A 110844-nucleotide genomic window follows, 5' to 3' on the forward strand; every position below is an offset into this window, starting at 1 on the left:
AGAGGTGTTCCTGGCACACTGTTGGAACATGACTCCGGGATGCGTTTGTGGGTGACCCTTAGCTCAGGAAGCCTTGGGAGAATCCGCCCGTGCTCCCAGAGGCAAGAAGAGGCAGCTCCACCAGAAGCTACACTGTGACCTTGGCCCCTTCCTCCTCTCTGGGTACTCCAGTCCTGGAGGGGAGGATAGTTTTGGGAGGTCACCCGCAAGGGCCTCCTTTAGACCTCCGGCCCAGAGGCCCTGAGGTCCTGTTGTGTGTAAGGGCGGACCAGGCTGCTTAGGGTGGGCAAGGCCAGCTCCCTCCAGCCGTACTGACAGCCTAGGGGCGTGGTTCTATCGCAGGTGCTCTCTCTCACTTAGTTTTGTTTTCCCGAAACATGTTCCTTCTAAGCAGAGTCACATCTAGTAGTCATAGAATCCTCAGTGGGTGATGTCACCACTCCTGGGGGCCTGCAGTGAGCTTGCCTGGGCTTCGGTAGAGGGGAGCAGGGTGGGATAGGGGTCAGCATCAGGGTAAGGGAGCGCGGAGGGCGGGCACACATGCTTCTGACGCGGCAGGGTGAGTAAGGAACAGGGATAGTCTTCCCGGGACAGCCACTGTCCCTCTGCTCGCCCCTGGGGCCACCGCCCCTTGCGGCCAAGGGTCAGGCGCGCCCCACCGCGTGTGCGGTGTGGGCGGATACGAATATGCGGGGGGCGGGGCTGGTCTGCTCTACGTCAGCGGGGCGCGGCTATCTAAGAACGACGAGGCGCATGCGCGGGACAGAGTCGCGCGAGCGCACTGGCGGCGCGGTGGCATTGCTGCTCGGCGGGCCGGCGCCGCGGTCAGGGCGGCCATGGGGCTGGGGTCGGCCGCGGCGCCGGGGGCCGGCTAGCCACGACGAGCGGCGGCGGGTTGGCAGAGTGCGCAGACGCAGCCCAGCGAGCAGACGGCCCCGCATGCTACCGCAGCAGCGAACGGTGAGTGCGCGCTGCCCCTCGGCCCGGCCCCGCCGTCTGGGGTCGCGGGGCCGGGGGTGTGTGGACGCCCGGAGGCCCGGGCCGCTGCTCCGGTCCCCGGAATGCAGCGTCTCCCGGTCGTGGGCTGACCCCTCACCCGGCCCCGGAGACGCTGCTGGGCAAGCTGCTCAGGGGTTCGGCAGCGGCCAGTCGGCGTCCATTTGCCAGGGCCTCTGCACTGGGCGCCGGCCGGGCTTGGTCTGGAATAAGCAGTCCCTGTCGCCTGTGGCCCTGGGCCACTCCGTCTGACCTGCAGGCTCTGGCATCCGTGCGGGGTGCGGTTCTCGTCGCTCGCGTTTCTGCTTGGACGACGCCCTTCAGGGTCCCTCCCTGGAGTCCCGCCCCCACCCCCATCCGTGGTCCTTCCTGACCTCTGTCCCGACTTGCTCGCCGAGCCCTTTCCTCGTTATCACCTTTGCTCTCGCCACCAAGGGACGGAGCAAGTGAAACCCAGGGGTTGCGCTTGGGGATGGGCTCTCGGATGGTTCTGTGCTTTCCTCTTTGAACTTACAGGTGGGCTTCTGTTCGTAGCACGAATTGCGCGCGATTCATAGACAGTGACAAGGGTCCCCACCCCAGTCAGCCAGGGAGCATTCTTGGGGAGCACAGGTGGCTGACAAGTAGGAGGAGCTGACCTGCACCCCTGTTAAGTGAAACAGGAAAGAGTCGATGTCAGTGAGTGTAGCGTTTGAGAAAAGGTAGGTGAATTTTTTGTGGGAGTTGGTATCAGGCCTATGTCTTTTTTTTCTTCTTCTTCTTCTTTTTTTTTTTTACAGAGACAGAGAGTCAGAGAGAAGGATAGATAGGGACAGACAGACAGGAAAGGAGAGAGATGAAAAGCATCAGTTCTTCCTTGTGGCACTTTAGTTGTTCATTGATTGCTTTCTCATATGTGCCTTGACCGTGGGGATACAGCAAACCGAGTAACCCCAGCCAGCGACCTTGGGTCCAAGCTGGTGAGCTTTGCTCAAACCAGTTGAGCCTGTACTCAAGCTGGCGACCTTGGGGTCTTGAACCTGGGTCCTCTACATCCCAGTCTGACGCTCTATCCACTGCACCACCGGCTTAGGTCAGGCCTATGTTTTTTTTTTTTTTTTTTTTTTTTTTTTTTTTTTTTACAAGGACAGAGAGAGAGAGTCAGAGAGAGGGGATAGATAGGGACAGACAGACAAGAACAGGAACGGAGAGAGATGAGAAACATTAATTATCAGTTTTTCGTTGCAACACCTTAGTTGTTCATTGATTGCTTTCTCATATGTGCCTTGACCGTGGGCCTTCAGCAGACCGAGTAACCCCTTGCTTGAGCCAGCAACCTTGGGTCCAGGCTGGTGAGCTTTTTGCTCAAACCAGATGAGCCCGCGCTCAAGCTGGCGACCTCAGGGTCTTGAACCTGGGTCCTTCCGCATCCCAGTCCGACACTATCCATTGTGCCACACCTGGTCAGGTCAGGCCTATGTCTTGATTACCTGAAATCACGGCTTCTCTGCAGGCCCTGCTGTTCCAGTGGTTAGTGGGATCTGCAAGGGGAGGGTGCTTGCCGCCCTGTAGGGCCTTCACTTCCATCCCACCTACACCTGTTGACACACTGCGGCTTGGCTCGAGTCCTGCACCGGTGCACTGTCAGCTTGTCTCTGTTGCTGGTAGCTTTCCATTTGCACTGTCGCCCTGACCCCCTTGCTGTCCTCTGAGTTGAATGCATGGGAACAGATAGATATGAGTATTCAACGCAGAGAGGGTGAAGGTAGCCCGGGAGATCTGCAAGGGTGCCGGCTCACTGTGGGGCACAGTGAGCAGGGCAAGGTGGGTGAGGGCCGGCTGCACAGATCCATGTGTCTTTACCTGTACGTGGAGGGGTGCCGCCACCTCTCCACAAAGCCCCCTTCAGGTCTCTGATCCTGGAAGGTGTGGGTTGCAGGTCAGGCTCTTGCTTCACATGGCCATAGAATTTTCCTAGAGTTCTGTGAGTGCCCAGTCTCACCACATTCTTGCAATAATTGCGCTTTATCTATTGTTATTAGGGGCAGACGAGAAGGCGAGGTAAGCGAGACTTTTTTTTCCAACTCGGTGCTAACTAGTGAGGTTGAACGATTTCCCATTTCTATTACCAAATAAACTTTCATTCAATTTCAACAAATATGTATTGATAGCTCTTGCTGGACATCACGATTTAGGTGTATGTGTGTGCCTGTGACTTTCGTAAAATCCTTCATACATTTACTTACTGGCCCTTCAGAGTGTCTCCTCACCCCTTGACCTCTGAATACTTTGTAACTGTGCTTCAGATCCATCTTTCTTTCTTTCTCTCTCTCTCACTCTTTCTCTTTCTTTCTTTCTTTCTCTCTCTCTCTCACTCTTTCTCTCTCTTTCTTAATTTTGTTTTTTCTTTTTCTCTTTCTTTCTTTCTCTCTCTCTCTCACTCTTTCTCTCTCTTTCTTAATTTTGTTTTCTCTCTCTCTCTCTCTCTCTTTCTCTTTCTTTTTTTTTTTTAAGTGAAAGGAAGGGAGATAGTGAGACAGATTCTCGCATGTGCCGGGACCAGGATCCACCCAGCAAACCCTATCTGGGGCTGATGCTCGAATTAACTTAGCTATCCTCAGCTCCCAAGGCTGATGCTTGGACCAGCCAAGACGCTGGTTGTGAAAGGGGAAGAGAGAGAGAAGGGGGGAGAGAGAGGATAAGAGAAGCAAATACTCGTTTCTCATGTGTGCCCTGACTGGGGATTGAACCTGGGACATCCACACGCCAGGCCGTTGCTCTATCCACTGAGCCATGGGGCACTTTTTCTAATTAAACTCCCCCACACAGAAGTTGTTGCCTAAAATTAGGTTCTTACTGTCAGGAACTTCAATGAACTTGGATAGAATTAGAATTTCGTATGTTTAGAACAGTTAACACACCAAACAGACCTTAATTAAATGTGAGTCTTGTTCACCTTTGTCAAAAAATATGCTGTGGAGCCTGACTAGGCGATGGCGCGGTGGATAGAGCATTGGATTGGGATGTGGAGGACCTGGGTTCAAAATGCCAAGGTTGCTAAGCACAAGCTCATCCATCTTGAGCACAGGCTTATCAGAGTGTGGGGTCACTGGCTTGACCGTGGGATCACAGACATGACCCCATGGTCCCTGGCTTGAGCCCAAGGTTGCTGGCTTGAGCAAGGGGTCAATGGCTCTGCTATAGCACACCCCCCTCAAGGCACATATGAGAAAGCAATCAATGAACAACTAAGGTGCCACAACAAAGAACTGATACTTCTCATCTCCCTTCCTGTCTGTCCCTCAATGTCTCTCTCTGTCTCTCTGGCTTAAAAAAAAAAAAAAAAAAAAATTATACTGGAGATAAATTTTAAAAGCTGATTTTCATATTCAGTATAATTATTTCATAAAGTAGTTTACTGCCTGGTCATTAAGTTAGGCTTTGCAAGTAAATGTTATTAGCTTCTAGATAGTTCTAGACAGTTTTTAAGTATATTTGCATTTTGTGGTTGTGATTGGTTTACCCTTTTTCAAAAACTTTTTCCATTGATTTGAGAGAGAGAGAAGGGAGAGAGAGGAGGGAAAGGAGAAAGAGAGAAGCATCAACTTGTTGTTCTACTTAGTTGTGCATTCACTGCTTGCTTCTCATTTGTACCCTGACCAGGAATCAAACCTGTGACCGCAATGCCAGGACTACATACTACTCACTGAGCCACCCAACCAGGGCTGGTTTAGTTTTTTGTTACTGTTTTTTAAGATTTTATTTATTGATTTGAGAGAGAGAGAAAGGCAAGGGGGAGGAGCAGGAAACATTAACTGGTAGTTTGCTTCTTGTACGTGCCCTGACTGGGCAAGCTTGGGACTTTGAACTGGCAACCTCGGGATTCTAGGTCGATGCCTTATCCATTGCGCTACCACAGGTCAGGCCACCCTTTTTTATTAACTGTTTTGAAATACTGATAGGCTTCCAGGAACGTGTAAAAATGGTACAGAGAGGTCTTATGCAGTCCCCTAGCTTCCCTGTGTTGTCTCACATATCATTAGCACAGTAATGTGAACACCAGGAAGTTGGCGTGGGAAAAATGCGTGAACTACACCCTTGATAGATGTCACCAGTTTCACCTGAGCATGACTCTGCAGTGTTACCTGTGTTTACATTTGTGCGACTGCTCGTCACACCGGGGTGCCTCTGATGCCGCCCTTTACAGCCCACGCCAGGCCCCGTTCATACTCCCCAGTAGCCGCTCATCAGTTCCCTCTGCAGTGTGTCATTCCAAGAATGTTGTGCAGTAGGGTCCTTCAGTCTGTGGCCCTCTGACAGTGGCTTTTTCACTCAGTGTGATGCTGTGAGGTCCATCCGAGCAGTCGCAGGTCGCTGTATTGTTGGACGCAGCACCGTGTGTGCAGCCCTTTGCCCACGGGCAGACCCTTGGTAAAGCTGCTGTGCACATTCGTGTGCGGGTTTCCCTGTGTACATAGGCCTCCCCTGGGACAGCTGCCCAGGTACAGCTGCAAGGTTGTATGTTTGGTTTTTATGAGAAACTGTCAGACTGTTTCCCAGATGACTGTACCTCTCTTTGGCAAGGTTGGCTCTTCCCACCCTCTCCAGCTTTTCATGATTTTGGCACTTCTGGTAAGTGTGTGGTGACATCCTTGTGGTGTCAGTTTTCATTTCCTCACAGCCAGGTTGTCCTTTCATGGGCTTACTCACTGTTCAGACATCCTTTTGGTCTGTTCACCTCTCCTGCCCATTTTCTAGTTGGATTGTGTGTATTTTTATTGTTGCGTTTTCAGAGTTCTTTATATATTCTAGATGCCAATTCTTTTTTCTTTTTTTTTCTAGAGACGGAGAGAGAGTCAGAGAGAGGGATAGATAGGGACAGACAGACAGGAATGGAGAGATGAGAAGCATCAATCATTAGTTTCTCATTATGACACCTTAGTTGTTTATTGATTGCTTTCTCATATGTGCCTTGACCGTGGACCTTCAGCAGACTGAGTAACCCCTTGCTCGAGCCAGCGACCTTGGGTCCAAGCTGGTGAGCTTTGCTCAAACCAGATGAGCCTGCGCTCAAGCTGGCGACCTTGGGGTCTCGAACCTGGGTCCTCCGCATCCCAGTCCAACGCTCTATCCACTGCGCCACTGCCTGGTCAGGTAGATACCAATTCTTTGATGGCTCTCCAGTTTGAGAATATTTTCTCCTGGTCTGTAGCTTATTTTTTGTTTTGTTTTTTTTTTAAAGAGTTTTTTTTCCCCCCTTTTTTAATTTTATTTATTCATTTTAGAGAGGAGAGAGAGAGGGGGAGAGAGAGAGAGACAGAGAGAGGAGAGAGAGACAGGGGAGAGGAGCTGGAAGCATCAACTCCCATATGTGCCTTGACCAGGCAAGCCCAGGGTTTCGAACCGGCGACCTCAGCATTTCCAGGTCGATGCTTGATCCACTGCGCCACCACAGGTCAGGCTTGTTTTTTTTTTGTTTTTTTTTGTTTTTTTTTATTTATTCATTTTTTAGAGAAGAGAGAGAGAAGTGGGGGAGGAGCAGGAAGCATCAACTTCCATATGTGCCTTGACCGGGCAAGCCCAGGGTTTTGAACCGGTGACCTCAGCATTCCAAGTCGATACTTTATCCACTGCACCACCACAGGTCAGGCTTGTTTTGTTTTTAATACAATTTTTTTTTTTTTTTTTTGAAGACTGCTTGCTTTATTGAGAGATGGCAACAAAAATGAGATGATGAAAGACCATTAGGAGGCCAGGCAGAGGCAGGGAAGAGGCAGAAACATCTCTCTTCTCAGGTGACAATCACGGACTCTTAAGAGAGTTGACACTGTTGTCCTCAGTGACACTCAGGACAATATGGGACGTACTCCAACTCCATCCCTCTGAGCAAGGGGAAGGAGGAGGGGATAGGGTGGGCTGTGTCCCCACTGACAGGCCCTGGCTGTGAAGATCTCCAGCTCTTCCCTCTAGTCCCGCCCACCTGCATCTGCACATGCTGCAGCCACACCTTCACCTTCCTCAGGCCACTGATGTTGCAGCATTGAAAGGTGGAGGTGACGTGTCTTGTGTTGACAGCCAGTGCCCACCAGCAGAGTACCGGGAAGGGAAGGCCCTGGACTTGCCTAGTGGCCCAGACAAGCCTGGCAGGTGCCTTGGTGGTACTTCACACTGTCTCATTGAAGGGGGTGCACTTGGCAGCCTGGGATGGCTGCGGGCCGACCCCAGCCTCCAGTGATTGCCAGGGACTCCAGTCAGAAGAGGAGCAGGGTGTGGGCAGCACCCTGGGCAGCACTTCCAACGCCCATGAACTGAGTGGTTCCTGGTGCCTGCTGCTAATCTCTGTAGCTTGCTTTAGGGAGTTTTTAGAGAGAGGTAGGGAGAGAGGGACAGGAACAGGAACATAAATCTATTCCTATATGTGCCCTGACCTAGGATCGAACTGGCAACTTCTGTGCTTCAGGACGATGTTCTAACCAACCGAGCTATTCTGTTTCTTAAGCCTTGTTAACAGGGCAAGTTTCTAATTTGAAGAAAGTCCAGTTTATCTGTTTTTTTACCTTTTATGGACTGTGCTTTTTATATCGTGTAAACAGTTCTCTTTAGCCCTAAGTCCCAAGGAAATTTCTCCTGTATTTTCTTACACAAGAGTTTTATAGTTTATGACTTATGCTAAATATAATTCATTTTGATCCATTTTGAGTTGGTTTTGTTTAAGGTGTGACCGAGCAATCTAGCCAGAGCTGAGGTTTGCTTTTTGCCTGTGGACGTCGGATTGCTCCAGGGCCATTTGTGGAAAAGATCTTTCCTCACTAGTTGCTTGTGTGCCTTTGGCAAAAGTCAGCTGAGCGCATTTGTGGTTTTTTTTGTTTGTTTGTTTGTTTGTTTTTGTATTTTTCCGAAGTTGGAAACGGGGAGGCAGTCAGACAAACTCCTGCATGTGCCCAACCGGGATGCACCTGGCATGCCCACAAGAGGGCGTTGCTCTACCATTCCGGGGCGTCACTCTGTTGCAACCAGAGCCATCCTAGTGCTTAAGGCAGAGACCATGGAGCCATCCTCAGCGCCCGGGCCAACTTTGCTCCAATGGAGCCTTGGCTAAGGGAGGGGAAAAGAGAGACAGGGGAAGGGGTGGAGAAGCAGATGGGCGCTTCTCCTGTGTGCCCTGGCCGGGAATCGAACCTGGGACTCCTGCACGCCAGGCCGACACTCTACCACTGAGCCAACCGACCAGGGCCACATTTGTTTTTATTTATTTATTTTTATTTTATTTGTTTTACAGAGACAGAGTCAGAGAGAGGGATAGACAGGGACAGACAGGAACGGAGAGATGAGAAGCATCAATCATTAGTTTTTCGTTGCGCATTGCTACACCTTAGTTGTTCATTGATTGCTTTCTCATATGTGCCGCGACCTTGGGTCAAAGCTTGTGAGTGTTTGCTCAAACCAGATGAGCCTGCGTTCAAGCTGGTGACCTTGGGGTCTCAAACCTGGGTCCTCCGCATCCCAGTCCAATGCTCCATCCACTGCGCCACCGCCTGGTCAGGCGGCTGAGCACATTTGTGTGGGTCTGTCCCTGGACTCTGTTCTGTGCCATGGATCTGGGTTCTGCTTTCCACCAAATATGTAGCATGGTCTTGATTGTTACAGTTAGAGAGCTAGCCTCTCCCTTGTTCTTTTTATAGTGGTGTTAGCTATTCTAGTGCCTTTACCTTCCCTGACAAGGGTCCCCAAACTTATTACACAGAGGGCCAGTTCACTGTCCCTCAGACCAGTGGAGGGCCGCCACATACAGTGCTCCTCTCACTGACCACCAATGAAAGAGGTGGCCCTTCCAGAAGTGCGGTGGGGGGCCGGATAAATGGCCTCAGGGGACTGCATGCGGCCCCGCCGGCCGTAGTTTGGGGATGCCTGTGAAGCTTGTCTATCTCTACAAAACAGTCTTGTCTGAACTTTATAGTATTTGAGTTAAATCACAGATTAATTTGAGGGAAGTGACAATGCTGACTGTGTTGACCCGTCCAGCCCAGAAGCAGGTACATTTCTCCTGGTTGATATCTTTAATTTCTCACCAGTGTTGGATGGTTTTCAGCATCCCAACCCTCCACACGTGTTTTTTTGTTTGTTTGTTTTTTACATTTCTATGTCATTATTATTATTATTATTATTTTGTATTTTTCTGAAGCTGGAAACAGGGAGAGACAGTCAGACAGACTCCCACATGCGCCCGACCGGGATCCACCCGGCACGCCCACCAGGGGTGATGCTCTGCCCACCAGGGGGCGTCACTCTGTTGCAACCAGAGCCACTCTAGCGCCTGGGGCAGAGGCCGAGGAGCCATCCCCAGCGCCCGGGCCATCTTTGCTCCAGTGGAGCCTTGGCTGCGGGAGGGGAAGAGAGAGACAGAGAGGAAGGAGGGGGGGTGGAGAAGCAAATGGGTGCTTCTCCTATGTGCCCTGGCCGGGAATCGAACCCGGGTCCCCCGCACGCCAGGCCGATGCTCTACCGCTGAGCCAACCGGCCAGGGCCTATGTCATTATTTTTAACGTGATGGTAAATGACACTTTCATTTCCGTTTCCATCGGCTTTGCCTCTTGGCTGGCTAGGACTTCGTGTTGTAGTCTTTCCAGCGGAGTGGTAAGAACAGACATATCCGGTCTTGCTCCCAGTGTTGGGAAGACATTTATTTTTTTACTGTTAAGTAGGATGTTAACTGTAGGTTTTGTGTAGATATTCTTTATCAAGTTCAGGATGTTCCTTTTTATTCCTAGCTGCTGAGAATTTTTATCATAAATGGATATTGAGTTTTGTCAAATACATTTTTTTGCACCGATTCATGTAACCAGATGATTTTTTTTTTCTGTTAAGTTGCATTTTGTTGATTGAGCCAGCCTTGCACTCCCCAAAACAAACCCTGTTGACAATTGATTTATTCTCTCTCTCTCTTTTTTATTTTTATTTTATTTTTCTGAAGTGAAAGTAGGAGGCAGAAAGACAAATTGCCGCATGCGCCTGACCGGGATCCACCCGGCATGCTCATCAGGAGGTAATGCTCTGCCCATCTAGAGCGTTGCTTCGTTGCTCAGCAACCAAGCTCTTAGCACCTGAGGCGGAGACCATGGAGCCATCCTCAGTGCCTGGGCAAACTTTGCTCCAGTGGAGCCTTGGCTGCGGGAGTGGAAGAGAAAGGAGAAGGGGAAGGGTAGAGAAGCAGATGGACGCTTCTGTGTGCCCTGGCTGGGAATCGAACCCGGACCTCCATACGCCAGGCCAATGCTGTACCACTGAGCCAACCTGCAAGGACCCAGTTGATTTATTCTCTTTAAACATATATTGTGTTCCAATTAAGGCTACTTTGAATAGCACAAAATGTTACACTAAGACAGTGGTTCTCAAAGTGTGCGCCAGGGTGCATTGGTGCACCCTAGATTTCCAAGTGTGCCCTATGGTATTCCAGAGAAATATGTGCCTGTTGGGGACCAGAAAACCAAGAGGGTTTTTGTAGTTTAGATTTTTGGGGGACAGAGGTATGGGGAATTGGCTGTAAGCTGACAGTCTGCCCAACCCCCCACCTCACTTGCCTGATTAGGTTGCAAAAGACTGTTAAGCTGTGGTGCAGGATTGTTTACACTACCCGCCTTGTTCCTGGAAAAGACTGGAGTCAAGTTTCTTCTATCCTTTGTTTGGTGTAAAGTTAAGATGATATATACGGTGGAATTTTTTTGCATTTGTTAAAATGCTTGGGTTGCCTTGGAAACATGATCAAAGATCTCATTGATTTGTTAATGGCCTCATTTTGCCCTATAAATAAAGCAAGATGCGGTTTTTGGGCTATTTTCTTAATTCTGCACTGTCCCCACTCGGGACCTGGAATTACTAGCTGCACTGGTTCATGGCATGTGCCCAGATATAAAAATAAATATAGTTACTCTAATATACCATTTTATTACAGAAATACCACTCTTTTTGTTAACACATCATTATTATATAGTATTTATTATTAACACATCATTATATTATTTTTAGATAAATACACCCAAATAAAATGGATAGATTTCTCAAAAAGAAGCATGATATTGAAGAATCCTATTCTGGAAGTGAGCAAAAGTTAAGTGTAGGCCCTGGCCTGTTGGCTCAGTGGTAGAGTGTCGGCCTGGCGTGCAGGAGTCCCGGATTCGATTCCCGGCCAGGGTACACAGGAGAAGCGCCCATCTGCTTCTCCATCTCTCCCCCTCTCCTTCCTCTCTCTCTCTTCCCCTCCCGCAGCCAGGGCTCCATTGGAGCAAAGTTGGCCCAGGCACTGAGGATGGTTCCATGGCCTCTGCCTCAGGCGCTAGAATGGCTCTGGTTACATCAGAGCAATGCTCCAGATGGGCAGGGCATCACCCCCTGGTGGGCATGCCAGGTGGATCCCGGTCGGGCGCATGCAGGAGTCTGTCTGACTGCCTCCCCGTTTCCAACTTCAGAAAAATACCAAAAAAAATTCCAAAAAAAAAAAATTTAAATGTAAATAAAATAGGACTTGAAGGCTGATGGGCAGGATTTAATTTATAGCATTTTCCATCACTTATCACTGAACAATACGCTTGGATTAGAAACCCATTCCTGGAAGCTTCAAGTGATTTTGGTTTAACATTAACAGAAGAAGAAGAACTGGCAGCTGTATCCACCAATTGTAGATTGATGAATAAACATAAGGAATTGTCTCTTGAAGTCTTTTGGATTTCTATAAAAGAAGAATATGTGGCAATATCTAAAAAGCTTAGAACATTTTCCTACAATTTTCAACATCCTATTTATGTGAATTAGGATTTTCTACCCTCAACACAATTAAAAGTAAAAAGAGAAATTCTTCAATGTATTGATGAGGAAATGAGAGTTTGCCTTTCAAATATATGCCCAAACATTGAAGAAATCACTAGGACACATCAGGCTCATGTTTCTCATAAACAGAAGCATGAAAAAACAACACATTTGCTCCAGGACCTGCCGAATTTACTAAATTGTACTAAGTATGTATCTATATATATATAAAAAGATAACTTTTGTCATTTTTTTATTTTTTAATCCCTCCTTTTTACTAATTCTAAGAAGCGTAACTCAAAAAATGTAACATAAAAATTTTTTTTTAGTGTCAGAATAAATTTAATTTTGTTGTATTTATTTCATTTAATTACCATAAAAGCACGTTTGGACTTTATATATTTTTTCTTTAATATTTGACTTAGTTATTATAACATTTTTCTCAGAAATTTGTATATAGTGCGCCTACAATTATTTGTAGGATTTTAAATGCGCCCCGACTTCAAGAAGTTTGAGAATCACTTTACTAAGACTAGGCAGAATATACTTATTTCTTTTTTTTTTTTTTTTTTTTTTTTTTGTATTTTTCTGAAGCTGGAAACGGGGAGAGACAGTCAGACAGACTCCCGCATGCGCCCGACCGGGATCCACCAGGGGCGACGCTTTGCCCACCAGGGGCGACGCTTTGCCCACCAGGGGGCGATGCTCTGCCACGACCAGAGCCACTCTTGCGCCTGGGGCAGAGGCCAAGGAGCCATCCCCAGCGCCCGGGCCATCTTTGCTCCAATGGAGCCTTGGCTGCGGGAGGGGAAGAGAGAGACAGAGAGGAAGGAGGGGGAGGGGTGGAGAAGCAAATGGGCGCTTCTCCTGTGTGCCCTGGCTGGGAATCGAACCCGGGTCCCCCGCACACCAGGCTGACGCTCTACCGCTGAGCCAACCGGCCAGGGCTATACTTATTTCTTGAACCTGGGCTTTAGTCTCCTAGACACTACCCTCACGGCCCCTAGAGAGGGTGAGTCAGATGATGAGATCCAGGCACCACAGGCCCTGGCGGTGTAGGCTGGGGGCCCAGCAGGATGGGGGCTGTTTCTGCTGGATGTATTTCTGTTCTTCTGTGTCCTGGTCCGGGACAGGGTTGCCTGTTTCTAGGCCCTGGTCTGCTGTTCTTACTTGTGCGGAAGGAGAAGTGCATAGAGAACAAACAGCAACAGGGGCTCTGGAGTGTCCGCCTGCAGGGTGGGAAGTAAACATCTGTCCTAGTGTTTGCCGTCTCTGTCACAGCTGTTTATATGGTTGGTTGGCTTTTCCCTCATGGGCTCTCTTTCCTCAGAAACACTTTGTGCCAGTATTTGTGGTTGTTTTCTTGTTGGAGCTTGCCCCCTCACAACTTGGCTGACAGGGACCCTTTCAGTGTCTTGTGGGCCGTTGCCTAGCGCCGGACTGCTGGAACTCAGGCTGCCAAGTCCAAGATGCCAGCATCACTCCCTGGGCAAGGCCTTACCCTTCCTGATACGCAGATCAGAGGAGACTTGTGTGCTGTTTCACTTGTGCTGTTGTGTGAGCAGGGTGGGGCCTCCTCAAGGCCTCTTGGTGACAGCTCATAACTCATTTTTAAGTCTGTCTCCTGTTTGTTGTAAGTCCACGTGGGACAGCTCGCTCCCAGCTGGGTGCTGGACTGCATGACTTGGCTAATGAGCTCCAGAGCAGTCAGGGCTGACACCCATAAGTGGCTGCTGTTTGTCTGGGACAGTCTTTGTTATAAGTAAGTAAATGGGTCTATCTATGGTACGTCAAGCCAGAACCGGCCTTCTTGTATCTCTTACCAGTTTTTCCCAGTGCCTTTCAGACACTGGCCATTCCTTCAGCCCCTCACTGGCCGGTGGTCTGTCCCCAACCCCCCCAGCTTCTTTCCAGACCCTTTCTTTTGGCTCCAAACGGAAGCATGCGCCAGGTCAGTCCTTGGGTCTCTGCACCCCCACCCCAGTTGCCCGTCTGGTACCTGGTTGTGAGAGCTCACCCCATGCAAACCAAGCAGATTTCTATGTCTAGACCAGCCAGTGCCTTGAGTTCCAGCCTTGAGCATGAGGCTGCCTGTGTGCCATCTCCCCTTGGCCAGGAACACTCAGGGGCACAGTGAGGACCTTCCAGGCACTGAAAGCCCCAAACAAAACAATTTCTTTTCTTTTTTTTTAAAGATTTTTAAAAATTATTTATTTATTTATTTATTCATTTTTAGAGAGGAGAGAGATACAGAGAGGGAGAGAGAGGAGAGAGAGAAGGAGGGAGGAGCTGGAAGCATCAACTCCCATATGTGCCTTGACCAGGCAAGCCCAGGGTTTCGAACCGGCGACCTCAGCATTTCCAGGTCGACACTTTATCCACTGTGCCACCACAGGTCAGGCTAACAAAACAATTTCTGTAGCTTCAGTTCTAGGACAGGTAAGGAGACAGACCCCACTCGGGTTAGCCTAAGGGCGTGCAGCTCCAAGTGTTGTGAAGAGAAGGGACTGAGAGGGAGAGGTGGGAGTGTTTTGTTTAAGATTTTATTTATTGGTTTTTAGAGAGAGGAGAGAGATAGAGAAGGGGGGGAAGAGTGGGAGCATCAAGTCATAGTTGCTTCTCAGAGTGCCTTGACTGAACAAGCCCAGGGTTTTGAACCGGCAATCTCAGCATTCCAGGTCAATGCTTTAGCCACTGCGCCACCACAGGCCAGGCTACTTGTTTGTTTTGATTGGGGGGAGGGTGTGAGGAGCATCAACTCGTAGTTGCTTCACTTTTAGCTGTTCATTGACAGCTTCTCATATGTGTCTTGATGGGGTTGGGGGGAGGTCACCCCAAGCCAGTGACCTTGGGATCATGTCAGTGATCCTGTACTCCATTCGGCAGCCTTGGGGTTTTGAACTGGGAAATCTCGTTGTTCCAGGTTGACACTTGATCCACGGGTTGACACTGTGCCACCACTGGTCAGACAACTGGTAGAAGATTTTAATTGTAATGAAGTTCGGTTTCTTCCATAGTCTGTGCTTTTCATGCCCTACTATTTTATTTTATTTTATTTATTTTTTTTTTTTTACAGAGGCAGAGATAGACAGGGACAGACAGACAGGAATGGAGAGAGATGAGAAGCATCAATCATCAGTTTGTCATTGCGCGTTGCGACTTCTTAGTTGTTCATTGATTGCTTTCTCACATGTGCCTTGACCGTGGGCCTTCAGCAGACCGAGCAACCCCCTGCTGGAGCCAGCGACCTTGGGTCCAAGCTGGTGAGCTCTTTGCTCAAGCCAGATGAGCCTGCGCTCAAGCTGGCGACCTCGGGGTCTCGAACCTGGGTCCTTCCGCATCCCAGTCCGAAGCTCTATCCACTGCGCCACCACCTGGTCAGGCTCATGCCCTACTATTTTAAAAACCTTTGCCAGACCCAAGGCCACTCCATCCCTTTCCTCTAAAAGTTTTGTAATTTGCCTGACCAGGCGGTGGCACAGTGGATAGAGCGTCAAACTGGGATGCAGAGGACCCAGATTTGAGACCCTGAGATCACCGGCTTGAGCGCAGGCTCATCTGGTTTTAGCAAAGCTCACCAGCTTGGACCCAAGATCTCTGGCTAGAGCAAGGGGTTACTCGGTCTGCTGTAGCCCCACGGTCTAGGCACATATGAGAAAACAATCAATGAACAATTAAGGTCTCGCAACGAAAAACTGATGATTGATGCTTCTCATCTCTCTTTGTTCCTGTCTGTCGCTATCTATCCCTCTATCTGACTCTCGCTGTCTCTGTAAAAAAAAAAAGTTTTGTAATTTTTTTTTAAACAAACTTTTTTTTTAAAGACTTTATTTATTCATTTTAGACGAGAGAGAGAGAGAGAGAGAGAGAGAAAAGGGAGGAGCAGGAAGCATCAACTCCCATATGTGCCTTGACCAGGCAAGCCCAGGGTTTTGAACTGGCGACCTCAGCATTCCAGGTCGACGCTTTATCCACTGCGCCACCACAGGTCAGGCTGTAATTTTTTTTTTATATAAATAAATTTTTATTTTAATGGGGTGACATCAATAAATCAGGGTACATATATTCAAAGAAAACATTTCCAGGTTATCTTGTCATTTAGTTCTGTTGCATACCCATCACCCAAAGAGAGATCATCCTCCGTCACCCTCTATCCAGTTTTCTTTGTACCCCTCCCCCTCTCCCTCCTTCCCACCCCCCACCCCCCGTAACCACCACACTCCTGTCCATGTCTCTTAGTCTCGCTTTTATGTCCCACCAATGTATGGAATCCTGCAGTGTTTGTTTTTTTCTGATTCGCTTATTTCACTCCGCATAATGTTATCAAGATTCCACCATTCTGCTGTAAGTGATCCGATGTCATCATTTCTTCTAGCTGAATAGTATACCATGGTGTATATGTGCCCCATCTTATTTATCCAGTCTTTATTTTTTATTTATTTATTTATTTGTATTTTTCTGAAGCTGGAAACGGGGAGACAGACAGACTGACTCCCGCATGTGCCCGACCGGGATCCACCCAGCACGCCCACCAGGGGCGAAGCTCTGCCCACCAGAGGGCGATGCTCTGCCCCTCCGGGGCGTCGCTCTGCCACGAACAGAGCCACTCTTGCGCCTGGGGCAGAGGCCAAGGAGCCATCCCCAGCACCCGGGCCATCTTTGCTCCAATGGAGCCTTGGCTGCGGGAGGTGAAGAGAGAGACAGAGAGGAAGGGGGGGTGGAGAAGCAAATGGGCGCTTCTCCTATGTGCCCTGGCCGGGAATCGAACCCGGGTCCCCCGCACACCAGGCCGACGCTCTACCGCTGAGCCAACCAGCCAGGGCCCAGTCTTTTTTTTTTTTAAAGTGATTAAAAGCCTTTAAGCAAACTCTTGGCCAATACAGCAAGAATCCATAAAAGAGTAGTGTCCTAAACATGTTCACCAAGTCCAAGTTGGCCCCATCACCATGCCAAATCCCTGAAAAATGCAACCCAACCACAGTTCAGTCTGTTAGGAGCTGTCCCAGGGAGCAGGAGTCCAGGAAAAGTCCACACAGAAAAAGTCCGCATGGCACTGGAATTGTTGTCACCATTCTATACTTTGCAGCTCATGTTCAAGTCCCAATGACCGCTGCTTCTAGCTGGTAATGATTCAGGTAGACTGGAAAAGCCATTTGCAGTATGCGTGGATATGGAGCTTCTGTTCTCCTCTGCCTGGAGAGATGAGACCAGGTTGCTTTTCCCTGGAGCTCTGCGACTGTGGCTTGGTAAAGAGAACTTTGGGATACACTAAGCAGTCTCAATGTGGCTTCTTCAAGTGTTCCTTGGTTGAAGAGAAGTTTTGTAATTTTTGAGTCCACATTCACCTGGGGTGCGAGGAGAGCTTAGCCTCCTCCTTTCAGAAGTGGCTGTCAGGTTGTCCAGCTGTCCGAGAAAGGGTGGTCCTTCCCCTGTTGAAAATCCATTGGCTGCCCCTGCGCAGGCGTGCCTTCTGTCCCCTGGGCCTGTGTGTCTGTCTCAGCATCAGTGCCACACTGTCTGCTCACTGCAGCTTCACAACACATGGTGACAATTGTGGTGGAATCCTTCAGCCTTGTTTTCTCCATCTCTGCTAGAATCAGCTTATCGTTACAGAAAAGTCTGCTGAGGTGTTGTTTGTTGGATTTGGGGAGAACTGAGATGTTGACCGTGTCTTGTCCTTCGATCCATGAACACCAACCAACTGGTGTCTTTCCCTTTCCTTGTTTTCTCTCTTTTCTGTCAGCAACATTTTGTCATTTTGAGTACTGATTATACACTCTTTTTTATTGAGGGGTAACTGACATGTAAGATTATATCGGTTTCAGGAGTACCACACTTTTAGATCATTTGTGAGTGGTGCCCAATGAGCTTCACCTCACTTAGTCATAGATTTTTTTTTTCTTTTGGGTGAGAATTTTTAAAACCTACTCTGAGCAGCTTTCAAATATGTGACAGTTGTTATTAACAACAGTCATCCAAGCTGCATGCTGACTGGCACAGCCCAGGACTTATGACCTTGTAACTGGAGGCAGTTCTCACGCTTTCAGCTGCATCTCTGCATGCCTTGTATTTTAATGCTGCTGGCACTGGTGCTTTTAAATTTCAGCTTCTTGTTCATCGCTGGTAACAAATATCGCTGATTTTTGTATTGATTTGTCTCCTGCAGCCTTGCTAATAAAGTCACCTGTTGGATGTAGTCAGGTTTCTGTAGATCCCTTCTGATTCTCTGCACACAAGATCATGTCATCTGCCCCTGCACTTACCTGTTCCTCTCGTGGTCTCCTGTTTCATTTTCTCGCCTCATTGCCTCAGACAGCCTCCAGCTGTAGTGGTTGTATCAGACATGCTTTTATAAGTTCTGGTTTTCATTGACTTTTTCATCCATTTGGATAAAGATCCATGTTTCTCCAGCTGAGGAGGATAGTGACCCATGAGGGCAGTGTTGATCTCTGGGGGCTTTAAGGGCCCCTTGGGTGGACTGTGATGTGCAGGCGGTGGGGGGGTGCATTCAGGGACCCAGTCACTTTTGACCTCATCACGGAGGCCCAGGTTTTTTTGGAGTCCTACACTTCCCCCCACTCTCCTTCCTCTCCCAACACCCTGCATCACTCTCCCAGGGCCACGTCCCTGGGGGCTAGGAGGTTTGTCTGTGCAAGAAGAACACATGTGCTGTGACTGTCCTTCTTGTGTTCCTTTGTACGGAGGGAGTTGTGTGGGAGATTACCCTGCCGAGTTCTACCTGGGGGGCCTCATGGGGTCTTCCTTAGTGAGGGTCCTGTCCTTCTCTGCACCCCTTTGGCTTCCTGAGAAGGACACTATCAGGGTCACTGCCCTAGGCCATGGCACTGTGGGAGATTGTTGTTGTTCCCCCCCCCTCTCGCTTTCTCTGTATTAGTTGGAAATTTTCTTAGAAAATTACTTTCTGATCCAAGAATCCCTCAATCAAAACTGGTTTACTTATTAGTTTTTCTCCAAATTCTGCCCTTTTTTCATTTTCCCGTGTATTGATTTCTGCCTCTATTTTTATCATCCCTATTCCCTTCTTAGGCTTATTTTATTCTCTTCTTCCTTTAGTGAGTAAATCTTAGCTCGTTACTCTTTTTTTTTTTTTCCGACAGAGTCAGAGAGAGGGACAGACAAGAAGGGAGAGAGATGAGAAACATTAATTCCTCGTTGTGGCACCTTAGTTGTTCATTGATTGCTTTCTCATATGTGCCTTGACTGGGGGGCTACAGCAGAACGAGTGATCCCTTGCTCAAGCCGGTGACCTTGGGCTTCAAGCCAGCGACCATGGGGCCATGTCTATGATCCCATGCTCAAGCCAGTGACCCAGTGTTCAAGCTAGTGACCCAGTGCTCAAGCTAGTAAGCCTACCCTGAAGCTGGATGAGCCCACGTTCAAGCTGGCAACCTTGGGGTTTCGAACCTGGGTACTCCATGTCCCAGTCCAACACTCCATCCACTATGCCACCGCATGGTCAAGCTCATTACTCTTCTTAAGAATTTCAGCATAGACCTGGCTGAGTAACTCAGTTGATATAGCATTGTCCCAATACACCAAAGTTGTAGGTTCAATCTCTGGTCAGGGCACATGTAAGAACAAAACAGTAAATGCATAAATAGGTGGAACAGCAAATTAATGTTTCTCTTTCTCTTTTTCCTCTCTTTCTACAATCAGTAAATTAAAAAAAAAAAAGTCCCTGGCTGGGCAGTTCAGTGAATAGAGCGTCATCCTAGTACACCAAGGTTATGGGTTTGGTCCTGATCAGGGCATGTACAAGAAACAAAATGGAAGGAACAGCTAAGTGAAGTAGCAAGTTGATGCTCTTCTCTGTCTTCCTGTCTGTCTCCCTTTCTCTCCTTCTTTCTCCCTCTTTCTTTCTCCCTTGCTCTCTTTGTCCCCTGCCCCTGCTTTATTTCTCTCTCCTTGTTCCTTTCCTTTTGTCTCTCTCTCGTTCTTTCTTTCAAATCAATGGGAAACTTAAAAAAAAAAAATTTCAGCAGGGCCAACTGGGCGGCACAGTCTTTGGTTTCCTGTTGATACTGTTTCTTTCTTTTTCTGTAACTCTGGTGTTCATGTCCACGTTGAGCTCCAAGTGGGTTAAAAGAGAGTCCCAACATTCCCAGGGTTGGAGGATTGTTTTTGTTTCTGCTTTTGTTGCTGGTTTTATTGTGTTGCACTTGGAAGATAAGTTTCGCCTTCACTCATTTTCAGAAGTTGAAGCTGTCTTTGAGGCTTAAGTAGGTCAGTTTGTGTGACTATTTTATTGGCACTGGACAAAAAGTGCAGGCTATGTTTGCAGGGCGTGGAGTCCATTGTGTACCTGCTGGTCGCTCTCATTAGTCACATTTACTCAGCTTTTCTGGACGAGAGGCATCCGAGTCTCCATGAACTGTCTTCCCCGCCTGGTCCATGTGAGAAATGCCACCCCTCTAGCATGGTGGGTTTTATCATTTGACTTTTAGCTCCTGTAGGTTCATTAAAAACCACAGATTCTTTTTTTTATTTTTAATTTATTGATTTTAGAGAGAGAAGAAGGGAAAGAGTGAGCGTGAGACAGAAACATTTCTCTATTTCTGTATGTGCCTGACTGGGGATAGAACTGGCACCCTCTGTGCTTCGGGATGATGCTCTAACCACCTGAGCTATCCGGCCCAGGCTATAAAAACCACAAATAGATTCTTGAGTTCATAAATATCTTTGGGTGGAAACAGGCTGTTTTCAAAGTCCTTTGGTAAGCGGACTTCAGCCATTCCCTTGACGGAGCAGATGCATTTGTGAATATAGACATGATTCTGTGTGCGTTCACTTACTTGCTTTATTTTGTTAAATTAAGGGATCAGCGTTCTTGTGACCGAAGTCCTCGTTTATCACTGATGGAGATGGAGCCAGAGAAGGTCAACGTGAGGAAGGGGCTAAGTGCAGACCCGTCCTACCGCTGCACTGCGTGCCATGGGGATGAGGATGTGGTGCCGGGCCACCCCATTCGGGGTCGAGCCAAGTCCCGCAGCCTGTCTGCCTCTCCCGGCCTGGCCAGCACCAAAGAGTTCAGGTATGGAGGCCCCCATGGCCCGCCACTTGCTTGGCCGCTAGGTTCCGTGCTGGGCTCACAAAGACTGTGACGAGGTCCCTGTCAGGGCTGTGTTGGTGCCTGTGGACTGGACTGTGCAGGTCCCTGCAGGAGGTTGTGGGTGGGTGGGCACGTCTTCCCAGCCACATACGCATGGTGCTGCTCCGGCTCTGTCCTCAGTGGTGCCCACTCACTGTGGATGTGGAGGCGTGTGGCCACAGCTCAGCACCTGGCTGGCGGAGGGCCAAGGGCAGCCTCAGGGTTGGGCAAGTGTCTCCTCCTCCGTCGCCTAGGCTGGCGGTGCTGCTCTTGCACAAGACCTTGAGTAACAGTGCTAAGAGCCAGCGTGCGACCTGCCAGGCAGAGCTCGGTGATGGTGTCTGCGGACGCTGCTCTGGTTCCCGGAAGGGTAAATGCCCAGGGCTCCAGTGGAGGCTGCCACAGCGAGCCTTGCTTCTGAGTAAGGGTCCCATCTGAAATGCAAGGGGAGTCCCAGGTAAAGCATGCAGTGTGTCAGATGATGAGGAGGAGCCCTCGGCCCTCCATTGTGTGCATCGAGGATTTCTGGGTAGAGGCTCTAGCCTGTGTGTGCGGGAGGCCAGCTGCAGCTTCTCCCAACGGTTGTTCTCCCGAGTTTCGTTGACCCTCCCAATCCAGGCCACACGGTGCAGTGGTGGCTCCTGGCAGCAGGAATGGGTTTGGTTCTGTGGGTTTGCCTAACACACCCTTTTTGTTACAGAGGACAGGAGACCTGGCATGCGGTGCCTGGTCAAAGGTGCCTCTGCTTGTGGGTGTTAGCAGGGGTGGAGAGAGAATATGTACAGTCATAGCCAAATACTGATTTAGACAAATCCACTGCAAACCCGTCTTCAAGATCTTTTTGTCCCAAAAGCCCAGGTGTGGCTCCATGCATGTCCTGGAGGACAGTGGGGGTCATCCTTTACCAGATACCAGGGCCCTTCGGGGCTTGCTGCATAAGGAGGATGCAAAGTCTGTTTTGTCTTCGTGGAACCCTGAGGTGGGCACTTAGAGACAAAAGCTGTCTGCAGCTCTGTCTGGCTGTCCTTGTGGCAGGTTTTTTTGGTGCATAGAAGGACCTTGAGGCCATTAGAGGTTGGTGTTGTGTGTGTGTGTGGGGGGGTGAACGCCTCCCTCCACCCTGCCACGTGGAGTGTCCTTACTTCCTGGGCCCCTAGCTCGGGCTGGTGCTAGACCTCCAAGGACAGGAGTGGGAGAGCAGCTGAGCGGCGTCTCAGGACGCACTGTCCACAGTGCCCTTTGTTTAGTGATCTGACTGTGGCTGAGTCACTTTAGTTACTGGGAAGTTGGGCCACTCAGCTAGCATCTTCTTTATTGACAATACAACTCAGTGAGTGTCTTCATTAGAATTTAATCTAGGGATGGTTCTAAGATCCTGATTGCCACATGTGGACCGGAGCACTGGTCCTGAGTCAGACACCATGAAATTCAGATTTCAGGCCTGTCCCTAACACTGTGTTTTTCTGTTTTGGGGTGGGCCTTCATCTAAGGATTGTTCTAGGTGTGCCTGAGTGTCTCTAATTGCTGTTGCTACCAGGACAGCGTGTGGCACTCAAATCAGCTCTGCAGACTAGGGCAGAATCTTGCAGGACCACACTGAACAAATGACAGCATTGTTTGGATGAAAACATTCGTGAGAGTCTAATGTAGTCTGTACTGTGTCTTCACATGTGCATCTTGGCTGACTGATGACTTATCCTTGTACTCTCTCACAGGAGGACCCGCTCTCTGCACGGGCCGTGCCCCGTGACCACTTTTGGACCAAAGGCCTGCGTGCTGCAGAACCCCCAGACCATCATGTGAGTGTGTGGGAGGCTCCCTGCCCTGAGAGTGTGCCTTGTGGGATCACTGTTCTGTGGAAGGGGCTCGGAGTGAGAAGTCCCTTGAGTGTAGGTCTTCCGGTGCCTTTGAGAACGTGGGCGTGGGGACAGGGTGTGCCCAGGCATTTTTTTTTCCTCCCAGTAAAAATTTCAGGAGGAAAAACGAGATATTTTATTCTCACACATTCAGTGGGTCAAATAAAATGTAAAACCAGCTTTTTTAAAAATATGAGTTTACTTGTTTGAGACAGACTTGGCCTCATAGGTGCTGCTTGTACGCCATCTGCATGTGGCAGCAGCCTGAGGGAGTGCACCTGGGGCGGGCATGCACCTGGGGTGGCTCATGGTGCCCCAGGAGACACTGTTAGGGCGATGTCACTGAACTTGAATTGACTCACCATCCGCCCAGCTTCTCCCTGTGGTTTGGTGACCCCGGAGGGAGGGAGCTGTATTAGCATGGGTGGCCTGGCTATGTTGGTGTCTTATGGCATAACTAACATGACTTTTCTGATGTTGGTGCTTTACATTAAAAAAAAAATCAGCCTGACCAGGTGGTGGCGCAATGGATAGAGCGTCGGACTAGGATGCAGAAGGACCCAGGTTCGAGACCCCAAGGTCGCCAGCTTGAGCGCAGGCTCATCTGGTTTGAGCAAAAAGCTCACCAGCTTGGACCCAAGGTCGCTGGCTCCAGCAAGGGGTTACTCGGTCTGCTGAAGGCCCACGGTCAAGGCACATATGAGAAAGCAATCAATGAACAACTAAGAAGTCGCAACGCGCAATGAAAAACTAATGATTGATGCTTCTCATCTCTCTCCGTTCCTGTCTGTCTGTCCCTGTCTATCTCTGCCTCTGTAAAAAAACAACAACAACAACAAAAAAACAACCAGAATTCTGACCCTGGCTGATTAGCTCAGTCATTAAGAGCGTCCTGAAATAGCAAGGTTGCAGGTTTGATCTTTATCAGGGCACGTACAAGAAGCAACCAATGGATGCATAACTCAGTGCAACAACAAATGAACGCTTCTCTCTTTCTCTGTCTCTCCCTTCTTCTGTCTCTCTACAGTCAATCAATAAATGTTTTTAAAAATCAGAATTTATTTCAAGACCTCGGGGCAGGGGTGCCAGCTCTCCTAATGCCACTAACTCACCAGTGGGTCTTTGTGCCCCCACCTGTCCCCACCCCCTCAGCATGGGGTGTGGTGACTGCCTGTGCTGCCACCTCCAGGCCACCTATGGAACTGCTGTGCAAAGTGTGAAGGGTAGTGCTGCATCATCCCAGGGAGGGGACTGCCCTGCTCCCTGCAGAAGCTGAGGGCTGGTCAGCACAGAGCAGCTCTGATGGTAGTGCCTCTGCCTATCTAGGTGCTGTCTGGTTACTGGGTTCTGATCCCGCCTTTGCTGCCGCCCCTCCCACTGTTTTGTCCATTGTGGACTCCTCATGTTCCCTCTGGCGCTCCCACAGTCCAAAGTAGACACATGGGTAACCTGGCCCACCCTGGTGTCTCCAAACCCAAAGCCCCCTGGCCGCTGCTGCTCCTAGCCCTGCCTGGTGGTTAGCTCCCGCCTTGCCTCTTCCCACACCTTTCTGCTTTTGGCTCCAGACTGACGCCGCTGTAGCCTTTCACCAGCTGCCTGAGGGTCCTTTCTACATTTTCTGGTCTAGGCAGAGCTATCTTTCCTATCACTCACATTCTGGTTTAAATCCTGGTTTAAGTGCCATCCAGCCTTAATTAGCCATCGCTCATTCCCAGCCAAGCCCTCAAGCACCATCCATGTGTTCTAGCCTCATGAACCTCAGTTGGAGGCTCAGGTGGCATCTGAGCTGCACCCTGAGGTCAAGGGAGGTTGTTTCGGGAGGAGTGCCCTGGCCAGAGGCTGTGGGCTACCCAGCCCAGGCTCCAGAGCCGCTGGAATAGATCAAGATGCCTGGGGCACCTGACAGGCTCGTCCTGTCCACCAACGGCAGCCAAGCTCAGCTGGCCAGCTTACCTGGGCATCTCAGGTCCAGCCTCTACTGTTAAAAGTGATCTTGAGGACTGCTTAAGTAGGTGATTAGGCAAGAGAACCCTGTAAACAAAGATTAGGTGTGATTTTGGTTTAAGTTTTCACTTCAGGAAGCCCTCCTGACTCAGTCATCCCATGCAGCCTTCAGCGTGTCACTCCAGGTTATGCTGTGCTTTCAGTTTGGGGATCAGAAGTTAGGATCATAATGCAAATGCACAGTTGGGAGAGTTGGGGCACCCAGGTGTGCTATATGCCTGTCATTCAAGCAGTTTTAGGTTCACAACAAATTTGAGGGGAAGGTACTGAGATTTCACATCTGCCCCTACTCACGCACAGCCTGTCCCCCACTGTGGACATTCCCACAGAGGGTGCATGTGTCACAACTGAGAACCTGCATTGACATGGCATCCTCACATTAGGGTGATTTGGTGCTGTGCATTCTGTGGTTTGCACAGATGTGAAATGACAAGTGTTCACCAGGACAATCACAGAGGAGTTTCACTGCCCCCAAATCCTGACTGATTTTTTTTTTTTTTTTTTTTTTTTTTTTTTTTTTACAGATAGAGTCAGAGAGAAGGATAGACAGGGACAGACAGACAGGAATGGAGAGAGATGAAAAGCATCAATCATCAGTTTTTCCTTGTGACACCTTAGTTTTTCATTGATTGCTTTCTCATATGTGCCTTGACCATGGGCCTTCAACAGACTGAGGAACCCCTTGCTCGAGCCAGCGACCTTGGGTCTAAGCTGGTGAACTTTGCTCAAACCAGATGAACCTGCGCTCAAGCTGGTGACCTAGGGGTCTCGAACCTTGGTCCTCTGCATCCCAGTCCGATGCTCTATCCACTGTGCCACCGCCTGGTCAGGCGCTACTGACTTTTAAGCTAGGTGGTTTTTAATTGTAAAAGTTTAGAGTCAACTGTGGGGGAGTTAAGGGTGTTATATTCAGTGGGACACTTGAATCCATGTAAATACAATAAATTAAAATTAATAAAAATTAAAAAAAGTATTAGGAAAATTTTTTAAAAAGTGTCAACTGAGTTATTCACGCAGTGGTATAGACGTGGACTTCACCCATGTACAAGTCAGCAGGAAGCCTGGGTCCTGAGGGTCTACAGTGGTCTTTGGGTACAGTGCCCTGTAGGTGGTTTGGGTATCTGTGGGAAGCCTGGCATCCTCTGCCTTGTGCAGGGAGGTGTTAGGGTTAGAGTTCGAGTATTAGGCAAAGGGCACTGGCCTGGGGTTTCTGCTGGAGCAGTTCTGAGTAATGTTTGTTCCAGGACCTGTCAGAGAGTGGTTTTAGGGGCTCAAGAACAGCGTGTGTGAGATCAGGAACCACGGAGGTGAATCGTGCGGGCGTCAGGCAGCCAGTGCCTGGGAGATGTGGCTTCTGAGGGCCTTCCAGGTGGGATGAACACCTCCCACCTGGAGGGAGGGAGGCTGGCCATTGTGGATTTGGCTGACCCAGCTGTGGGGCCTGTGCAGGACCCGACACAACTGTTGAGGAGGCACATGCTATGCCTGTTCTCATGTAAACACCCTTTTCTCGTAAAAGGCATATCCAGGACCCAGCCAGCCAGCGACTGACGTGGAACAAGGCCCCAAAGAGTGTTCTCGTCATCAAGAAGATCCGGGACGCCAGCCTGCTACAGCCCTTCAAGGAGCTCTGCATGTACTTGATGGAGGTGAGCAGGTGGGGGGGCGACTCCGGAAGTCCCCTCTGTCATCTCCCTGCTTCCCTCTGTGCCAGCAGGATCTCACCTTGAGTGTTGGGTGTCCTAGAGTGGGGCACAGGGCAAGCCTCCTGCCTGGGTTTCCAGGGGTCTGAGTCCAGGGCTAGTGAAGTCAGAGGCTCACTCCATAGTCTCAGACCACTGTCTGTGCAGTGAAGGCGGTCTGCAGCCGAGACACTGGAAGTGGTTTTCCCCAATCGCAAAGGGTTGGAGATGGCCAGGCCTTGTTTGTGGTGGGGCTGACGCGCCCATCTGCCCCCAGGAGAACAGCATGCTTGTGTATGTGGAGAAGAAGGTACTAGAAGACCCCGCCATCGTGGGTGACGACAGCTTTGGGCCAGTGAAGAAGAAGTTCTGCACCTTCAGAGAAGGCAAGCTGCCTGGTCCTGTGCCTGCGGGAGTGCCCGGCATCCTGCCCCGTCCTGGGCGGTGCGAACGCTTTTCTTGTTCTGCTTTCTAGACTATGATGACATTTCCAACCAGATTGATTTCATCATCTGCCTGGGGGGTGACGGGACCCTGCTGTACGCCTCCTCGCTGTTTCAGGTGAGGTCTCATGCCACTTCATGCTGCAGGGCTGAGCAGTTAGCTGTCCAGTGCTCTCAATCTAATGCAGATGCAGATTTGCAAACAGGCCAGGTGGTGTGCCTGCTCTGTCTGGGGTTTTGAGCTGGGGGAGGGTGGGGCCGTGGTGGGGTCTGGGGCACAAGGGCAGCATTGTAGGCTGACCTTCCAGGGCATGGAGGGGACTCTGAGCTGTGCCAGAAGGTGAGGGTTTGCACAGAAGCCTAGTGAGGTCGTCCTGAGTTTTGAGCTGACCGTCACTTCTGGCCAGGCTCCAGCCAGGAACATCAGACGTCAGGCATGGAGGCTGCTGATCAGGGCCTGGACGCGAGCTTCTCCTGGCCTTGTTGACCTCAGTGGTTACTTCACGTCAGCCACATCCCACCGTCCCTGCCAGGCACCAACCCTGGGGCACTTGTGGTTGTGTGACATGGATGACTTTTAGGTAGACTGGCCCGAGACTGAGTGACCGTCCCCATTGACTCAACAGGGCAGCGTGCCTCCGGTTATGGCATTCCACTTGGGCTCCCTGGGCTTCTTGACTCCCTTCAACTTTGAGAACTTTCAGACCCAAGTTACTCAGGTGATACAGGGTGAGTCAGAATGTTCTGGAACTGGCTCTGTCTTCTCTCTTGGTTTTGGGTTTGATGTGCATAGTAACATTTGAGTTTTTAGAGATTCACAGACTTCTAAATTTTGACTGGTTCAGACATTTGTTCCTTACATTGAGAGGTCTGAGCAGATCATAGGTTTAAGGCACTGTATGTGTTGAGTAGCAGTGACTTGATTTTCAGAAAAGACAAGAATATTACTCTCACTTTGGGAGAAGAAAGGGGGGTGGTCCCTGCTTCTTCCTCTGAGGTATGACCCATCTGGGCCCCCAGGAAATGCAGCTGTTATTCTTCGGAGCCGGCTGAATGTCAAGGTCGTGAAGGAGCTCAGAGGGAAGAAGACTGCCATCCCCAATGGGGTCAGTGAGAATGGGGTTCTGGCCTCAGAGCGGGACACAGAGGTCGGAAAGCAGGTCATGCAGTACCAGGTTTGTGGACATGTCCTTTGGCTTGTCTCCGGCTGTCTGTGGCCTTGGGAAGGAGCACAGGGTGAGGGGACTTTGGATGGACCCAAGGGGAGCCCTAGCCCATCCTCAGGACCTTTCAGACAACCCAGGAGCAACACAGGTGCTGGTGGGGCAGACTCACCGGGAGGCGCTACCTGGCTCCTCTGTGCAGTGGCCTCACCATCCCTTCCCCCACTCCTACCCCCAGGTTTTGAACGAGGTGGTGATTGACAGAGGCCCCTCCTCCTACCTGTCCAATGTAGACGTCTACCTGGACGGGCACCTCATCACCACGGTGCAGGGCGATGGTACGTGGGCATTGGGTCTCTTGTGGGCACCCTGGGAATTCCGCACCAGGTGGAGGGCCATGGAGAGTGACCCAGCGACCTGTTCCTCAGGTGTGATTGTCTCCACCCCGACGGGCAGCACGGCATATGCGGCGGCAGCTGGGGCCTCCATGATCCACCCCAACGTGCCAGCCATGATGATCACGCCCATCTGCCCCCATTCACTGTCATTCCGGCCCATTGTGGTCCCCGCAGGGGTCGAGCTCAAGGTCAGAACCCATGCTCTCCACTTTTTCTGGTTTGAGTCCTTGCCTGGGACCTGTAGTACTGACCACCAGTTCTGGGCCAAGGTGGCCCTGTTCCCCCGTGCCTCTAGGCTGTGGGCCCCACCGTGCTGAGTGCCAGAAAAGGCCTCCCTCCCGTCTTTATCTCTGCCCACTGGGCTCATGCCACTAAGGTTGTAGTGGGAGAGTGCGGCCATGCTCTCTGTCCTTATGGAGTAGGGCCTGTTCCTGTTGGTTGGGGACTGGGTGAGCGGCCCCAGGTGAGGAATGAACTCTGGCGGGTGGGCCCGCCTCTGCACAGAGCTCAGTGAGCTAGACCAGACACCTGGACAGCCATCTGTCCTCTCTCCCCCAGAGCTGATGTCAGCAAGACATATAATGCTTTCATGTCCTGGAACTGGCCTTGGCCTGTAGTGGGTGCTGTGGACACCTCCAGTGCTCCCCCTGGTCTGTGCCACCCTGTCAGGGTGGGGGTCTAGGTGCCAGCTGTGCCCATGCAAGCTCATACCTTTCCTGCTTAATGCCTTTAGATCATGCTGTCACCAGAAGCAAGGAACACCGTGTGGGTGTCCTTTGATGGACGGAAGAGGCAGGAGATCCGCCACGGAGACAGGTGGGTGGGCCGCTGGTCTAGAGGCGGATGTGAAGAATTAGGTGTGTGCTGGTCTGCTGCCCTCAGTCCCTGCCAGGGGTGACATGTGCAACCTGGAGGCACAACTTGTCACCAAGAGTCCTTGTCTCATATTGTCATATCGGGGGAATCCACGCCTTTCGTGCAGCCTGTCACACACATAGGTTGCTGTGCATGGCCGTGTTGACGGTGACTTGTTTAGCTCCCTTCTGGCTGCACCTGTCAGCTCTGTCCCCTCATTGTCCCTGTCCCTCCCGGGGTCTTCTCCAAGGACTGGGGTGGGCTAAGCATGTCCATGGCTCTGTCCCAGGACATACAACAGTACCACTGGGGCCCGTGGGCAGGCTGGGGAGCCATGGTGAGGGTGGGCGCTGCCTTGGGGAGGGTCCTGACTGGCCTGGGTGGCAGGTGCCTGGGCTCAGCGTGCTGTGTTGTGTCCCTAGCATCAGCATCACTACCTCGTGCTACCCGCTCCCCTCCATCTGCGTCCAAGACCCTGTGAGCGACTGGTTTGAGAGCCTGGCCCAGTGTCTGCACTGGAACGTGCGCAAGCGGCAGGCACACTTCACAGACGAGGAGGGCGAGGAGGAGGGCTAGCCACACGCCTGCTGCTTGTGGGCGCTGTCCACAGTCGTGCCTGTGGAGGCGGGCATCAGATGTCACGTCACTTCTGTCTGGAGCCAGAGAAAGAGCCTGGAATCTGCCTTTTGTCGACCTGATCAGCCGTTTTTAACATTTTAAATGAGACTTTTTTTTTTTTTTTTTGCATTTCTAAATAAGCCCAGTAAGCAACAGCCAGAGGTCTGAAAGCAACATCGCACTCTGCTTTTGTCAGAGCCTATCTCCGGGCAGGGGTCTGAGCTGCATGGGTTCTTCGTAATTCCTTGTTAGGAAACTTCACAAATCAGTCTATTACATTGAGGGGATCAGAATGGATGGATCTATCCTTTGGTGTTGAAATAAATGTCTCACAGCCAAAAGTCTTCCTTTAGCCACACGCTTTCCCTAATCTTGCACCTTCCCCTAAATCTCCTCAAGGGGAACACGTGTGAAGAGCACTTGGGAAGTGACTGCTGGCTGGTAAGCGATGGTTCTCCTCCCTCACTTTTGCCTGCGCAGTCCCCAGGCCCTGACTTTTACCCCTGCTTTGGTGTGACAGGTACCACAGAGTGTCACAGTGGCCTGTGAACCTGGTAGTGGCCAGGTGAAAGGTCGACCCACACACATTCCTCACGGTCAGGGTCAGCACCCTCCACACCTGGAAGGCATTTTAAATTCTATAATTTTTAGAGTCTCCTAAAACTCTAGAGTGCTTTTGTGCAGGTTCTGTTAGGCACAGTTGGAAGATTTCAGAGGGAAAGGTTTGTACTTTGGTGAAATGGAGCCTTAGTCCTTGTTTGTGTGTGTTCTGTGACATGTGTGGGACCATCTGTTCAGTCCGGCTTGGCCACCATGGGGTGACTATTAGAAAACCATGGGCCTTTGCAGTCATCACAAAAAGACTGGGACAAATAGGTTAGTGCAGAGGGGGGAGTGGTGACATTTCCTGTGGGTTCTGTGGTACAAAGACACCCCATCATTCCAGCAGTCACCTCTCCCTTGGCCAGCTGGCTGGGGTGTGTGCAAGCATGTGCACGTGTGTTTGCCACACAGGACCCAGAGCCTGTGTGGAGTCCATAGTAGGAGCCGACGCTCTCTGTGCATGTGGCTTTGGCCCCCTTGCCCAACAGTTGTCCTAAATCTGGGCCTGTTTCAAATGCTGATTTCTCTTTGGCATTTCATCTAATAGATTGTGAGGAAGGGAAGGGCTGAACACCAACCCTGGGCATCAAATCTGGAGTGATGGGTAGGGCTGTGCCATGCCCATTGGAGAGACATGTGCCCCAATTTTGTGCTAATTAGGTGTCCAGGGTCACATGTGCACCACCCTCTGTGGGGTCTCTAGAGAGCTGGATCTGCAGCCTGAGCACTGTCTCTGCTGTCATGTGTGTGTTGACAAGTCCCCTACTCTTATCCCTGGGAGGGCACTTAAGCATCTGGACCTCAGTGGTGCTTGCCAGTTGGCCTGGTTTTGAGCATGCAGGTGGACTCTCACTGCTACCTGTCTGCCCATCTGGCGGAACAGCCTCATGCAGGCTGAGAGGGAGCTGAATGCAAATTCCCAGCTTTAGGTCCAAAAGAGGGATGTTTGGAATTTAGATCACCTGTTTGGCCAAAAAAAAAAAAAATTAACCCAGCCCTGAAGTAGCATGAATGTTGGGATAATCTAGAAAGCTTTGGATTTTTTGAAGTAAATTCTTAATGTTTCATATTGTTAATATCCTGGAAATTTATTAAATGTTGCTGAAAGCTTTATTACTATTTTCAGATCCTTTAAATAAACAGACTTGTTTTAAAAATGGTGTTGAGTGACTTTATTAGTTGGTTCTTTGTAACCAACTCAGAACACTGAAATAGGTGGGCTGGGTCCTCCAGAGTCCATGGATACCTAGCAAGTGCCCTCAGCATACATGGGAGATGGTGCTCTGTTCTGGCAGCCCCCAGAATCCTGTCCCAACTGCTCCCTCAGCCATGCTGTAAGTAATGGCAGGCCTCAGGATTTGGCAGGTGTCCTCCCCAAGGGGCTCGGGACTAGGTGTCCCTGGGTAGGGGCTGTGGGTGTGGACACCTGTCCTGCAGGGAGGAGCAGAAGAGGTGAGAGACTACAGAAAGGATGGGGGACCAAATTTAGAGGGGGGGGGGGCTTTGAGTCCCCAGAGGTCCTCACCCTGCTCCATCCTGGCCTGTTGGGGCAGTGGAGCAGCTGCCTCCCTCCCCTGCTCCTTCCCTGGTTCCTCTTGGTCGTGGGCAAGGCTGGCCCGAGTCTTGACCCAGAGGGGCTGGCTCACTGGTTGGCGTGGACAGTGCACACAGGCCACCCTTCTCCACAAAGGCTGCTGACCTCTGGGCCTTCTCCCATATTGTACCCCTCACTCCGTCGCCGAGGGGAGCACTGACGGCCCTTGGCATACCCCAAGTGCCCGCATCGCTAAGGGAAATAAGGGCGGACACAATCCCTGAGGAACTGGGGCGGCCCATCCGAGACCACCAGCGGCTCAGAAACAGCCCGCAATTTAAATGATGAACTGTTTATTTCTGCAACTTTACGCTTAATATTTTGTGGCCCTGGGTGACCTCGGGTAACTGATGCCATGGGAAGTGAAGCCGCGGATAAAGCACAACCGTCGGTCTCCTTTGACTGGACTTGCCGTCCCCAAACAAGAGAAACAAAAGCTGGACGGGCGAAAGCCAGCCACAGGGTGGGGAGCAGTCCCGCAGGCCGGAAGAGGCTCCGATTTTTCCGCTACGTCACTTCCGAACAGAGTACTTCCGCTGTGGCGGGCCCTGCCCCTGGGCTGCGCTGGGGCGCCGGCCGCTCCATGGAGAGGCGCTACGCGCCGGGTCCCGCTGCCCGCCCTCCCGAGGGAGTGGCCGCGCGAGGTTCTGCTCACCCGGCGAGCTTGCTCGGGGCCCTCTCGGTGTCCGCGAGAAGCCCTCCCGCCCCGCAGCCTCGCAGACCCATGTCCCAGGCGCGCCTCCCTGGCTCGGCGGCCGCGCTCGTTCTCGGCGTTCGCCCATTCAGTGCCGCGCGCCCTTAAGACACCGACGCGGGGGGGGGCGGGGGGAGGGTCGGCCACCCGAGTCAGGGAGGCTCCGTCACGTGACCAGCTCCTCGCGGCCCGCCTCCCAGCCCGGCTGCGGGGACGCGGAGGGTCGGAGGGTCCGAGGGTCCGGGCGGGCTCCTCGGTGCGTGGCTCCCCCGTGCGTGACGGTGAGCCGCGGGGCAGCCGAGGGCATCCGCAGGCTGAGGCCGGTGGTCCCGATGCGCACTGAGACCCCGCGCTGGCTGTCATTCCGCGGCCCATCCGGCCGGTGGGTGACGGGGCCCCGGAGTCCCGCGGCGAAACCTCCCTTATTACGCGCGCTCGGGGTGGGGATGTCTTCCCGCTAGAGGGCGGGCCGCGCGCGGGGAGGCCTCTCGGGCTCCCAGAGGGTCCCCCAGCCCAGTGGCTCCCGGGCCCCCTCGTTGGGAGCCGAAGAGTGATGCTTCCTAAGGTCGGGTATCCAGTGGACGCGGGAAACGCTGAATAAAACCAACGACAACGGTTGCCCTCAGGACCTAAGCCCTGCGCCCTGGCGCGTTCGCAGCCACCGCGCCAAGGACCCCGTCCTTTCCCCGGCGCACCAGTCGGCCCACGCCCCGGAGCTGCTGCCCTCGTAGTGCCCCTGTCGTCCCGAGGCTGTCCCTTCCTCCCAGCGCCCCTAACCCTGAGGCCGCCTAGGGCCGTCCCTGGCTCTCCATCACGCCCCCGTCCGCTCTTTTTCAAGCGCCTTCACCTCATGGCGAAGCCACCCCACCTATTGCCCCCGCCTTGCGGGCCCCACCCGAGGCCACGGCCCGACCCCAGGGCGCTCGTCCGCTTCACGTGAGGCCTTGGCTCCGGTTGCGGAGGACGCGCCGCGGGTTTAGGGGGTGCTACCCTCCCGCGCTGCGCTTGGTTCCCGCAGGGGTGGCCGGCAGGTTACACAGGTGCGGCCTGACGGCGCCGAGGGGCAGTAGGGTCACGGCCTCGGGGGTTATTGCATTTTAAACCCAGGCACCGAAGCGCCCCCGGGATGGACATGGCTCTGGGACAGGTGCAGCCGCTTCCTCCGTTCCGGAGCCGAAGGGCATGATCGCCCACAAATTCATTGCATTTGGTGATTTTTCTGCCCAGGATTTTAGAAAACTGAAAATTAAATAATGGCTGATATCCTGCCGAGTGCTGATTCTGGCGACTGTGGTCTCGTAAGTCGGGTTGGGAAACTCCCGGGCAGGCCCAGAGTTAGTACCCTGGAGGCTTTGGACACACTGCTCACCGCAGCTCTAGAAAATAAAAATCCTTTTATTTAGAGGCGGAGTCCTTGTTCAGCGGCTTTTTAAAGGTTTGTTTTTTTAGTAGCGTGCATGTACTTTACTGAAAATATTTAAAGTTGCAAGTAACATCTTACAGCAAAATGAAACTATCAGACAGCACAAAAAGGGACGTTAGGAGGAATAAAAAGGCTTTTACTTTAAAGAAATCCATTTTGTAGACACTACAAAATGGAGAGAAGCGGGGGGGGGGCAAAAAAATTAACATCTTCAATGCCACACACCCCCAACCATATATAGTTGATGACTTGTGCATGTTATGAACCATTTGTACTTTTTAAATCAGGGCATATTGTACAAAGTTCTTGTAACTTTGCTCCCAATCTATGACAAATGTATTTTTGTCAAAACTTGTAGGGCTACAGTGTGTCACAACAACTGCCAAAGTTTATAACAAATTCCTTCCTGGATACTTGGGTAGTGTCCAGTTTCTGAGCCTTAAAAACAAAGCTGTTTGAATAGCCTTATATGTACAAGCATAGACTTTGTTGGGTCTGTTTCTTTAGGATAAATTCCCAGAGGTGAACTTTCTGAATTACAGCGTATGAAGTCTGTAGACTTTTGGTACACACAGTTTACCTAAAATGCCCCTTTGATAGTTTGAACCAATCTAGATTCCTTGCCGAGCATTTGAGGACATTTTTAAAAATTAAATTTATTGGGATGATATTGGTTAATAAGATTATATAGATTTCAGGAATACAATTCTATAATACATCATCTGTATTGAGGACATCTTCAATTATTTGTTGTAGAACAGGAATTCTTAACCTCGGGCCATTGGGCATTGAAAAATTGGATGGGGAAAAATTGGCGTCTTTATTTTCGCTGAGTTCACTCCAGCTCGACTTTCCTTCAGTGATGGGTGTACCATGATGGGACAGGTAGCATCATGGCTTGGTCTCTGCGTTAGAGCCCAGACACCTTCCCAGCTGGTCCTGAGCCCCTCCCTGCAAGGCTTGGAGGCTGGACCCTGTTTAGGCCGTGTCATGCAGTGCAGCACTTAAATGTAGTAAGAATGTCACAGATTTGTTTCTTGTAATGTCCCATTTCAGCAGAACTGGTTTCCTTTTCGTCTTACATGTGCACATTCTTCTGAGGGTGGGTCCAGACAGGAGAAAGGTTAAGAGCCAAGCCCTGGCCTAGCAAAGGCAGCTCATTAGTTACCTACTCCATGCTGGGTGGGGAAAGCTTACGGTTAGTTCTTGTTATTTGTGCTATCACCTGCAAGGAAGGGAATTCAGACCTTTGTCACTTAGGACCTTGGGTGCTCGAGTGCCAGTGCCCCATGTCCAGCCCGCTCTGCCCAGGCAGACTCAGGTAAGAGTGGCTGCTGGGTATTACAGTCAATTTTTCCTTGTCAGAATAGGGCCACTGACCTTCAATCTTTTTTGGGACAGGACTTCTCACTGGAAGAAACTTGAATCACGTGGGTTAAGGAAGAGCTGTCCCTGGGAACACATGAGCTGGAGTCTGAGAAGGCATCTGTGATTCTGACCACGACCTGGGTGAGTAGAACCATTTGAGCTCAGGACCACCTGACCCCCATCTCTTTCTAGTTTTTGTGTGTGATGCCCAGCACAGCCTCTAAGGGTCTTTACTGCATCCCAGAGTGCCCACTGCTTAATTCTTTTCAAGATCCAAACCAAGCTAATTACCAATGATAAACATTGGTTTCATTTGATCAACCGCTAGCCATGTTGGGAAGACCTGTGTGTCCCTCAGCTCTGTTTATATATTTCTGTACGTTACTTATGCTCACTGCTGTTCAGTATCACGTGTGACAACTGCGCCATTTATATGCTCATGCTCCTGTGAGCAGACAGCTGGTTTCCCCAGGTGTAGTAGTAATGAGCAGGTCCCTGGACATTCCAGCAACTGTCTGTGGTGCACACACTCAGGACTTTCTCCAGGGGAAATTCTCTAGATGGAACTGCTGGTGTGTAAGGGTATGCAGGTGTTTACCTTTTGTCCACCTTGGATATAAAATAGCTAGTTATTTTACTAGCAAAATTACTTTATTTGGGAACAATCGTAGAATTGTAATTCTGGATATGCAATGTGGTGAACCCAAGGCCAGTCTGGAAAACAACTGGAATGCAGTATTCTTGATAGAGGAAAGGAGAAAGTTGGAAGTTTCATTGGAGGAACATAAGAGAGTTTGGGTGTTATGGTGACTTCTCAGGCTGGGCAGCTGTGGCTTCTCATTGGCTGCATTGTTGCTGAGTAAGGAGAAAACTTTCCTCTTGCTGGGGTGTCAAATAAAGTGGGAGGTATGGTGCGTGTGCTCCCTCTTCAGGGCTTTCTAAGGCTATTTGAGACTTTGATTCTTGTTCCCATTTTCAGAGTAATGCTAAATTATTTCCCAAGATGCTGGTACTACCTGTCTACATGTCCACTAACGATATATGAGTTCTTCTTGACCCAGATCTGTCTGACTACTCTAGGTGTTGTCAGACATTGTGCTTGCCACCATGAACCGAGGAAAGTGTCATCTTGTGTGTTTATTTTTAAAATAGATTTTGCTGAGAGGGAGGAAGGAGAGAGAGAGAGAGAGAGAGAGAGAGAGAAAGAGACATCAATTTGTCCCACTTACTTATACATACATTGGTTGATTTCTTCTTGTATGTGCCTTGACTGGGCATCGAACCCATAACTTTGGAGTATCGGGACAATGCTCTAATGATTAGAGTCTAATCAACTGAGCAACCCGGCCAGGGATGCGTGTTTGCTTTCCGTTTCCCCAATCATTAATGAAGTCCCACCTTCTGGTTTTCACGCCCTCTGTGATCCCCTCCCCTTGAGGGTGGACTGGACTCTAGCACTGGCTTCTAAGGGATATCTATACAGCAAACCTGCAGGGAGGCCATCTCTGAGTTGAGGCTACCAAAAGACTTGGCTTCCCTCCTGGGTGCTCCTGATGCCAGGTTGTGAGCTGCCCTTTGGAGAAGCTATGTCAGGCAAGGGATTGGGGTAGGCCTTCCACAAGCAGCCAACAAGAAACTAGGTCACGAACACCAACAACCATGCGAGTGTGCTCAGCACCAGATCCTCCAGCCCCCTCCAGCCTTCAGATGAGACCCCAGCCCTTGCCACCCTTGTGACCCTGAGCCACAGTCCCCCAGAAGAGCTGCTCCCCAACTCCTGAGGCCCAGAAACTGAGATCGTAGCGTTTTTCTTTTTTAAGCTGCCAAGTACAGTGTTTGTTATCTACACAACTGTTAATTGGCCTATTTAGAAAGTCTCCTCTGTGACATGTGTTTTTGCTGGTATTTCCTATTGAGCTATGGGAATTGTTTATATATTGTGAATATTAATCCTTTGTCACTTTGTAACTATCTTCTCCAAGGTTGTCACTTGTCATTTGACTTTGTAATATATTTTGATGAAACAAAAAGTCTTCATTTAGGCAACACATACTCTATTTTGTTCGTGTTTTCTTATATGGGTAATACTTTTTGGTTTTGGTTAAGAAATTCCTTTCCTACCCTAGGATCAGAACGACATTCTCTTATATTTTCCCTTCATCATAAAGTTTTACACTTTCTAGAAAATGTTTGTTTTATTGAATTTAGAAAGAGAGGAAGGGAAAGAGAGAGAGAGAGAGAGGAATATCGTTCCATTCCTATTTATACTCTGACCTGGGATCAAACTGGCAACCTCTGCGTTTTGGGCTAACACTCTAACCCAGTGGTCCCCAACCTTTTTTGGGCCACAGACCGGTTTAATGTCAGAAAATATTTTCATGGGCCGGCCTTTAGGGTGGGACGGATAAATGGATCGCGTGACTGAGGCAAGCGTCAAGAGTGAGTCTTAGACAGATGTAACAGAGGGAATCTGGTCATTTTTTTAAAATAAAACATCGTTCAGACTTAAATATGATATAAATAAAACAGAAATAATGTAAGTTATTTATTCTTTCTCTTCGGACCGGTACCAAATGGCCCACGGGCCAGTACTGGTCCGTGACCCAGGGGTTGGGGACCACTGCTCTAACCAAGCAAGTTATGTGGCCAGGCAGTATTTTTGTTTTGTAAGTATGTGGAACATTGACATGGTTCCAGGAGTCATCACTGTTTAAAAAGCTGCATCTGGGCCCTGGTTGGTTGGCTCAGTGGTAGAGCATCAGCCAGCATGTGGATGTCCTAGATTTGATTCCTGGTCAGGGCACACAGGAGAAGTGACCGTCTGCTTCTCCACCCCACCCCTTTTCTCTCTTTCTCTGTATCTTCTCCTCCCACAGCCATGGCTCAACTGATTTGAGCAGTAGACCCCAGGCAATGAGGAAGGCTCCATGGAGCCTCCACCTTAGGTGCTAAAAAAAAAAAAAAAAAAAAAAGATAGCTCGGTTGTGAGTGGCCCCAGATGGGCAGAGCATCGGCCCCAGATTGGGGTTTTCGGGTGGTTCCTGGTTGGGGAGCATGTGGAAATCTGTCTCTGTATCTCTCATCCTCTCACTTAAAAAAAACAAAAGTTACGCCTGACCAGGCAGTGGCCTAGTGGATAGAGTGTCGGACTGGGATGCGGAGGTCCCAGGTTCGAGACCCTGAGGTCACCAGCTTGAGCGTGGGCTCATCTGGTTTGAGCAAAGCTCACCAGCTTGGACCCAAGGTCGCTGGCTCCAACAAGGGGTTACTCAATCTGCTGAAGTCCCACGGTCAAGACACATATGAGAAAGCAATCAATGAACAACTAAGGTGTCGCAATGAAAAACTGATGATTGATGCTTCTCATCTCTCTCTGTTCCTGTCTGTCTGCCCCTGTCTATTCCTCTCACTGACTCTTTCTCTGTCTCTGTAAAAAAAAAACCCAAAAAACAAAAGTTGCATCTGAGAGCTGTCCCCTCCCCCGCTCCTGTTCTCTTTGCTAAACTTCCTCATGGGTCCACCAGTGCCCTTTGCCCTATGCACCTCTGATAACTGCCGACTGTGGGCGAGACTGTGGGAGACCTCAGTTCTGCCTGGATGCGTCAGTAGCTTCCCTTTGATGTTTTGTGATTTCAGCACAGGGTGTCTCCATGTGGGTTCCCTTTCATTTATTCTACTCACGATACATTGTGATTCCTAAACTCATGTTATCCATCCTTTGTCCAAATGTTGCCTTTTTTTCACCCTTTTAAATAGCCCACCTTCCCTCTCTTTCCCTGCTGGAACTTTTACTCCGTATTTCCTCCATACTTTGGTTTAGGTCTCTTTAATTTTTTAATTCCTATTTTAATTCCATTTGTGCTGTGTTCCAGGTAATTCCCTCAGATATTTTTTTTCCAAACGTAAAAAGTATTTATTAAGTTGTCTTTTCTATTTAACTTACCAGTTGAGGTTTGTTTTTTGTTTTATTTTTAAATTTATTTACTGATTTTAGAGCAAGAAGAGAGAAAAAGCCAGGGAGTGGGGGGGGGTGTGTGTGAGCAGAAAGCATTAATGCAAAGGTAGTTGCTTCTTACATGTGCCTTGACCAGGCAAACCTGGAGTTTCGAACCTGTGACCTCAGCATTCCAGGTCAGTGCTCTATCCAGTGTACCATCACAGGTCAGACGGTCCCCTTTAGCTCTTGACTTTAGCAACCAGCAAACTATTGGATCTGTCTGACATTTTCTCACGATGACATCAGATCTGGGAGAGCTGAGGCCTCTGTCTCATTCCTGCTAATTTATTTTTCTGTGTGTGTGTGTGTGTGTGTGTGTGTGTGTGTGACAGAGAGACAGAGAGAAGGACAGATAGGGACAGACAGGAAGGGAGAGATGAGAAGCATCAGTTCTTCATTGCGGCACCTTAGTTGTTCATTGATTGCTTTCTCATATGTGCCTTGACTGGGGGGCTACAGCAGAGTGAGTAACCCCTTGCTTAAGCCAGTGACACTGGGCTCAAGCTGGTGAGCCTTGCTCAAAGCAGATGAGCCTGCATGCAAGCCGATAACCTCGGGGCTTCGAACCTGGGTCCTCCGCATCCCAATCCGACACTCTATCCACTGGGTCACCACCTGGCCAAGATCTGCTGATTCCTAGTTGGCTCTTTGGGTCAGGGGGTGTCTGCCAGTTTCTCGTGGGTAAAGCTACATTTTCCCCTTTGTAGCGAGGCAGCATCTGGTGGGCAGATGGTGTGTGCCTTTGTCTCCCTGGTTTATCTCAGAGGTTGTGTATTTCATCTCTTGACACCCCACTTTTCATCCCTGACGGTTCTGTGGCTCCTTTGTCTGCCCTACTCCTGTCCATCTCCGAGCTTTAGGACTTGACCTCCTTGGCTCCGTTGTTCTCCCCCCACCCCCAGCTGCCCCGGGGAGTCCCACCCTGCTGGCCCCATCTCAGTGGAGTGACCTGTGACCTTTGATCCTCATCATTGATCTTCATCTACTAAGGCCCTCAGGCCAGAACAGTGCCAGCTCTTCTGCAGAGCTGGATGGGACTGTGGGTGGCTGGCCGGGGCGGGGCCTCTGCTAGTCCACATCAGTCCCCCCAACCTCTGTCCCTGTCTGCCTGCCCTCAGGGTGAAGCCGGAAGCCTCTGGTGAAGGTGAGCATCTGGCTTCTGCTCCCCTGTGATTAAGATTTGGGGGGCCCTTTCCAGTGACTGTTCCCAGTAGCATCTCCTGGGGGCTGCACCTGCAGACTCCTGCCCCCGCCCCTTGCTTCCTTGTCTGGTTTCCTGCCTTTCTCCCTCTCCCATGGGCACGGAAGGTTGACTTGAAGCCTCCAGGCTGCTGGCTGACTCAGCAGCCTCTTTTCAGGCCCTGAATTCCCTTCTCAAGTCTGTCCTTTGCCTGTTCAGTCCCCCAGAGAAGATTCTTTGGTGTCCTGCCCAGGAAGCCACAGCCTGGCCAACTCCCCGGTCTCTGCCAGTCTCAGCCTGGTCACAGCCCCGGGTGGGTCTCCAGTTGCCTCTTCAGAGCGTTTCCTCCTGATTTAAGCCCCTGAGGGTCAGATGGTGTCCTCCACTGCCCAGCTTCTCCCACCTCTGTCTCCCACCTGGCGGGTTTACATTGAAGAGAAAACTACCGGCCGTGGAGGCCTGGCAGTGGTTCAGTGTCTTGTCAGGAAGGAGCAAGACACAGAAAATGTCACTTTCATTTTTAAAATCGTTTTGAGCCCTCGCTGTGACCCTAGAAACACTTGCATGCAAAACGGTAACCGTGCAGACTTGGGGGCCCCATCCCCTCGGCTGGTCGTGCAAGCCAGGTGAGGTCAGCGTCCCTGCACCGGCCACTCTCTCAGTCATCACAGCGGTTCGTCCCTGGGCTGGTGGGCTGTTTGTGGAGGTTCAAGTGTCATGAAAAGATTGTGTCTGAAGAGTGATCGTCTGTCCTGGGCTTTCTGGGCCCTGCTCTGGACGTGGGGGTTGGAAGCATTGGTCCCCGTGTGACTGGGCCCGGGGTCCCTGCACCTGTTGTGGTCCACTCGGGAAGCCCGATGGCTGCCCTGCGTGTGGATCAGAGGACCTGCGGCCCCACTGCTGCTGAGCCCTTGTTGGAGAGGCGCTCCTGGTGAAGTCGGCTCCGGACACCCATAGTTTCGGGACGTGGGGCACACAGACTGGTCAGATCTGCACAGACATGTGGCCACCCCACCCTCCCTTGGTCTCTCCTCCTTCCCTCATTGCAAGTTGATCAGTTTGAAACTGGAATCAGTAATAAAGACAGAGGTTTGGCTCTAACCCGCGGGCTCTGGCCTGGACAAGCTGTCGTGTCTCGGATGCCAGGGCCCCCTGCGGCTCGCGGACACCCTGGCACCGTGTTTCTGATGGTGGGTTTCTGCCAGCTAGTCAGGGTGCTTTTCCCAGTATGAACCTTGACCCTGCAGAGCAGGGTGGACAATAGCACACGCAGTGCCTGTCCATGTGCGCTGTGTGCTTTATACCACGCCCTTGCCACATCAGTGCTGTGACCCCTCCCCTGAGATGCAGAATCACAGGCTCAGGCTTCCTCTTTTTTCCAAGACATTTAATACTTTCGTTTCTAGACAGTATGTGGTGCTCTGGCCAGTTTACCAGCACCTGGGGAGCTGTGTTTGTGTGTTTCCTTCTGTGACGCGAGTTGTCATGCCGGGCCCTGCAGCTCTGGTGCGGGCACAGTGGCAGCAGTCCACGCACATCCCGCTGTTCATTTCCCTGTTGGCAGACATGTAGGCTGTGTTTCGCTCTTGTTTGGCTCCCAACAGAATGTGCTACGTGCAGCTCCATCTGAGAGCAGATTTTGTGAGTGTCTGAAGGGCCCCCAACCCCGGCCAGCCTGGCTGGCCTGGGCCACGTATTCGGTTTCCTCTTTATTCCTTGTTCTCTGTCACTCGCAGTGACTCCTTTTTTTTTTTTTTTTTTTAATTTTTCCGAAGCTGGAATCGGGGAGGCAGTCAGACAGACTCCTGCAAGCGCCTGACCAGGATCCACCTGGCATGCCCACCAGGAGGCGATGCTCTGCCCCTCTGGGGCGTCACTGTTGCATCCAGAGCCATTCTAGCACCTGAGGCAGAGGCCACAGAGCCATCCTCAGTGCCCGGGCCATCCTTGCTCCAATGGAGCCTCGACTGCGGGAGGGGAAGAGAGAGACAGGAAAGAGAGGGGGAGGGGTGGAGAAGCAGATGGGCGCTTCTCCTGTGTGCCCTGGCTGGGAATCGAACCCGGGACTCCTACATGCCAGGCCAACGCTCTACCACTGAGCAAACTGGCCAGGGCCTCGCAGTAATTCTTGATGGTCACCTTGTGACCATTTGGATCTGGGGTGGATGTTTTCAGCCTGGAGCCCGTTGGTGACATTGGCAGCACTGTGGAGGTCTCGGCAGTGTGGGGGGCCTCAGCAGGATGGCCCAGAGCAGTGGCTCCCCTCTGGGCCACACTTGAGAACCAGCAGAGGAGCCAAAAATACCCTGATGATCGTGCTGCCCTGTGAGTCCCCAACCTCAGCGTCTCTCCTGCTGGTTTGCACCTGGGTAGCCGCACACACCACAGCACCAGGACCACACACACCTGTGTCAGGAGGGAGGACATTAGACCCTGCTTGATGTAAACAGCAGCACAGCCTGAGGGTCTGCAGAGCGGACCCTGACCATGGGGGTTTATGCAGGAAATGCTGTACAGCAGTGTTGTGGGCCTGTGTCTGTTTATAAAACAAGGAGAACCTATCAGCCAGTCAGGTGGCGATTGCCTATCCCTTAAATCTGTGACCAGCCTGACCAGGTGGTGGCGCAGTGGATAGAGCATCGGACTGGGATGCGGAAGGACCCAGGTTCGAGACCCTGAGGTCGCCAGCTTGAGTGTGGGCTCATCTGGCATGAGCAAAGAGCTCACCAGCTTGGACCCAAGGTCGCTGGCTCCAGCAGGGGGTTACTTGGTCTGCTGAAGGCCCACGGTCAAGGCACATGTGAGAAAGCAATCAATGAACAACTAAGAAGTCGCAACGCGCAAAGAGAAACTGATGATTGATGCTTCTCATCTCTCTCCATTCCTGTCTGTCTGTCTCTGTCTATCTCTGCCTCTGTAAAAAAAAAAAAAAACAAAAAAATCTGTGACCAGAGCAAACATGATCAAGGCATGTCGGGCCCCTGGGCTTCTCAGTGGGGCGGCATCAGTGGGACTGACAAGGGTCAGGGACCTGCTGCTGTGTTGAACGTACACACATGTGAACTCGTGCTCCATTCTGTGACATGAGAGGGAGAGCCATGGATTGTCCTCGGGCCTGAGACACAGCTCCCTTCTGTGCTGGTTGTCGACCCCGAGAGTGCTGCCTGAGCACTTGCTCCTTACCCTTTGGTTTGGAAACTCAGCGACAGCCATAGGGCACAGTGACACTTGCCATGCCAGATGCTGTTGGGGCCCGATGCTGTTGGGGCCCGATGAGAGGCCTTTTTTTTTTTTTTTTTCCTGAAGCTGGAAACGGGGAGAGACAGTCAGACAGACTCCCGCATGCGCCCGACCAGGATCCACCCGGCACGCCCACCAGGGGCGAGGCTCTGCCCATCAGGGGGCGATGCTCTGCCCCTCGGGGGGGGGGGTCGCTCTGCTGAGACCAGAGCCACTCTAGCACCTGGGGCAGAGGCCGAGGAGCCATCCCCCAGCGCCTGGGCCATCTTTGCTCCAATGGAGCCTTGGCTGCAGGAGGGGAAGAGAGAGACAGAGAGGAAGGAGGGGGGATAGAGAAGCAAATGGGCGCTTCTCCTATGTGCCCTGGCCGAGAATCGAACCTGGGTCCCCCGCATGCCAGGCCGATGCTCTACCGCTGAGCCAACCGGCCAGGGCAAGAGGCTTTCTTTTTTTGTGTGTATTTTTCTGAAGCTGGAAACGGGGTGAGACAGACAGACTCCCGCATGCGCCCGACCGGGATCCACCCGGCACGCCCACCAGGCGCGATGCTCTGCCCACCAGGGGGCGATGCTCTGCCGTGAACAGAGCCACTCTAGCGCCTGGGGCAGAGGCCAAGGAGCCATCCCCAGCGCCCGGGCCATGTTTGCTCCAATGGAGCCTTGGCTGCGGGAGGGGAAGAGAGAGACAGAGAGGAAGGAGGGGGGGGTGGAGAAGCAAATGGGCGCTTCTCCTGTGTGCCCTGGCCAAGAATCGAACCCGGGTTCCCCGCATGCCAGGCCGACGCTCTACCGCTGAGCCAACCGCCCAGGGCCAAGAGGCTTTCTTGAGGGGCCAAACCTGGCGGAGCCGGGCCGCTCCAGGAGGAGCAGCCTTGTGGGGTCTCCAGGGCCAGGGGTCTGAGAGCCACAAGATGGGGAGACGGGCCTGTGGGTCCTGCCTGAGCAGCCAGGATGAGACCTTGGGGACCCGGGAAGGGGTGTATGTGTGAAGGTTTTGGTTTTGTCAACTTTGGGGAGGAGGAACCCCCCTATTGTCCGTGCTGCTGTTTCAGGGCAGTGGGCTAACACATCAGTATGGAAATAAGGTGAATTCAGTATTCATGTTTTTTTTTTTTAATTAATTTATTTATTTATTCATTTTTAGAGAGGAGAGAGAGACAGAGAGAGAGAAGGGGGGAGGAGTTGGAAGCATCAACTCCCATATGTGCCTTGACCAGGCAAGCCCAGGGCTTTGAACTGTCAACCTCAGCATTTCCAGGTTGACGCTTTACCCACTGCGCCACCACAGGTCAGGCAGTATTCATGTTTTTAAAGTTATTTTAAATTGGTGATGAAGAGTTTTAGGGGTGTTAAATGTCATGTGAGTAACACGTTCGCTTTCCTTACATGTCAGCGCACTCCTGCTCTTTGCCGGTAGCATGCCGACAGGGTGCACTGTCCACCGTTCCCTGTCATTGTGGCTGAGATAAGGACGCACCCACTGGGACATCATGTCGGAGTCCACAAAGCCCCCAACCCCGGCAGAGCTGGCCCCAGGCCCCGAAGAGACACCCCGGGGAATGCTGCCCTTCAGCTTGAGCTCTCTGTTTGGCCACCGAAATGAGAAGATCGTTTTCACCAAGAGCGACAGTGCCCCCGAGGAGAGCGTGCTGACTGTCACCATCACCGAGTCCACTGTCATCGAATCAGACCTGGGTGTGTGGAGCTCACGGGCCCTGCTCTACCTCACGCTCTGGTTCTTTCTCAGTTTCTGCACCCTCTTCCTCAACAAGTACATCCTGTCCCTGCTGGAGGGCGAGCCCAGCATGCTAGGTGAGCAGCTGCGCGGCCTGGGGGTTAGGGGTCTGCGGCCAATGTCTGCCCGGGCCGAGGCCACAACCAGGGTGGTGGTGTGGATCTTGGTGCTGCATATGTTTGAGCATGGTCTCTTGCTCCTGTCTCCTCCACAGGTGCTGTGCAGATGCTGTCCACCACATGTATCGGGTGCTTGAAGATATTTGTTCCTTGCTGTCTGTATCAGCACAAGGCCCGTCTCTCGTACCCACCCAACTTCATCATGACCATGCTGTTCGTGGGCCTCATGAGGTAAGGAGGCTTACCGTTGGTCGAGGGTCTTAGCTCTTCACACATTATTTAAAGTATCTCTGTTTATGAGTTACGTCAGTCACCAAACTTAACTGACATTACTGTTAGGTGATTGTAGGTGAGTTTGCAATGCAAACTCTCTAAAGTCTACATTTTAGGACAACAAGTATACCCGGGTTTATGGATCTTTTTTTATTATTATTTTTAAATTAAGCTGCACAATCCTGGCCAGTTAGTTTAGCTGGTTAAGAACGTCATCCGAAAACTACAACGTTGTGGGTTCGATCCCCGTTCAGGGCACACATGGGAAGCAACCAATAAATGCACGACTGAGTAAAACAAATGAATGCTTCCCTTTCCACACCTCCTCTTTCTCTCTTCCTTTCTCTGTCTCAATCAATAAATAAATTTTTAAAAAATTAAGCCCTGGCCTGACCTGTGGTGGCGCAGTGGATAAAGCGTCAACCTGGAAATGCTGAGGTTGCCAGTTCGAAACCCTGGGCTTGCCTGGTCAAGGCACATATGGGAGTTGATGCTTCCTGCTCCTCCCCCCTTCTCTCTCTCTGTCTCTCTCTCCTCTCTCTCTCCTTTCTAAAATGAATAAATAAAATTTAAAAATTAAAAAAAAAAAAAAAATTAAGCCCTGGCTGGATAGCTCAGTTGGTTGGGACATTGTCCCAGAGTGTGAAGGTTACCAGTTCAGTTCCCAGATCAGGGCACATACAGGAGCAACTTTATGTTTCTGTCTCTCTCTCTCAAAAGAAGTAAAAATAAAATAAAGCTGCACATGTAATGCCAACTGACTTTTAATTTTAAAAATACTTTTATTTATTAATTTTCAAGAGCGAAGAAGGGAGAGAGAGAGACAGGAACATCGATCTGTTCCTGTATGTGCCCTGACTGCGGATTGAACCAGCAACCTCTGTGCTTCAGGACAAAGCTCTAACCAACCACACTATCTGGCCAGGGCTGATTTTTAATTTTTTTAAATTGATTTTAGGGAGAAGGGAAAGGAGAGAAAGACATTGATTTGTTGTTCCACTTATTCATGCTATCATTGGTCGATTCCTCTATGTGCCCTGACCAGGGGAGATCAAACCCACAACATTGGCTATTGGGAGGATGGTCTAACCAACTGAGCTTCATGGTGGTGTGGATCTCAGTGCTGCATACGTTTGAGCAGATTCTTTCTGGAGTGGTCACGGAAGTAATGTCATAATGGTTTGAGAGTAACCATGCCTCCTTCTGGGGCTGATGGTCTGGTCATACCAGAACCCCAGACCTCCTTGCAAGGGGTGGTGGTGGGGACTGTTTCCTGAAGGGTGGGGCCCAACATGGCACTGGAGGGGGTGGAGGGTGGTCAGGAGTACGGCCTGCCTGGGCTGACTCCTGGGAGAGTCTGGTGGAGAGCTACAAATGTACTGATGCATCCTGACAATACTTTCGGCTTATTTTTAGGTTTGCAACAGTGGTTTTGGGTTTGGTCAGCCTAAAAAACGTGGCGGTTTCATTTGCTGAGACGGTGAAGAGCTCCGCCCCCATTTTCACTGTGATTATGTCCCGGATGATCCTGGGGGAGTACACGGGTGAGCGGTCCTCCCTGGGTCCCTAGCTCGTCCCCAGCCAGCCACCCTCCCTCTGCCCCCTCTGTGCCCAGCTGGAGGGCACTGGGGCTCCCTCCTACTTCAGTGGGGTGTCTTCCCCTCTGTCCTGGGGCTGCTGGCATGTGCAGAGGTCAAGAGGGGTTGAGTAGGGGGAGAGTGACAAGCAGGTGACCTTGGTGCCATCACTCATTCCAGGAAGGTTGACTGCCTTCCGCCCTGCAAGGTGGTACAGCCCTGGAGCTCACTTCACCTGTGGAGCCCCCGCCTCCTGAGTCCTTCCCCACCCACCAGGTGCTCTCTACTGCTTTTCACTGCCCGCCGTTCTCCTCATGGCCAAGGAACTCAGACTGAAGTCCGTATCTCCAGACCTTAATGACAGGCAGTTTGCTGCCACCTGCATGTTACACACATGCCCATTTTCTAGCCAGCACCCTCTGTGGTTCCAGGTGCGGGAGGTGCAGTACAGTGCCGCAGCTTTCATCTGAGAGGGACTGACACAGGGACAGGTTTGCTTTCATTCAGAAGGAGCGAGATCTAAAGATAAGACTAGGACCTGCCTCAAGGCCGGAGGAGCCACTGAGGGGTCAAGGACACAACCGGGCTTTTCCTGATGATGAAACCAGTCAAACTGAAGTGTGAGCCTGACTGCTCAGCCCCAGAAAAATGCTCGTTTCCAGTGACTTTTTTTTTTTTTTTGACAGAGAGTCAGAGGGACAGATAGGGACAGACAGAAAGGCAGAGAGATGAGAAACATCAATTCTTTGTTGTGGCACCTTAGTTGTTCATTGATTATTTTCTCATATGTGCCTTGATGGGGGTAGGGGTCTATAGCAGAGCAAGTGACCCCTTGCTCAAGCCAGCAACCATGGGGTCATGTCTGTGATCCCACACTCAAGCTAGCAACCCTGTGCTCAAGTTGGTGAGCCTGCACTCAAACCAGCAACCTCAGGGTTTCGAACCTGGGATCTCCACGTCCCAGTCTGATGCTCTATCCACTGCACCACCACCTGGTCAGGCTCATTTCCAGTGACTTTAAAACAGCAAGATCTGGCTTCCAGTTGGGGGGACAAGCTTGTCACAAACCACAAACCAGCTGTCTTGTTGAGAACAAAGAGAAAGTTTTGATGGGATTTAGGCAAGAGGGGTCCGTCGGGAGGCGCTGGAGAATAACCGAGGTTGCAGCACCGAAGACGGCTACAGAAGTGACTGGATGAGAGGCACCTCCCCACAAAGCCCTTAGCCATTCTTGAGTGGCACCTGGCATCTGGCAGAGCAATTTCATGGGTGGCCTTGGGGTGAAGTTGTCTGCCGCCCCGGCCTGCACCCCAGACCCAGAACAGGTCCTCCTGGAGAATGGGGCACATACACAGGTTCCTGTGCTCTTGTGTTTTCGTACATGCTGTCTGTCACGCAGCGGAGCTCCCAGGCAGAGCAGAGGCGGAGACAGGTCCCTGACACCAGGCTCCCCCGTAAGCTCTCGGCCTGGTGACCACGTGGGGCCTGTGTGCCATTTGATTGACTGCTCCCTGAAGAACTTGAATCTCACTCCAGATAGCACTGCCCTAGGACGAGGAGAGGACATGACCATGGCCATGTGAGGTTGACGTGGGTCGTTTGAGGGCTGTGCTTCACTTCCTTCTTGCTAACCATGCAGGGCTTGTATCCTGGTCCACGCTGAATCTCAGAACAAACTGGATGCTGCCTCTGAAACTGAAGTCCAGGCACCCTTCCCAGGGAATGTGGTCTTCCCTGCATCGAGCGGATTGTTTGACCCTTCACGTGAAGGTGTTTTGTTAGATTTCAGAATGAATTGGGAACAAACTCTGTGTGGTTACTCGTGGAGGTCTCCACACACAGGCATTGAAATGCACCCCTCACCCCAACTTTCCCCTTTTTAATACAGGGAGCCCCTCTCACTCCCTGTCCTCATTGGGCAGTGAGGGCTCTGGAGCTCCAGGTGTTGCCCTAGGCCTAGCAGAGACCACCGTGGGGGCAGGGGTGTTCTGGTTTTGAGAGGAGTGGGCTCTTATTCCTCTGCTTCCCTCCTGCACAAAGAATCCAGTGGGCATTTCTTCTGAATTGAGGTGAAAGCCTACCACTCTCCTAAGAAGGGAGAAAGCAGCCGTGGCTCTGAGAACAGTGTCCGGCGCCGAACGGACTAGTCACAGCCAGGCTCCTCCTGTCCGTTCCGTCCTTTTCAGGGCTATTGGTCAACCTCTCCCTTGTCCCTGTTATGGGAGGCCTGGCGCTGTGCACGGCCACTGAGATGAGCTTCAACATCCTGGGGTTTTCGGCTGCGCTGTCCACCAACATCATGGACTGGTGAGTCCCGGGCGGGATGCGGACACGCTGTGAGCTCAGGAAGCTCCGCCTGCTTCTCCTCATCTGGGTGCTGGCTGTTTAAATCCAGAGCAACTTGGACTTCCTTCCCGCGGTTCAAAACAACGTGCGCCTGGTGCTGCCTTTTCCTAAATAGCAAAAACAGTTGGTGCCCCAGTGAGGTCACTTTTTCTGAAAAAAACATGCTAGAGTCCTGGCCGGATAGCTTGGTTGGTTAGAGCTATTGGAGTGATGCTTTAACAACTGAGCTATCCCGCCAGGGCTCGCCTGGACTTTTGCATTAAAGCAAAACAATCTGCTGCTTCTAGAGTGCACAGAGCAGTGTCATTGGCCAAGTGCCAGCCCTGTGGGTCCTGGGGATGGGGCCACTACCTAGCTTTCTCTTTGGCCGTGTGTGTTTCCGAAATCATCTGTCTTGTTTGGGAGTTTATCCTTAATCTTCCAGGGTCTTCGTGGGCTTAGACTGCTGTTGTGTTCACGGGCTCTTATGCTGGGTGCCCCGCAGTGGCAGATGCAGATTTCAGGGAGCTCTTGGTTCAGAGTGGGATTTTGTGCAGTGCTTACAGCAGGGACTTTGGATCCTCTAACACCTGTGAGCACATCTCTCAGCCTGAGTGCCTCGGTGTACCCATCTGTAAAAGGGGGACAGGCATAGTGCTCTCTCGCAGCGAAGCAATCCCCAGGGAACACCCACATGTGCCTGGCTCACAGAGACAGCAGTGGCTGTCCCCAAGGTGCTGCTACCATCATCACCCTTCAGGAGGGACATTTAGGAACGTTGATTTGAGGTTCCATACTAACTTCCTGGATGGACAGGAACCTCTTCTTTTCTCTATTCCAGTTTGCAAAACGTGTTTTCAAAAAAGCTCCTCAGCGGGGACAAGTACCGGTTCTCGTAAGTATCACCACCACCTAGGCCAAGAGGATGCGGTATGCCCGGAGACCTGGTGCCTCCCACTCTGGTGTAGGCCTTTAAAACTGCCCTGCTGACACTTGGGAGGAAAACCCCCCTTTGCCCATGGAGCCAGCTGAAGCTTTTCGCTCCTGTGGCGTGCAGAGGTCAGCTTGGGTGCACGCAACCTTCCTTGTCATTCTAGGGGAGTCATCCCTTCCTTGTCAGTCTGCTTGGGGGTTTTGGTGGTTCTCACTGTGAGTCCAGGCAGAGGCTCAGGCACCCACACTGTCCCCACAGGGCCGCTGAGCTGCAGTTCTACACCAGTGCCTCAGCCGTGGTCATGCTGGTTCCCGCATGGATCTTCTTCATGGTGAGTTTCAGCAGTGGGTGCTCCCTGGCACTTAGCTGCATTTGTCTCTAGTGATCTGGGTGCGGAGTGCGTTACCATTCCAGGTCATGTGGGTGTCTCGGTGTCCTGCTTTGCTGAAATGGGCCCAGTGTCAGTGATGTGCCCCTGAGAAGGGACAGAAAGTAGAACCCAGGCCTGTGTGGGTCTCTAAGATGGGTTTGTGCCCACCAAGGCCATTCCACAGCTGTGGAAGTTTCCTGAATTTCTCATGTGATTTTGCTTTTTAGGCTTATTTATTTATTTATTTTTAAGAGGGAGGGAGAGAGATGAGGAGCATCAACTTGTAGTTGCTTCGTTTTAGTTGTTCATTGATTGCTTCTCATACGTGCCTTGACCTGGGGGCTCCCAGTGACCGAGCCCTTGCTCAAGCCAGCGACCACATATGGACCATGTTGATGAGCCTGTGCTCAAGCTGGTGACCTTGGGGTTTTGAACCTGGGACCTCAGTGTCCCAGGTGAATGCTCTAACCACTGCACCACTGCCAATCAGGCTTTCTTTCTTTCTTTTTTTTTTATAGTAGCCATCCTAGTGGGCATGATGTGTCTCACTGTGGTTTGAGTTGCATTTCCTTGGTGATCAGTGATGCTGAGCTTCCTGTTGAGTGCACACTGGCCGGCCCTGTGTGTGTGTGTGTTTAAGATCTTGGTTGGAGCTGTTCAGCTGCCACCCTACAAGGCTGTTTTCAGAGGGCCCCTCAGTGCCAGCTCATTGGCCCAGATCCCGGGAAACATGTGGCACCATCTTTCTGGGGGACCGTATGAGGAAGATGGGCATGTAGGACGCGTTTCTGTTCTGGCACACAGGACTTGCCAGTGATCGGGAAGAGCGGGAAGAGCTTCAGTTACACCCAGGACGTCGTGCTGCTGCTGCTGATGGACGGCGTGCTGTTCCACCTGCAGAGCGTCACAGCGTACGCCCTCATGGGCAGAATTTCCCCTGTGACTTTCAGGTAAGACAAGTGCATCCCCAGAGACAAAGTGCGTCTAGATTGTTTGTGGAGAAGACCCAAAATTTTGTGTTTCTGAAAAAGATGTTTGTGATTGCCAAGTGACTGTGGTCATATGTCACGAACCTGAAACCTTTGCATATCAGGGCGACACTCTTACCTACCAAGCTATCTGTCCAGGGCCAGTTCTTTTTAAAGAAAAGTTTTTGTTCGTTTGTCTTGCTTTATTCGTATTATAAAATCAATTGTCACTTTTACAGAAAGTTTGGAAGAGGCATAAAAGTATAACATAAAGTTCAAGTTCTCTGTAACCCCAAGAGACAAGCCCTGTTGACATTTCGTGTGTGTGACGTTCACTTTACTTCCTGCTGTGTCTCAGCGCTGTTTGCACTGAAGCAGCGGTCCCCCAGGTGAACTGCTGCTTCTCAGGTGCCACAAAGGGACTGCAGGTGTGTGAGACCTTGTCTCCTTTTTTAGAGAGCAAGCTGAAGTAATTAGGTGTAAAATGTCATAATGTCTATAATTTACTTAAAATTATTTCAGTCAACAGAGGGAGCACCTGAGGCTAAGCGTAATCACGAGTCTAGGGGATGGGAACGCGGCTGCTCAGTGCTGTGCTCCCTCCTTCTCGGTTTGACACCTTTCCCAGTAAAACTGTGCCGCCACCCGAGAGAGAGAGAGAGAGAGAGAGAGAGAGAGAGAGAGAGAGAGAGAGAGAGAGAAGGGAGTTAGTGAAGGGAGTTAGTGAGTGACTGTTAGAGCTTCCGCCGCCCCATCCTGTGCTCACCTGCCACTGGCTTTGGATGTGCCGGCCATGGGGCTAGACGTGGGCTGGAGTCCCTGCCTCTGTCTTGCAGTGTTGCCAGCACCGTGAAGCATGCCCTGTCTATTTGGCTCAGTATTATAATTTTCGGCAACAAAGTCACCAGCCTGTCAGCCGTGGGCACTGTCCTGGTGACAGCTGGCGTCCTACTCTACAACAAGGCCAAGCAGCACCAGCGGGACACCATGCAGAGCCTGGCCTTAGCTGCCAGTCGGATACCAGAGGACAGCACAGAGCCACTGATCCCCAAGGACCCCAGGCCGCACCACTGAGCTCTGGAGCCTCAGCAGGTGCCAGGGCCCCAAGGTGCCGTGTGCAGCGCTGTACCTCTGGCTGACACAGTCCCCTGTACCCTGCATACCCATCCCCATGGGTTAGCTAGGGTGGGAAAGTGGCATGTGCAGCACTTCTGCCCCTTTCTGGGGTTTTCAGTCAAAACCAGTGGGAACTGGAACGGGGACCCCTGACGTCGGCCTCCTGGGGGAACGAGAGCCTGCTGCTGCTGAGCCATTGCCACGTAATGTGAAAACTGCCTCCTGCTGCCCCATGCTAGGCGCAGGAGGGGTTGGGACCACAGGCCTCTGCATGGCCCTTGCTGGGCACATAGGTCCCAGTGTAGTTAGGCCCAACCCTGATTCCTCTGTGGTTGACAACAACGGGGTCAACTATGAAGCCAGAGCTGCGTTCAGGTGCCAATATGACCTGCTCCCTGCTTCCTGCTGATAGAGAGAACTCATCTGCCTCACGCCAGCTGTCAGAGGCCACCGAGGACGCATCCTGCTCCTTGGCCATCTGTGCACAGAAGGCTGGGGTGCCCAGAGCCTGGGCACAGAGGCCACAGTAGCCTGAGACCATGGGGCCCTGCAGAAAGTGGGGAGAACACACCCAGAGCAGAAACAAGCATCCCTGCTACTGAGGCTGGATGCTGGGCCCTACCCTCTTGCCCTGTGTCCAAGGTATCCTCTCCATCTTGGAGCTACAAGCATCTGGTGCACTTAGGGAAAGGTCATTGAAAGAAGGGAAGGACTCCACTCACTTCAGAGTCTGCTGCAATAGCCCCCTCCCCCTTGCTGAGGGCCCCTCACCTGTGCTGACTTCCGGCCCTGGAGGTTGAGGGTGGACATCTGCAGTGTGGAACTTGGGGCAGGAAGATGCTGGTATTTCCTGTACTGGATGCGGCTGCTTTGCAGAGTCCCTGTGGGTGCAGGTGTCTTCACACAGCTGGTCCCTCCTGAATGGATGAACAGGGGGAGGGATGTGAAGAATGTTTGGGGTACTTACCATTTTCATTGCACTGCGTTTAAAGTGACAGTATAGTTTAAAAAAACAAAAAGAAACACAAGCACAGATGGCTTCAGGAATGCATCGTGCACGTCAGGTGACCACACTCTGAATGGTTGCCTGGCTTGGCCTGGCTGTCCCCCCCCCCGCCAGCAGACGGATGACCACGTGGGTATTTGGGCCCTGAGTTAAGCTGAGACTCCCAAAACGGAGGGATTTCTGATGGGGACACTGTCCCTCGCCAGCCAGTCTTCAGGCCCTCTCCTTCGCGCCTTTGACCAGCATTTTACTAAGCCCTGGGGCTTGTCAGAAGCAGCCCTGCTTGGTGAGCAAGCCAGACCCCCTGGGCCCCTGGAGCCCAGCTTTGGGGACTGAGAAATTCACAGAAGAGGAAATTAAGGACTCATTGTTCACTTTCCTTCCTGCCGCTCAGTCCTTGGCTCCCACAACCGGCTCACTGGTGTCCCTGCTGGCTTGTCAACTGGAAAATATGAAAACAGCTTCTTCACGAGGTCAGACCTCTTGGAAACAGAGCAATAATTATGTCTCATTAAGATCTGCCTACTTGAAACAGTTTGCCATGATGATGAATTAAAATGAGAACTTTTCAACGACAAACAACTTTTTTAGGAAGCGGACCTGCAGCCAGAGGACAGGCAGGTATGCGATTGCCTGCTTGACAAGCTCACCTTCCCTGTGAGGCTGTTTCTCACGTGACTGACTTCCCCAGCTTTCTATCTCCTTTCCTCCTTGCCTGCTCTCCCCCCCCAACTAAGGAGGATTCATCGTAGGTGGCCCAGGAGGTGGGGTGTCGCATTGATCTCTGAGGACCAGAGGGAGAGCACTGCTTCTGCAGGGCCCCTGCCTCTGCCCTCACCAACACGGCTCTATGCCGGTTGCTGATCATAAGAAGTAAACAGAAAAGGGGCCCATCTGTGGCCGCCCTGTGGCAGGACTTTCACATTGGCCTTCTTGCAGACTGTCATCTGAGCGTCATCAGAGATACGGCCGCCTGTTTCCGAGTATTGTCAGGAATGTCCAGGTCCTGCACCCCATGATGTGCCCCACCCTCCACTCTCAACCAGTGATTCTCAGCTGGGTTTTTTTTTTTTTTGCATTTTTCTGAAGCTGGAAATGGGGAGGCAGTCAGACTCCCGCATGCGCCCAACCGGGATCCACCTGGCATGCCCACCAGGGACAATGCTCTGCCCCTCTGGGGCGTCACTCTGTTGCATCCAGAGCCATTCTAGTGCATGAGGCAGAGGCCACAGAGCCATCCTCAGCGCCCGGGCCATCTTTGCTCCAATGGAGCCTCGGCTGCGGGAGGGGAAGAGAGAGACAGAGAGGAAGGAGAGGGGGAGGGGTGGAGAAGCAGATGGGCACTTCTCCTGTGTGCCCTGGCCGGGAATCGAACCCGGGACTCCTGCACGCCAGGCCGACGCTCTACCACTGAGCCAACTGGCCAGGGCCTCAGCTGGTTTTGATTTTCTAAATTTTTGGACCAGAAACAAAAGATTTTTCTAAATTATTAGTAAATAAGGCAATTTCCTGCAAAGCTGCTTTTGAGACTTTACTTGTCCTGGGATGTGGCTGGCACTGCCCTTGCTCGGGGCTCACATTCCTTCCATTAGTCTTGTCTCCACCCCTGAGTCTCCCACTTCTCGGGCATTTCTAGGACAGCCCTGTGCCGAGAGTCCCAATGCACAGCCTTGCTTGGCTTTTTGTTTAATGACTGTACAGACATAACTTTTTTTTTTATGAACTTTGCCTAGTTTTTCTAGTATGTTCTTACTGAACTGTCCCGGATATGTGTGCACCAGCATCGATGCTGGGTGTCATTAGCAACATTGGGTCACTCCTGTGTCTGTGGTTGTCTGTGCCTTTGTAAACAAACACTTGAACCAGGCTCAAGGCAGGTCATCTGTTCACATCCATCAATTCTTAAACATGCACAGGTGTCTGGCCTTCAAAACTTCCACTACTGAATGGCATAAAAAGCTTTTGTGTTTGAATTCCAGTAGTCATCATTTCTGCATATCAGCATTCAAGTCATCTGCCTTAGAAAACTGAGAACAGCCTTGCACAACCCACAGTGTGTCTTTAATTTGAGGGGAAAAAAACATGGTGACCAGGAAACAGAGAAAATGGGCTGCATTCGGATGTCAGCAGTGTGGAGCTGTCCTTGTGGACTGCACTCAAAATACTTTTCCCCAAACCAGTGGTTTTGCTTCCTGCTGTGGCACTCTCCTGTGGATGGTCACTTAGACCAGTGAGGGTGACAGACATACAGTATGGCTTTTTAGATCTGCCCATGTGCTTCCATGGGCCTGAAACTATTGTCACTGTTTTCCTGGGCTGGAAAAATTAAACAAGGACATCATTACAGATAGAAATCCTCTTCTCTGCTTTTGCTTTTGATCAACGTCATACTAAAGGGCTTTATTTTTTCCCCAAATACGTACATGTTCTGGTGATTTTCTTTGTTTATAAATAAGAGAGTCCCAGTGTCCCTGATGAATCTGCCAGTTTTTCTCTGTCCTGGCTGAAAAGCCAAGAGCAGAGTGGGGGTCAGCTGCTCATGAGGCAGCCAGGGCATAAAACCTTCAACCTTACTGGCTCTGATTCTGAGTGATGGATCCATGCCCAGATGTCCAAATTGGGTTAGAAACTGTTCTAACTGGCAAAGTCATTTGTTTGTCTGGGTTTTTTAAAAAAGAAAGGAAGGGAGAGAGATGAGAAAGATCAACTCATAGTCACTTCACTTTAGTTGTTCAATGATTGCTTCTTATTCGTGCCTTGACTAGGGGGCTCAAGCCAAACCAGTGACCCCTTGCTCAAGCCAGTGACCTTGGGCATCAAGCCAATGAACTTTGGGGTCCTGTTGCTGATCCCACACTCAAGTCCATGACTCCTATGCTCAAGCCAGCAACCTTGGGGTTTCGAAGCTAAGACCTCAGCATCCCAGGTCACTGTTCCATCCACTGTGCCACCACTGGTCAGGATTTTTTTTTTCCCCTCCCATTTTCATTAGAAGAAAGCTGGCATTAGCAGATTTGCTATTTCCAGACTGTTCACTGCTGTCTGAACCAGCCCAGGGTATTGTGGGACCCACAGTGGGAGGGCCAGGCAGGGATTTTCCCACACTGGGAAACTTGAGAATTATATCAAGTAATCATCTACATCAGAGCCAAATAATCTTTGCTTCCTTCCAAATAAAACTGGGAGATGTCCAAGTTCGGAATGTACACAGTGTTTTGTATTTTGCCTATTTCAGTATTTATGTGACTAGATCAGTACTTTATTAGACATAGTCTGTTAAATAACTGTCACTGTTCAGTTGGCTGTGGTAATGAGTCTATCCTGTGGGTATTTTCCTGTCCTTTTGTCTACATGAAGCCACCATGGCACCCACTATCTGAACTCTTGTTCTGAAAAAAGTAAAATAAAGGTTCAGTGTGTACGTGTTGTTCTCTGCATTGGTGAGTGTGCGTGTGTACCCTCCCTGAACGGGCCTGGGGGGTTTCTCGCTGCGGGCACCCGTTTTCAGTAAGCGGGAGTGAAAAAGTGGCTTCCCGTTAGCAAGAATTCGGGAAGCAAACTAACAGCTAGTCACAAGAAAGTAAACATTTCCTTCTGCGAGGGGAGGAAAGAAACCATTGAGGCCTTTCAAAGGCCCGCAGGCGAAGTCAGGACCTGGACACAGCAGCTCTGCCGCTTTGCTTTCCAGGAGCAGCGCCGAACGCCCGCTCCGGCCCGGGGGGGGGGGGGGGCTTGCGACAGAGACCTGATCGGCCCGGCCACAACGGCCCAGCCGTCGGCGACCGAGACGTCGTCCGGGCTGCGGGGCTGTGGGAGGGTGTGGGGGACACACGCCCATCGGGGACTGGCTTTACCACCGGGCTCGCCATCAGTCGGCGCCGCAGCCGGAAGTGACGCACAAAGCACGTGCTGACCCCGAGTTCTTTTGGGAGCCGGAACCGGCGGCTTCTGCAAACGTCTTACGTCATCACCCCGCGCCGACGCAGGAAGAGACGACGCTCCTGGCGCGCGCCGGGCGCAAGTTCTTCCTCAGGCTTCGGGACCGGCGGCGGCGGCGGCGCGGTGGTGAGTAGCGGCCAGCTTCCCGAGCTCTCGAGCTGGGCGGGCGACACGCCCCGCTCTATTGGCCCGACTCGCCCGGCGTGAACGTCGGGGTGGAGGAGACAGCGGATCCTGACACTATCCGAGGCAACCCCCGCCGGCCTGGGCTCCCGGGCGCCCCCGGGCCCCGCCGCCCCGCCGCCCGCCGCCCTCACACGGCTCCCCGTCCGTCTTGGTTCCGTTGGCAGCCCCTTCACGCCAATGGGTGATGAAAAGGACTCCTGGAAAGTGAAAACCTTAGATGAGATTCTCCAGGAGAAGAAGCGCCGGAAGGAACAGGAGGAGAAAGCAGAGATAAAACGCTTAAAAAATGTAAGCCCGGTGGTGTCCAGCGAGGGGTTCTTTCCAAGGGAGATTTCATTTCTTTGCCCTCGTTTTTCCATTAGCACAACGCTTCGGCGGTGAAGTTCTTTTGTCCTTCCAAATGTCGCAGGTGAGCCCGCCTCCCCCGTTCTAAACATTAACCAAAAAAAAAACAAAACCACCCCAAAAAACCGGTTCGCACCCCGAGCTTGCGTGGACAGCAGATCGATAACGTACTAAAGCCTGCGTGCGGGTGGCCACGCCAACGTGCAGGATCCCGCGTGCGTGTGCGGGGCTTCGAGTCGTTAGTGCGTTTCCGTTATGAGTTGATTTTTGATCCCGTTCCCGGGTGTTATTTTTAGCGTAGTGGGAGTTGACGTGAACGTTTCGCGCTTTTCTGGGTTTTTGCTTAAGAATTAACTCAGAAAAAAAAGCTTGGTGGGGGTTTGATGGAGGGGGGGGGTTTCGGGCAGGCAGGAGTCGCAGGCCCCTACCTGTGGGCGTCCGGAGCTGTCACAAAGCTCTTCGCGTAGGAAATAGGCTTGGGAGGCTCCGTGTTGGCTCGTGCACAACTAACATACGGCTCATAGGGGCTAATACCATATACATCCCTGCTAGTTGATAGTCGTCATGGTTAGAGAGAGGGGTCATTTCTTCTTCATGGGATCGGAATGAAAATGGTGTCTGTGTATTTTAATGATAAAAATTATAAATAGAATGTTTTAAGTCACGTTCTGTCCAGAGCGTAGGTGGAGGTGTCACGTGGGGTGTTGGCAAGGTTTGGCGGTTTTGACACACACCCTGGGTCCCTCAGGGAAATGACTCTTTCCTTGCTTCTCAGTCTGATGACCGGGACTCCAAGCGGGATTCCCTTGAGGAGGGAGAGCTGAGGGACCACCGCATGGAGATCACCATCAGGAACTCACCCTACAGGAGGGAGGACTCCATGGAGGACAGGTGAGAAAAGGCACACCGCAAGGAAGAGCACCCCGAGCAACAGGTGCGACTCACTGGGTAAACAGCTGGGTGCAGTGCACAGCCCTGACCTGGGTTGCCATTATGTGGGTGCTTCGAGAAAAGTTTATAGTCAAAAGTTTATAGTTGGGACTTTAGGTTTACCATTGAAATGGGCTCCTGTGGTGTGTCCGTTGTCACCTCACCCCTCTTGGGAGAAGACTGAGTGAGCATGCAACTTCTTTCTTTGTGATAATTCTTCAGTCTGGGCAGCACTGTTTACATAGTATGTTCAAGTAACTGTGCTGTGTGTTGGTGACAATTCGTAGAGTCACGGTTTAAGGTTTTGTACAAGTGAGAGAGTCTCGAGCCTAACCTTTGAGCAGAAATGGTCCTACCGAGTTCGGTGTGTTCTCATACTTCTCCCTCTGCCGTCGTCTCTCTTTACGTGTTTCCTTCTCTCATTCTCAAATAATTAGGCAACATGACCAGAAATTAAGGTTGAAAGGCTTAGGTTGTGAATTCTCCCAAGATTTTGGTCATATATTCAGTTGAAGATGTTGTTAAATGACGTCTTGAGATCATTTGGTTTGACTAAAATTGTGGGACCCTCGTTTTAAACAGTTTTATTGAGGTTATATGTGACAAACTGCATATATTTAAAGCAAATTTGATACTGCTTTACACATGAAACTATTGCCACTGTCAAGTTAATGAACATGTCTGTCACCCCCTAAAGTTTCCTCGTTTACCATGTACCACATTGATTTCTCACTTGTACTTTTCAGAGGAGTCTATATTTAATTTACAGTCTTGGCTTAAGTTTCATAATTGACCATCTATCAGAGGATGTTTCAGATTCCACTTTATTTGTAATCTGAAGCCTGCATTCTTCGCTGGAGAAGCTCCGTCACCCCAATGCTCTCTCAGGCGTGACGTGGTGCTGCTGTGTCTCATTTCAGAGGAGAGGAAGATGATTCTTTGGCTATCAAACCACCACAGCAAGTGTCTCGGAAGGAAAAAGCTCATCACAGGAAAGATGAAAAGAGAAAAGAGAAACGTAGGCATCGTAGTCATTCAGCAGAAGGGGGTACAGAAGCATTTGTTTTCTTTTGTATCATACTCAAGTGTGGTCTGTTTCCTAGTTCAAAATCTCTTGTCTTCTCCAGAAAGCAATTGAAAGAGGAGAAAGTAAAAAAGTTTTTTATCTTTTCTGTTGTTTTATTGTTGTTTTAGTTTTTCCATTGATTTGAGAGAGAAAGGGAGCGAGGGAGAGAGGGAAAGAGAGAAGCATCAACTCACTTAGCTGTTCCATTTAGTTGTGTGCTCATTGTTCACTCTTTGTATGTGTCCTGATTGGGGATTGAACCCGTGACCTCCACGTACCAGGATGATGCTCTATCCACTGAGTCACCTGGCCAGGGCCTGTTCTTTTTGAGAAAGTAAAATTTTAGCTAAAAACATCAATTTAATGTAAATTATGCTGAATAGCTATTTCATTTTCTTTTGTTTGTTTTTTTTCTTCCCATGATTTCGCTTTGGGATATTTTATTTACATATAAATTGTCATAATTCACAAGTATAGGAGGAAAACATACTGTTCCATGCTAAATTGCTTTAACTAGAAACTGGGTATGGCCCTGGTCGTTTAGCTCATTTGTTTAAATTGTCCCAAAACAGCAAGGTTGTGAGTTTGATCCTCAGTTGGAGCATACACCAGAAGCAACCAAAAAATGTGCGACTGAGTGGAACAACAAATGCTTCCCTTCACTCTTCCCTTTCTTTCCCTCTTTCTGAAAATCAGTAAAAACTGCTTTGGCTAGATGGCTCAGTAATAATTGTCATCTCTAAGTGCAGAGGTTGCTGGTTCATTCTCTGGTCAGGGCACATACAGGCACAGATCTATGTTCCTCTCTCTTTCTAAAATCAATCCATAAAAATTTTTTTTTAAATAAGAAATCACTAAGAATTATGCCCTAGCCAGATAGCTTGGTTGGTTGGAGCATTGTTTCAGAGCACAGAGGTTACCAGTTTGAGTCCCTGGTCAGGTCACATATGGGAGCAGCTCGATGTTCCTGTTTCTCCTTGCCTTTAAAAAAAAGGAAAGAAGGCCCTGGCCGGTTGGCTCAGTGGTAGAGCGTCGGCCTGGCGTGCAGAAGTCCCGGGTTCGATTCCTGGCCAGGGCACACAGGAGAAGCGCCCATCTGCTTCTCCACCCCTTCCCCTCTCCTTCCTCTCTTTCTCTCTCTTCCCCTCCCGCAGCCGAGGCTCCACTGGAGCAAAGATGGCCCAGGTGCTGGGGATGGCTCCTTGGCCTCTGCCCCAGGCGCTAGAGTGGCTCTGGTTGTAACCGAGCAACACCCGGGAGGGGCAGAGCATCGCCCCCTGGTGGGCAGAGCGTTGCCCCCTGGTGGGCGTGCCGGGTGGATCCCGGTGGGGCGCATGCGGGAGTCTGTCTGTCTCTCCCCGTTTCCAGCTTCAGAAAAATACAAAAAAAAAAAAAAAGAAAAGAAAAAGAAACCCGCTAGAAGGCACAGCAGACTTTTGTTCTCTTTCTTTATGAATAGTGGTTTTTAATTACAAATGTATATAGTATAGTCCAATTACAGTTTAACCAAGATAGGAAATTTTAAAAAGATGAAAACCACAATTCTATTTAGTGATAACCACATTATTTTTGTTGTTTTCTCAGTGGAAGATTTACTGCCTAGAGTTTTATTACTTTGTCTTTTTTTTTTTTTTTAACGTTAAGTCCATGATTGTTTCTTCAAATCACGAAATAGTTTTGCTTCACTGGATGTTTTAACGTTGAGTGTTTCATGTTGAGGGTTTGCACGTGACACTTTTCCTTTCCAACCAGGCAAGCACGCGCGAGTGAAAGAGAAAGAACGAGAACACGAGCGCAGGAAGCGGCATCGGGAGGAGCAGGACAAAGCCCGCCGGGAGTGGGAGAGGCAGAAGAGGCGGGAGATGGCGAGAGAGCATTCCAGGAGAGAGAGGTGACAGGGCTGCTTGTTACAGGACCCTGAGTGCTGTAAACGGTCAGCATCCCATCCAGGCAGTGACAGACTTGGCATATAGAACGGATTTGGTGCAGATGTGGTGTGCCCGAACATAGTCACGGCACTGTAAAGATTGGGTGGTGTTTACCAAGAGAATTATCCGGAAGAAAGGGAGTTTTTACTGCATTCGGAAGCCGGAAATGGGTGTGAACTGGTTGAGAGGTGATAGTGAAGGCAATGGAAGTCTGTGTGTGTGCTTCTTCCCAACAGAGGCTGGTGGGGAACTCCATCAGGAGCCAGGCTGAGCAGGGTCCCCACAGAAGTCTATGCAAGGGGCCTGGCAGAAAGACATTGCTGGAGGGAGCTGGAGCTCTGGGGTCGGAATGCAGCAGACATGAGGGGTGAAGGTTTGGGCTGGATGTGTAATAGTGGAGAGGGAACGGGAGACAGAACAGGGAGAAATGATCTTCCCAGACCTGTTAGCTGTGGGAGGAAGGTGAGCGCTTCGCCGATTTTTAGTAGCGTGCTGTTTTCAAGTCATGGTGGAAAGGGGAGCGTTTCGGGGACAGTCGACCTGATCCACGCATGCAAATGCTGGTGTAGTCAGGGCTCAGGAGAAGTCTGTGGTACAGGAGGGTTCATCATCTTTCATGCAGCAAGTACTGAGCGCCAGCTTGGTACCAAACTTTGTTCTAGGTGGTCGAGGCCAGAAAGACTAACAATATGTATTGATGAGGGTTCTCTGGGTTACAGCAGCAGTAGCCTGGCTCTTTCAAACAAACAAAAAAGGAAAAGTAACAGAGGAAATTCCAGAGGCCTCAGAGTCTAGAAGCTGGGATGGCACTCTCCTGGGTATTAATTTATAGCTGCCTTTCTATGGGCCCCAATTCCTAGGAGGGAGCATCTGGAAATCCCCGGATCCGTCCTCCATGGCCCAGATAAAGGGTTCACGGACACACGAATACTAGCGCCACCTCTGAATACAGAGGTCATTTTCAGAGAAAGCTAGGGAGTTGAAAAGGAGATGGTGCTTATCTTCCAGCAGCCAGGGTTAAAGGGCACAGGCATTAAAGGAGGGTGTGTGAGAAGAACCATGGTTCCTGTGACGCAGAATGTGGGGGGGAAGCTGGGACCAGGGGTAACGGTCTAAGACCACCGTGAGGCGAGCACAGTTTTTGCAGTGTCCACATGTGCAGCTGGCATGTGAAACATCCATGTTTGCCACGCCTTGTGCTGACTGTTCACTGTGGGCTGATCTCACAGCTGTGCAGACCCCAAGGGAGCGAGGCTTGAAAATAAAGGGAACATGGAAAAAAAACAACAGCAGGGGTGACAAAGTTCACAGATTTAGCCCAGTGGTTATTAAATAAACAGCAACAACTGAGAGGAAAATTAGAATCCAGAATTGCTATAACATATTATCAGTCCAGTTTTCAACAAAAAGTTTTGGGACATACAAAGAAGTAAGGAAATATTACTCCTGTGCAGGAAGAAAAGCATCAGTAGAGACTGAGTGTCCAGATTTAGCAAAGGTGTGGCTTGAGGAAACACTTGAAAGCAGGGACTTGAAGATGGAGCAGTAGAAATTAGTATTCTGAACAGAGCCTTTAAAGACCTGTAGCCTGACATGTGGTGGTGCAGTGGAGATACTGACCTGGAATGCTGAGGTCACTGGTTTGAAACCTTGGGCTTGCCTGGTCAAGGCACATATGATAAGCAATCAGTGAACAACTAAAGTGAAGCAACTATGAGTTGATACTTCTCATTTCCTCTTCCCCTCTGTAAAATCAATAGATAAAAATTTTTTAAAAAAGATCTGTAGGGCCCTGGCTGGTTGGCTCAGCGGTAGAGCATCGGCCTGGCGTGCGGGGGACCCGGGTTTGATTCCCGGACAGGGCACATAGGAGAAGCGCCCATTTGCTTCTCCACCCCCCACTCCTTCCTCTCTGTCTCTCTCTTCCCCTTCCACAGCCAAGGCTCCATTGGAGCAAAGATGGCCCAGGCGCTGGGGATGGCTCCTTGGCCTCTGCCCCAGGCGCTAGAGTGGCTCTGGTCGCGGCAGAGCGACGCCCCGGAGGGGCAGAGCATCGTCCCCTGGTGGGCAGAGTGTCATCCCTGGTGGGCGTGCCGGGTGGATCCCGGTGGGGCGCATGCGGGAGTCTGTCTGACTGTCTCTCCCCGTTTCCAGCTTCAGAAAAATAAAAAAAAATAAAAAAAAAAGATCTGTAGGACAACATTCATGTGGTGGCAGTCCCCGAAGAGAAGAGAGGAGGGATGCAAAGATGTTTTCTAAAATAATGGCTGAAAACTTCCCAAATTTGATGAAAACACCTACATTTCCAAAAAGATCAGTGAACCCTGAGTATGAAAAGGTGGCGTCATATCGTAGTCGATCTGGTGAAAGCCAAAGAGAAAATCTTGAAAGGCAGCAAGGGGACAACCACCTCCCTAAAAGAGGAGCTTTGGTGCTTGGCAGCTGAGTCCTTGCTAGTAGAGGCCAAAAGGCCTGGAACAGCATAATCACACTGAGAAAACCTGTCTACCAGGAATCGTCTGTCCTGCAAATCTGTTCTTCAGAAGTAAACAGGAAGACAGTCCCTGATGAACATGGACCGATGGACCCACTGTTAGCAAGTCCTGCCTTATAAGAAATATTTAAGACCTTCAGCTGAAAGAAGGGACACCAGTGGTATCAAAGCTACAGGAAGGAAAGACAAGCCCTAGAAATGATAAAAGTGGGTGAACAAGAAAGAACCTGTTAATAGGTTTCCTCTCACGTCTTGTCTTTTGCAGAGGACATGGGATTGTAGGAAGCAGTAGTTTTGCAGAAACTGTTGTTGTGTAGTCAGTGGTCCATGTAGTCTACACAGAGGAGCAAGGAGGGGCTGCACTGGAACCGTTTCTCTATTTTGTGGGCATGAGGTGTTAATCTGCTGAGATGTATATCATGACCGCTAAGGGAGAGCAGTAGAATTAAAGTGGTACACTAATGGCACACTTAAACCCAAAACGGAGAAACGGGGACAGAAAAGACGGACGTAGAGAAAGGAGGAGTTCAACCATAGCCAAATATAGTTCAACCATAGTTCAAATATATTAACAATGAAATGCTCTCTGTACCCTAAACAAGGGTGAGCCTTTCAGAAAAGTAAGAGCCTACTATATGCTTTCTGTAAGAACATGTTAGAGACAAAAATAGGTTGAACATAAAAGATAAGGAAAAATGTAAACCATGCAAATAGCAACCACAGAGAGCTTGGGTGGCTATAGTCATGTTAGACAAAATAGAGGTTAAGATCAGTACTAAATAAACATCGAGGACTTCATAACAAAAGGTGAATATATCAGGAAGGATAGAACAGTGATAAATCCATGCAAACATGTAAGAGTCCAAGATGCATAAGGCAGAAAAACTGTTGATAACCATTGAAAATGTCTCTAGTTGTCAATAGAACAATGAAAGAAAATCAACAAGGTTACAGAAAATTTGGAATACCATCAACCAACTCAATCTAATTTGCTAAAAGTCCCACCCACCGCTGCAGAAGAAATTTATTTAAGAGTTTATGGGGCATTTTCTAATAAAAATCATGTGGTAGGCTATATAACAAAGCTCAAGTTTAAGATTGAAACCATACATAATAGAATATGCCTTCTTACCACCAAAGAATAGAGTTGAAAATCCAACAACTATATTTGAATAAATCATGACCCAAATAAGAAATTATGAAAAAATAGAAACTGTTCTGAACTAAGTGAAAAACAATGTCAAAACTTAGGGATGCAGCTATAGTAGTGCTTAGAGTGAAATGTTCTGGCTTTAAGTACTAATAACAGAAAAAGGAGGGTGCCCACTCAGTAACCTAAGCTTCTACCGCAAGATACTAGAATAAAGCAAACAACTCAAAGCAGTGGCCTAAGTGTCCAGGAAATCCAAAGCAGACAGCAGATTTGTGAGGGTGGGACTGACTGCAGGAAGGTGTGTGCAAGGCTCATGCTGGTGATGGGAAGGTTTTAAAACCAGTTGTGGTGATGGTGGCACAATTTCATAAATTTATGGAAAATTGAATCTAGTGATTGAATTTTATATGTAAATTATACCTTGGTTGTATTCTGAACTAGTTTGGACGCATAGGTGTTAATAGTAGCACCTAGAATCTCAGCCCCCAGCGTCCAGCCACTTGGGTATGACAGCTGCTATAGGCCAGGTTGGTACAGGATGGTGACGCCACCAGGCCTTGGTTTGTTCTTGTATGGATGCTTGTGCTCATTTCTGTGGGTGTTGGGTGGTACTTTTTAAAGGCGTGTAAGCTTTTTTGTTGTTGTTTGTATTTTTCTGAAGTTGGAAACGGGGAGGCAGACAGACTCCCACATGCGCCCGACCGGGATCCACCCGGCATGCCCACCAGGGGCATCGCTCTGTTGCAACCAGGGCCATTCTAGTGCCTGAGGCAGAGGCCACAGAGCCATCCTTAACCCCCCGGGCCAACTTTGCTCCAGTGGAGCCTTGGCTGAGGGAGGGGAAGAGAGAGACCGAGAGGAAGGAGAGGGGGAGGAGTGGAGAAGCAGATGGGCGCTTCTCCTGTGTGCCCTGGTCGGGAATCGAACCCGGGACTCCTGCACGCCAGGCTGACGCTCTACCACTGAGCCAACCAACCAGGGCAAGGCGTGTTAGCTTTTTAGGTTGTATGTAGACCTAACAATATATAAGGCTGTACAAGTTACTTACCTACGCTCAGGTCTCACAGTTTGGCCACCTTACACTGTAGCCACCCACACATTTTGGCCACTAGTGTTTCCTGTACTCAAATGCCACTGCCTGAAAGCTGCTCTCCCCACTGCCCCAACGTGTCACACTAGCCTTGGAGACGGACCTGTGTGCAGGTGGATTTAGACTGTGTTGTGATGTGTGCTTGGGTGACTTAGGGAGTCTTAGAACTGGTAGGTGGGATATTCCAGAACCAGCGGGTTTATCGTTTCTGATAGCCATCTCCTGGTCCCAGCTCTCCATTCCCCATGCTCTTGGGGACGGTGCGCTGAGGTTGCACTCACTGGTACAGTCTGCTTTAGCGCGCTTCCTGGGGGTGGGGCAGCCTAAGGAGAAATGTACTGATCTGAGGAAAGCACTGGGGGTAAAGAACCACCTTCCTATTGGGGAAGAAGCTGGCGTGCACTGTTGCAGGGACCGCCTGGAGCAGCTGGAACGGAAGCGGGAGCGGGAGCGGAAACTGCGGGAGCAGCAGAAAGAGCAGCGCGAGCAGAAGGAGCGGGAGCGGCGTGCGGAGGAGCGGCGCAAGGAGCGCGAGGCCCGGCGGGAAGGTGTGTCTGCTGGTGGGGCAGCAGGGGAGCTTTAGCCGGAGCTGCCCCCTCACGCAGGGGACGGTCTCCATGGGAGCATAGATGGGCCACTTGGTGGCAGTAGGCGTGTCTGATGTGCAGGGGAGTGGCACCCAAGGGGCCATCCCAGGCCTGGTGCTTGACTGCTATCAGTGTTTTGTGGGCCTGCTGCCCGCAGGTGGTGGGGCACAGGCTGGAGGTATTGCTGGCTCTTTCTGACCTGTAGAGATGGGTATAGTAGGTTCACCTGGGTCCTTGGGGTCGGCTCACGGCTTCCATGTTGAAGCTTTCTTTCCTCGGCTTCCTGGCCTCTGCCCCAGGTGCTGTTAGCAAGTTTGTGTGCTGTGGTCGCATCTGCCCTGTGCACATGTGGGCCGTTGCCCTCAGCAAGGGTGCGGGTGAGAGGTAACCTGTTGGGAAGAGGGTGCTGCCAGCGCCGTCTCCTGTTCTGTTCTGGGCACCAGTTTCTGCACATCACCGAACAATGAGAGAGGACTACAGTGACAAAGTGAAGGCCAGCCACTGGAGCCGCAGCCCACCGCGGCCGCCTCGAGAGCGGTTTGAGCTCGGAGACAGCCGAAAGCCAGGTGAGTCCAGCAACACCTGCTTGGGCCACTGGTGTGGGTCTTTGCTGGGGAATTTTTAAAACATGTCCTTGAATTCACTCCTGGTGGTTTGCTTCGTAAGTAAAAGAAGAGAAAGTGGAAGAGAGAGACTTGCTGTCGGACTTACAAGACATCAGCGACAACGAGAGGAAAACCAGCTCAGCTGAGTCCTCCTCAGGTAACTGCACTCAGTGGGCCAGGCCTCCCTGTGTGGCTTGCAGGGACGGCCCACGAGTTTACTTCCTGCTCTTTGCTTCTTAAAGCGGAATCAGGGTCCGGTTCTGAGGAGGAAGAGGAGGAGGAAGAAGAGGAGGAGGAGGAGGGGAGCAGCAGTGAAGAATCAGAGGAGGAAGAAGAGGAGGAGGAGGAGGAGGAAGAGGAAGAAGAGGAGACTGGGAGCAACTCTGAGGAAGCCTCCGGACAGTCGGCTGGTGAGATCATGGGGTGTGACGGTGCACTTGGGTGGGGTTTGGGGAAGTACAGAAAGATAGTTAGAAGTTTGATTTTTAAAAATTCCCAAATTGAAAATGCCTTGCTGTATGGGACTCACACGAGACCTCCTGGAAGGGAGCGGACCCCAGAGCCCTCTGGGTGGCGTGCTCCATGGCCTGGGCTACACAGGTAGACACCTGCTCTCTCTTGCAGAGGAGGTGAGCGAGGAAGAAATGAGTGAAGACGAAGAACGAGAGACTGAGAACCACATCCTTGTTGGTAAGAGGCTTCCCTCTAATTGTCTTTCTTCTCATCTGTTCCCAAATGCTGTAACACTTTTTAGACGTTGTGAGCATAACTGTGACAATCTATTGAAATGAACTGTTCTCCAAGGCTTGTCATGCCTCAGAAGCCACAGGTAGTTCCTGTCCTCATTTGCCCCAGGACTGAGCTGACTGGCTGAGAGACCTGGGTGCCACACCGAGCACCACACTGTGCCCCTAGGGGACCGGCCTTCCTCAGAGAGGACAGTGCTGACTGAGGGCCCTTCTGAGTGCTGCTAGGGCCTGGACAGAGGTGGCAGGGATCCCCTGTCCTGGTCTAACCTCAGTGCAGGGGGAAAGTGAACAACAGCTCAGGTCTGACTGCAGTCCAGGGCAGCTGCTCACATGGCACCCTGTGGTCACTGCTTTCTGGCTTTTTCATATACTTGGTGTCCCCACCCCCTAGAGCTGAAAGGGCTCATTCCTGGTTCCATAATCAGATTCAAATTTTGAAGTTCCAGAGTCACGATTTGACCGAGATTCCGGGGAGAGTGAAGAAGGGGAGGAAGAAGTGGGCGAGGGCACCCCACAGAGCAGCGCCCTGACTGAAGGAGAGTTTGTACCTGACTCCCCAGCCCTGTCGCCCATCGAGCTCAAGCAGGAGCTGCCCAAGTACCTACCTGCCCTGCAGGTCAGGCACCCTCCCGTCTCATGGCTCCGCCTCCCTGGTCATGACTGGGCCAGTGGTGGAGAGCAGAAGCCCAGTGCCTGGGGTGGGGGGATCTGTCAGTACAGTGAATTTAATGTCCATGGTGATGGTCTAGCCTCTTGCCCAGTAGCAGTATTGGGAGCACTTCCCTGAGGCTTCAGCCATGAAGTCAGTGGGGGTCCCATGTATGGAAGGCAGTCATCCTGGTGAGTGGCCAGCTTGGTGGTCATTTCTGCCATGGCCTTGCCTGTCACTGTGCAAGGGTCACCATGGTGGGAGTCAGCACGCATTTTTTTGTCTAGGAAAACATCAGTAGTGAGGGACATCGCGGGAAGGGACTTGGGAAGGAGCATGTTCCTAGAGGGGCAAGTGGCCTCAGGTGCTCTGGCTCCCATGGCCAACGGCCCTCCCTGGAGCTCCCCTGAAGCCTCCTGGCCTTGCTCTGGGTGCCCGGGGCAGTAGGGTTCTCTCTGGTGATGACAGTGCACCACAGCCGTCCCCAGCTTCCTTAGTCACATGCCCCAGGCCATGTGCCGCATGGACAGATGGCAGCCCAGCCCTGAGCGCTGCCCCTGAGCCCAAGGGTGGACTTCTCCAACCCAGCAGGGCAGGTGTGGCAGTAAGACAGGGGGCTTGGTGTGGAGAGTGCTCCCGTCCCTGGGCCTCTCTCGGGCACGCAGGGCAGGCTCCAAGGACGTGCCTGGGACTGGCTTTTGTCCACGTCAGTTTTATTTCCTAGTTGGGGGGGGTGCTCACTAAAGTAAACAGACCAGAGCAGAGTTGCTCCTGCCCCACCACCGAACACATTTGAGCTTCTCCTGAGGTGGGGGGGGGGGTTGCGCCCATGGCTACCACGCCTCACTGGTGCTTCCCCCAGGGCTGTCGGAGTGTGGAGGAGTTCCAGTGCCTGAACAGGATTGAAGAGGGCACTTACGGGGTGGTGTACAGAGCAAAGGACAAGAAAACAGGTGGGTAGGGTGGGTGGGTAGGGTCTCAGGTGGCCCCCAAAAGTCGGAGGAGACTGGGTCAGGGAGTGGGTGACCTGAGGAGTGTTGTCCTTGGGCTATTTCTCAGAACAGCTCCGTGGGGCTGCCACCCCAGCTCTAGGAAGGAGGTTGGGTTTCCTGCCAGCATCCTGGCCACATTCGGGGCTGGGATTCCAGTGAGCTCCAGCTGTCCTGGCCCTGGCACCTTCAGCCTCCGGGTCCTGGAACACACAGTCCTGCCATCTGGGAGTCACCCCTCTCTGGCATTGGGCAGTGGGTGACACACATCAGAACAGTTGAACCTTTGGAATATCTAGAGGTCAGAGGTCAACCTAACCAAGAGACTGTACTATTTGGTTGTGAAGCAGGTGACTTGGCCTCACAGGGGAGGGTAGAGTCAGCCAGGCCAGGGCCCAGGAGCTACTGAGGCATTGTCCTTCAGTGATGATCCCTGGACAGGTGTGGGAGTCACAGCTTCGTCAGTGCGTGTGGAAGGCCAGTGGTTGTCTGAGCCCAAGTACCTGGGGGATATTTTGTTGGGGTGTCAAGGTTTATTACGTCTGCCGGGATCACAGCAGGGTTAGAGCAGGGAGTGGGGAGCAGTTTTGTACAAATGCCACATGTTCCTGATGGACACAGTTTGGGCTTTTTGGTGCGTACGTCTGTAAACTCACAATCTTATGCTGTGAGAAAAAAACGCTTTGCAGTTTCTGGCTAACCGTGCTCATTGGAGGAGGTCTCAGCTCCGTCTTGACCGATTTCAGATGAGATTGTGGCTCTGAAGCGACTGAAGATGGAGAAGGAGAAGGAGGGCTTTCCGATCACGTCGCTGAGGGAGATCAACACCATCCTCAAGGCACAGCATCCCAACATCGTGACCGTCAGGGTAGGTGGCTCGCCCACACCTGTGCGCCCCAGGGGGTCGTGCGACATGTGAACACTAGGCTGAGCTCTTCACAGACAGAAGCGAAGTCTAGTCTCAGTAAATATCAGGCACTTCTTAGTCACACTTAGCAGGTCCCTGCTGTCGCCGAGTGTCTTCCCGGGATTTTGGGCTTCCTTGAAGAGCTAGCAGTCCCAGAGGTGGGACCAGGGGCACCGGGTGCCAAGGGACCTGCTATTGTTTCTTAGGAAATTGTCGTGGGCAGCAACATGGACAAGATTTACATCGTGATGAACTATGTGGAGCATGACCTGAAGAGCCTGATGGAGACCATGAAGCAGCCGTTCCTGCCAGGTGGGCCTGCCCCCCTCAGACAGCCCCCCCGCCTGCACGTGTCCTTGAGACAGCCCCTTCCCCCACCCCCACCCCCCGGTCTGCATGTGTCCCCAAGACGAGGCCCCTGGCATGTGTGCATACCCACGAGGACCAGCATGCCCTCGGGGAGCCCAGGCTGAACACATTGTTCCTGGGGTTATGCGGGCACACTGACCCTGACACACTGTGTGAGTGCGTACATGTCCACGTGGGCTGGGCTAGAGGTGTTCCCAGGGTGAGTGCACTACGCTGCTCATTCCCCAGGGGAGGTGAAGACCCTGATGATCCAGCTGCTGTGCGGTGTGAAGCACCTGCATGACAACTGGATCCTGCACCGCGACCTCAAGACGTCCAACCTGCTGCTGAGCCATGCCGGCATCCTCAAGGTGGGGGACTTCGGACTGGCACGGGAGTATGGGTCCCCCCTGAAGGCCTATACTCCGATCGTGGTGACCCTGTGGTACCGTGCCCCAGAGCTGCTCCTGGGTGCCAAGGTGAGTGCTGGGTTGCGTGGGGCCTGCCCTGCACACTTGGCCCCTCCACCCCCCTGAACGTGTCCCTGGTCCCCAGGAGTATTCCACAGCTGTGGACATGTGGTCTGTGGGCTGCATATTTGGGGAGCTGCTGACTCAGAAGCCATTGTTCCCTGGAAAGTCAGAGATTGATCAGATCAACAAAGTATTTAAGGTGGGTCAGGGTATCTTGCCAAGAGGGGGGGGGTGCAGGAGGGGGTCTCTGCTGGGCATAGCCATTGTGAGACCTCTCTCTCTCAGGACCTGGGGACCCCCAGTGAGAAGATCTGGCCTGGCTACAACGAGCTTCCTGCGGTGAAAAAGATGACCTTCACTGAGTACCCCTACAACAACCTGCGCAAGCGCTTCGGGGCCCTGCTATCAGACCAGGGCTTTGATCTCATGAACAAGTGAGCTAGTACTGGCAGCCCCACCCTTCTACCAGCACCCTCTGAACTCCTCCCCCTGCAGAGGGCTACAAGTGCCTTGTTCTCCCAGGTTCCTGACCTACTTCCCTGGGCGGAGGGTCAGTGCAGAGGACGGTCTGAAGCATGAGTATTTCCGTGAGACACCCCTCCCCATCGACCCATCGATGTTCCCCACGTGGCCCGCCAAGAGTGAGCAGCAAAGGGTGAAGCGTGGCACCAGCCCTCGGCCCCCAGAGGGGGGCCTGGGCTATAGCCAACTGGTGAGGGGCAGGCTGACAGGGAGGGGAGGAGGTGTGGGCGGTGTCCCTGAGGCAGGGTTTGTCCAGCTGGGGCCCCATAGTGCCGCTTGCTTCCCAGGGTGATGACGACCTGAAGGAAACTGGCTTCCACCTCACCACCACAAACCAGGGGGCTTCTGCTGCAGGTCCTGGCTTCAGCCTCAAATTCTGAGGTTCAGAATGAATCCCAGACCAACTGGGGGACTCGAGGCTCAGCCAGGAGCAGGGGCTGGAGTTGCTGCAGCGCCTGGGTCCAGACCCAGGTCTTGCCCCAACTGAATGCAGCTGCTACAGCCTGGGCTTTGAGAATAGTGACCTCGAGCCCTAGACTGTCGGTCTTTGATTTTCCACGTTCATTTCTGTTATTTTGGTTTGTAAATTTGTAGAATTAAATTTTATTTCTTTGTGGAAGGAAAGGCTGGATCTTTTTCAAATGTATCAGACTTGCCCCAAGAGGAGGGGTAGGGGGTGTTAACCAGTGGCCAGTGTGGACAGTACCCTCCCCCACACACACACACACACACACACACACACACACACACACGGTGTCAACCAGTGTGGACAGTACCCCCCCACACACACACACACACATGGTGTCAACCAGTGTGGACACTACCCCCCCCCACACACACACACAGTCAACCGTTGGCCAGTGTGGACAGTACAACACACACCACAGAGTCGTGTGGACAGTACAACACACCACAGAGTCGTGGTGACCGTGCTGCTCAGATACTGGCCGTGATTGAAAGAGTCATGAGGGGATTTTTCTACTTTTTAATCATGAGCCTCCTGCTTGGGCACCTTCCTGGCCTTGCGGGGGGGGGGGGGGGGGGGGCAGAGCTGGCCATGCAAGCTCAGTCACAGTAGATTTTTACTAGGTTGTTAACTCTTTTAAGATAAGATGTAAAATGTTCTTGAAGGAAAGTTAAGGTATGTTGATGCAGCCTGCAGATGGGTCCCTGCAGGTGCTGCCTACAGGGGGTCCTTAGTCCCACAGGCAGGAACCAAGTGTGGACTCTGACCTCAGGTGGGTCGGCCAGACCTCCATCTCCTGTTCTGATTGAACAGGGTTTCCCTCAGGCCAAAGCAAGCTTAATCCCTTTTCTTGGTACCACCTCCCACCCCTCAGTTCTGCTGACCTGCTGCAACCCTCAGTTTCCTGCCTCCCTCCTCCCCAAGCAAACCCCAGAGAGCCGGGGCCCTCACCAGCTCGCCAGGTGTCACTGGGGCACATTTACCCCATTTCCAGGACCAGCCTGGAGAAGCCCTCCTGGGCTTCCTAGTCTCCTCAGATGTCGGCCTCACCCCACGGGATCTGCACGGGAGTTGGGACGTCCTGGGCCCAGGGTCTTCACACCAAGTGGGGCGCGAGCTAGGTCGCCCCACCCTGCGGGACCCAAGATTGGTTACCGCCCTCCCAAGAAAGGGCGCGGAGACATCACAGAGAAAGCATTTTATCGGCGGCCCCTCGGCCTGCACGGCCCTCAGCTGCGCACGCGGACCCTCCAGGAGTAAGTGCTGAGCACGCGCCGCCGCCGCCGCACCACACACGTGTACGTGCCCTCGTTGATGGCGTTGGCGATGATGCTCAGGTGTGCCTCGCCCAGTGCCAGGTAGCCAGGGTAGGAGAACTCCAGGGGCTCCTGGTCCTTGTACCAGCTGCGGGGCGGCGGGAGGGGGGCAGAGGGAGGACCTGGCAGGGTTCTGGGCCTTGCCGCCACCCTCGCCACCACCCTCGCTGTCGCGGGCGAGGCACTCACTGCACTTTGCCTTTCTTGTGGAGGATCTTATGGCCGCAGCGGAAGGTCACGTTCCTGCCCTCCGGCACCAGTTTGGTTTTGGTCCTGGGGGGCGGCGCGGTGGCCGCCACCGTAGGAAAAGGGAATTCTGCTCGGGTAAGGAATAGCCACATGAGTGCCCTGGCCAGCCCGGCCCGCCCAGACCGGCCCAGGGCCCCGGCCGCACCATAGCAGAAGTCGCAGCTGCTGGGGCACAGCCTCTTCATGAGCCTTCGGCGCGCGTCGCAGAAACCCTTCCGCGCCCACGAGGCGCACACGAACAGCCGGTCCAGACAGCCTGCGGGAGGGCGGCGTGGCCTCAGGGCCTGCCAGGCACCCCCGCCCGCCCGCCTGCCCGCCGCAGGCACCCACCGTAGAGCCGGTGCAGTCCCCACAATTCATCCTGCGACAGAGCCTTCCAGCCGCGCAGCGTAGCGTTGAGGTGCATGAGCGCCCGACCGTGCTGCGAGTGCATCAGGCCCAGCGCGTGGCCGATCTCGTGGGCCGCTACGTGCACCAGGTCGGTGAGCCACACGCCTGCAGGCCCCGCCGGTCAGCGCCTGGGACCCGGCCCGCCCGCCGCCCGGGGCCTCGCTTCCCGCGGCCGCACATCTGCAGTGCAGCAGCCGCGGGCAGTCAAGAATGTTCCAGGTCGGCCGCGGCGGGTGAGCTCGGCCCCCAGGAATGCAGCTCTGCTCATCTCCGAGGGCGTGGGGGTTGGGGGCTTCAGAGCTCCTAGCACCCAGGCCTGTGGCCTCCTCACAGCCTCCCCCTTCCTACCTGCTTGACTCCAAATCGCAGCCCCCTCCCGCCCTCAGCCCGACGCTGGGACCACCATGGTGCGGAGGGCCCTAAAGGAGCCAAGTCTGCCGTCACCTTTCTTCCAGCTGTAGCGCGTGGGGCCCAGGACCCAGTACTCGCTGTCGTCAAAGTGGATGCCGCCGTGTGGGGGGAAGAAGGCGTGGGCCAGCTCGCCCGTGGGGCCATCGAAGCAGTGGTGCAACGCGGACACCAGGCAGTCCGTGTGGTTGATCGGGTAGAAGCCTGAGGGAGCACACGGCTGAGAGGAGGCCCCTGGGTGGGTCGGGGGTGGGGGCACGGCGCCCACCTATTCGGAGGTCGCTGGGCTGCTCGGGAGCCACCTCACGGAAGCTGAAGGGGGATACATCACTCCACATGCGGAAGGCGGCGGCCAGGCCCCGCCGGGTCTCACTGGGGGTCAGCAGGTTCCGCGGGAAGGAGAGAATCCTGGGGTGGGGTGGGAGGTCAAGTTCAGGGTTGGCGGCTGGGCTGCTGCTGCGCTCCCCTCAGTGCCCGGGTCGTACCTGTATGTGAGGTTGAAGTGGTCCCAGCGCAGCCTGGCCGGGGTCAGCGTGTAGCGGCGTTGACGGGGCGCCTGCGGGTGCAGAGGCCAGGGCCCCGGGGAGGTGAGGACACCGGCGGGACGGGGCGTGGCGTCTCCCTTCAAGGAAAGCAAGTGCTCTAGGGGGACAGCTGGGGCTGCCCATGTCCGCAGCACAAGGAAGGGAGACTGGAAGTTAACGGGAATGCCCTGACTTCTCCCTTTCTGTCCTGTTTTCTGGTTTTCTGCCCTACGCGGGCGAGGGTCACTTGTACAGCCAGAGAGAAAAACGTTACTAAAGGCAAACCCGGTCGGAGTGGGCGGAGCTGTTGGCCAGATGCTATCTCCCACCCCCCACCCCTCTAGAAAACGGACTCCGGCGCTGGTCTGTGGAGCCGGGACAGACTCACCTGCGCTGCGCTCGCGGCTGGTCCTGCGTCCGGGGCCCCCAGCCAGGCCAGCAGCACAAGAGCAGGCAGCAGGCACAAGGCGCCCAGAACGGCCCCCAGGCTGCCGGCCTGAGCGCGGGGCCCCGACGACGGCCAGGGAACGAAGGCCCTCAGGGCCATGGCGCCTGCGGACTCGCTGTCGGGGCTCAGCGAGCGTGGGCTGCGGGACCTGCTGGAGTGCAAGGAACCGGGGGAGGCGCTGCGGCGGCTCGAGTTACAGCCCTGGGGTGGGGGGTGGGAGGCGGGGGCGGCCACCCTTGAAGGGAACCAGCTGGTCATCCCGCTGTTGGCGCGGGGACCCCGGGCCTGCGGGTCGGTGGCAGTGGCCTGGGCGGGGCCACTTGGAGCGGGGGAGGGGGGATGGGCGAGGAGATACCTGGAAGGGATAGATGCCAGGGGTTCAGAATTAGGCAAATATGGTCAGTTGGGGCTTAAACTGACTGGGACTGAAAAACCCGGTGGCTTTTTCCACAATGGAATCCTCCCAATTCCCTCGGCACTGAATGAGACCCGGGAGTGGAACCTCAATCCAGACCAGCCCAGGACATGTTCCCCGCCGGCGCTGGCCCGGCAGGGTCCCCGCGAGAGGGGCGGGGACGCAGCAGGAGGGGACGTGGCAAGTGAGTACAGGCGGCTGAGGGGGAAGAGAGGCGGGGTAGGTGGCTTGGGGATGGCGCCAGGAGGGAGGGCGACCTGCTGGGGTCCCACCAAGAGCTGGAGGAGGCCAGCGGGGGGACCCCGTGGGGGACGTGAGGAAAGGGCACAGAAGCAAGGGCTGTAAGGAGCCAGGAATCCCCGCCTTGGCTCTCTCCCCAGCGGAGCCAGGCGCAGGGCCCAAGTCTGGAGTGGTCCTGGGTGGAAGGTGGGGGACCGTTGTCCTGAGGCCGGAAGACTCGACGGGACGGCCTACAGGCTGTGGTGGGATGAGTCCGGCCAGGCGGGGATACTGGGGAGGGCGCCTCTGGGTTAGGGGAATCCAGAGGCGGAGTGGACTGGGGGGAGGGGAGAGAGGTGGGTGCTGGAGGGGTGTCAGCAGAGTGGCGAGAGGCACCAGGTGAAGAAATGCTAAGGGGCCCTGGCCCTCCCCATTCTCCATCCAGGCCTTGAGCCCAGAGGGACAGGGGGCGCGCCAGGCCAGCGGGGTCAGCGCCAAGTGCCTGGCGAGCGGCCACGGGGCTCCGGGAGAGCATTTCGGGTGGTTCTTGGAAAGCGCCGCCGCTGAGCCCAGCCGGGGCAGCGCCCCGCCTCTTCGTAGCTAAATATTTGCCCAACAAAGCTGCCCCCAACCCTGGCCCTATCCTCTCCCTAGGTCCTGATACCTGCCCCTGGCCTAAAACAAACGCTGCACCACCCCTTCGCCCTACTTAACTAGGACCCCAGAGCCCAGAGCCTGTCCCCACAGCCCGCCCAGGAAAAAAGAGGACGGGTGGGGGAGGAGGCGTTGCCGACGGTCATGGGAGGCAGCTTGTGTCAGGAGGATGTTTCTGGCTTCGAGGCGGCGGACTGAGGAGTCTGGACCCATGAGCCCTAGGAACGGCAGGACGCACGCTTCTGGAGAAGGCGGAGCGTATGTCCGCAGCGCAGGGGGCCCACAGCGGGGCCCGCGGCGGTGGAGAGGCCAAAGCTGCCTGGGTGCGGGAACGTCGCGGTTGGGCAGGACTCCGGGTGGAGAAAGCCACGAGACTCGTCTGTCCTCGGGGAGAGGGCCTGAGACCCGCCCGCCCTCCTCCCCAAGCAGGCACCAGGCGGCAAAGTCCATGAATCTTTTTATAAAACACGGGGCGGGGGAAGACTCGCGAGGGCGATGGTGGGACGTGGCTCTGGAGCTAGAGGGGCGCGGCTACACGAATATCTGGATGCGGTCGCGGATGGGCTGGCGGCAGATGGGGCAGGCGCTGAGTGCGGCGCCGCAGGGCGCGCAGGCGCCATGGCCACACTGGAACACGAGGCGGATGTGGCTGTCGATGCAGATGGGGCAGGTGATGCGCTCCTCCATCTGCCGGTAACGGCTCTGTAGCTCCTCCACCAGCTGCCGCGGTGGGCCGGGGGCGGGGGCCGCGCTGGCCACCTCTGTGCCGTCTGCCGGCAGGGATCCGGTCAGGTGCGGGCCACGGTAGAAGCGAGCGGGATATCCAGGGCAGGGGTGGGAGGCCGGCACTGAACCCACCCATCGCGCCCAACCCACCTGGCCGCAACTTCCTGCTGATGACTACCTGGCACCTGATGCACTTCTTCATCCGGCGCGCGCACTCTGCGGGAGGTAGCGTGTGGTTGGGCGGGGCCGCCCATCTCCTCCCCTCCCCTCAGGACCCGGGTACCTCACACTCACCCTCGCACACGGTGCGGTGCTGGCACGGCGAGAACAGCACCAGCAGCGCCAGCTCAGAGCACACCAGGCATTCGGCAGCCTCGGGCCCCGATGGCGTGGCCACGTGCAGGTTCGTCACGGTGTTGGGGGTGCTAAGCACCAGCCTGGGCCCGGGGGCCGCACCCCCGCCCACCTGCCGCTCCCTGCAGTTGGAGGAAGAAAGGGCTTAAAAGGGCCCGGGGTCAGGGGGCCACCCCCAACCACGCTGGGCTCACCTGAAGCGCTGGGCACAGCCCTGCAGGGTTTTGAGCACACGGCCCTCAGCAACCAAATCCAGCGGGCTCCGGCCTCGGTGGTTGGCGTAGCTCACGTCAGCGCCCTCCAATGCCAGGAAACAGGCGACTGCCGCGCCCACCGTAAGCTCCACGCTGGCTGGGAGGCCAGAGGCCTGCAGCTGGGCAGCAGACAGAGACCAGTGAGGGCTAGCAGGACTCACAAAGGTGCGCTGGCCTGAGCGAGCCACTGGCACTGACTGCCTTAAGTCTAAGGCAGAGAGGCATGGGCACCCCTTTTTCTGAGGCCACTGGAATGGAGGCAGGCAGGGAAAGTGCCTGAGTTCTGAGACACGCCCCCATCTCCTTTTCCAGGTGGGTTAGGAGCACAGAACTACAAGGCTGCTGGCCATGCTGGGGTGGTGGAAGATACCCTGCAAACTGCAGTCCCAGGGCTTCCCCATCCCCCAGAGGGCCTGGCTCCTAGGGGTCACCCTCAGTGTTGGTGGGTAGTCACTCAGGTCCTGCCTGGAGCCTGCAGCCAGCTGCCACAGCCCACCTCTCCAGCACCCAGATCCACACTTCCTCACCCTGGACAGGAGCTGCAAAGGCCCCGGGTCCCCCCCGGCCCCATCAGCAGCCAGGGGCAGCAGCTGATGGCGCTGCAGTGCCACGTGCAGGGCCGTGTCCCCCTCCTCGTCTTCAGCATTAACACTGCAGCCAGCATCCACCAGCAGCGGCACCAGCCCTACATGGGCCTGCTGCACAGCCAGGTGCAGTGCGGACTGGAGCTTACGGTTTCGGACATTCACGTCACAGCGGCCCTGGGGAAGGAGTGGGCACAGGATCAGCCCAGGGAACCCAGGGGGCTCTGACTCCCAGTCCCAGGGTCAGTGAGAGACCCTGTGTCCACACCTCTCGGATGAGAATCTGAGCCACCTCCCGGTGGTTGTTGAGGGTGGCGAGGTGCAGTGCTGTGAAGCCATCCTCCTTCTTGGCATCCACCAGCTGCCGTGCCCAAGCCAGAATCCTCCTGACAGCTCTGCGGGAGCAGGGAGATGTGTCTAGTGTTGGGAGCGTCCCCCAGACTGGTCCAGCAGCATGGCAGGAGCCCAGCTCCTGGCTACCTAACCACCTCAAACTCACAGCGTGTGGCCTTTGAGGGACGCATGATGCAGCAAGGTGAAGCCTTGGCTGTTGGTAGCGGTGACGTCAATGCCAGGCACTTCGGTGAGAACCTCCACGATGCCACTGGCACCAGCACCCACAGAAATGGCACAGTGCAGGGGCGTGTTAGCATGGGCATCCTGTCAGTGGTGAGTCAGTGGTCATTCGGTGGCAGGTCTCCTGCACCCCAGGGATAGGGCCAGGGGACCCAGCACTCACTGGCAGGTTGACATCACAACCCAGCTCACACAGGACCTTCACCAGCTCCAGGAAGCCCCTCTGCACAGCCACATGCAGTGCTGCGCTCCGGACACTGTTAAGGACGTTGGCCCGGCACCCCGCACTCAGGAGCATGCGAGCAGCCTCAGGCTGGTTCCTGATGGGAGAAGAAGTGGAAGGGTGCTGTGCCCACTGGCACAACTGCAGGCCCAACACCCACCGAGCCCACTCAGGCCTCACCCTAGGGCTGCATAGTGCAGAGGGGTGTTGCCCTCGTCATCTACCAGGTCCACGTCTGCCCGGGCCTGCAGCAGCACACGCACCACCTCCATCTGGCCTAAGTAGGCAGCCACCTGCAGGGCAGTCCTGCCCTGGTTCTTGGTATCCACCTGCCGAGACCACCAGCAGGTTAGTTCCTAGCCCTCTGCCCACTTCCTGGGGCTGGGCAGGTGTAGGGACAAGGGCTGGGATTTCAGGAGCGTGCCTGCTCAGGGTGTCTCCGCAGCAGGTCCAGAGCCCGGCCTGTGTTGCCTAGGGCCACCTCCACCACCAGCCTCCCTGGGTGTTCCAGGTCACTCTTCTGGGCTCGAAGTTTGTCTAGGACAACGCTCAGGGAGCCTGGGGTGGGGGACTGAGGTTAAGCACTGGCCAGGGACAGTCCCACCTCCCACAGGCCGCTGTTGCCGGGTGCTCGCACTTTTGTTTTCCCTGGCACGCTCAGCCACGTCCAGGTTGGCATCCTCCTCAGGCCGATAGGCCACCAGGCAGGATGGGCTGAAGGTCCACAGCTGACCGCCGACTGCCACACGCAGGTTCCCATCTCCAAAAACCTTCACCACTTTCCCAACTTGGCCCAGGGCCTGAGGAGAGGAGGGAGGGGTCACAGGCCAGTCTCCCTGAGCATGAGGAAGGTGGGGGTGGAGGGAGGGGTGAGGGTCTCACAGGCGCCATGTCATCTGTCCACTCGCCGTGCCCAGCCTGCAGCCGCTTCACCATGTCAAGGTCGTCGATGACTCGCACCACATCGCCCACCCAGAAGGAGTTGTGCTGAATGAGAGAGGGGCCTATGAGGGAGCACCCAGGCCAGTGTGGCTGCCATGGTCATGGAGCAGGAGGCACCCCCATCAAGTTCTACAGGACAGGCAGGTCTGAACTTGACCCTAGCCCCTGAATAAAAGCACAACCAGAGGGTCTGGCTGGATGAGGGCTGCAGGTGACCAGGGTAGCCCTGGGTTGCTCAGCTCCAGTCATGGGGGTGACGGTTACAGAGGCAGAGGCAACCGACCCACAAGACGGAAGCCAGCTCTGGGCTAGTGTGAAGCCCGAGCACACAGGTGGGGGAGCAGGCAGCATGGCCGAGGCCAAACTAGAAGGGCCTGGGGGTGTTGCCCCAGCAGGAACAAAACATCATGGTTGTGGGTATCAAGGGCCCTCTCCCCTCCCCTCCCCCCAAACCTTTCCTGGTAACTTCCCCCATACCTGTGCCCTAACCTGCACAGGACTTGCTCTACAAACCACCTGTCTTATGACCCCACGTACATACACCCTTCTTTAGACCCCCAGGAGTCCTGGACTCCAGATCCTGAGCTGAGTGATGGCACATCCCATCACAAGAGCCCTCCCCTTCCCAGGACCTCTGTCTGTGGATGTAACCCCCTCCCAGCTGCCCATCAACTTCTCACCTCCTCCATTTCCCACCTGTGACATCCTGCTTTCCAAATGCCTCTGCCCAACCCATGACCCTGGGCTGTCTCCCTGGTCCGTCCCACAACCCATCACCACTCCCATGTGCTTCCCATGCAGCACCCACGGGGAGCATTTTAGAAAGTAAGCCAACCCTGTGGCCTCCCACCCATAAAGCTGTGGTGGCTTCCATTTGCCCTCAGGAGAGATGCTAGTGCCCGGTCTGCCTGGCCAGCCAGTCACGGCTCACAGGGCCTCAACCTCCTGGATCCCTTCACACCCGGAACGCCCCCCACCCCGGGACCCTGCCAGGTCCTGCCCTCCTGCAGAGCTGAGACGGTCCATGGAGGGGGTGCAGAAGCCAGTGGATGGGGCTCAGCCCACCCCCCATGCACCTTGGTGAGAGCCCCAGGGTGGAAGGTCCAGCGGGTCTCGTGGCTGAACTGCACACGCACGTCCCCACGGTCTGTGATGCGGTGCACGGTGCCCATCTGTCCAATACACTGTGGCGGGTCGTGAAGGCTGTGGCTGGGGAGTCCACAGGATGTGGGGAGGGGAGGGCACAGGGCTAATGGGCAGGGCAGCTCACCTCCGCCATCCTGGGGTTCCACCCGCCATGGCCTTCCTGCATCTCCCTCAGGACGTCTGTGTCCAGCAGACACTTAACTTTGTCCCCGTGCTGGAAGGGCTGGCCATCAGCACTCACCCTGCGCTGCAGCTCTGCTGGCTTGCCTGGAGGTGGGCAGCAGGCCAAGCTCAGGCGGCACCCCTCCTTAACCTCCCTGCCCTCCCCTCAGAGACCTCACAGGCCAGCCCAGCCCCAGCCCAGCACCGCCCCGGGTTCCTCCAGGGCAGGATGGCAGCTGGGCGGCCCTTACCAAGCCTTGGGAGGTGCTCCTTGTAGTAGAAGCCACCAGCCGCCTCAACCACACACTTGAGGTCCACCTTGCCCTTGTGACCCACACGGTACACATTGGTGGTGCCATCGGCCCACGTTACACTGGCCACACTCCGGCCTGTCTCCACGTCCCATCCACGAATGTCCACTACACGGCCCAGCTTCCCTTCCCCTCCTGGAGAGACAGTGGCCCCATCAGCAGGCTGAGTGTGGGCCAGGAGGTAAAGCCACCACCAGCGCCAGCCCAGCCTCCACCTGCCCACCCTGGTCCTCCACTCACCGTCCTGCGAGCCCCACTCCCAGTCGGGGCCCCGCACCACCTTTGCCCCCTGGAAGATGCCCCTCAGTGGGATCCTTGGGAGGCCCTGGCGGGGACTCAGCATGACCCTGCAAGAGAGTGGGTCCTGGGCCATGCAGAATGGCAGTCCCTTTCCCTGCCCAGCCTTGTTCCTCCACATCCAGGGCCCAGGACAGCTGACCCAGCAGGTCAGTGCTCTCTACACTCTAAGTCTGGAGTCTGCTGACTGTGTTCTTCCAGGGGACCCTCCCTGATGCCGGGCTGGGAGGGTACACTGGGCAGGCCCTCACAGTGTTGCCTGTGTGTACGGCCATTCCACACCTCCTTTCCAAAGAGCTGGACACCCTCTCTTAGGGCTGTCCCCTAAGTTCAGCACACCACACATGCTGGCTGAATGGCCACACAGGCCACAAGCCACCCTTAGTGCCCCACTGGGAAGTCAAACGTGGCTCTGGGGGCGGTACAAGAACAAAAGAGACTCCACAGTGCTGCCCCCTGCAGGCCTGCTCAGTGGACATGGCTGCTTTCCACAGAGGGTGGGGGCAGATGTCAAAACCCAGGCCCCTGCAGTGACCCTGACCATGGCCACTCACTCTTCAAGGAAATGGCTCAGGCAGGCCTTAACCTGCCCCTGGGGAATAGTTAGTAGGGAGGCAACTCCAGTCCTCCAGAGCCAACGCCTGGTTAGGTGTCCGAGGTACTTGTCAGGTCCCTGTGGGTCACGCCCACACTGTGTCAGCCATAGCTGCAGGGGCAGCGGGACTCACGGGCGCGAGTGGGCCGTCTCGTAGCGTTCGAAGGCGTGAGTGAGATCGTGTTTGTTGTTCAGGTAACACTGCGTGCACAGGTCATAATCCACACAGACACGGCACTTCCAGCGCATGCCTCGGAGCCCATGCTTCTTGCAGCAATCACAGATGATGTTGGGGTGCCGCACGCCTGGGGGCGGGGCAGGGTCAGAGGGGGGTGGACGCGCCACACCCTCCCCCCGGCCAGCCCCACGCACGCACCAATCTGGGCGTTGTCATAGAGCAGCAAGTCGTGTGCGCCCTGGTAGCCCGCGCGATAGTTGGTGCGGGTGCCGTGATCCCACTGCACAACCACCGTCCGGTCAGGGGTCGAGGGGCTGCCGTTGCGGCCAAGCTCCACCACCGTGCCCACGCCGCCCTCGCCGCGGTCCTGCTGGCCCCACTTCCAGTCCACGCCACGCACCACACGCATGCCCACCTGTACGCCTGCCTGAGGGTCCGGGTCCATGGTAGGCGGCGCTGCTCAGGGACCTGCAGGCAGAAGGCACCCTTAGGCCACAGCAGGGCTGCCAGAGCGAATGGAATGGACACCCACCCGGGAGAGCTGGGCGGGGACAAGCGTGGTGAGCATGCGCACTAGAGACCACAGAAGCCCACGTGGCCTCCAGGCAGCAGCATGGGAGCACAGCCCTGAGGCAGAGATGCACTGTCCTTGAGTCCTTAAGGTGGGTAGACACCTCTGGAAAGGCCCCTCCAGCTGCTCTGAAACTCAGCCCCGCGGTGAGCTGGAGGAGTGAGAAGCAGGCCCCATGAGAGGAAAGTGGATCCCAGGAACCCAGGGGACAAACCTGGCAGGGAATGTCCCCTCGGCAAGTGCCCACTAGTAGGTCCAGTTCTGGGTGTGTGTTTAAGAATGAGTGGACTTGGCTCCCAGGCAGCAAAGGTCAGACAGCAAAGCTGACAGAAGGAGAGAGGGTGCGGCTGATTGAAATGTGAGCAGTGCTCGACCTCAGGATGGCTGCTCACCCAGACACCACTGAGACTGAAAAGGTGGGGACACCGACAGGACCTGTGTGCAGTCCACACATCCCGCAAGGGACTGCTACCTGCTATGTGTAAAGGGCGCAGAATGCAATGGACAGAGCCAACACCCCACAGAAAACAGGCAGAACACTGGACTAGGGCCCTCCAACTACACCACACAGTGTCGGTCACCGAGATGCTGCTCGCCTGTGTGATACCACCCACAGCCCCGGAGGGCGGTGGACAGTGCCACCAGGTCACTGGTCCCACTGCTGGGGCCTTCTCTGGAGAACCACTGCCCGGCCGCCCTAGCTGTGTATACAGCACCCTCCCCCATGTCCTCCAGGAGGAACTGGGTGGTTTAGCCCCTAAGGGAGCAGGAACCAGCCCCACTTCCACAGCAGCAATTGGGAGGTGAACCTCAACACATGTTGAAGGGAAGCAGCCATGTGCCCAAAACCGATTCCATTTAATGGAAAGGTCACAAATGGGATAAGCAAATCCCAGGTGTTAGGAATCAGGGAGACAGTGGCAGAAGTGGCCATGGCCACTCTGGGACCAGGGAACTATTATTTCCTGGCTCAGAAACATACCTGTTCACGCAGCAAATGGGGATCACGTATGACCTGTGTCTCCCTCATTAAGTGATTCTTCAATAAAGCTTCCTTAGATTGCCTGACCTAGGGTGGCATAGTGGATAAAACGTCGACCTAGAATGCTGAGGTCGCCATTTCAAAACCCGGGTTAAAGCACATATGAGAAGCAACTGTGAGTTGATGCTTCCCGCTCCTACCCCTTGCCTTTCTCTCTAAAATCAATAAATAAAATCTTAAAAAATATGTAACAGAAAGTCTCTTTAGAAACACGAATGGGCCCTGGCTGGTTGGCTCAGTGGTAGAGTGTCGGCCTGGCGTGGAGTCCCGGGTTCGATTCCCGGCCAGGGCACACAGGAGAAGCGCCCATCTGCTTCTCCACCCCTCCCTCTCTCCTTCCTCTCTGTCTCTCTCTCCTCCTCCCACAGCCAAGGCTCCATTGCAGCAAAGTTGGCCCCGGGCGCTGGGATGGCTCTATGATCTCTGCCTCAGGCGCTAGAATGGCTCTGGCTGCAACAGAGCGACACCCCAGATGGGCAGAGCCCATCTGGTGGGCATGCCGGGTGGATCCCGGTCGGGCGCATGCGGGAGTCTGTCTGACTGTCTCTCCCCGTTTCCAGCTTCAGAAAAATACAAAAAAAAAACCAAAAAAAAACAAAAAAAAAAAAACACAAATGGACTTGAGAGAGTTAAGAGGGAAAATCAGCAGGACTTGAAGTAGAGAGCTGAGGGACCCCTAGAAGGTAAGGCGGCAGTCCCCACTCCATTTTTGGAGATTGTGCCTGTGGAACGGAGCAGGACCTCTTGTAGCCATGAGGACTCTGCCATGGGGAAGATGTGCTGGGCACTGCCCAACCCAAGGCAGGGCTGGGTGTGACCCCAGCAGTCTGACTGCACAGCTTGTGGGAGGCCAGAGGGAGACCCTGAGGCTGGTTGACATGCAGCCTAGAGGCAGTCAGTTGGGCTGCTGCCGGCTCCTGTCAGGACCCCGTGCCCTGTATATAGCCACTGGGCCCTAAGGCCAGCCCAGACAGGAAAGCCACATGACCCCTCAACCTGGGCCCTATGCCAGGGTCCTGGGCCTTGCCACACCCCAAGCCCTAACACTCGGCATCCCAGGCCTTGGCCAGCTCAGGAAACACCTTGGCCAGCTGAGGCTGCAGATGAGCAGCAAGGAGAAGACCCAGGCTTTGGCCCTTAGCTCCTGCTCCACACAGTGGCAGGGGCCTGAGTCCCAAGGTTATCTGATGTCCACCCTCTGCCCCATCCACCTCTGAGGCCTACATCCAGCACATGGTAGACAGGGTTCTCAGTCCGTGCCCAGCCTGAAGGGCCAAGCGAATGACCCCATATAATCTCAGAGATGCAAGCCGCTTAGCCAACATGTTCTACAAATTCACCTTCCTCCCGGGTAGGGTCCCTGTGATGGTTCCTTCCTCCCCCTGACCAGACTTCTGGGGCTTCTACAAACAGGTAGACATTTTGAAAAGGATGAACCTTTCACTCAATGGCTAATTAATTAGGAGCCTTTCTTCAGAGAAACTATTCTGCGGATTGACCTGGACAGCCTCACCTCTGGGGCCATACCACCCCCTCTACTGCAGTCTGTCCTGCCCTCCCCTCTGTAGTCTGCAAGGGTGAGCGCTGAGGCCCAAGGCCACAGCAGTCTCCAGAAACAGGGGCTTCTAGGTCCTTCCACAGAGCACAACCATGCCCAGCCTGCCATAGCAAAAGTGCCCACGTCAAGAATGACCATGTGCCCTGGCCGGTTGGCTCAGCGGTAGAGCGTCGGCCTAGCGTGCGGAGGACCTGGGTTCAATTCCCGGCCAGGGCACACAGGAGAAGCGCCCATTTGCTTCTCCACCCCTCCGCCGCGCCTTCCTCTCTGTCTCTCTCTTCCCCTCCCGCAGCCAAGGCTCCACTGGAGCAAAGATGGCCCAGGCGCTGGGGATGGCTCTGTGGCCTCTGCCTCAGGCGCTAGAGTGGCTCTGGTCGCAACATGGTGACCCCCAGGATGGGCAGAGCATCGCCCCTGGTGGGCGTGCCGGGTGGATCCCGGTCGGGCGCATGCGGGAGTCTGTCTGACTGTCTCTCCCTGTTTCCAGCTTCAGAAAAATGCAAAAAAAAAAAAAAAAGAATGACCATGTAAGAATGCCTTGACTGTGCCAACAAGCCCCAGACGAGGGGAGAGGTCCTGTGGGCTGCCACCTGGGCACTCAGATATGGCAGGGCCACTCACAATGTGGCCTCAGCATCCTGTCTGGTGCCTCCCCTTCAGCAGCTGCTACATTCATCTGACTCAGGCTGAGCAGCACAGCCTGGGGGTGGCCTGCTGCCATCTCAGGGCACAGGTCCCATCCCACACCTCAACAGGCTACAGACCTCTGCCAGCCCCGCACACACTCACCTCCATGCCCACACACACCTGTTGATCTGCAGTTGGCCAGAGCGACCTCCTTCCTGGCAGCCACAGACAAGTATGAACACACGGCCCAGACTGAAGATCCCTGCTAGCAAGGGAACCTCAACTGCAGAGCCCAGAAACTGTCCCCACACCGAAAGAGAGAACTCAGGCAGCTGGCCAGTTGGCTCGGTGGGTACAGCTTCAGCCCAGTGGAAGGACATCCCTGGTTTGATTCCCCGTCAGGAAAAGAGATCATCTGCTTCTCTTCCCCTTTCTCTTAGACCCCTTCTCTCTCTCTTCCCCTCCCACAGCCAATGGCTCAATTGGTTCAAGCATGGCCCCAGGCACTGAGGATAGCTTGGTTGGTCCAAGCATTGGCCTTAGGCACTAAAAATAGCTCAGTATTTGAGCATTGGCCCAGATAGGGTTGCCAGGTGGATCCTAGTTAGGGCGCATGTGGAAGTCTGCCTCACTATCTCCTCTCCTCTCACCCCCAAAATAAATAAGTAAATAAATAACTCAGGCAGAAAAGGGCCCAAGTACCATTAGTTAGTGCCATGGTCACAAAAAGAGTGACATGGCTCTGTGAGCTTGGCCAGCCACCATACCTGTCCAGCTACTGGCCTATGGCTCCACTGGCCATGTCCTGCAGGGCCATTTCCAAAAAGATATGGGGCAGGGGAGACACCCCAAGCCGGAGAGCAAGTATGGCCCTGTACTCGGGTGGGCAGAGTATGGAGAGTGAGGTTGCGGTGCCTGGCAGTGTCTGTGGGAAATCAGGACCAGGCCTCAGTCAGTGATGTCTGCATGTGGGGCAGCAGGGTAGGGTCATCAGAGCACCTCTGGCCAGTACCTGTTGTCTTCACACTTAGTGTTTCTAGCACAAGACAGGCAGCTCTCCTCCAGCCCCAGCCAGCAAACCATCACCCTCCCAGGAGCCCACCAGCTGACATGGGACACCCCCCATGTGGGGCACACTGAACCCTGAACCCCCTCCCACCCATCACTTCTCTCACACAGACCAATACCCCTTGAGAAAGATAGTGGAGAACAGAGGACTGTCCCTCTCTGGGGCCACTCCCAGTCTGGGAGCCTCCCTGTCACCTCTCCTCCATACCCCATCCCTGAAGGTTCTGGGGTCTGCCCTCTCTGCTTCCGCACCTCTGTCCAACATGGCATCATCTGGAGCCTGGGCAAGGCCTCCATGACGCCTGCCTGCTGCCCCTTCCTCCGTATTTGCCACAGTGATGAGGCACCCGGCTCCCAGGCCTCAGAAGCACCTTGGCACAACATCCTAGGATCCTCATGAGGCAAGCCAGGTGGGTTTCCAGGCCTCTCCACTTCCCTCCACCCACCTCCCCGCCTTGTCTCTGTTGCTGTCATTTCTAAGGCCTAGCACATGATTGGTTGGGCTCCAAGTAACATCAGGTCATGGTTTCAAAGCTCAGTGCCTCGCCTGAGGGGGTCCCACAAGGGCGTGGGCAGAGGGGGTGGCAAGTGAGGAATGGCCCATAATGAGGGCCAGGAAGGGGCTAGGAAGGGAACCGTCATTCCAGTGGGAAATTCACCCAAAGAGTTCTTTGCATTCCTTTGCCAGAAGCACTGTACTCTTCCGGGGTCCCCAGGCCAGGCCCCTAACTAGCACCCAAACCTCCTCACTCCAAGGCTGCCAGGGCGTCAGCACTTTGTGCAACAGACGTGCTTTAGCAAAGTCAGAACTTACCTTAGAACACACACCAGCCTCACGCCAGCATCCCAGACATTTAGGTTCTATTTCCTGGGTCACAAATTTGCTCGGCCACCAAGATTTCCTGTTGGAAACCAGCAGCCATTGCCGACACAGACCACACAGCAAACCAAACAGGTAGCCAGTCAGCAAGTCTGGGGAAAAATGGTTTAAAAAGGCAGTTTCACACTTCCAGCATTTACCTCAACCAAACAAGTGGCCGTGGGTCTGTTCTGTTGGCTGCACTGTTTCCCGCCTCCCAAGCAGCTGCCAGCCTTGAGGGCCGGGATGGGGTGGGGGTAGGGGGACAGAGCTCTTTACAAACCACACACTAGAACTGTATATGTAAGGCTGTTCCGCTATTTGTGAATATTTTATTGGAAGAACTTAAAAGCCATCAAGATTAAATCACATTTGGCTAGGAAGTTGGCAAAATGCCTTTATTCAGAAGAATCAAGTTGTGTGAAACAGACTGGGGGCGACAGAGGCAGCCACTGCTCCCCCTGCACTCTGAGTGCCTGCTGCTGCGGCGGCGGCTGCTGGAATCAACACCGGGTGTGGACAATCCACAGGCTCCTGTCATGTGGCAGCTCTGGCTAGGACATGGATGGGGGTGGAGGGGTGACAGGTGAAGCCCTGAGACAGCTGAAGAAACCCAACTTGGCCCAGTACAGAGCTGATGGGGGACGGCCCAAAGGAAGTGCAGGATGATCACCACCCAGATATAAGCCCTCAGGCGCCTGCACCGGGCTGATAGTAGCTGGCATCAGGACATTCGAACCACAAGGGAATGACGAGAGGGGACCTGCCAGGAAGGACCAGGTTTGCCAGGGCTTCCACAAGCTTACACTGCCTGGTCCCCAGCCCTGCTGGTGCCCACCAGAAGTCTGGCACCTCTGCTTAGTTCTTCAATTGGTTCTGAACTCAGAGAGGGAGAAGCAGAATTATTTGTCAACACACACACACACACACGCACACACGCACACACACACACAATGAACCCACAGGGCGGGAGCGCCGAATCTAACCTACCACGCGCAAGCCCATCAAGAGCTCACCTGTCTGGCCGTCCAGTCCCCCCGCTGCCCGCTTGGAGCCAGTTGGGCTGCAGCCCTGAGTGATGCCTGGAGACCTGGGCACCGGCACTGAGTGAGCTTCAGCGCAAGCCCGACCCTGTGGCTGCGAGGAGACGCACAGTTAGCACCCCCGACTGGACCGCGCGGGCAGGGCTCGCCTGTCTGCTCTTGGGGCTGCCCGCTGTCTACATGCCCATTCCCAGGCCAGCGCCAACAACATCCATGGCTGCCCCACGAGTCCGCCTCCGGCTCGAGCCCTGCAGACGTCAGGGCCCCGCGCTGCGACCCGGCCACGAGCGCCGGTCGCGGGGAGCGCAGGGGCGCCGGGCCGGACGGATTGGACAAGGCAGGGCCGGGCGTCCACCCCATAGCTGACCCTCACCTCCCTCTCCGGGACCGCCCGGCCGCCCCGTCCCGTGTCATTCCATCCCCCTCCCTGGGGAAGACGCGTAGGTCCCCGGGAGGTGCCAGACCCCTGCCCCGGCCGCGGTGCCACGGTCGACCCCTACACTTGCCCAGGAGTTTGCGTCCCGCCCGCTCGGCGCGGGGATTTCGGGGGGTCTGAGGAGCGCCGGGCCGGTGAGCCAGCCAACCAGACGGACCCTCGGCTGCTCGGCACCGGCCAGTTGGGCGGCCCCAGCCGCCGCGCGGGAACCCACCGGCGGAGGCTGCGAAGCCCCCAGCGCTCGGGCTCCTGGGGCCGCCTCAGGGCCAGCCGGGAGTTGTAGTCCGCAGCCGAGACGCAGGGAGCGGGGGGCGGGCCTGAAGCACAACTCCCAGGAGGCCCCACGGCGGCGCTGACGCAGGCGGCTGCAGGGGGAGCCGCCGCGGGGTGGGCGCGCGTGATGGAAGGCACTTCGCCCCCGCAACGATGGGGAAGACCTGTCTCCCCGGGGAGAGCGGGGGCTCGAACTTGGTTCTGCGCTGCTGCCGATGCAGGGCGCGTGCACGTCGTCAGAGGGCTGCGGGCGGCGGCGCAGCGGCCTCACGGGCCTGTACCCACACCAGAGGCAAGGGCTGAGCAGCGTGTGCCCGGAAGGAAGGGGCCGGGTCCTTCTCGGGTGCGCGCGGAGACACTGACGCCCTCGGATCAAGGAGGGCCAAGCACGCGCGGCGACCCCCCTCCCCCTCCCCGCCCCGGCACCGGGCGGCCAGAGCCTGAATATCCGTCCAATCCAGACAGCACGTAGGACCGGGAGCCATACCCCTCCTCTCTGGGGCGGGGCCTGAGCCGGACGTGCGTGCGTGCGTGCGTACGTGGGCGGGGCACGTTGCTAAAGCCTTACCCTACGTGGCGCTCTCGGGTTCGAGATGCGTCGCCGAGGAGACGGACGCTGCGGGGCCTGGGCTTCAGTCCCGCAGCGTCATTGGCGAGGCCTCTGCGACGCAGAGATGGGCCGTGGTCACAGCCAACTCTTTTGACGTCATGTGTTTTAAAATCTAAGTTTACGCCAGTACGCAGTTTTAATTCACGCAGAACGGGGGAACGCAGTGAAATCGCCATCCCTTGTGTGCTCCGCAGAGGCAGATACTTTTAACTTTGGTCGCTTTTCCTGTGACAGGAACCTGCATGGTTCTAAATCAGAGGCTGCCAATTGTTTCTGTATTTCGACATTTCTGTGGATTTCCAGATAAGGTCAATGAGAACTTGGTCTACAAACAACTCCGCCCCTCCCTGCCCCAATGGCCGCGTGACCCGCTAGGCTTATGACGACTTTCTGGATTTGTTTTCATGACTGCTCGCTGCTCCCTGTTTTTGCATAAAACCTTGCCTCCATTCTTGCACAGTATTTTCTTTATTCTCTGGAGTTAATACTAGTATTTTTAAAAATATTTTATTTATTCATTTTAGAACGGAGAGAGAGAGAGAAGGGAGAGGGGAGGAGCAGGAAGCATCAACTCCCCTATGTGCCTTGACTGGGCAAGCCCAGGGTTTCAAACCGGCGACCTTAGTATTCCAGGTGGACGCTTTATCCACTGTGCCACCGCAGGTCAGACCCTTAATAGTATTTTTTTCTTTTCTTAGTATTTTTCTTATGCCTACAGTTTTATTAACCCATAGGTAATTTTTCCTAAGGTTCTAACATCTTTGCTACATGCCTATTGATAACATTTTCCAAAGGCTCAGACTTTCTATTTAATCCTGGAAACCTCTCTGCCAGAACAGTCTGTTTTCTTGTTCTAATCCAGACTGACTATTTACTTATTTTTATTTAGTGAGAGGAGGGGAGGCAGAGAGGCTCCCACATGTGCCCCGACGGGGATACACCCAGCAAGCCAACTAGGGGGCGATGCTCTGCCCATCTGGGGCCCTTGCCTGGTTGCAACTGGAGCCATTTTTAGCGCCTGAAGTGGAGACCCTGGAACCATCCTCAATGCCCAGTGCCAACTCCTCCAATCAAACCATGGCTGCAGGAGGGAAGAAGAGAGAAGTGAGAGGTGGAGGGGTGGAAGAGCACAAGGGCACCTCCTGTGTGCCCTGACTGGGAATAGAACCTGGGACATCCAGATGCTGGGTCAACACTCTACCTCTGAGCCAACTGGTCAGGGCCCAGAAGCCCAGGCACAGCTGTCCCATTTTGAGCTTTTCTCTGTGCTCATCCTTGTGACTCTTTGCTTTTCTTCTGTGTTGGAGTCCCTGTTTCCTGAGATCTGTGCTGTACCCCTTCTTGGTTTACTCATTTTGCTGAAGTAAGCCCTCAAGTAGCTTCCTGGGAAGTGTCCATGTCTGAAATGCATTTATTCTACTCTCTGATTGATAGTTTGGTAGGGAATTCAATTCTAGGTTGGAAATATTTTTCCTTCAAAATTTTTGAAGCCATAGGTTTTTTTTTATGTTGTCTGTTTTTGCTTTAAGCTCCTAAGGCTGCACAAGAGCTCCGAATACTCTTGAATATCTCAAATGAAAAGAGTCTTAAAGGTTATTTTGATATTCATAACAAGCCACTTTTAATCACAATTTGTGTTAATAAGGTGGCTTTTTTAAAAAATGGTTTTTTCAGCCTGACCAGATAGTGGCACGGTGGATGGAGCACGAGACTGGGATGTGGAGGAGCCAGGTTCAAAACCCTGAGGTCGCCAGCTTGAGTGCAGGGTTGCTGGCTTGAGCAAGGGGTCACTCACTCTGCTGTAGCCCCCCAGTCAAGGCACACATGAGAAAGCGATCTTGAACAACTAAGGTGCTGCAATGAAGAATTGATGCTTCTTATCTCTCTTCCTGTCTGTCTGTGCCTATCTGTCCCTCTCTCTGACTCTCTGTCTCTGTCAAAAAAAAAAGAAAGAAAGAAAAAGAAAACACATTTTATCATTGCTTTGGGGTGCCAGAGGGGGAGAGAAAGACAAGCATTAACTCCTTGTTTCACTTTAGTTGTGTACTATGTGCCCTGACCAGGGGTTGAACCAGCAACCTCTGGCATGCTGGGTCAACACTTTATCCACTGACCTACCCGGACTGAGAATAAAAAGGTGGGGTTTTTTTGTTTTGTATTTTATCTGAAGTTGGAAACGGAGAGGCAGACAGACTCCCGCATGCGCCCAACTGGGATCCACCTGGCATGCCCATGAGGAGGCGATGCTCTGCCCATCTGGGGCGTTGCTCTGTTGCAACCAGAGCCATTCTAGCGCCTGAGGCAGAGGCCATAGAGCCGTCCGCAGCGCCCGGGGCAACTTTGCTCCAGTGGAGCCTTGGCTGCCGGAGGGGAAGAGACAGAGAGGGAGGGGTGGAGAAGCAGATGGGCGCTTCTCCTGTGTGCCCTGGTCGGGAATCGAACCCAGGACTCCTGCACACCAGGCCAACGCCCTACCACTGAGCCAACTGGCCAGGGCAAGAAGGGTTTTTTTTTTTTAACTTTTAAGGACTGGGCTGATTGTCAGGGGAACTAACTGTATAATTAGAGGGTTGGAACTCTCAGCTTCATCTGACCTGCATGGAGGGGAGAAGAGCTAGAGATTTAGTTCAATCACCAATGGCCAATAATTTAATCAATCATGCCTATATAATGAAGTTTCCATAAAATAAACAAAAAAGATGGGGTATGGAGACCTGTTGGGTTGGTGAGCATGTGGAAACATGGAGAGTGCTGTGTCCCTTTCCTATACCTACCCCTGTGCATCTTTTCCATATGACTGTTCCTAAATTATGTCCTAGTATAATAAACTGGTAATCTACTAAGTAAAATTTTTTCTGAGCTCTGTGAGCCACTCTAGCAAATCAACCAGACCTAAGGAGGGAGTTATAGGAACCTCCAATTGACAGCCAGCTGATCAGAAACACAGGTGACAATTAGACTTGCAATGGAATCTAAAATGTGTATGTGTGTGTGCACGGGGGGGTGTCAGTCTTCTAGAACTCAAGCCCTTAAGCTGTGGGATCTGACACTATATCTCCAGGTAGACAGTATCAGGACTGACTTAAATTGGATCTTGTTTGTGAAGATGTGGAAGCATTTAAGTGTTTGGAGAGATTTAACGGGACAGGCGGAGGCTGTGGGGTTCTGGAACCAGAGTGGGATATAAGTAATCTTGCTGCTATGATTCCAAGTTGTAGTCTGCATTAGCATAAATGTTAAGCAGAAGGTGAACCTCTGAGATAGAAAGTCAGGATGCAGGATCAGCGGGACAGTGGCCCCTGAACCAGCAACAATGGATGCAAGTCGTTTGAGCACCAGGAGGATCCAGGTTGACTCAAACTTTTATTGACCAGAGAGAAGCTTCAGGATAGCAAAGGATGGAACTACAATGCTCACATTGTCCAACAAAGAAAAGAAGGCTGCAGAAGATGCTGAAGCAGGAGAAGTAAACCTGACAAGAATGAGGAAGATCACCCGAGAATGTGGGACTGTGATGACTAAGGACTCCTGGTGGTTAACTGTCACTTCAGGGAGAAGCCTCTGCGCTAACCTGCCTGCTTCTGAGCCATCTCCTTATACAGAAGTTCCTGGAGTCCTATTTCATTTTTAAATTGATTTTAGAGAAAGAGGAAGGGAGAGAGAGACACATACACATTGATCTGTTCCTGTATGTGTCCTGACCGGGGGTCAAACTGGCGACTCCTGTGCTTTGGGAGGATGCTCTACCCAGTGGCAGTCCACCTGGCCCCTACCGCCCACTAGTGGGCGTTCCAGCTTTCATGGTGGGTGGTAGTGGAGCAACCAAAGTATAAATAAAAAGATAGATTTTAACTATAGTAAGTTTTTTTTTTTTTTTTTTTTTAATTTTATTTATTCATTTTTGGAGAGGAGAGAGAGAGGGAGAGAGAGAAACAGAGAGAGAGAAGGGGGGAGGAGCTGGAAGCATCAACTCCCATATGTGCCTTGACCAGGCAAGCCCAGGGTTTTTTGAACCGGCGACCTCAGCATTTCCAGGTTGATGCTTTATCCACTGCGCCACCACAGGTCAGGCTATAGTAAGTTTTATAAAGATTTATTCTGCCAAACTTAGTGAAAATCCGACATAAAGTACTTGGTAAGTAATTATTATTATGTGCTTTAACTTGCTGTAACTCTGATTTATAAATTTTATAAAGTTAAGTTACTTCCTTACTTATAAATCACCATTACTGTGGAACTGGTGGGCGGTTAGAAAATTTTACTACTAACAGAGATACAAAAGTGGGCGGTAGGTATAAAAAGGTTGACTATCCCTGCTCTAACCTACTGCTCTATCCAGCTGGAGTCCTATTTCAACCAATAATACTGAAGCTTTCCATCCAGATGGAGCAGCTCTGACCAATCAGAGTGGCTCTATTCTGACGAATCAGGGACCAGGGGCAGGGACTTCTGTCTATAAGCCAGCCACCCTCAGGTTCTGGGAACACACTTGACACTGAAGACTACTTACCACCTTTCCCCGGCTGAAGCTGCAAATGCCCCTCCTGAGCAGGTAGAGTGGAACAGTCTCACATAGACCATAGTGGAGCAGAGCTGCCTAGCTGAAGAGGGACTTGGCCCAGGGGCAGCCTCATGTCTGTGCTGTTCTCACAGCACCCACCCTGGGAAACTGTGGAGCTGTTCCCCAGCACTGCTGTTCTCACTGCCAAGATGTATTACCATCAAGCTGTTTGCACTAAATCAAGTTCTCTTCTTCACCGCAAGTTGAGGATTCCTGTTGGTGTTGAATGGGTGCCAAAGACCATGGGTTGACAACTGCAAGCAGTGGGAAGGTCACCCGAAGGCTATCTCTGGTTCCTCAGCTAAAGTAAACCGAGCCCGAGATGGCTGAAGAAGAGAAACAGAATCAAAGGGTGTTGCTGACAAAATGCTTGTGACTGAAATTCTACTGGCGGTCACAAATGAAGACGTTTATTAGTAACCAAAGATGCACCGTCCTGGCACTGGTGGCCTTCACAGCACTCAGAACTGGGTGGTTATGAACCAGGAAGCTGTGAAGGTGGCAGGAGAGATGGGCATGGGGTCCTCTGACACCAATGAGGAGTGATCACAGCACCAACAAAAAGAACAGCAGCTGTTACGTGACAAACCTATGGGGAAAAAGCAACCAACAGATGGGGTCACAAACAAATGAACTGATTTATAAAGAGCAAAACCAGTCATCATGATCAGAAGCAAGAAAAGCAACCGGTGATTTGGTTAATGAAAAGGACAGAGCTGCCTGACCAGGCAGTGGCACAGTGGATAGAGCGTTGGACTGGGATGCCGAGGACCCAGGTTCGAGACTCCAAGTTCGCCAGCTTGAGCGCGGGCTCATCTGGTTTGAGCAAAAGCTCACCAGCTTGTACCCAAGGTCGCTGGCTCGAGCAAGGGGTTACTTGGTCTGCAGAAGGCCCACGGTCAAGGCACATATGAGAAAGCAATCAATGAACAACTAAGGTCTCACGAAAAACTAATGATTGATGCTTCTCATCTCTCTGCATTCCTGTCTATCCTTCTCTCTGACTCTCTCTCTCTCCCTGTAAAAAAAAAAAAAAAAAAAAAAGGACAGAGCTAAAAAAAAAAAATTACACCAGTTTCAGAGCCAGAAAAAGAAAAAAAAAGCATTGAGAAGGCAGCAGAACAGGAAAGCCCAGCAGGGCCTGCAGGCCCCAGTTGCAGCTCTTAGAGCAGCTATAGCTCAGGTCCTGATTCACTGCCCCACCTCCTTATCCTAAGAGGAAAAAGAGGCCGGCAGGAGCAGATCTCCAGCTACCAGGATCTAGCTAGCTGGGCAGGGTGCACTGGCAGTCACTGTGGCAGAATTGCATACAATAGGGAGAAGCAGGGATAGAGTGAATTCAGCAATAAGAGGAACTCTGGTAGAAACAGCAGAGCTCTGTTCAGGCTTGAGGCTCACTCACTCCTCCTGGAATGTGTCTCTGGGACCGGAACAATAAAAGGGATGAAGGGGGGGCAGAGACACTGTATGCCATATCTTTGGGGTTCAGGCCGCCTTACACATCCTCGAGGAGATGGGGAACTGTTTAGTAATGAATTTGAGGCTCTGGCCAGGTAGGTCAGTTGGTTAGAGCGTCATCCGGACACACCGAGGTTGCAGGTTTAATCCCTGGTCAGGGCACATAAAAGAATCAACCAATGAATGCCTAAATAAGTGGAACAGCAAATCAATGTTTCTCTCTCCCTTCCTTCCTCTAATAATAACAATGATAATAATTAATAATAATAATGTTGAGTCCCGAATTTGTGTCTTAAAGCACTTCCCTAGGTGACCAAAATTAGATGCAGTATAAATAAAACCCCCAAAGTACTGAGGACCCAAAAGACAATCCCCTTTTAGCCTCAAAACTGGGAAGATTTACTAAACACGACCCAAAATCCAGGAGGGAAAAGTACAAAGGAAAGCGTTTTTGCCAGGCTGAACTATTATTACAGGCAATGCCAGAGGCCAGAAGCTGGGAGAGAGTATCTGCAACGAACAAACAAAAGGCTGAAGCAACACAGGTTGGCAAGGTAAAGAGAAAATGAGCCATGAAAAGGACAGGAAAAAAAGTTTAAAAATGGGAAGCTTTTTAAAAATAAGATATTTATGTACATATATTTTTATTATTATTATTTTAGAGAGAGGAAAGAGAGCGGGAAGCATCAACTTGTAAGTTGCATCTTCTATGTGCCTTCACTGGGCAATCCTGGAGTTTTCAACCAGCGACATCAGCATTCAAGGTCAATGCTTTATCCACTGGGCCACCACAGGTCAGGCTATGTGTATTGTTTTAAAGGCAAGAACCCTCAGAGACATTTCTGAAAGGGAGAAGGATCAAAGGGAACTGACCCAGGGACTGAAGATGCCGCCGCCCAAGTTGTAGCCTGGGGTGGCAGTACCCCAGGTGGCCGGCAGGTGGCGATCGTCGCCTACCGCAGCTGCGCGCCCCCTTCCGGAGGCGACCTTAATGCCCAGAATGTTGATCCCCGTGACCCGAACAAGGCACCTCTGTGTATGTGCAGAGGCAGTGTTGACTCTAATTTCTGTGATATCAAAATGTGGAAAGCAATGCTTGTCCGCCCACAGGGTGCTGCCACATAACTCCCACATGCATCTCATAGACCCCCACCTCCACCCCTCCTCACTGTTACTGCCCACCACAGCGCCCGTACCTCTCAGGCAGAGCATCAGCAGTTGCCTCAGATTTCCTTTGGAACCGATGTGAGCAAGCTGGCCTATGCTCCAGGGAGTTCAGGGTGGGGACACCATCACTTTCTGCTCCCTGGAGATCCTGAGTCCCCCAGGAAGCTGAGGCCGGAATGGAGGAGCCAGAGGCAGGGCCAGAAAGGGTCCCTTTCCAAACCTTCATCTCCAAGCTAGATGCAGCGGCCCAAAGACTCTGCTCAGGGTCCCAACAAGATGCAGAGGCCTGACCTGACCAGGGTGGTGCAGTGGATAGAGTGTTGACCCACAACGCTGGGATGGCTAGCCAGATCTGAGTGTGGGCTCGTCAGGGCAGAGTCACTGGTCAGGGCACAGAGGAGAAGCAATCAGTGCACAACAAAAATGGTGGCAACTGTGATTTGATGTTTCTTATCCTCTCTCTCCCTTCCTGTGTTTCACTCTCTCTCAAAAAGGAGGAAGAAGGAAAGAAGGGAGGGAGGGAAGAAAAGAAAAAAAAAGATGCAGAGGCCTGGTGTTGGGATCTGGGCCCTTCCAGGCCAGGTAAAGAAGTGTGCTGGACCTGGGTGGTGGGTGTCTGACCTTGGCTTCAGTCTCTAGTGGAGGCCTTGAGATCTGGTGCTGACCAGGAATTTTGGGGGTTGACTAGGAACTAGTGAGGTTGGGGGTGGGGTGGGGTCCTGTATGGGTGGGTGGTACTCCCTGGCCATCCAGAGCTGGGGATCAATAACTCAGTGAGCACTGCAGCCAGTCGAGTCGCTCCATTCCCAAGGTGAGACAGCACTTAGGAAGCCCAGGGTTCACAGCACAGATGTCAACAACCCTTCCTCACCTCCCTGCCCAGGACAGAGCGGCCCCTCAGCCAGACGCATGCTCCCTGAATATAAGGTGCTACCGCTTCATGTCTACTCATGTCAGGCAGGCCTGGTCAGGTGTCCTCTGACCCCAGAGGGCTGTCTTGAGCACTTGGATGTCTAGGCAGGGAGGGGATTGAGCGACAAGGGTCTTGGGCCCATCCTGAAGACAAGAGTAGGAGAAAGTGGGCTTGCAAGGGGGGATTCCCTTTGTCCAGCCCTGACACCATTTTGGGGCCTCAGGAGGGCTACCCCAGGGATTCATCAGAGTAAACAGTGGTCTGCCCTGTAGCTGCTCTTTCTCTCTCTCTCTCTCTCTCTCTCTCTCTCTCTCTCTCCCTCTCTCTTTCTTTCTTATAGTTTTGTAGCTGCTTCTTTTGTGTAAAGAGTGAGAAAATTTTTCACCAGGCACTGGCCAGATAGCTCAGTTGGTTAGAGCGTTGTCCCTGCATGCTGAGGTAGCGGTTTGATCCCTGTTAGAGCACATACAGGAAGTGCCCAATGAGTGCACAACTAAGTGGCACAACAAATGATGCTCTCTCTTTCTCTCTTTTGTTCTCTCGTTCTCCCCCTTTCCCGCCTTCCTCTCTTCCTCTCTCTCTAAAAATCAATGTTAAAATTTTTTTAGAAAGAAAAAAATTTTTTTCACCAAAGTAAACCTCATCGTTGGCTCCTCTTCATAGTCAGCGCCGTCCAACTCTAGACGGTCAGAAGCCCTGGGGCGAAGGAGGAAAGTTTCTGTTCTTGCCCTCTCCGTGTCAGAGCATGCTGGGAGGGAGCAGCATGACCTGGGGCCTCCCCTCCTCATCCAGGGACACCGCCTCCAGGACTGGCTTAAAGCAGTCGCGGAGCTGCCTTTGGGGCTACGACCCAGGACCACAGCCCGCCACAGCCCACGGGAAAGCCTTGGAAAGCCTGGAGGAAGCAAGCAGAGGGCAGTGATCCGAAATGCTCTCATAAGGCGAGAAACCGAAGGGCAGGTGGATCTGCACGGAGCCCGCCCCACCAGTGCGGCCGAGGGCGGGGGTCGAGCGAGGCCGGGGTGGCTTCCCCTAAGGGCTCATATCCATCGTCCTGTGCCTCCTTTCCCTTGAGACCCAACCTCCAGGGGCCGACAGACCACGGCCCAGCGAGGGTTAAGGGGGGCGGGGCGTGGGACGGCCCCGCCTCCGCCGCCGCGCGGGGTCCGAGCGCGCACGGGGTGCGGAGGCGGGTCGGAGCGGGCGGCAGTGGAGGGCGCGGTGCGCTGGGCGAGCGCGGGGAGCGGCGGCGGCGGCGCGGCCCGCGTGACCTTCCGCCCGCGCCCGTGCGCCCACGAGCCCCCGCCGCGCCCGGCCTAGCCGCATGATGCGCGCCCCGCCGCCGCCGCTGCTGCTGCAGCTGATGCTGATGCTGCTAGCCATCTGTTTGCTGCCGCCCTGCACTGCGGTCTCCCCGACGCCCCCGGGCTGGGAGCCGGCGGCCGATGCGCCCTGGTGCCCTTACAAGGTGCTGCCCGAGGGCCCCGAGGCGGGCGGCGGGCGCTTGTGCTTCCGCAGTCCCGCGCGCGGCTTCCGCTGCCAGGCGCCGGGCTGTGCGGTGCACGCTTCGGCCGGCCACTTGCTGCGCGCCAGCGTCCTGCGCAACCGCAGCGTGCTGCTGCAGTGGCGCCTGCCGCCCGCCGAGGCGCGCCGCGTGCGCGCATTCGCGCTCAACTGCTCGTGGCGCGGTGCCTACACGCGCTTCCCGTGCGAGCGCGTGCTGCTTGGCGCCTCCTGCCGCGACTACCTGCTGCCCGACGTGCACGACGGCGTGCGCTACCGTCTGTGCCTGCAGCTGTTGCCGCTGCGCGCCGAGCACTCCGCCGCCGCTACCCCGGAGTCCTCCGAGCCCACCGAATGCGTGGAGTTCGCCGCCGAGCCGGCCGGCATGCGAGAGATCGTTGTGGCCATGACAGCGGTGGGTGGCTCCATCTGCGTCATGCTCGTGGTCATCTGCCTGCTCGTGGCCTACATCACCGAGAACCTCATGCACCCGGCCTTCGGGCGCCCAGGCCTACGCAGGCAGCCCTGAAGCTGGAGATGGCCACCCACCGGGGCTCTGTCTACCGACAAATGCGCAGAAGACCCCAGGCCCGCTATCCCTCCCTAGTTCCTGCTGCCTCCTTAGGATCTCTGCGCAGGACCTGCTGGAGATGGATAGGGTACCAGCCCGCCCCAGGGCCTTGGAGTCATCGCAGGACTTTACAAGCCCAACGTCCACTTCCAAGATACCAGTTCGGGACTGGCCCTTGGGTCTGGGCAGGGGTGCCAGCCTCATCTGGGCCTCTTCCCGCTCTCCATAGGTCTTTATAGGGGCCACCAGTACATAGGGCCCTTTCTAGCAAGAGCCATTGGCATCCCCAGGTCGTTGCCCTGCACCTCCAGCCCGTGCCAAGTTGGAAATCCAGGCCGTCATCATTGCTTGGTCACTCACTGTGCGCTTTGCCGGCTCGAGGTCCCTTTGGAGCCTGCCCTCTCTCCATCCCACCCTAGTGGGCTTAGGTTAGCTTTGTGCCTTAGTATCTCAGGCCCACTGCTGGAGCCAACCACTCATCCTGTGCTGTCCAAAGCGGTCTGTGGCCCTGAGATTGGCTGGCTGTGTGTGCTACTGGCCAGAGTCCCCCTGGGGACTTCCCTCAAGCTTTGCAGGAGCCTCGGTAAACAGCGTCTCATGATGTGTCCCTATGTGGGTGTCTGACAAGCTGGGAGCCAGGACGTATGTAGTTCAGCAGGTGGGGCTTGGCATCCAGCTGCTCCAGGGTGAGTGTCCTCTGACCTTGGGGGAAGCTGACAGTTCTCCAGGGCTGGGTGCCCCCCCCCTTTTATTTTGCAGTGCTCTCTCTAATGGGAACTTTCTGTAATGAGTGGGAGCAGGTGGCTGGGAAGAGAGGGCCTGGTTTGAAAGGGTAGTGTTGGGTCCAGAGGGCAAAATAGATGCCAGCCTTGACCAACTGGTCCTTGCACTGTGATTGGCTGCCAAGTCTCAACCACAGCATGATGGATAGCACCACCCCACCTCCTCATGTGCTGGGCACCAGGAGCCCAGGGTCAGTCCGCGATACTGCTGCCCAGACACCCACTATGGACGGAAGGCTGGCCTTGCCCCTCTCTGGGCACCTGAGCACCCTTGCCAAAGCTGCTTCCTGCACCAACCACCTGGTGATGTCTAGTGCCTGGAGGGGTTGGGCATGCCCGCTCTCCGTGAGCCCCTGACTGCAATCACCTTGGACCTGGCACTTCTGGAGTCACTGTGGCTAAACCCTCTCACCCTCACCCCAGTGGCTACCAGCAACCCTAGGCCTTGGCTGGTGCCCCTGCAGTGCCCACTCCCTACCTCTGTCTGCTCTGCCCACCCCTGGCATGGCACTGGTCAGGTGTGAGCCTGGTGCCAGTGTCTAAATGTCCATCCTTCTTAGACTGAAACCATTGTCTTGTGTGCTTATTTGGGAGGTGGGGGGAAGGGTTGGGTCCCTTTCTCCTCAGCTCCTTCAAGCTCCTGGAGCAGCAGTCCAGTGACTGGCCCTGGACCCTTTGCCTAGTCAGGTGTGGCCAGCCCCAGACTGGATGCCCAGCCCTCTGCTTTTGTAGTTTCTGGCAGAGGGATAGGTGGGTTGCCTTACTGCAGGCCTGCTGGGCCTCAGACTTGGAAAAGCATCTCCTGGGCCTGCAGTGTTGGGTGGGGGTGGAAGTGGGGGTGGGATTGCACCTGCTGCAGTTAGAAATAGCCTGGTCTCAGGGTGACCCACTTGAGCTGTGACAAGCAGCAATTAGGTGGCTCCAGGAAGGGCCCCCTCCCCACCCTGGGCTCCCCATGCAGTGCTAGAGCTGAGGATGGACAGAAGGTAACCCTGGGGTTCCTGTGTGTAACATGCACTAACTCACCACCCACCGTCCCCATGGGTCCTCCCCCACTTAGTCTGTCCTTGAGATTCTGGAGATGCTGTGACCCTGAGGAGCAAAAGCAGCTGGGAAGGGGGGGATAGACTTTGGAGTGACTCATCCTCTGGGGAGAGAGGGAGGGGTGGTTCCTCTTCCAACAGCCAGATGGAGAGCCTTTGTCCTAGAACACCTGTGGAGGACGCACAAATGTCTTCCCACCGCAGGGTACAGGTGTGGGCCCCAGGCAGCCCCCATCTGAGGCTCCCTGGTGTCCATCCTCTAGCTCCTGGGTGCAGTAAGCTTCCAGAGCTGGGGCCGTGTGGTTCCCTGAGGCAGCTCTCCTGCTATCCTTCCCCCTTTCCTGGCCCTCCACCTAATTTGGGACCCTGGTTATGGGTTCAGGTTCACACCAGCTAGAGCCACAGACCTGTCCCATCAACTGATGGAGAGGTTGGTCACCCTGGCCCACAGCCTTCTCCAGAGATGCGATCTCAGGGCTCAGTTCCAGGGGCTTCTCAGAGGTCCAGAGGCTCCCCGGGACTGGCTGGGGGTGAGCAAGGGACACCCAGGTTCCTCCGCCCCAGCTCCTCTGGTGCACCTGAAAGACAAGTGCACCTTGTCCAGACTCCCTTTCCAGCCCCCTTCTCCCTTTCTGATCATGGCCTCTGTGCTTTTCTGTGGCCACGCCCACTTCCCCACTTTGGACTGTGCTGGTAGTGACCTGCTGCTTTCCTATGAAACTCAGAGCTTCCCTGTGCCCTGGAGGTGGGTCCAGATGCTTTGTTTCTGGTGGAGGCTTTGCCTGTCCCACGGGTTCCTGAAGATACTGAAGCTTATTTTCTGACACGGATAGAAATAACTGCGTGGATTCAAAACACTTAAGGGCCATGCTGCCTTTCAGTGCCTCTGTTTCCTTATCTGTGAAGTGGAGACAAGAATAGGAACTAGTTCACAGGCCTGCTACAAGGCTTCCACAAGACAGCCAGGAAGGTGAGGCATCCTTGGTGCTGTCCATGTCATGACTTGTGTCCTCCAGGCCAATACCCCCAGGTTATATCCCCAGCCATACCTGCTTGAGCTCTAGACCACACCTCTCTTGGGGACTGGGCTCATGCCCTCAGTGAGTGCTGACCAAGGGGGGCAGAGAAGAGGTCACCCCACTCCAGGGAGGGAGGAGACCAGGCTTCATCTTCTAAAGACAGGATTATTTTTCCAGTTCTATGCCAAAATCAAACAATCGGGAAATTCTTCAGGGTTTTTTTACGTGTTATGCTTGAGAATGAACCTGTAACTCTAGGTTATCAGGAATTAAATCTTGTTTACACAGGGCCTTGTGAATTACTCAAAGGCTCCACTCCAAGGACCCACAAATTGTGGGTTTTGATCAAGTTACTGAATATCTATGTTTCTTCCCTAATCAGCCTTGTGTTTTTATATTTTTAAGTTTTAGAAAGAGGAAAGAGAGAGAAAGGGAGAGGGAGACCGGGAAGCATCAACTCCTAGTAGTTGCTTCCCGTATGTGCCTTGCCTGGGCAAACCCGGGGCTTTGAACCAGTGACCTCAGCATTCCAGGTCAAATGCTTTACCCACTGCACCACCACAGGTCAAGCCAGTCAGCCTTGTTTTTGAATGTTGGTATCTTTCATCATGGTTGCAAAGTGATTTTTTATTTTTTGTATTTTTATGAAATTGGAAACAGGGAGGCAGTCAGACAGACTCTCACATGCGCCCGACTGGGATCCACCCGGCATACCTACCAGGGGGCGATGCTCTGCCCATCTAGGGTGTCCCTCTGCTGCAATCAGAGCCATTCTAGCACCTGAGGCAGAGGCCACAGAGCCATCCTCAGCACCCCGGCAAACTTTGCTCCAGTGGAGTCCTGGTTGCGGGAGGGGAAGAGAGAGACAGAGAGGAAGGAGAGGGGGAGGGGTGGAGAAGTAGATGGGCGCTTCTCCTGTGTGCCCTGGCCGGAATTGAATCCGGGACTCCTGCACGCCAGGCCAACACTCTACCACTGAGCCAACCGGCCAGGGCCGCAAAGTGATTTTAATCTTGCTTATGTGTTTTGTTTTCCCTTGTTTGTTTTTTTTAAATTTTTTTATTTATTCATTTTAGAGAGGAGAGGGAGAGACAGAGAAAGAGAAGGGGGGGGAGGAGCTGGAAGCATCATATGTGCCTTGACCAGGCAAGCCCAGGGTTTCGAACTGGCGACCGCAGCATTTCCAGGTCGACGCTTTATCCACTGCGCCACCATAGGTCAGGCTCCCTTGGTTTTTTTGAAGACAGGATATAAGAGCCATCTACTTCCTCCATCATTCCAGCATCTCATCCTCAGCTTTATTTATTTATTTATTTTTAATTTTTCCATTGACTTGATAGAGAAAGAGAAGCATCAACTCATTGGTACACTTAGTTGTTCCATTTAGTTGTGCACTTACTGATTGCTTTTTATACATGCCCTGACTGGGGATGGAACGTGTGACCTTGACATGCCCAGATAATGCTCTATCCGCGATGCAACCCAGCCAAGGCTCCTCCTTTAGAAATGTTTTCTTTTTTCTAAGTTGTATCAGAAGTGTGTGTGTGTGTGTGTGTGTGTGTGTGTGTGTGTGTAACAGAGACAGAGGAGGACAGATAGGGACAGACAGGCAAAAAAGGAGAGAGATGAGAAGCATCAATTCTTCATTGTGGCACCTTAGTTGTTCATTGCTTTCTCATATGTGCCTTGACCAGGGGGCTACAGCAGAGTGAGTGACCCCTTGCTCAAGTCAGCGACCTTGGGCTCAAGCCAGAGAACTTTGGGCTCAAGCCAGTGACCACGGGGTCATGTCTATAATCCCACGCTCAAGCCGGTGACCTCGGGGTTTCGAACCTGAGCCCTTTGCGTCCCAGTCCAATCAATGCTCTATCCACTGCTCCACGGCCTGGTCAGGCATCAGCAGTCTTTTTTTTTTTTTTTTTTTAATATTCTATTCATTTTAGAGAGAAGAGAGGAGTAAGAGCAGGAAGCATCAACTCCTACACATGCCTTGACCAGGCAAGCCCAGGGTTTCAAACCAGTGACCTCAGCACTCCAGGTCAACGCTTTATCCACTGAGCCACCACAGGTGAGGCCCTCAGCAGTCTTTTTAAATCTTCATTTTCTCCAATGATCTCAGTAAAAAAAAAAATTTCCCCATTTCTGATGCAGGGTGTTTTTTTTGTAACTTTATCATATTTCTAACTCTGCTTAGCTCATGATGAAATATCCGGCTCAAATTTTTGTCTGTTTTCTGGGTCTCTTTCTGGCATGCCTTCCTTATCTGTAGGGATGCATCTTATTCTGTCTTTTTCTGGTGCTAAGTCTGAGGGATTTGATTACTACTCTGTCCTTTCCCATCCAACACAGAGCATTTCCCTGGGCTCCTGGGTGGGGTGTGAGTGGGCGGCCATAGCAACCAACCTTGCTAGCTCTGCTGTTGCAAAGGGTTAAAATAGAGGGCTTTCGGCCCTGGCTGGTTGGCTCAGCGGTAGAGCGTCGGCCTGGTGTGCGGGGAACCCCGGGTTCGATTCCCGGCCAGGGCACACAGGAGAAGCGCCCATTTGCTTCTCCACCCCCACCCCCTCTCCTTCCTCTCTGTCTCTCTCTTCCCCTCCCGCAGCCAAGGCTCCATTGGAGCGAAGATGGCCTGGGCGCTGAGGATGGCTCCTTGGCCTCTGCCCCAAGCGCTAGAGTGGCTCTGGTCGCAGCAGAGCGACACCCCGGAGGGGCAGAGCATCGCCCCCTGGTGGGCAGAGCGTCGCCCCTGGTGGGCGTGCCGGGTGGATCCCGGTGGGGCGCATGCGGGAGTCTGTCTGTCTCTCCCCATTTCCAGCTTCAGAAAAAATACAAAAAAATAAAATAAAATGGAGGGCTTTCGTGTCTGGGAGCCCTCCGCCCTCCCACCCTACACTGTCTCCGTCCTTTGCCCAGTGTGTGTCCTGCTCGCTTGGATTCTAGTCTGACATTCTGCTGTTCCCAGTCTCTTCTCCCTCGTAGGCAACCACTCTGATGCACCCTTACATTCACGTTTTATCATTTACCTCAACGCTGTGTTGTTGATCTCGTCTGTTATTTTTCCTCGACACCACATGTTTGAGGCATCCACATCGCAGTGTGCACAAATATTTCCTGGTTGTGGGGCGTGGCACAGGATTGCCAGTGTGTGCCTCTCCTCCACGTGTACTTGTCCTCACCCAGGAAGGACACAGGTAGCTGCATTATTATCATGATGATGTTTCCAGGAAGACCCTCTCAATTATCTTCCTTAGGGACCATCATGAAAATTTCTCTAGGTGGGGGATGATGGGTCTCAAGGGGTTTGCAAATGTAATTCTGCCAATATTGGCAGTTCATTCTTGATGGCTAAGGCAGTGGGCACGCCCCCATTTCTCATGAACACTGGGTAGCATTCAGTTCTCCAGCTCTCGCCATCTGTTGGCTGTTTAACAGTAACCTGATTTTGTTTGAACTTGCTTTTTCCTGATTATGGAGACGTTGAGCATCGCTTAATATCCTCATTAGCCACTTTCATGTCCCCTCGTGCTAACTGCTGACTCATGTCCTCTCTACATTTTTTTTTGTTATTTATTTATTTATTTTTTACAGAGACAGAGAGTGAGTCAGAGAGAGGGATAGACAGGGACAGACAGACAGGACCGGAGAGAGATGAGAAGCATCAATCATTAGTTTTTTATTGCGCATTGCAACACCTTAGCTGTTCATTGATTGCTTTCCCATATGTGCCTTGACTACAGGCCTTCAGCAGACTGAGTGACCCCTTGCTCAAGCTAGCGACCTTGGGTTCAAGCTGGTGGGATTTTGCTCAAACCAGATGAGCCCGCGCTCAAGCTGGCAACCTCGGCGTCTGGAACCTGGGTCCTCTGCATCCCAGTCCAACGCTCTATCCACTGCGCCACCGCCTGGTCAGGCTACATTTTTTCCTTTGCTGTCACTTTTTCCTCTTGATTATCAAGAGTTCCATGACTATTCAGTGCTATCCTACAGGATTTTCTAGAATTGTGAAAATGTTCCTATCTATGCTGGATTCGTTTCTGAGGGTGGTTGTAGTGAATTACCACAAATTACAGGGCTTAAAACAACAGGGATGTGTTGTCACAGTTGGGAGCGGTGGGTCTTGCTGAAGCCCAGGCAGCAGGAAAAGCTGTTTTGGCCTCTCTCCAGCTTCTGGAGCTGCCTTTGGGTCGTTGGCTTGTGGACTTATCACTCCAGTGTCCAAGGATGCTTCTGTCACATGGCCTTCTCCTCTGAGTGCCTCTTCTGAATGCCTTCCTTTTCTTTTAGCAAGACACCACACTGGATTAGTGCCTACTTTAATGAATTACAACCTTATAAATTTTAATTTGACTCCATCTGTAAAGACCCCTATTTCCAAATAAGGTCCCATTCGCCAGTACCAGGTTTTGACATTGATCTTATCTTTTGGCAAACACAATGCAATCCACAGTAGATGCTGGTCATTGTGGACATTGAGGACTTGAAACGTGGCTGGTCTGACGGAGAGACTGTATTTTAAATTTTAATTGTTTCACTTAGGTAGCCACGTACAACTTAGGTAGCCATGTATGCTTAGTGGGCACTGTGCTGGACACAGTTCTAGACACGTACCTCTGACTGCTTTAGATGTTTCACTTGTGCTGTTAACAACGGACCTTTTATTTTTTTGCAGAGGCGTAAACGGCACCAGGTTCTAGACCAGTGCTTGATCCAGCAACCTCAGTACTTAAGTTCTGGCTAAGAAAGAATTCAGAGCCAGGACTCAAAATATAAGAGAAGGAATGAGCTCAGGAAACAAGTTACAGAGGCAAAAGAAGGTCCTTTGGAGATTAGGAGTAAGGTACACTGAGGAGGGGCATGGGAAAGGTGAGGGTGTGCTCCTGAGAGAGGAGAGGGGGAGTAGGCTGGGTTTCCAGCCTAAC

The 110844-nt window shown here is 53.1% G+C and overlaps 6 protein-coding genes across 23 annotated transcripts; 4 read left to right on the top strand and 2 right to left on the bottom strand.

The window, feature by feature from the left end:
• The first annotated feature begins 751 nt into the window (after window positions 1–751).
• NADK (NAD kinase) lies at window positions 752–31663 on the top strand. 3 transcript variants are annotated; one of them, XM_066270676.1, is made up of 12 exons: window positions 752–960; window positions 20612–20827; window positions 22600–22683; window positions 26264–26393; window positions 26704–26812; window positions 26902–26987; window positions 27496–27598; window positions 27890–28044; window positions 28271–28370; window positions 28461–28618; window positions 29164–29246; window positions 29708–31663. In XM_066270676.1, the coding sequence occupies exons 2-12, from the start codon at window positions 20652–20654 to the stop codon at window positions 29859–29861; spliced, it is 1338 nt and encodes a 445-aa protein (XP_066126773.1). In that variant the 5' UTR covers window positions 752–960; window positions 20612–20651; the 3' UTR covers window positions 29862–31663. The 3 variants fall into 3 exon arrangements, with proteins under 3 accessions (XP_066126773.1, XP_066126772.1, XP_066126771.1); XM_066270675.1 differs by having other exon boundaries at window positions 801–960; window positions 27890–27975; XM_066270674.1 differs by lacking the exon at window positions 752–960 and adding an exon at window positions 1403–1512.
• Window positions 31664–32406: 743 nt separating this feature from the next.
• On the top strand, window positions 32407–57845 carry SLC35E2B (solute carrier family 35 member E2B). 10 transcript variants are annotated; one of them, XM_066270683.1, is made up of 12 exons: window positions 32760–33075; window positions 34022–34092; window positions 35478–35538; window positions 35619–35726; window positions 45395–45813; window positions 45951–46086; window positions 47545–47672; window positions 49892–50012; window positions 50872–50925; window positions 51223–51295; window positions 52139–52284; window positions 53139–54953. In XM_066270683.1, the coding sequence occupies exons 5-12, from the start codon at window positions 45492–45494 to the stop codon at window positions 53374–53376; spliced, it is 1218 nt and encodes a 405-aa protein (XP_066126780.1). In that variant the 5' UTR covers window positions 32760–33075; window positions 34022–34092; window positions 35478–35538; window positions 35619–35726; window positions 45395–45491; the 3' UTR covers window positions 53377–54953. The 10 variants fall into 10 exon arrangements, with proteins under 10 accessions (XP_066126779.1, XP_066126780.1, XP_066126781.1 ...); XM_066270684.1 differs by having other exon boundaries at window positions 32760–33050; XM_066270682.1 differs by lacking the exons at window positions 32760–33075; window positions 35478–35538 and adding an exon at window positions 32407–32744.
• A 556-nt stretch (window positions 57846–58401) lies between these two features.
• Window positions 58402–74008, top strand: LOC136331728 (cyclin-dependent kinase 11B). 7 transcript variants are annotated; one of them, XM_066270692.1, is made up of 19 exons: window positions 58402–58489; window positions 58714–58837; window positions 59670–59785; window positions 60745–60872; window positions 62643–62781; window positions 67967–68103; window positions 68586–68708; window positions 68809–68904; window positions 68990–69157; window positions 69372–69437; window positions 69937–70112; window positions 71008–71098; window positions 71881–72002; window positions 72248–72353; window positions 72639–72868; window positions 72945–73061; window positions 73148–73296; window positions 73385–73574; window positions 73655–74008. In XM_066270692.1, exons 2-19 carry the CDS (start codon window positions 58727–58729, stop codon window positions 73685–73687), a joined length of 2298 nt encoding a protein of 765 aa, XP_066126789.1. In that variant the 5' UTR covers window positions 58402–58489; window positions 58714–58726; the 3' UTR covers window positions 73688–74008. The 7 variants fall into 7 exon arrangements, with proteins under 7 accessions (XP_066126789.1, XP_066126791.1, XP_066126786.1 ...); XM_066270694.1 differs by having other exon boundaries at window positions 73385–73503; window positions 73672–74008; XM_066270689.1 differs by having other exon boundaries at window positions 69943–70112; window positions 73672–74008.
• A 1054-nt stretch (window positions 74009–75062) lies between these two features.
• MMP23B (matrix metallopeptidase 23B) lies at window positions 75063–77443 on the bottom strand. Its single transcript, XM_066270698.1, has 8 exons — window positions 77126–77443; window positions 76699–76835; window positions 76482–76621; window positions 76250–76417; window positions 75746–75910; window positions 75561–75671; window positions 75356–75482; window positions 75063–75254 (listed from the first exon to the last, which is right to left on the bottom strand). Exons 1-8 carry the CDS (start codon window positions 77441–77443, stop codon window positions 75080–75082), a joined length of 1341 nt encoding a protein of 446 aa, XP_066126795.1. The 3' UTR covers window positions 75063–75079.
• Window positions 77444–78917: 1474 nt separating this feature from the next.
• MIB2 (MIB E3 ubiquitin protein ligase 2) lies at window positions 78918–93354 on the bottom strand. Its single transcript, XM_066270696.1, has 21 exons — window positions 92096–93354; window positions 91563–91683; window positions 90502–90659; window positions 85020–85289; window positions 84777–84948; window positions 83992–84098; window positions 83692–83886; window positions 83403–83545; window positions 83209–83316; window positions 82073–82177; window positions 81828–81990; window positions 81615–81748; window positions 81371–81519; window positions 81131–81287; window positions 80891–81051; window positions 80660–80786; window positions 80335–80568; window positions 79748–79926; window positions 79494–79675; window positions 79350–79415; window positions 78918–79243 (listed from the first exon to the last, which is right to left on the bottom strand). Exons 4-21 carry the CDS (start codon window positions 85264–85266, stop codon window positions 79005–79007), a joined length of 2868 nt encoding a protein of 955 aa, XP_066126793.1. The 5' UTR covers window positions 85267–85289; window positions 90502–90659; window positions 91563–91683; window positions 92096–93354; the 3' UTR covers window positions 78918–79004.
• Window positions 93355–102192: 8838 nt separating this feature from the next.
• Window positions 102193–104430, top strand: FNDC10 (fibronectin type III domain containing 10). Its single transcript, XM_066270699.1, has one exon. The coding sequence runs from the start codon at window positions 102332–102334 to the stop codon at window positions 103037–103039; it is 708 nt and encodes a 235-aa protein (XP_066126796.1). The 5' UTR covers window positions 102193–102331; the 3' UTR covers window positions 103040–104430.
• The last annotated feature ends 6414 nt before the right edge of the window (window positions 104431–110844 follow it).

This window comes from Saccopteryx bilineata, chromosome 3, assembly GCF_036850765.1.
Source record: "Saccopteryx bilineata isolate mSacBil1 chromosome 3, mSacBil1_pri_phased_curated, whole genome shotgun sequence".
NCBI lineage: Eukaryota > Metazoa > Chordata > Mammalia > Chiroptera > Emballonuridae > Saccopteryx > Saccopteryx bilineata.

What these genes read in the sequence shown, in the direction of transcription:
- NADK (XM_066270676.1), top strand. Translation starts at nt 20,652, where the DNA reads ATGGAGATGGAGCCAGAGAAGGTCAACGTGAGGAAGGGGCTAAGTGCA. An exon ending in GCCAGCACCAAAGAGTTCAG is followed by an intron (nt 20,828 to 22,599) that starts GTATGGAGGCCC and finishes ACTCTCTCACAG; the next exon opens with GAGGACCCGCTCTCTGCACG. An exon ending in GAGATCCGCCACGGAGACAG is followed by an intron (nt 29,247 to 29,707) that starts GTGGGTGGGCCG and finishes TTGTGTCCCTAG; the next exon opens with CATCAGCATCACTACCTCGT.
- SLC35E2B (XM_066270682.1), top strand. Translation starts at nt 45,492, where the DNA reads ATGTCGGAGTCCACAAAGCCCCCAACCCCGGCAGAGCTGGCCCCAGGC. An exon ending in CTGTTCGTGGGCCTCATGAG is followed by an intron (nt 46,087 to 47,544) that starts GTAAGGAGGCTT and finishes GCTTATTTTTAG; the next exon opens with GTTTGCAACAGTGGTTTTGG. An exon ending in TCCACCAACATCATGGACTG is followed by an intron (nt 50,013 to 50,871) that starts GTGAGTCCCGGG and finishes TCTCTATTCCAG; the next exon opens with TTTGCAAAACGTGTTTTCAA.
- LOC136331728 (XM_066270695.1), top strand. Translation starts at nt 58,727, where the DNA reads ATGGGTGATGAAAAGGACTCCTGGAAAGTGAAAACCTTAGATGAGATT. An exon ending in TAGTCATTCAGCAGAAGGGG is followed by an intron (nt 60,873 to 62,642) that starts GTACAGAAGCAT and finishes CTTTCCAACCAG; the next exon opens with GCAAGCACGCGCGAGTGAAA. An exon ending in AGCAAAGGACAAGAAAACAG is followed by an intron (nt 71,099 to 71,880) that starts GTGGGTAGGGTG and finishes GACCGATTTCAG; the next exon opens with ATGAGATTGTGGCTCTGAAG.
- MMP23B (XM_066270698.1), bottom strand. Translation starts at nt 77,443, where the DNA reads ATGACCAGCTGGTTCCCTTCAAGGGTGGCCGCCCCCGCCTCCCACCCC. An exon ending in GCGCTACAGCTGGAAGAAAG is followed by an intron (nt 75,911 to 76,249) that starts GTGACGGCAGAC and finishes CGGGGCCTGCAG; the next exon opens with GCGTGTGGCTCACCGACCTG. An exon ending in GGGACTGCACCGGCTCTACG is followed by an intron (nt 75,672 to 75,745) that starts GTGGGTGCCTGC and finishes GCCCTCCCGCAG; the next exon opens with GCTGTCTGGACCGGCTGTTC.
- MIB2 (XM_066270696.1), bottom strand. Translation starts at nt 85,266, where the DNA reads ATGGACCCGGACCCTCAGGCAGGCGTACAGGTGGGCATGCGTGTGGTG. An exon ending in GGAACCCCAGGATGGCGGAG is followed by an intron (nt 83,317 to 83,402) that starts GTGAGCTGCCCT and finishes GACCCGCCACAG; the next exon opens with TGTATTGGACAGATGGGCAC. An exon ending in TGCGGAGACACCCTGAGCAG is followed by an intron (nt 81,520 to 81,614) that starts GCACGCTCCTGA and finishes TGGTCTCGGCAG; the next exon opens with GTGGATACCAAGAACCAGGG.
- FNDC10 (XM_066270699.1), top strand. Translation starts at nt 102,332, where the DNA reads ATGATGCGCGCCCCGCCGCCGCCGCTGCTGCTGCAGCTGATGCTGATG.